The sequence below is a fragment of the Rhea pennata genome, chromosome 1, assembly GCF_028389875.1.
Source record: "Rhea pennata isolate bPtePen1 chromosome 1, bPtePen1.pri, whole genome shotgun sequence".
NCBI classification, from domain to species: Eukaryota; Metazoa; Chordata; class Aves; order Rheiformes; family Rheidae; genus Rhea; species Rhea pennata.
The window spans coordinates 88,434,694-88,577,670 of record NC_084663.1 but is presented as its reverse complement, the minus strand read 5'-3'; the positions used below and the strand labels follow the sequence as shown (position 1 = coordinate 88,577,670).

At 42.8% G+C, this 142,977-nt stretch overlaps 4 protein-coding genes and 1 long non-coding RNA gene across 6 annotated transcripts; 2 read left to right on the top strand and 3 right to left on the bottom strand.

Moving 5' to 3' along the window:
* Positions 1–13,736: 13,736 nt before the first annotated feature.
* On the bottom strand, positions 13,737–23,299 carry LOC134138292 (uncharacterized). The gene is made up of 3 exons (XR_009957856.1): positions 23,247–23,299; positions 18,842–18,903; positions 13,737–16,599 (listed from the first exon to the last, which is right to left on the bottom strand). It is a non-coding gene; the product is annotated as an uncharacterized LOC134138292 (long non-coding RNA).
* Positions 23,300–28,174: 4,875 nt separating this feature from the next.
* NDUFB4 (NADH:ubiquinone oxidoreductase subunit B4) lies at positions 28,175–30,593 on the top strand. The gene is made up of 3 exons (XM_062595091.1): positions 28,175–28,401; positions 28,558–28,704; positions 30,416–30,593. Exons 1-3 carry the CDS (start codon positions 28,198–28,200, stop codon positions 30,473–30,475), a joined length of 411 nt encoding a protein of 136 aa, XP_062451075.1. The 5' UTR covers positions 28,175–28,197; the 3' UTR covers positions 30,476–30,593.
* Positions 30,594–34,013: 3,420 nt separating this feature from the next.
* Positions 34,014–62,090, bottom strand: HGD (homogentisate 1,2-dioxygenase). Its single transcript, XM_062571724.1, has 14 exons — positions 62,076–62,090; positions 55,381–55,452; positions 52,763–52,851; positions 50,774–50,879; positions 46,667–46,726; positions 45,815–45,906; positions 45,117–45,151; positions 43,512–43,591; positions 43,185–43,284; positions 40,632–40,756; positions 38,873–38,977; positions 36,754–36,880; positions 34,733–34,914; positions 34,014–34,145 (listed from the first exon to the last, which is right to left on the bottom strand). Exons 1-14 carry the CDS (start codon positions 62,088–62,090, stop codon positions 34,014–34,016), a joined length of 1,320 nt encoding a protein of 439 aa, XP_062427708.1.
* Positions 62,091–69,827: 7,737 nt separating this feature from the next.
* RABL3 (RAB, member of RAS oncogene family like 3) lies at positions 69,828–86,331 on the bottom strand. The gene is made up of 8 exons (XM_062571711.1): positions 86,267–86,331; positions 85,601–85,692; positions 84,132–84,261; positions 80,972–81,086; positions 79,593–79,743; positions 78,555–78,626; positions 77,546–77,584; positions 69,828–72,558 (listed from the first exon to the last, which is right to left on the bottom strand). The coding sequence occupies exons 1-8, from the start codon at positions 86,310–86,312 to the stop codon at positions 72,493–72,495; spliced, it is 711 nt and encodes a 236-aa protein (XP_062427695.1). The 5' UTR covers positions 86,313–86,331; the 3' UTR covers positions 69,828–72,492.
* Positions 86,332–86,573: 242 nt separating this feature from the next.
* On the top strand, positions 86,574–142,082 carry GTF2E1 (general transcription factor IIE subunit 1). 2 transcript variants are annotated; one of them, XM_062595080.1, is made up of 5 exons: positions 86,574–86,634; positions 95,371–95,848; positions 130,190–130,391; positions 135,305–135,549; positions 139,870–142,082. In XM_062595080.1, the coding sequence occupies exons 2-5, from the start codon at positions 95,401–95,403 to the stop codon at positions 140,298–140,300; spliced, it is 1,326 nt and encodes a 441-aa protein (XP_062451064.1). In that variant the 5' UTR covers positions 86,574–86,634; positions 95,371–95,400; the 3' UTR covers positions 140,301–142,082. The 2 variants fall into 2 exon arrangements, with proteins under 2 accessions (XP_062451064.1, XP_062451056.1); XM_062595072.1 differs by lacking the exon at positions 86,574–86,634 and adding an exon at positions 87,073–87,107.
* Positions 142,083–142,977: the final 895 nt, after the last annotated feature.

Genomic DNA, 142,977 nt, shown 5'->3' with positions numbered 1-142,977 from the left:
CCCATTCTATGCCTCTCTGCTATGCCCCATTCAGCTCAGAAGCATGCATCCAAGCTCTCTCCTGCTCCAGACTTGTTCTCTGTGTCAGGGAGCAACATGGGCTGGCTGCTACCTAAGGAAAGGGGGGGAGCTATGTGAGTTAACGAGGCAGGGAGAGGTGGTGGCCTCACAGTAAGAGGTTGTTGCCACAGTACCTGAGCAAGGCAAGCAAAGCAGATCCAGTGATGGCAGCCAGGGTCAGCCAACAGACCAGATCATAAGACAGGTCCATAGTAATGGAGCAGGTCTGAGGGTAGGCTGAGAAGCAGAGTAAGCAACTCAGGGTTGGGATCAGCTCCAGAGACAATAACCTGCGTCAGACACAGTCCAGTAATTGCCAAGCAAGTCTATAGTGATGAGGTAGGTCTCAGATCAAGACAGGGAGTCATCTGGTGGGTCAGGATCTGGGTCAGTGGAGTAGAAGGCCAGGACTTGACTTCAGCAAGGCTTTTGAAACTGTCTCCCATAACATCCTTGTAGGCAAGCTCAGGAAGTGTGGGTTAGACGAGTGGACAGTGAGGTGGATTGAGAACTGGCTGAATGGCAGAGCTCAGAGGGTTGTCATCAGAGGCACGGAGTCTAGTTGGAGGCCTATGACTACTGGAGTTCCCCAGGGCTCAGTACTGGGTCCCATCCTGTTCAACTTGTTCATCAATGACCTGGATGAGGGGACTGAGTGCCTCCTCAGCAAGTTTGCTGATGATACCAAGCTGGGAGGAGTGGCTGATACACCCGAGGGCTGTGCTGCCATTCAGAGAGATCTGGACAGGCTGGAGAGCTGGGCGGAGAGGAACCTCATGAGGTTCAACCAGGGCAAGTGCAGAGTCCTGCACCTAGGGAGGAATAACCCCACGCACCAGTACAAGCTGGGGGCTGACCTTCTGGAGAGCAGCTCTGCAGAGAAGGACCTGGGAGTGCTGGTGGATGACAAGTTGACCATGAGCCAGCAATGTGCCCTTTTGGTCAGGAAGGAAAATGGTCTCCTGGGGTGCATTAGGAAGACTGCTGCCAGCACACTGAGAGAGGTGATCCTGCCCCTCCACCCAGCCCTGGTGAGGCCCCATCTTGAGTACTGTGTCCAGTTCTGGGCTCCCCACTACAAGAGAGACATAGAGCTACCGGAGAGAGTCCAGTGTAGGGCTACGAAGATGATGAGAGTATTGGAGCAGTTGCCCTATGAGGAATGGCTGCGAGAGCTGGCCTGTTTAGTCTAGGGAAGAGCAGACTGAGGGGGGATCTTATCAATGTGTATAAGTACTTGAAGGGAGGATGTCAGGTGGACAGGGACAAACTTTTCAGTTGTCCCATGAAACAGCTTGATGTCCCCTTTTACTGGACTTTTGGAAATATGTGACTTACCAAAAGGGTCCCATCTTACTCAGAGAACATTTCACTGTGGGTTGCCGGTGATGGAGCAATCCTGCTCTTACACCTCTGCCTGCTCTCTCCCCAGCAACCACAAAGATGTGCAGGGAGTCAGATCAGCACACTCATCCAGTTGAAATTTTCTTGGGTTACTTTTCAGCCAAATTAATTGATCTGCTCTACTCCACAGCCTCTAGTGTCAGCTCAAGGTGGGAGTCTAAGAGGTGGCCAAGAGCCTTGTGGGGAGTGGGAGAGGAGGAAAGGAAGTAGGACATCCACTTTTGACAGCACTGCGGTGTTAGATTGGCTAAACAGGGCTGTGCCCCACACCCCGGGACAAACCAGCAACAAGGGGCTGTGATTTAGTTATCATTAGCAGATGGGAGATGTTCAGCCATTTTTCTTTCTGAGTAACTCTATAAGAAACCAGCAAATATTTAGAGTAATAGAGCAGTTTAGAGGTAATTATGCTGAAAACCCAAACAGAAGAAAAAATGTATGTCTGGCTCTGCAGAAATAAAGTTCTGTGTCAGCAACAGTAAATGTGTGCCCTGAGCCATAATATGGATAATAAATAACAGTACCAATGAGGCCTCATTTTCTTCTGTTAAGCTGGGGAAACTTTGCTGAGGACACTGTCATGATACTTGTATAAAACATGTGTCAAGTCAGAGCTAAAGGAAGCCTTAGGACTGTAGATCTTACTTCATGTGAGAAAGGCTGCTCAAGCAGAACTCCTCCCTGAAATCAGAGGAAAGTCATTGTATTGCTTGGCACCTGCCCAAAGTGATTTCATTTTCTGTTGAGGATTAAGATGCATTAATAGCCTGAGGGCAGCAGTTTCCTTGCCAAAAATGCCTTTCTTCCCTCCACCCCATTCCCCACGCTGACTTGTGTTACAAGGGCTTGCAAGACAGGAATGAACGCCCAGCAAGTATTCCTTGAATTATCAAATAAAAGTGCAGCATTATCATTTTCTCTGGAGCAAACACTGAGTTAATTAAAATGTGCACTCTGGACTTATTGCAAATTTCACATTATTCATGAGGAAGGTGCAGGTCTGTATATTGCAAAGGCAGACTAGAAATAACTGGAAATACAGCACAAAAATGGCAGTCTGTAAGGCAGAGCCACACTAAAAGTTTTGCTGGTAAAGCCCTACCTCTAAGACTGTCACTTACCTCAGCCTGCTCTCTACCCTTGACCAATACAGCAAAACTGGCAAAAGCCTTTATTTAAATGTGACTGTGTTGGCCAAAAATGTTTTTGACAAGAGAGTTGCAGTCTCCTTGGGGAAATGGCATAAGCTATACTGGTCAAAAAGATTCTGCTGACAAAAATTGTGTCTCTGCAAGGGGGCAAGGCTTGTACAGCTACATACAGACCTCTGCTGGCATTCAAAGGTACCAGTGAGGGAAGCTTCTTACTTTGTAGCCCAGCCCAGCAGATAACGACTACCATGTTTTTATCACCAGCGCATGGCCTCTTGTTCTTTCATTGAGTGGCTCTTTCCATAGCTGGGTCACAATAGCAGGAAGCTCATATACTAGCACCTAAGTCTCTGTAGCACCTTGGGAGAACCTACACAGGTCTCTCGTCGGGCCTCAACACAGAATTGAATACACAGTGGACCAGTATGCAGCATGGGACTGGACACACATGGGGCAAGAAATCTGGGATACCCAGTGCCACCAGAATACTGAGTAAAGGTAGCAGCAATTTCTGTGTTGAGAGAGCCTAAGCAATTTTTCTCTAAGGTTTTGTGCAAAGGACGCTGCAAGGTAGGGAGAGAATAGTGCTTACTTTGAATGCCATGTTAATAAAAGTTTGTACATAGACCAAAGTGATGACTTACCTTTTCTCCCCTTTCCCAAACTGCTTTCTATTGCTTTGCTCTAATAACTTGAATTCAGCTGATCTGTGTGGTGACATCCCAGTATGAAACTTGCCTTCTCTTCACCGCACCTGTCACTCTGCAGCACATTGATCTCAAAACACAAAATCACTTCAGTCATCTGAAAATCCCAGGCAAAGTATTATCATTTCTACCTGTGTAAATATGAGACAATGTTGTCAGCTTCAATACACTCATTTGGTAGCTGAAGAAAGTCAAATAGCTACCTGAAAATTTTGTGGGCAAGGAGGGTTGCCTGGCTTGCTGTACATCCAGACCAGTTCAAGAGCAAAAGGCTTTTTTTGTTGCACCATGAGATTTTGCCTGCTTAAACTCAACACTCGGAACTAGCGTGGAGGAATCAGCTGATCCTTAGAAGAGATGCCTAAAAGGGACCCTGTAGTAAAGGTGAGGAGCTCCACCTATAATTCTGGGCATGTCTGATAGTCGTTCCTGGCTGGAAAAGCAAGCTGGCTTAACAATAAATACTTTCCCTAATCCGTCAGGTAGATAGAGTAGAATGGCAGCAATCTACTGGCAGTAGATGAAGACTGGCTGGGGTAGGGGCAGGATGCCCAGCTGCGCACTGTGTCTGTTGCAAAGGCACTGCCAGAAGACACTGGGGCTGCAGCATCCGCAGAGGGACAGGGGAATTGTGGCTGCATGGATCCAGCATTGCAGAGGCTGGCTTGGGCCATAGAAATTATCTTTGACCTAGGTCTGAGTGTAACAGTGTGGACTGGGATTCACAGCCGATCTGCGCCAGGAGTCGAGCAGGGATTCCTTCTCATCTTTCAGAGCAGGAATTCCATGTGATAGCTACTGCTATGTGAGCTGGGTAATGTATAGCTACTGTATAGCCTAGGTACTGTTTAGTTAGGTACCAAACACCATTGTGATCTGCTGGGAAGCATCTGTTCATCTCAAATGAGATATTCTCTTATGTCTGCCCTCCACACAGGAAACAGGAGAGCGTGTGAAAGTTGCTGCATTGGTTATGCATTGGAAGAACAACAAAGAAGTGTTTGTTTCTTAGTTACAGGCATCATTTGCAATAGATCTCACTCTCACAGAAACCGTAAGACATTAGGAGGTATGCTGGGAGGATGGACATTAAGCAGAATAAAGCATTTTCATTGTAGGGAAGGTTTCAGCAAGAAAGAAGGTGAGCCAACACCCTGCTACAAAATAAAAGCAAGTGTCTCAGGCAAAATATAGCTAAGAAAGGACACATTTTATATCTCTAAAGGCATCTAGAAAGCTAGAATTCAGTGATCTGAGGCCAGCTGATAACAAGAACCTTCATTATGCTTGAACCCTGTGCCATCTTCACAAGCTTATCTAGCTCCATTTTTCTAGCTGGGCAAAACAAACTCTGGTGTCCGGATTGGTTTGCTATAGCAAAAAAACTATGGCCTGCATAACAAGGTCAGGAGCTGGTTGATGCCAGAGCTGCCTTCCTCTGCTTACACAATGGTAAACTTCAAAATACCACTGAATGCAAGGAAAAGTGCTGCAGTCAATATGGTGCATTTTTGTGAATCTGGAATGAATGCTGGGCTTTACCCCAGGTTTTCACAGAGGATTTAGATGTTAACAGGAACTAGAATAAATCTGAGGGTGTAGTTTTCCCCAGATCTGTCATAGCCAGGGACCACATAAATTCTGATGTATTTTCAGTAGTGGCATTTCAATAGCAGAGTTGGTTTTCTTAACTTGATCTTTTCCACTCTTCTCAGTCACAAGCATAAAACCCATATGCTTTCATTTGTTGCCTTCACAGGGGATGTTAATCTTACGATTTCTTGTGTGTTATCTGTGTAAACATATCTTCATTCAGGTCATGCAGAATCTGGATCATGGAGACTTGCACAGGTACCACCAGGAAGGCCGAACTGGAAGTGTAAGAGAAGTATCTTGCACGAATCATTACAAAAGCTCTCCACTCAGAACTACAGAGTGAAGTGGATCTTGCAGGAACCTGCTACGCACTGCACAGCAGGCAGACAAATCCCCTGCGTAGCCTCTGGCTTTGCCTCTGCATTGGTAACTGTACTGTCCCTCTGGGAATCAGAGCAGTTGTGCCTTGGAAGCAAAAGGACTACCTGGCAGTTGTTTCTGCCTGGCATTATTCAAGCCAAATATTGGATCATCCCATGTCTGGTTACATCTATAGTACTAAATAAAACTAGACTAGAGGCCCTCAGGCTGAAGGGCATGACATGGCTTGTATTCATCCACCTAAATTCTCCACCAAAACAGGACAGCTGTGTCCAAAACTTTCTCAGCTGCAGATAGGTCTGTAGATCTGCCAAACCCCAGGAAAGGTGCTATATTCACACAGTGAGTACAGAACCTTAAAAGTGAATCCTGGGCTTTATACCAAACCAGTACAGAGGACTTTGAAATGAACAGAAACTGCGACAAGACTCAGAGTTCACTTTAATTAGTTCATAAAGAACTAATGGGAACAATCTCTGGCACAAACTCTCATTCAGACCGTGTTGGGGCCTTTTCTAGGCTAGAGCTAGTTGGCACAGGCCAAAACATGGCCAGGCAGTGCACTAACAATTAAACAGTACAGATAGTGACAGACTGGTGCTTGAGATCATGTTTAGATTTACTAGTATACACAAACCCACTACTAATACAGTGAAATAAACTTGGTGCACTTTTGTGTGGGCTTGGACTAAATGTTAGCCCAATGTAACCAGCAAAGAGCAAAATATAGCCCCTAAGAGAAAAATCACAATAAATATTTTCCTGTAAAAAAACAAAAAAACAAACAAACAAAAAAAAGAATTTGTCTTCTCAGAACTTAAAAAGTAATGCTATGTGCATGCCAACAAGGAATGCTTAGTATGAGGAAGACATACTAAATATCCCAGGACAGGATGCTGTGAGATCTCCTGGAGGCCCAAAGCTCATTTCATTCATTCTTCTGTAGGCCATAGCAAAAGCATGTGCAAATTGCTAGCTGTAAACTGAAGTGTCTCTTCTCCCTGGCCAAGAGCAATGTCCCGCCTTTGTGAGCAAAGGGATTGTTTAAGACTGGAAGCAGGCTGGCATATTTAAAGTGAGAAACTTCTCCAGAAACCTTTCTTTTTTCTTCAAAGTTCATCTTTTCCCTCAGCCAGGGCAAGGCTGTTCAAGCAAAAGAAGAGCTTCTGTCAGTCTGGGAAGCAGCGCTCCTCCCGTGGAGGTGAAGAGTTGCTCAGGGAGAGGAGCACCAACCCTCACCAACCTCTGCTGATGCACTTCATCCCTCACTTTGGCTAATTCAACCTCTCCGGAGCAGAGACGGACAAAATGTGTCAGCTTGTGTAACAGAGAAAACACAGGTGTTGGTGAGACTCACCCCACAATCCAAGCCACCAGTGTCTCCTCCAGATGTGAATATTCCCTGCAGAGTTGAAAGCTTAGCAGAGAGGCCACGTCTTTCAACTTTTGTCAAACTAAGTAGTCTGGAAGAGAGGCAATTTGCAATGCCTGACAGCAGGCGTTTGCTGGCAGGATTCTCCAGACATTGTCTTCTTCTGATTTATCCTTCTGTTGTATTGCGAAAAGGGAGCTTTGCAGGAAGACTTGTATTACCCATAAAGACAAGCAAGCCTGTCTATGTAGATGTGACAGTCTAGCCAGATGGCTGTGTGCTCCCCTGAGGCCCCTGTGGCAGCGCCTGCCTGCACGAGGCAGAGAGGAGAAATTTCAGGAAGCCTTGGTGGCTGAACAACCAGGCTGGTTCCCTCCCCTTCCCCAGGTCCACCTAGTGGCTAATACTAAACTCACATGCAGGTCTGACAGGAACTTTCTGCTGTCCACTCATTCACAGAAAGCGGGGTGCATGACCACTGCAGCATGGGGTCATGTACGTCTGTGTGTATGGGGCCTCAAAGGGAGACTTGCTTTGCTTAAAAAAAATGCAAGGTCTTTTCCATTTCATTCTTACCTCTTCCCCTTTTACCTCCTCCTTTTCTCTTACTATTGAGTCTTTTTGCTTTAAAAAAAAGATCAAACAACAAATAAATTCCTTCTTTTTCTCTCACAGATCAAAGCTACTCTCTGTGGTCTCCTCCACCCTGTCCCATCCTATTCTGTGTGTCCTGTGCAAGAAGAGCTTGGCTAGACCCCCTAGACACCTTGCCCTTGCACAACCTGATGTGCCTGGAAAGCAATCAGCCACACTGCATACACATCTGCCAACCTGCAGGGTGTAATGAGGAAAGGGAAGATACAAAAGGGAGCAAAATAGGCTATGCAGGGTTTTGTGGACTATCAAATACGGTCCTGGATGTCTAGCATAGTGGGTAGAAAGCATATGCCTGAATTCATAGTCTCATTGTTATACTAACTGTGAGCCATGTAGCTCTCCCCCTACAGGAGACTGTTTAGTAATATTTTATTTCTCTATTACGGTTTAGCAGCTAAGCCATGGCAAGAGCAAGTGTTTTGCCAAAGACCATGAAGGGAATTTACAGAAGAGCAGGGTGCCAAACCTGGTATCTCCGATCTAAGCTTCGCATGAGATGTTCTTCACAGCTAAAGCAGAGGAAAATGGCCAGAAAGCATGAATTTTCCTTGAGTACTTGAGTACATTTTTCTAAAGTGAGAAATCGATACAACATTGCAACACAGGCTAAACAACATGGAATTATACTGGCCTGAGATAAGGACTTTTGCATTTTGTTTCTTGCCATCTGGGCACTGGTAACGTGGACACAATGAAATACAGGAGACTGTGTCTTCTCTGGAGGACTATCACTAAGTGACTAGTCTTGCACTATCAGAGGTGTTCTTGTGTGTCTGATTACTAACACCATTTTGAATTCACTGCATTATACACAAATATTTCTCTGTTGTTAAGGTAAGTAAAGAAATTAGAATCATCAACCATATTACTTCTCAGACATAAAAAATCTTCCAGTAGAAGGCTGTTGCCTGCAGTCCTCCACTGCACAGAAGAGGAGCATCTTCTGCAAAATTACCTATTTCCCCATCAGCTAAAGGGAGACACAGACTTTCCACAACGTTGCGACGATTCTACAGGGATCAGTGAGTTGAGATAATATTTTAATATCTATTTATAAAAAGATCTTTGCATTCTGAAACTACATAGGCTAGATGTGTATTTAGGTCCAAAACACTGGCTTTACCTCTGTCATGAAATACGTAAGTAGTTCAACGAATTAATACTCTGAGTGCATGTGACAAAAATACAGTCCTCAAGCAAGAAAAATCTACGCAAATCAAAGGGTAGAATGGAAGCTGAAAGTATTCCTTTCTATTTCTCCAGGCAATCTAGAATTCTTCAAAATTGCTTTCAAAGGGCAAGAATAACTTTTATTTATCTACAAAAAGAGAAGCTGAAAATCCTTCCAAACAATGATTTTTTTTTTCCTGCTGCTTGCTTGCATTATAAATTCCAAATTTCCTACTTTACTTTTTCTTGGAACTTTCTACAGGCAACAGAAGAATTAGCAGTACTATCACAAAGATAATACACTACTGAGTGTAAATTTTATTGAGAATTAATTTCTATTCGTATTAACGTGAGATTTGTTTGGTTTATGTTAAAAATAGTTCAGCTCAAATGACAGACAAACAATTAGGAGAAAAGATATCTTTTCAGTGTTCAGCCTTTCAGTTCAGACCTACAAAAATCCAATTTCACTGCTGGAGCTTCAGCAAATTCTCCACAAAATTAATGGAATATCAGGCTTGGCATTCCAATTTGAAAGCACAAATTAAGCAGAAGAAATATTCAACAGTCAATAATTTTAGGTTCCTAATATATTTTGTGAAGAAATCAAAAGTGCCCAATCCATGTATGTCCCTGTTTGTGGGACACTTTTAAAAATAAATTTCAATTTACTATTCTATCATTTAAAACCAACCTTCCTAGGTCCACTAGGTTTAGCAGGCTGAGCAGCCCACTATGCATGGAGCTAGAGGAATCATTTCCCCACTAACAGACTACTGCACCAGCCTTCTCTAGTAATTAATTTTGGTTGTGACTGACCATACAGTCCTTTCAGATGAGCTATTTTAATTATTTTAAAGAATGCTATAAATGGCACGCCTAAAGTCTCCTGAGTGTGACTTCACATCAGAACATCCTAATAACCACATAGCTATAACATCCAAGCACAGACAGCTCTGCTTAACAAGTTATCTTTGCAACCACACTGATGCGCAACCCTCTTCACGTATCTACTAACATGCTCCATGTCCCTCCAGCAGTAGGCCAATATAATAATTGCATCAAGAACCAAGCCCCGGGCTTGCTCAAGTAAAAATTCAAAACCAAGTTACAGAGGTCTCATGTCATAGCTGTCATTGCACTATTGCTCTGTATTGCTGTAATGCTGAGGGTTGGGCAGACAGCAGGAGAGTGGATGTTTTCACCTGCAAAGTCCATTCCTGTCTTATGCTTCTTGTTAATGTTTCAAAGTCAAGATGTTGAATATTCAACCACAGTTAGTAACACTGTACCACTGTATTGACCAGAAAACAGACCTGGTCAGCTGTATAGAAAGCTTCTTTGTTCACGGCTAAAGATCCATGAAGAAAATACACCAAATAATACTGTAGTGTTATCACCCACTGGCTGACCATTGTAACAGCAGTGGAGACAGGAGGCTCTGAAATTACTTTATTCTTAACTGCAAGTATCACACTCTAATCTCACTGCTACGGCATTGTATAGTCTGCACCCACTTGTCTGTGCAAAGAAAAGTGCAGGGAGGGGAACGTGCAGCAATCCAAGCTTTGTGGCTCTGAGAAGGTCAGCTCTTTGCTGCTGCTGACCTCCTTTAGTAGCAAAGTTAATAGGAATAGAAATTGTCAGGATCTTCTTGGTGCTCTGAGTGCCTACAAACAGCAATGTTGTTCCATTCAAGCTACAAGCAGTCTGCAGTCTAAGGATCCTCAGACTTAGGCTACTAGGTCACATCAGCAACAGTGGATGCAAGAGCAGTGGCTCCTGTCTGTGCTGTGCTCTGCTGCATCTGCGAGCAGAAGCAGATGGTCAGTTGCTCAAGTGACATTTGAATGCTGCACTGAGGTACTTTACATATAATGGTATTAAGTTTGCGAACACATGAAAGACGCTGTGTCTTGTGCAGCTCTGGCACAAAAGCATAAACACAGCGAAGAAGACACTACTAATAGCTGGAGCAGCTGTAACTGTATTTCCCTGCACTTTTTCCTCAGTACTCAAGTCATTGACTCCATGTATGGTACTCACCAATTCCACTGTAGGAATAGCACAGAAAGCAGTATAAACAGATGGAAGACACCTGTCTGCAACAGCTTTCCACTACATACATCAGTGAGAAACAAGGGCTTTAATCATGTTAAACATTTTGCCATATTCCTTTAGGTGAAAAGCAACCAAAAGAGACTCGTTTTTCAATGACTTTCAGTTCACACTGAAAGAAATAGGTAAGGACAAAAGGAATAGCACCCAGGAATGAGTGTTGAGTGAATGAGCGTGAGGACATGGTACCCATGGAACAGCTACCAGCAACGTCAAGAACAAACCAGCTGCTGGCCAAAAGGAGATTGTTTTAGAAGCATGGTTTTTTCTATGCACAGTAAACAAAAGGCTTCAGTTTTGTAGCCACAAACAACTCAGACACCCTAATCACAAGTCAGGTGTTGTTAGCAAATCCCATTTGGTCCAAAAACTCTCTTTTCAAACAGCAAAATTATTCTTTTCCTGCTTGCTTTTTGCCTGCATTGGATACTGAGTCACCTGAATCTTTCACTGTAGATTGTTAAAAACTTCCTAACTGTGCTATGTGAAGGGCTTTTTATAAAGCTCCGAGAAACAGAGGCAGTAACGGAAGCCCTCAAATGTAATAACCATGGACACATATTTAGGAGTTGAAATAACTGAACATCAGAAGAGAACACGTTCTGAACAAGCTGCTCCAGCTTCATCGCAAACATTTTCATACAAATAATTGTACTGTTTTGGCTAGAGGATAGTGCATCTAAGAAAACCAAAGATATCTGCCTCTGACCACAGCAAGGAAATGCTGACTGCAGCTGGGGAGTCCACCTAACATGCGAATTGCTTGAAATTCAGGAGCAATAAGATCCCAGATGGAGGCCCAACACTGCTTTAGCCAGAGTCACAGGGCAGAGATCTTGTCCTGCTGGTGCTGCAACACCAGCAACTGGAGCATCTAAAAGGTTTTTAACTTAATTTATTTCTTCCCAGTTCTGCCACCAGAGGGCAGGGCTCACTTCCCTGAAAAGCAGAAAAGCTATAGCTATGAATCCCAAAGGTTTACCTGCTATAAAAGTTTGGTTTCACTTATTAACCTTCCTCCATTCATATTTTTCAGGCTGCAGCCCATTGCCCGTATCTAAAAAAAAAAAAAAAAAAAATCCCTAAAGATCTAAAAATCTGTCTGAGAAAAAGAAACTCCAAGGGACGGAGGGTGATGCTACAGAAATTCTGACAGTGCCTCATGCAACGCCTCATGCAACGCTTTGCCTGGATCCATCTCAGAGCTGGAAAGCCCGGAAGAGCCCACAGGGACTGCTGCGAGGGCGGGCTGGGGAAGGCATACACCTCCGAGATGGCAGCGTTCCTGGTCTCTTTTCACTGACAGAAGTCCCACACTACCCACATAAGTGGAAAGAGTATCTAACTCTGTAACACAGGGCCAACACAGTCTGGGCAGAAGATATGTGTTGTTAGACAGCTCTGGTAAGGGAACACTTTCAGATGGAACGGGGGAAACAAAACATATATCCACTATTGACTGTTGACAGTCATTTTCCTCACCAGACTCCTTGCTACTAGAGACCTGGCAGCTTGTGAGACAAAAGGGAATGAAGCCAATTATCACTTTGCATGGCTCCAAAGAGCATCTGATGGTGCTTAGAAAATCAGAATGGATCCCATTTAGGAACAGTCATGTCTTCTGTTTCTGCTCTACCCTGTTTACCATGCTATAGGTTTGCACAGCAACAGGAGCTCTATTTCAATCAGTGGTATTTCTTGCCACCGCAGGACAAGCTGTGCTTTTGACAGATCCATTAGAAAGCAATTCCCTGCTTTGAGGAACTCACAGCCTAAGGGAATTTCCTACCAAGCCATTTCCTTTTGCTCCTCCTTACTGTATAGGTCTTGAAAAGGCCGTACAGAAAGACAAAGGACCAGCTCAGCCCAAAATTGCACTAGACTGCACTGCCATGTTTCCAGTGTCAGAGCTGGTCCCTTTTTGAGGCAGAGGAAAGATGTAACCCGCCATCTTAGAAGGTTTGTTACAGCAGGCCAAAGAATAAGGAGAGTCCCAGTCAGTGAGTCCCCCTCTGTGTTCCCCCGGGAACAAAGGGGCCCCAGGCGACCTTCCCGTGGAGATTGGCTTGTACAAAGACACAGCACTGGCCACTTCTTTGCTGCTTATTTTCTATTTCAGGTCATAATCCTCTGCCTCAAACCCCAGGACACGGATGAATACTGTTAGGCAAGTGTTGGGGCTTCAAAGCCAAGGCAAAGATCAAGTCATGGGTGTGTGAGGTTTTCTGCAGCTCTTGACTGCAAGCAGCTAGGTACTGATTTGCCCTCATGGCCATTTCAGAACTGCAGTGCACAGAGCAGAGACTAATAGAACCATGACCATTTTTGCAAAGAACATCTGGGAAACAGCAGGGCTTTTTTTCTTGTTTAGCAACCACTCCCAGTATAGCGTGATGGTCAGCATGACCTCTGCTTTGAGATAGTAATAGAAATCTAATCAGAGTGATGCAGGATTTGAACCATTTTTGTATTATTCATTTTTTATTCTAAATATTATACTACACAGAAAAATGCCTCAAAAATATAGGCTAAAACATAGGATGCTAATGACGCCACTTGAAAGTCAGAATAAGGTGAATTCAGTAACAGTGAGAACAAAGTAAAGAAGAAACACTGTGTGGATGGCAATTTGCACTAGACAGAGGCTCAGTTCTACTCAGTTTTCAATAAGGCTTTCTAAGAGCCACTGGGGAGCACAAATTTCAGCTAGCAGCAAAGCTGGCCACGTTTTCTCGAACAAATGCATTTCCAAACCAGTATAGACTTTTAAATGCTGTTTGAGAACTTAGTTTCCTAGATATATTTCTCACTCCTGAGTGTTCATCCAAGAATTTATGCAAATACATTTCAGGTTGTGAGATGCTGGCAAATTGTTTGCTATTCCTTATAAGACATGTATGACTGGTGTCCTACAGTGGCATCATCATTTTTTTGGCTTCTTTGTTAGAATGAAGGAAATTTTTCATTTAAACATTAAAAATAATAAGAAAAAAAGAATTAAGAAATATTCTTTTTAGTTTCAAGAACTAAGAGTCCTTTTATACTAGCTACTAATATTTTTTGTAACAATGAATAGAATTGTTCAGGAAGAATTATGTATGGTGTTACAAAGAACAGTAATTTTCCATTCACATGAACAAAAATCCATGCAAAAGACAGAAAAGACATTCTTACCAAAGCAGTCATTTAATAACAGGGAAGAACACAAGTAAACATTGTTGCTCTTTTTCAGACACTATGGATATGAATTGTATTCAGGCAATTCAATGGTTAAAAACAAAAAAGACATTAAGTCAGTGCTATATCCAAGTCCCAGGTATCAGAGCCTGTTGTGATGGAAGGATTAGGAGGGTGCTAGTAGTGACTTATGACCTACAGATTTCCCAGGCAACCAAGACTGTATTTCCATGCAAATGTTCAGGCTACTAAAAATACCAGGAGAAGTAAAGAAACTGACAGGATCTGCTTTATATAAGCAGAAATGCCTATAAATCAGCATTTCATGAAAGCTTACCAGAAGGCATCAGCAGGTCTTCATTGGTGTCTTAAACAACTGTTTTCTTCATCTCCCCCTGACAAGTTGTCTCTACATCCACACTGTCTATCTTTGAAAATATGGAGCTGCCAGGTGACCACTCTCGGAAACTCAGAAATTGAAAGGCAATTATTATCATTGAAGAAGTGCACAACAAAACTGAGAAGCGTCTTCCCAGGAGCTTGCTGGACATCTTCCCAAAGGGCTCATGAAATTTGGGCACTAAAACTAGGGTCTGCAAAAGCTCTGTAAAATCCCAAGGCAGGGTCCTGCGGATATTGTAGGCAGAATGCCCATGATGTGGTACAGCTAGTCCTTGCACTCCACAGTAGATCTCTGGCCCGAGGGCTGCAGTTCCTCCACCAGACATGGTAGCAATGAGGACACATCTTCATCATGTCAGAAACCTGTGATGTGACTGATGATTTCTTTTGGTAACTCAGAAAAAGCTCACCATTTTCTAACCTCAGCAACCAAACATTAGATATCGCAGGTGCAGAATATTCTTTGCTAGCCAGGCTTTCAGCAAGGTGGAACCAGTCTTAATGGTACCTTTGCAATGACTAGAGGGAATTCTTTTCTGAGCTTTCTATACATAATTTTTTGCTCCAGCTCTTAGATATTGGTCTATAACTATCTCACTTGCAATAGCAGGGCTAAATCTCAAGATGATTATGGAGCAACTATTACACTCTAAACATTCTAAGGAACTTCTAGGTTCCTTGGAAAACTAAATGTACAATTTCCATTAAGAAGTTGCAGCATATGGGATGTGCTCCATTTGTAATTCCCCAAACTCCTGACAAAAATGGATAAACAGAAGAGATGAACAGCCATCGCCATAAATGCATGTTAATCACATTGATTTTTAAGAGCAACAGGTATCTTTGAATGTGATTCCCACTTATAACGGTTGGGGATGCGTGGGCCAGGCTGCACATCACAGCCAATGCCTATAGTGCACACTGATGGTAAATTCCACATCCCCAGTGGGAGATCATTATGCACAAAGCTTCTTAGCCTTCTTCAGAGTGCAGCAGGCGTGCACAGTCCTGTCCTGTAGAGAGCTCTTCTGCCTCTACTTGGAGAGAGGCAAAGAAAGGGTACACAGTTCCTGCTCACCTCTTCGTAGGATGGCATGTTGTGCATAAACCTTTTAAAGCAGCCCTAAGAAAGACCACTAACCCCATCATCAGATGGCAGGGTGCTTTGACATTTAATAAGCTGCAAGACTGGGGCCTGGAAATGTAGTTCAGTCTTTTTCCAGCCCTCCTACACATTTGACAGAAGCAAGCAGAGAGATTGTCTGTCCTTTGCCCTTTGTGCCTTTTTGCAGGGCTAAGGAAAAAGCTTGTCCTTTCTATTGAAGAGGCAGAGCTCTTAGCTTCATTGTACTCCTGCTGAGACTGCAGCCTCCCTCTGCCATCGAAACCCAGCAAAGCTGTCCATCAGGGACCACTCTGAATGAGAACCTTGGGGTCCAATCTCAACTCAGCTCAGGATTTTATGTGATCGGATTTGTCTACAGGGATGAGAGGGCTCTGTTTAAGCAAGGATCTTGTATTTCAATTTTTCCTTATGTCATTTTCTTTCTATTTCAATCATAATACTATTTTTGAAGTAGTTAACTTATTTTAACACTGCATACAGAAACAATAGTAAGTTCCTCTAAAAGTGATAACAGCTCCTTTCAAGTAATTAGTATTTTGGCAGTAACTACTTTCACCAGCAGAAAGTAGCCCAGGGTTAAGAATGAAGCTGTAGAGAAGCATTACTGATCACAGCTCCAGACCGGTCAGCATTTCTATTATAAACCATTATTTTCTCCCTCAAAGAATTTTGTTTTGGGTTGATATCCAGTACACATAAAGCTAGCCAGAATTACTGTTGATCCTTATTACTTTTACTGTTGCAGCAGAGATGCATCTTGAAAACATACATTGAGTTTTGAATTACACCAGTGTTCCCTTCCTTTTTGAACTCCTTCACTATTTGATTAGTCTGAGATCATCTTTATTGCTCAAAACCCTATTCAGCTGTGCGTATCTTTACCTCCAGAGAAGACTCCCTAATAGAAAAGCATTCTAAAGCTTAATAAAGGACATTAGTTTTGTCACAAAATATTTGATATGACCTGTGTAATTACAGAACTGTGTTTTGATTCTCTTTTGGTCTCCACAAAGTAGTGTGAACACCTATGGGAGAGCTCGCCTGTTCCAGTAAACAGTTCTGCTGTGTCACTGCTATTAACTCCTTGCTTTCTGTAGAGCTTCACTAATTTTGATTCAGAAGAGACAACAGAAGTTTCAGATCAATAATAATCCTCCTAGAGTAGGACTGAAGCATGTTCCAGCAAACCAGGCAAAACTGGAGTGCAACTACAGACCAGCATATGTAGAGTCTCAGAAGCCTTTCACTACCAGTCCAGAGAGAAGCCACTTAGAGTTACTGTATAGAGAAAAGAACCAGTTATGGATAATTATTAAGGCAATAAATAGGATTAGCTATTTAGCATTGCTTTTCTGCACTTCTAAAATTGAACCAGGAATGTTATCAGAGGTCAACATTTTCAGGGTGCCTTATGTTAGTCTGCCTTCACTACATTCAGAGACACACAATGCAGCAGGAATTGATTTGAGGGAGTGTGGAGAACAGATAGCTTCTGCTGAAGGGAGTTTTTTCATATTTTTTTCAGGGTAGTGTTTCTGTTTTTAGATGGAAAAACAGCTCCAAAATAACACTGTTTTATTCTCCCTCATCCCTCTCACTTCCCCCTCTTAATTACTTCTTCATTTTCCTCAGCAACTGATATAAGGAGGAGAAAAGCAGGTGAAAATAAACAAAACAAAATATATTTTTTTATGGCAGGGAGAGAATTTGTTCCTGCTTCTGCCAAATAAAACAGAAATGTTGCATCAAAACAGAAAATCTGTGATAGTGAGGTTGGGAGGAAATTTTGTCAAACTGTTTTTGACACAGTATCTTCATTACCATCACAGAGAGCACATCAGCAGTTGTGGGAGGGGAGGGCTCCACAATGGAGAAGCATCTGCAGGTGAATAGCAGAGGAGCAGATGGGAGGGGATGGAACAAGAAACATTAAGAGAGTAGAGCAAGCACTACGGTTTTTTGCTAAAGGGGCCCTGCAAGGGTCACATCAGAAACAAAAATCTTTCCTTTGGGGCTGCAAATGACAGTTACACTGGCTAGGCTAGAGGCACATGCTACTGTAAGTAAAAGCAGCTTATCCAGAGAGCAAACCTCTACTAGGAGGTTATCTGGAAAAGTAACAGACACCAATTCAGGAGACAAATTTTAACCTTGGCAGCTGCTTTAGCCAATCTCCTCAATTAGACAGGTGAAACCTGATAGATACATGGTTCTGCAATGCTAAAGAATATATATATTTTTAGCCAATGTTCCCAATTCATAAAATGATAACAAGAGCCCAAGGAAAGCACAGCTCTGCCATTCCATCTCTATTGGTCAGAAGGTTAAAATTTTAGTATTGTCATAATTTTTTATAACACTAAAATACCGAGGCTGGACATTGTATATCTTTCCCTTTAGCTGGCATTCTGCAGAAACACCCTCATTTGTATTCTGTATTTCATTTGAGCAAAAAAAAAAAAAAAACATTCTGCATTGCCACAACTAAGTACTTCCCTACTGCGATACAGAGATTTCCAAACAGTCACAATAAATTTAGCATGTCTCTGCTAACATATTTTATTCATACTGTTGGTCTGCTTCGCTTTGCCTTAAATTTTAAGCTCCAGACTTTTCACAATTATATAAAGTAAAATAAAGTCAGTTTCTTTCTCTACATAACTGTACAATAGAACTGCCCCTACTTCAAGGCTCATCTATCATGGACTCCAGGCTGTTTTTTCCCCACAGAGGGCTTAAATATTTTCCTGCACAAAGAAGAAATTTTTGACTTCTTGAAGCGCTATTGTCTATAAACTGCTGCTCATTTTCCAATTAAAAAGTGATTTTCAAGCTGTGGAGAAGTTTTGGACTGGATGATACAACAAACTGAGTCCTCCTTCAAGACTGTGTTCAACAGGGGGGTCCCAGCAGGACACACAGGTCTTCCACCACACAAACCCCTGGGGCACTGTATTTCTGTCTTGAGGAGAAGGAATGGCCATGTCTGTTAAGGACTGGTCTCACCGGCCCTCTTAGTTGCACCTTCCCACACACAGCAGTGGCATTTCCCTCCAACTTGGATTTTGTTTGTGAAGGGAAAGCAGCTAAACCCATTAACTAATTTCTAGTAAGCATTGCAGAGAATTTGATGGCTTTGTGTGCCAGAACCACTTGTCACAGAGCTATCAGCAAGGTGAAGATTTCACCTCTGGTTCTAGGTAGAAATTAGAGCATCCTCCAAGGTAAAATAAAGGCTGTGTAGCATTTGGCCTCAAGTTACAAAAGCCACGGCACTCTTGACACACTTTGGATACTCTGGGAGTTGGGGAGGTAGAAGAATTCACTCCATCTAATTTTAACTTTTTAGAAGTAGAGGTGTCCAGGCTAAATCAGACTCACTCTACAGTCCATAAAGAAAGACAAGCTTCCCTAGGGGATGGCTCACAGCCTCTTAGCCATGTCTCAGGATAGGATAACTCACAATCTTGAGCTCCTACATTAGATAGAAGCAGACAAAGTTCACAGTGGGCACCTTTACCTTTCAGATGCTCTAAATGAAGCAGACAGATTCACCTTTTCTGACGTGAACAGAGCAAATACCTGAGGAGGAAAGAGGAAAAAATGTCAGCTGCTGGCAGTGATGTGTCAAGAATAGCAGGTCAGAAAAGATTCTCCTCTTTGCTTAGCGTAAGACACATTTCCTGCAATACTTGAGTTTCCTCTCACTGACTGTGCTTTCTGAATTTTTACAAGAGTCAACAGAACTCTACCCATTGGTGCTGGATACAATCCCTACGGTCATGGGATTAACTTAGCACTACTTCCTAAGTGATGGTGTAATCAAGGAACAGGAAGAATGGGCTTTTGCACAAGGAAAGGTGAGCTGGAAGCCAAGGGTGACAGAGGCAGGCATGGCAGTAAACTCACTGACAAGGGCCCACCCCACCATACCCTAACAAGATGAGGAGGACAAGTCCAGTGATAGTAACCTGGACTAGACGCAGTCACTGCCAGAAAAGCCAAACTAAAAAGGCAGGTCTGAGGTCAAGCTGGAAAGTCAAGTCAGTAAGGTCCAAGACTAGAAACAACACAGACAATGCGGCTCAGGCAAGAGCCAAGGGTCTGAGCTTAAATGCAGCTCTTGGGCCAGCGGACAAAGGGTGCATAAGCGGATGGCCCAGATACGGCTGGTCAGGATAGTGAGGGCTTCTTGGTATATTCAGGATCCTAACTGCTGTAGCTAGGGGAAATCCAGAAATAATATTATCCCTTGACTGGTTACACGCTTCTAGCACATAGTCGTAGCCAGCAACATGACTCATCCTCAGACATTTGGCTTTTTAATTGTCAGCATGCTTAATTCTAAGATTTTTTCCTCTCTCACTCTAGTTTTCTTTCCCCCAACATTACATGACTATTAATAGTCTCACTTGCAAAGAGCTGGAAGCAGAGGGAGAGCTAAGAAAATAAGTTACATTAGGAAGTGCTACGATCGATGTTCTGCAAATGAGCTGAGACAAGATGTTCACTGCCAGCTTCTTTTTCTTTCACCAGAGCTTCCCAGCAGCACTAGCTCCCTGGCTTGGGCAACTCAGCCACAGCTATAATTCACTGTAAGTCAAAAATTTTATTTCAGCAGGAAGAGCTGAGACAGCAGAAGGATTCTTGTCACCATCTCTGGATTAGCCCAGGAGAGGCAGAAATGGTTTGTTTAATGCCATTTCTCATTATTCCTGGCACTTTATGACTCATTAAGTGTCCTAGTTTTGTAACTAACTCCTGCTGAGCTCAACATTTGATATACATTTATAGGTGGCCTGCTGGCTGTAATAACAATTGAACTATTCATAACTCTCCTAACCACAATAACTCCTCCCTTTGTGTGCCAGCTTTTCCTTAAACAATTGTAAGATAAAGATACTAGAGGCTTCAGTTCTTAACACAGAATGAATTATGTTTATCTGGAATTACATTTATCTAGACAATTTATTAATATAGCTATACATTTACAATTACAGACACTTGATTTGAGCCTAGACAAGCTGCATCCTAATACCTTTTACACTGCTTCCCTTCTTATTCAAGTACACTTTTTATCATGGATTTATTTGTGCAAGTGGATGGCCGATACTGATTCTCCTCAGGAGAAGGTGGGAAATATACACATCAGAATCCATTCATCCATATGGAATTGGAGCAGGAATCAAATGACCCTTCTTGTCCATTACTGGTAGGAATTAGAAGCAAGGAACTTTGTTCAGAAACATTCCTGTGGTATGAGTGATCTTGCCAGTTTCTGCCCCATTTTTCACTTGCTTTCTTTGAAAAAGAACAGTGAGAATTCAAAACAGAGCCCCGCAACATTTTGACTCTATCTGACAACTAATGCAAATGAGGCAACCATTAGCACTCAGCCTACGTTTGACAGACGCAAGTATTTTTGGAGATAACAATAGATTTATCCTGTCTCTTCTGAGAAAGTGTCATGCACAATCATCCTGCAGATAGGAATTCAGGTCTTTAGTTTAGTTTATTTTCCTTTCATTCACTTGAAACACCAAGCCACTTACCCTGGCCATTCTGAAAAGAGAGGATTTTTGTATATATCATTGAATAAATTTAATCTGTTTATGTTTTGAAACACGACTGAAAAGCTACTGACAAAATCACATAGGTCTAAAATTAATGTTATTATCTTGGGTTGCTTAAAACTCAAGCTGAAAGGTACATGCAGCTTCAACAAAACAGTTTTCATAGAAATGTCTCTGATTTCAGATTTCTAATTTGGATCAGAACAATCTGGGAATTCAAGTGTGTTTCAGACTGAACAGTGAAGGTGTGTTCCAAACAAAGATTAATTTTCCTGATTGATTCACTCAATTTAGATACCTCTGATCACAAAGAAAACAGATGATGCCTTCAAAGGCATTTTCACATGCAAATTCTCAGGTTGATTCAATACTGCAAACCTCAAACAGTCAGTAACCAATAGTCCTGTTTAAAAAGCAAAAAAAAGCATGTTGGATCTTATATTTTAAGTCTCATTGCTTGAACCTACCAGCATGTTCTTTATGATCAGCTTACTCTAGTTCAGGGCTAGAGGCCCGCTCTCACTAGTGTCTGTTGTACATTCCTGCTGCTTGTCTTAGGTCAACACAAGCTACTGTGCAGCCAAAAGGAGAGTTAAATGAGTTTCATGATCTGGCTGAAAAACCACCATCAACAAAGGTTAGCTGATCCTCAGGATCAGCTTGTGCTGACAGAGAGGATACAAGAACTCTACACTAGATTGGCTTAACTGAGCATGTAGCTGCATAGAAATTTTGGCTGTTTTGATGAGCCACTAGAAAGACTTCCAAAAAAGAAAACCCCTGAAGACTAGTTTTTCAGTGGATAAGGCAACTGATCTGAGTCATTCTGCAGATATGCATTTGCTATCCATTGCTATCCAAATGCAATCCAACACAGTGGAATAGCAGGATCACCGTTAGATTTAGACTAGATGTAACATGAAGCCATGCCTTTAGTCACACTGTCCTGGTGTCACATTTTCAAGGTTTTCTCTGTAACCCTGAGAGACAGAGCTGTATTTATTTTATTTAGAGAAAGGTTACTAATCACACAGCTAAGAACTAATGCTTAAAAACAAATGTGGTAGAGTTTGCACTGAAGTCAAAGTGACATCAGTGCTGAAGGGTTGAAATAATATCTGATTTTGAGCAGGATCAAGGGTGGCAGTGATCTGAGCAATGGGGAGAAGGACAGGCTCCCCCTGAACACCCTCTGCTTCTCTCTGGACAATATAAACTGAAGGGATAGAGGGGAAGCTGAGGAAAGGGACGAAAATTTCTTTAGCTCTTTTTATAAAACTGCCTTTTCAAATTATATCCTAGTACCTGCTCTGGGTTGTATCCTTTTTGCCACCCTTCTGGCTCTCAATAGAATTTGTGACCACATCCAATACAGTTGTTTTTTTGGATTACTAATCAGTCAGTTGCATTTTAGCTGGCATATGATTGTATTTCTAGGAACAGTGTTGGGCACCCACAGATATTTCCGCTAGCCTTGTGGGCAGGACCTTAATTAGTTTTGCCGTCCCTTCTCCATAATATATAGGTTTGCAGCAGGATTTATCTTGTCCTGCATGTTGCTTGTATCATGCTGCAGGCCCACTTCCCAGACTTGTGCTTGAGCTGCCCTGTTTCAGAAAGCATTGCAACAATCCAGTACTTACAGAGATTTTGTTGGGAGCATAGGGCTTAAAAGACTTGCAACCACTCTGCAGGAAAGCTGCTGTGTATTGCAAGACATCCCAGCAGCTGTACCTGGGCTAAGTGCAGGTTGCAGGCTGGCAGCAGCACTACAGTGATGCCCCAAAAGTGATGCTGCGCTAGAGATGCAAAGCTGTGCACTGGCTGGCAAAGAGAGGGATAAGATAGGCCTTGTTCTTTCTTGCAAAACGCTTTTTTCTAAGATGGTTTGCAGTAGCAGGCTGTATTTTGAATCTGCCATGGGGTGACCCAGAATGACTGGATATTACAGCAGGTCTGCTCAGGGACTGGCTGGAGTCCAGTCTGTTGCTGTAGCAGCTTCCGCTATGCAGAGCAGTTCCTGTCAGTCAGGAGAAAAACAAACAAACAAACAAAAAAAACCCAACAACAAAAAAAAACTATCACTGATTTCTGTTAAGCGTTTTGACTGCAGTATTTCCTCTTTGTCTTGCACTGCATTATGCAAGTTTTAGACCCTTACCATTGATAATTTGGGCTTTGGCTGAAGGATGATATTTGAAAGTTAAAGACATGTCTGCTATCAAACACAGAAAATGCACAATATCACATCAGGAAGAATGACTACGGCAAATTGCAATGCAGAGGCTTTAAATCAGAGAACATGCATCTCTAGGAGTGATTTGGTTATCTTCTTTTTAGTTATTTTCTTACCCCATGAAACAAGTGGCACCTCGGAAGAAAGGCTCCTTGTAGGGAACTTGATCCTTTGAGAGAGGATAAGTTAGTGATTAGAGATAAAATGCAAAGGCGTTTTCAGCATAGCGGCTGGTGGTTCCATTTTCTAATACAGTACATTACACTGTTAATGGAAATGTAGCTTTTCACCTTCTGTTTTTCTCCCAGTAGAATTAAATCAGCATTGCTTGCATGCCAAGCATGCAAACTTACAGCTGTGAGCTCTGGAGAGAGGGAGAAGGCACAGCTTGCACCCGTACTATGTGATAAGATCACATAATGTCTGTAACAAAGCTGGGAACTCAACCCACTGCCTTTGCCAAGTGACTTCATCGTAAGATCATCTTTACTCTTGTCCATGGGAACTGTCCCACATTATTACAGACCTCAGGAGCCAACAGAATGAAGGAAATGCATCTGGTTATTCAGGAGTCCTTTGGGAGATCTGCAGGGACAGAAGCCTACTATTCTACTCTGTGATGCAGCAGAGGGAAAAAATACCCACTATTTCCCACAGGAGCAGCTAATCTTCCAGTATGCTAATCTTCCTTCCTAGCTGTAACCTGCACTGCCATTCCTGCCAGGATTCCCATTGTTCCAAGACTGCAAGTGCCCAGTTACTCCGAAACGACGCAGAGCAGAGAGGAACAGCTTTAAATGCCAATGTAAAAAACTGCACTGGCAAGGCAACACAGGCTACAAAGTGTTCGGGAACCCTTAGAGATAAGAAGTACCACACGAGTGCCATACAGCAGTGCTGCTGCTATACATACATGCCAACATACATGTCAGTTATGAAGAGAGATGATCATGAAGCTAGAGATAATCATGGAGCTCATTAAATGGTCCTGTTATCAATAGCAAGAGGAAGACTAGGGAAAATGTGGGCTTGCTGCTGAATGGGGTGGCTGCCTGGTGACAAAGGATATAGAGAAGGCAAAGTTACTGAACACCTTCTTTGCTGCAGTCTTCACTGCTAAGGACAACCCTCAGGAATCCCAGGGCCTGCAGACAAGAGAGAAAGTCTGGAGAAAGAAAGACTTTCCTTTGGTTGAGGAGGATGGGGTTAGAGTCCTTTCAGGCAAACTTGACATCCACTAATCCATGGGCTCTGTTTGGATACACCCACGAGTTGGAGCTGGTGGATGTTGTTGCTAGGCCACTCTCCATCATCTTTGAAAGGTCTTGGAGAACTGGAGAGGTGCCTGAGGACTGGGACAAAGCCAATATTACTCCAGCATTCAAAAAGAGCAAGGAGGAAGACCCAGGAAACTACAGGCCAGTCAGCTTCACCTCCATCCCTGGAAAGCTGATGGAACAGCTCATTCTGGATGTCATCTCCAGACATATGGAGGAAAAGAAGGTGATCAGGAGTAGCCAACATAGATTCACCAAGTGGAAACCCTGCTTCAACAATCTGATAGCCTTCTGTGATGGAATGACTGGCTGGGGAGATAAGGGGAGAGCAGTGGATGTTGTGTACCTTGACTTCAGCAAGGCTTCTGACACTGTCTCCCATAACATCCTTGTAGGCAAGCTCAGGAAGTGTGGGTTAGACGAGTGGACAGTGAGGTGGATTGAGAACTGGCTTAAAGGCAGAGCTCAGAGGATCGTCATCACAGGCACGGAGCCTAGTTGGAGGCCTGTGGCTAGTGGCGTCACCCAGGGCTCAGTACTGAATCCCATCCTCTTCAACTTATTCATCAATGACCTGGATGAGGGGACTGAGTGCCTCCTCAGCAAGTTTGCTGATGATACCAAGCTGGGAGGAGTGGCTGATACACCTGAGGGCTGTGCTGCCATTCAGAGAGACCTGGACAGGCTGGAGAGCTGGGTAGAGAGGAACCTCATGAGGTTCAACAACGGTAAAGTGCAGGGTCCTGCACCTAGGGAGGAAGAAGTGCATGCACCAGTACAGGCTGGGGGCTGATCGGCTAGAAAGCAGCTCTGCAGAGAAGGACCTGGGAGTGCTGGTGGATGACAAGTTGACCATCAGCCAGCAATGTGTCCTTGTGGCCACAAAGGCCAATGGTCTCCTTGGATGCATTAGGAGGAGTGTTGCCAGCAGGTTGAGGGAGGTGATCCTGCCCCTCTACTCAGCCCTGGTGAGGCCTCGTCTTGAGTACTGTGTCCAGTTCTGGGCTTCCCAGTTCAAGAAAGACATAGACCTACTGGAGAGAGTCCAGCACAGAGCTACAAGGATGATCAGAGGAGTGCAGCATCTGCCCTAAGAGGAATGGCTGTGAGAGCTGGGCCTGTTTAGCCTCAAGAAGATTGAGGGGGGGATCTTATCAATATCTACAAACACCTTAAGGGGAGGTGTCAACAGGATGGGGCCAGACTCTTTTCAGTGGTGCACATGTGACAGGACAAGAGGCAATGGGCACAAACTCAGACACAGGAAGTTCTGTCTGAATATAAGGAAGAACTTCTTTACTGTGAGAGTGACAGAGCACTGGCACAGGTTGCCCAGAGAGGTTGTGGAGTCTCCTTCTCTGGAGATATTCAAAAGCCACCTGGACACAATCCTGGGCAGTGTGCTCTAGGTGATCCTGCTTGAGCAGGGGGGTTGGACTAGATGATCTCCAGAGGTCCCTTCCAACTTCACCCATTCTGTGATTCTGTGATGTCATGAAATGGGAAAGTAAAGGGAGAAAATTTGTTCATGTAATAGAAGACACTGCCCAAAGCGCTGGCAATGCTGAAAGCCCTAGGAAACAACAGAACTGGGCATGTATGAAATACTTCCTTGGGAGCTGACTGCAAATTAAGCAGCTGAAATTCTCACTTGGATTTGCACCTATGTGTTTGTGAAGAAAATGAAGACAGAAAAGCCACAGAAACACTGAGAGGAAGCTTCTGGGAAGACTGCAGGCTTCTATTTGAGAGACAGAAAAGTACATCCTGCTGTGCCAGTATACTCAAGATACAGAAACTGAAGAAACATTCAACTCATATTTCTTCCTGTTGGAAGCAAATCCCAAAGCTCAACTCCTAATTAGCTGCTCAGACCAAGAGGAGATCATCTATTTTTCCAAGTGCTCAGGTAAAAAAAAAAAGAGTGAAATCATATAGTATGAGGCAAGCTTCTGCCCTATTACTGTGCTGTCAAAATACAGCCTCTTAAATAAAGTCAGCAATATTATTTTGTGTGTACTCAGGAGCAAGCTGTAATCTCTCATCCAACATTACCTGCGTCTGTACAGTCACCCCAGTGTAAATGACATCATAAAGATATATATACAGCCATAACCTTACTTGGTTCCAAACAGCGTAACTACTATCATTGCTTCTTTCTGTATACATAAAGAAGAAAAACTGACAAGTTTAATTCCAGAAACACAATTTGCATATAGCTTTCACACCTCTGCAGAAGAAAAAGCTCGTAATACTGCCAAAACAGAAACTTCTAAAGTGAAAACTTACAGGACAGACCTTGCTTTCTTCACCTTGTGTTAATCAGCAGACATTGATTTGTGAACCTGTCAATAAAGTTTATCAGAGCAGTGAGTCATCACAAGATAATTTTGAAGGTTATCTGGCAGCATATCTAAGCAGCTTGGCCTTGCTTAAAGAGATGATTTGAAGATGAAAATCAGTGACAGTGATATTTTGCAACTTTCATCCTGCTTAAGATGTAACTTTTGAGAACCTGAGTATTTTGCTTAAATGTGCATAGTGTACTGCTGTGAAACATAGAACATTGCCTGAATTTGTGCTTGGGCATACAGTAACTATACCAGCACATTTCTCACATCTCAACTCTGCGGCAGAAGTTCCCTTTTCAGAGGGGAGAACAGAGTCCTTTCAACCTGCTGAGACTGTTGTCAACAAAGAATCAATCAGTTCTTGCGAGTCTCCTGAGAGCTATCACAGGAGAAAAGGATTACATCTGTACCAGCCTCTGCTGGATTCAGAGAAGTTCCTGTTCTCCGCTAATCTTTGTGCTCCTGTCTCCCTGACTGGCTCTGTGTGTTTCCAATTCCCATAGGATTATTTTTGCAGGAGCTGTAGGTGCTGTCCAACATAATAATGAAAACTCAGTTCCTTCAACAAGAGCTCAGAATATGAAACTGAAAGTACTTACAGATATAAAACCGCTAAGAGAAATGGCACACCTAGAAGCCGCACTAGCAGCTGTTTCCCACCTGCCATCTGAGGTTTTTCACAAGATGACTGTTCATAACCCCACGTCACAGATCGACATGCAACGCCAAAACAGAGCGCATTCCCGTGGGTCACTGCACAGCCCTGCCTGGGTTCTGGTCGAGCGGGGTTGCTTGTTTCTCACATAGCTGCAGAAAATCACAATCTCCTGTCTGCAGCTCTTCTTCCCCATTGCAGAAACTTGGGTTACCTACCTACCTTTAAGAATAAATTTTGCAAGGCTGGGAGTCGAGTGCTAGGAACGGTTGAGTTCCTCAGCTCTGAGGTGTGAAATGAGAGTCGCAAAAGCTTGTCAATGTCAAACGACCTTCTGCAGCCACCCAAACGTGGAGACGTCCAAGGAGCCGAAAACAGCGGATGGCAGCACCTACGACCCAGAGCCAGCTAACCCCACACACCGTGCTCTCGCTGCAGGCCCTAATGGTCGGCCGTGCCCCGCGGCCCCGCTCTCTAACGGCCGCCGCCAACCGCGGCCTCCGGGAACTATCTGCCCTCCCCCTCCAAGAGCTGCGAGCCGGGCGGGGACACGCTGTCTCTCGACGAAACGGACTCGAGACCAGCCTGGCTCGCCTCTGCCGGGCGGCGGGACGTGCCCCGCCGGGGCGGCCCCGCCATCGCCTCAGCGGCGCCCCCTGCGCGGCGGCAACGGCGCGGCCCGGCGCGGCCGGCGGGGGGCGCTGCGGTGGGCGCCGCCGCCGCCGCCGCCGCGCGCTGACGTCACGCGCGCGCCTGCGCGGCGCGGCGCGGCGGGCTGCGCAAGATGGCGGCGAGGCCGGAGGGCGGGTCGGCGGCCGAGGCGTACGGGTCCAACCGCTACGTCTCGCTGCCGGCCGAGCTCGACCCCGCCACGTATGACGCGTCGCCGGAGAAGCGGCGCGCCGAGGCGGAGCGCCTGGCCATCCGCGCCCAGCTCAAGCGGCAATACCAGCTGCAGCTCAACGACCCCCACCGGCCGGCCGTTATCGTGAGTGCGCGGGCGGCGCTGCCCTCCCGGCGACCTTGGCGCCCGAACGGCGGCGGGGCTGCCCGGGGCCTGCGCGGCCGTCGGGGGCCGGGCCCGGGCCCCTGCGCAGCAGCGGCAGGGGTGGGGGGCTCACTGCCGCTTTCTCTCGCCCCCCAGGAAGACCCGGCCTTGATCCGCTGGGCCTACGCGAGGACGCAGAACGTGTACCCGACCTTCCGCCCCACGCCCAAGACGTCCTTCCTGGGGGCCCTGTATGCCATAGGGCCCATCCTCTTCTGGATATACGTCTTTAAGACGGACAGGGTGAGTGTGTTCGCGAAACTGAGCCTTCGTGAAGGCCAAGCCGTAAAACAGAGCTGTGCCTAGAGACTGAGTTAACAAGAGACCCTTGGTCCTTAACGATGCTTAATCCCGGGAGAGCAGTGAGGAGAGGAAGACTAGTGCTGAGCTTACCGCTTTATGGTTACTTGCAGAGTCCAGCTGTACCAAGTGTCCTGCATTGTATCCACAAATATATATCCAGTCAATCTGCCTGATTATGCTGTTTGACTGTATTAAGGTTCTCCCCAGCACTATGAAAGTGAACAATAACAGGCTATTATTTCCAGCTGTTGACATGCAGTAGCTGTATTTTCTAGTAAATAAATAGACATCTTATGGATGACAGGCTGACAAGATCGTTGTGACCATTCTTCAGTCTTGTGAAGTAGATAAGGAGGAGAACTAACCCCAATTCCCATTCCTGATCTCACTTGAGTTTTTATGCTTTTGAAAGGTTTATTCTGCTTTTCTTCTGGCTCCTGAAATGTAAGCGTGGTACCAAGCACTGGTAAATCATTCTTAAAATGCTCAGATATATATGTGAGAAAATGATAGCTGACTGGCAGGCAATAGCTGTTTTTACTACTGAATTTGTGACTGTTGTCAAACAGTTTTATTTCCCTCTATTGCAAAAAAAAAAAAAAAAAAAAAAAAAAAAAACTGTTTTCAGATCAAATCATAGACCAGAAAGTACAAACATCAGCTAAAATCAATAAAATATTTGTAATAAATGCTGTTTTCTAGAATAAATCCAAAATACAGATTTTGGGAAACTTAAAGAACATGTTGACATAAATATCTTCAAAAATTAGCATCTCTGTAGTATTTTTGTCATGCTGGTTTTTTGTCACTTGGGTGGTTTAGCATGTAATTGCTTGAAAATAAATTTGAATGAAAGTGAAATCTAGACATACTTGCCTTGGAATATTTAAGCTGAAATCTTTGATGCAATCTACAAGACAATTCCTTTTCCTTATTCCAGTTCCCTTACTGATGTTCTGGGGGAGTTGTTTGTTTTCCAATATTATATAAAGCAAGGTGGTTATTACATTCTTTTCTTTAAGAAGTGACTGTTGTGTGGCTTGAGAAAGTAGAAGATAAATTTAAATTGCTCAGACTTAAGATCTTAAGTAGATTTTTTTTTCTGGTTTTGTCCAGCAGAAGGGATCTTGACAATGTCTTCAAGTTTTAGATACTGTCACTCTACCTATCAGTAGAATGGCACATGATTGCAGAGTGAGATACAAATAGGGTAAATGGGAACAAAGGAACATTTAGGCAAGTTATGAAAGATTTCATTGTGAAGAAACTTCTTTAACTGTAGATTACTCTCCCAGAAGGAGGAGGTAGAAACTACTGTATAAATTAACTAGGACATAATTAGTTTGGTGAAAAATACATCACAGGAGTTGGACCTTGCTGGTCTGTGAGAAGGGATAAACGTGCAAAGAGACCAATCAGAGCACCACTTTCCTAGCTGATAGGTGAAGCTATATGTCTTGGAGTTTTTTTATTTTGTTTTGGTTTTGTTTTTTTACTTTTTAACCGCAATGGCTGTCGGGATCTGTGCTTTTGTGGTGCCATCTTATTCTCTTCAATGCTGAAATATTTGAGTTGCTTTTCTATTATCCTAGGCTGATTGAAGTGTCGTCTTTCATAGAGTAATGATGAACATTTTTTATTTCTTCCACAGGATCGTAGAGAGAAGCTTATCCAAGAAGGTAAATACAAGCGGCCACTCAGTCTTTTTTAAGTTCCTGGAATCAGTGCTGGAATCAAGCAGCACTGCTATTGGGACACAAATAAAATAAATAAGATTCAGTATATACTGACATTTCTGCTTCCTAAGAATAAATCTGAATTACCCCTTTGTTGTTGTGTATCTTTAAAAGTTACAGGAGGTGCAACAGTACAAAAGATTAATATCTAATGTAGATAAATAGAGGCTGTCCTGAACTCAACAATTTATTCCTTTGGGTCTACATAGAGAGGCTCCTTTTAGACTGTGGAAGTTGCTACTGATGAGGAACAGCTTGGGCTGAAGTTTAAAATTCATAGGCTAAAATGTTCAGTGAGTATAAGGCTGATTCCAAAAGAACTGTGTTGCTTGAGTACTAGGTATATCTTCCTGGTGTGAGTTTGACTTTGTAGCTTGCCTTAATCAAATAATAGGGAACCTCTGTGGTATATTTTCAGTAACTGTTTAGGAGCCTGCCTGCCAGCTTCCAATAAGTTGAGTTAATTTTTCTTTTCCCTAGTAAACAAACATAGAATTTAAGCTTGTATTTTATTGTAATAAACTTCTGGATAAAATTACTGTATGAGATTGACGCAGCTGAACATTGTCATTTTATATCTGATTAATAGCACTTCTGCTACTTCTCTGATTCCTGTGAGTGCAGAACAAAAAGTAAAAAGATCTGACATTCCTTTGTGGTCTAGGAGAATTCCATTTTACTTCTGGAAATGGGGCATGATTAAAAGCTCACCATGTACATCTGAACTTTGTGTCTGCAAAGGTGTCTTGTCTGCAAATTTTATATCAGTCATTTCTCTCCAGGGTAACTGGTTTAGGAGGGTTCTTTGGTATCATTATTGTCAAAGGAGTGAAACTTGAGTGCGAAGGAAAGATTTTAATTCAGACTTGAATTTTCATTTGGCCTCTAGGTGCCATCATGATCTCGACAACAAAACCTTTTCCTCATTTGTCAGACATTGTAAAGAGGAGTATTCTTTCCAAATCTTGAGGTCAGGGTCAAGCCATAGTACTTCTATGCAAAAGTTGAAAACTTCCCTTTGTGTGCAGTGAAAGCCATCTATGTTTCTGATAGTGAAGTAAGCAAAAACAGCTCCGATAAGTTCCTTTCTGGCATGATTAGGGTGTAAAGATTGGACATTTGCAGTCCTCTTCAGTGAAAGTGAATTAATGTAGTTTTCCCTTTTTCTGTCTGAGTCGTGAAATGTTCAGGCAGTGGCAGGCTTGGCACTAATTCTGCATACAGCAGCTGTTCGAGGCTGTGCCCTGCATTTGCAGTTCCATATGTGTTCTCAGCAACCCTTTTTGGCCTGTCTGCGATTAGTTCTTCTGCTAGCTTAACTAAGACAAACCCGGATTATTCTCTTTGCAGAACTGCTTCTAAAAAACTGGCACAAATGTACAGGATAAGACTGTGAGTCAATGCAGAGAGAGGCAGCAATGCATGGAGAAAGTGGTATTTAGGGAAAGAAATAATTGCTTGTCTGAGCATGCTAAATTAACTATCTTCCTGCTGCCACAAACTAATTTGATCTCCCAGGACCCATTTCCTTAGCTAATTGGAGCTTAAGTTGCCACACGTGTAAATTCTCCCTTGCAGCTCTATTTGTTTCAGGCCAGTTGAACAAATTGTTCAGGGTGGATTGTAGGTGAGTTCAGCGCCTCCAGTCTTTTAGGTCAGCCTTTGATTGGCTCACTGCACCTGCCACAGCCCTTTCCTTTGCAGATAAAAGTGTCTGATGCTATGTCCCTGCAGATCTGAGCATGGTGCCTGGAGAAAGGCTGCCCTACTTTTCTCTGTTGTTATTTGCAGAATTCTCCAAGCTGTTTTTTGAAAGGAGCATATCACACTCCTGGAGGTGGGGTTGGTTTGAGGCAGTAGGACTAAGTCCTTAGAGGAATCAAAGAGGTTTTTCTGTTCAGAAATCGTGTGTGAGGACAAAAAATTGATTGTGCCTCAGAATTTTACCCTTGACTGGTATGTTACAACCCATGTCTACTTCAGTGAGTCTATAGCAAGTGAGACTCAAGCATGCATATCACTGGATAATAATTTACATTCCAAACCAAAAACAAGTTTTCCCCCTTGTGCCGGTAAAGCATTTATGCCTGGATCAGTCTAATAAAATCAACTTTTTTGGCAAATTGATTTTCCTGAATGTGGTCTTCTAAGTTGGTTATTTTAAAGTAAATACCTCCCTGTGGATTTTATAATGTAATATTTAGCTGAAAGCCAATGCTTTTTTATCCCCCATGAATCTGGTGCAGGTCCAAATCCACTATGGACATGTCTGACTGAACTCAGGTGTCCCAGCTGCAAATTTTCTCCCTTTTTGGTAAACTAGAGTTTATTTCTCTTCAGGAGCAAAAAGCTTAGATCCTGATGGCACCAAACTTATCCATTTCATATTCTAGACTGTTGCCCAAACTTCTCTTTAGTCTTGGTGGGCTCATTAGGAGAAATCAGATCCATACAGAAGATAAATGTGTCATAAACAAACTGGATAGTTCAGTACATACGTAAATGAGACAGACAAATGGCTTGACAGCAACATTTACCTTTGCTGTCTTACTTAACTTGAATCCTTCAAATCCTAATTTTGACATAACAACAAAGTAGTATGTGGATACAGAACGGGCTTGAGGATTGGGATTGCTGGGTTGTGCACCTGGTGCCTAGCATGCTGAGGGCTTCACTTTCTGCCTCCACCCAGTGAAATAGGAGAGTGGTTTGAAATCCCCATGTAGGTTGCTTGAATATTTTACCAATGATTTTTGAGGTACTCCATAAAGTTGTCTGCACTCAACTTTTCTTCCAGGTACCTTCACAGGAACCTTCACAGGTTCGGGCTGGCCAGCCAAGCCCTTTCACATTCACTAAGGTGCAAATCGGAACGTAACTGGGAAGAAAAATTGTGAAGTGCTGACAGAAAGTGCAGAAAGATGACTAGGATGTGAGATTGAAAAGATAGTATTCTCTCAGCAGTGGAACACTTAGCATGCTCCAATCTCTTCCAGTTTGCAGGATACTGTCCCAACAATAAAGGATTTTCTTGGCAACCACTCACAGAAAACAGTTTGAAATGCCTTGCTGTGATGGAAGGTAGGTCTAGGAGAGTCTTCAGCTCTTACTTTGAAAGCTCTTCCCTTACAGACAGCACAACGCTTTGTTGAGTTCTAGTTACCCATCCTGTGGATGACACCTCATGTCATATTTTCAGAAGATCCCTGTGAAACAGAGCTGACTGTCATAGCCGTGCAAGGCACAGCATTCACAGCAACTTGGCACGGTGACAGCCATACAAGTATTTCAGCTTCGGTGTGTCACACGAAAAGGTTTAATTGGATACATGAAAACTAATAATAGTGGTATTTTTTACTGTGTTTCAAGTTCTATAGGCATGATCTTTTTAGTGACTCAATGGCTGCTGGAATTACCATTCTGTACTGGAGAACTTGCCTGAGTTGACTACTCCAGCACATGTAAGCGTACTGCATTTCCCTGTCTTCATTTGTACTGCAAGCAACAATTTCTTTACTTGCAATTAGGATTGAAGTGGCTTTTCAGAGGTTCCCAGCACTTGTAGTAATTTTTATCTAGGCGGTTGGAGGTCTTGAGGCCCCATTTGGTAACAGCCAAACTGAAGGAAGACTCAAACATGAAGGCCTATTGGGAAAAGGAAGGTACATTAGGGCAGGAGAAAGAGAGAGTTTGAATTCAGACAAAGTGGCTCTTCTAACCTGCTCAACGCAGGGGGAGAAAGCAACTCCCAGCAGAGATTGTGAAAGCTCTTGAGAGCTGGCATTGGAACACTGATATCAATTAGGTCTCTGATGTGATTTTGGACTTCCTCCACATTTAGTAAAGCCATGTTATTCCAAGAGCTCTGGCACAAGGGTGGTTGATGATCGTCATTATTATGTTTCAGGGGCTAGGGAGAGGAGGACACTCAGGGATTTCACTTATTTGTTTATAGGCTAAGGCAAAAATTAACTTAATCAGCATGAAAATTCCTAGCTCCTTGCTCAGGCATCAATTTATGTAGGCAGATGATCAAAGCTGCCTGGTGTCCCATATCTCCAAGGACGCTTCTGGGAACTGATCAGTACTAATCAGTAGGGGATGTGAATACTGGGACAGTTTGGTTCGATTACTTATCCATCTTAGCCGCAAGAAGCTAAACTCTTCTTTCAGAGTCGCACAGTGGCAGCAGACCATGTTGTACACAAAATCTTTCTTTCTTGGGTTCTTACCATAGTCCCTTCTGCAACCCTCTCAGGCTCCAGCTTGGCTTTGCTTGCCTTCTCAAAACAGTCAGCATCTGGCCCGTGAGGAGTCATCATGCTGTGTAAGCTGGCCCCTCCAGGCTGGAAGCCTTCTTCCTTTGCTTCATAGTGGCCTCTGATGAGCCCCATGAACTCGCTCATGCAGTTCCCTGCGGGAGCAGGCGAAGAGAAAAAGTTGCAATGCAGTGTGATTTGGAGGCATCACAGCTGGACCATAAGCTCCTTGTAACTCACAGTATATAGAGTGGGCAGTATACGGAACGGAGGCGCCTAAGCAGTGTATCACAAGAGGAGACATCTGTGACCCAATAGGCAATGCTTGTAAAGCTGGGCTACATACAGGTTTTATTCTACTCTTAATTATCCGGATTCAGAAACCAGGAGCTCCCTAATGAAGAGATGCACTGGTGTTGGTAGGCCTGTATTTTTCCTAGTACTTAGAGCTATGTAAGCTCTACTTACATATAGACTGCATACAGACTACATAAAGTCTGACCTGATATTTTCAGGCTTTGATTTGAATTCTAAAGGCCCTGGAAAGGAAGTTCAGTATAATTATCTCTGTGTTACAGGCACTGAGGCACAAAATGGAGAAGTGAAAGGCTGCAGCCTAGCCAACACTCTGCTGGGAGAGCCTGGTCTGCTGCCCTAAGTCCTAGGTGTGAAATTGTTTTGCTCCATATTTTTCTACCACCTCCAGTTCAACCAAGCATTTTAGTGTCTTATGATTTAGATTCACCCATTATCTACTTAGTTCTCAAGAGCCAGTGTATGTCCAATGACAGGGAGCCAAATTATGTCCTTCCCTGAGGAAAAGTACTATAAGTAGGCCCACTGAAACCAATGGAGTAATATACTGCTAAGTTGGCTAAGGATGACTAAATCTAATCATCCAGTTCTTATTAAGTTGTGCTCCTTTAACAACTGCCATCCCAGTCTTTCAGCCTTAGTAGACCTGGTGTGACTAAACAAATGGCAACTTTATGCTTAGTGGTCAGTTTTTGCAAAATCAGGACATACTTCTGTAGCTATGTTAAATACAGCCTTTTTCACCACTAGTTCAGTCTTCATTAGGTACAATTCAGGGTCTGAAATATTTAACAACAAATCTAATTTAGCTCAAAGTACAGTTGCCCTATATATGTATGCAAACAATCATTAATTTTCATCTTAAACTGTCAGCATCTCATGTAAGACTGGGTTGTTACGGATTTTTTCATCAAACTCACTCATGTACTCTGCTTGGAGCATTTAGAACAAGGAGCAGGCTGTAAGAGCTTCATTACTAGCACGCCTACCATAGTAAATATGTGTCAAATGACTCATAATATTGCTTAGGAAGAATGAGTTGGTCAGTAAGAAACCAGCTTGGGAAATTTTTGGATCACCACTTCTGTATACATATTCACTCTTGTGGGCAAAGCTAAAACAGCGTGAAAAACTATGAGCGCACTGAGGTGCACCACTATGCACCTGGTGACAGAGTGGGGTAAGGGTTCAAGAAATCCAGTGCAGTCCTTTGTTGTAACTGATCTCACCCTGTGAGTGTCCTTGGGCAACTCTATGGCTCTCTGTCCTTCTCTCCACCTGTGATGTAGTGTTTTCCTTTCTTCTGCTCTTTATCTACATATTCTAATGGGATACTAAGAAATTAATGGCTAGATGACAGGACAATTTCTGATGTTTGTGCAATGCAAAATTTAATATGCATTTGATCTCTGCAGGAGCCCCTTGAATAGACACAGCCATCTATGCAGCCACAAGCAGCCTATCACCTCTCAGCTTTCCTAAGATGCTTTAAATAGGAATGGCTTTAGTTTTGTTCCTTTTCCAAGGAGGACTCACTGACTCCAAGAAACTGAGTTTAACTGTGCCAAGGGCAACAAATAGCTTCTTCCGTCTGCAACCTCATAAAAAAATAAATAAAAAAGGGGCTTGCTTTTTCTGCATGCCTATACTCAAGCAAAAGCAATGAACAGCAGACGTACTGTGGTAGTAGGGTGGCCGGAAGGTGTTGTTAGCTACCCCCCATCGTGGGGGGAATATGACAAAGTCAGCAACTGCCACTCCAGGACGGGTAGACTTGGCTGTCAGGACAGTGAAAATAGAAGGATCCTGAAAAAAAAAAGTGAATAGCATGAAACAGAGAAGGGCTCAGAACTGTCTGCTCAGATTATCTTGCCGGTAAATATGAATACTGCAGCCTCTCCTTTGCCAAATCCTCTTACACCCTGCACTTGATGGTGTGGGTGAGATGTGTGACTGTGTGTGAGAACACTCAGCATCTCGATCCAATGCTGAACATGGGGGCAAGAGATGAGACTGGTTGATTCTTCCTTTGGCTGCCCTCAGAGAGTCTTCCCTGCACCTGGCCTGGACTCCCTTAGAGTCCAGGGCACAAACTCACGTGAGGGACTGCCTTGCAATCTGAATTACTTCCTCTTCCTTGCCTAAAGAGGATGCTAGAATTAACGCTGCAGCTCCTCTTCTCTCCTTCCCACATTGGAGAGGCCAGCTGGAAGACTGAGATTCACAGACATGAGAAGCGGAGGTAAAAATGGTGGAAAGATCTCTCCATACCAGCTCTGTCAGGACAAGAGGCAAGGGAGACCAACTAGAACATGCAAAATTCTGTTTAAAGACAAGAAAAAAAATTACTGTGAGGGTGGTCAAACACTGGAACAGATTTCCCAGATAGATTGTGGAATATCCAGCCTTGGAGATATTCGTAAGCCATCTGGACACGGCCCTGAGCAACCAGCTCTAACTGACCCTCCTCTGAGTTGTTGGACTGGATGATCTCCAGAGGTCCCTGCCAACCCTGGCAATTCTGCTGTGATTCTGTGGACAGATGCAGCCTGGAGAGCAGCAGCAGCCAGGAGCCTGGGGTGCCTGTGCCCTGGAGCCATACTGGGAAGGGGGCCCAATGAAGGCATCTGCAGGGAGATGGTGACTGTTAGATCTTCAGATGGGCTTGGCACCTGTTTCCGATCCAGATACTGCTGAACTGAGGAAGTGAGGAAGTGTCAGGATATGAAAAAGCAAACAATGTGCAGTAATAACAGTCCTTGGTCTTTCCCTATTTTTTCCTTCTGAGGGTCTCAAGTTCGTTTATTTTCCTTCCCTTTTCTCCTCCGAATGGGTCAAAATTAATCCCTCCTTGAGTAGAAGAGGAAGCTGAGAGACAGAGCAAGTGAGACTTACTGGGTGTTCAAGTGAGATATTGCAGTTCCAGGAGCATTGTCTCCAGCACTTCTCTGTGGAAATACCTTTCTCTTAGCATGTTACAGAGAACAGGAATATCCTACTTTAGGAATTTAGCCTCATAGTCCCTCTTAGTTTACAAACAGGGTGAAGAAAGTACAGAGAAATTGTGACTTGCTTCAAGGATTTTTGAGGTCTATAGCCCAGTAAACTGATTTTCTGGGCTTTGATTCCAAAACTATCCTTTTCCTGGCAGGCTTTTCTGGAGTTTGAACAACATTTTCTTTTGGTTGTCTCACTAGAAATGCTCCAGTCTCCTTGCACATCCCCTTGCAAAAGCAATGCCAAGAGATGGCATAGCTGCGGGCACATCTCCCACTGGGCTGGTTTCCTCATTAGGAGAGCTGCTCACATTGATTTTGGCTTTTGTTATTTTCCATGAGATCTAGAAATTATTGCGCTGAAAGCTGCCAGCTCTTCAAAAATGATTCCAGTCCTGGTCTCACAGGAACCAGGAGGAGGAATTTGTACAGTTGTAAGAGATAAATCAAAACAAGAATCTGAAGCAAAAAGTCTCAGAAACTGAGAACTCAGAGATACCTGAGTTACTTGGTGTATGTTGGCTTCAGTATTCAGCCCTTCCTCAGGGCACAGAAATTCTGTGCTGAGCTGCATAAAGCGATTTAATAAGCTGATTTACCTCCAGTTATGTCTATTTAGGAGGGTGTATTAACCCACAAGAGCTTGGTTTGGGCCCAGAGAAACAAGCTCAAGGGCTTTCACACAATTCCTTACAGGACAATATATTATTTAACAGGTGACGAGCCCTTGGAGCACAGGTCGAGTTTTGATCCTATGGTATTCACAAAGCATTGCCCTTTTTTGCACAGCTCCAGAACTTACCGCGTGGTCAAAAGCAACAGCGTTAATGACCATAAAGTTATCCAGATTGTATTTGTATGGCGTGTAGTTCCCATGCCAGGCTACAACATTGAAGGGGGAGAAATCCTATCAAAGCAATAAGAACAGAGAAGAAGATTACCATACAGGCCTCTCCAACGTGTTGCACGTGTACAGGGCACTCCCCTTTCTCAAATTAAGAATAGATTTAGTGCTGGTAAGCAGCACACTGACAGCATGGAGCATGAAGCCACCTAGCCATAGCCCACCGCTGTGAGGACATGGTTTTCCTCATCAAGGTTTTCCTCTTGCTCTAGAGGTGGGGAGCAGATTCAGTCTCCAAAGGCTGACTGTGCATGAACAAGGCTGACTGCAACACTGGCTCTCTAGTAAGGAAACCCTCGGTTTTCCCAGCAGCCCCAGCTACTGCTCTTTACCATTAGAAAGACGTGGAAAGCATGAGGCAAAGACTTTGAGCAAGTCTTTTGGTCAATCAAGCTTTTACAAACATCTTTATATTCCAATCCGCCAGAAGTGGAAAGATAAATAGGCCTACAAGGCAAGAGCTCAGTGCTGCTGGACCATTAGCTTCAGCAGCAGCAGGCCAGGCCAGTTGCTGAGACTGCAAATCAGTGCAGCTGTATATCCTATGTCATGCTCTGCCAGTCACTGTGCTTTAGTGTTTGAGGTGGATTGAGAACTGGCTGAAAGGCAGAGCTCAGAGGGTCATCATCAGCGTCACGGAGTCTAGCTGGAGGCCTGTGGCTAGTGGCGTCACCCAGGGCTCAGTGCTGGGTCCCATCCTGCTCAACTTATTCATCAATGACCTGGATGAGGGGACTGAGTGCCTCCTCAGCAAGTTTGCTGATGATACCAAGCTGGGAAGAGCGTCTGACACACCTGAGGGCTGTGCTGCCGTTCAGAGAGACCTGGACAGGCTGGAGAGCTGGGTGGAGAGGAACCTCATGAGGTTCAACAAGAGCAAGTGCAGAGTCCTGAACCTAGGGAGAAATAACCCTAGGCACCAGTAGAAGCTGGGAGCTGACCTTCTGGAGAGCAGCTCTGCAGAGAAGAACCTGGGAGTGCTGGTGGATGACAAGTTGACCATGAGCCAGCAATGTGCCCTTTTGGTCAGGAAGGAAAATGGTCTCCTGGGGTGCATTAGGAAGAGTGTTGCCAGCAGGTCGAGGGAGGTGACCCTGCCCCTCTACTCAGCCCTGGTGAGGCCTCATCTTGAGTACTGTGTCCAGTTCTGGGCTCTCCAGTACAAGAGAGACATGGAGCTACTGGTGAGAGTCCAGCGTAGAGCTACAAAGATGATGAGAGTATTGGAGCATGTGCCCTGTGAGGAACAGCTGCAAGAGCTGGGCCTGTTTAGCCTGGGGAAGAGCAGACTGAGGGGGGGATCTTATCAATGTACATAAGTACCTGAAGGGAGAGTGTCAAGGGGACAGGGACAAACTCTTCAGCTGTCCCGTGTGACAGGACAAGAGGCAATGGGCAGAAACTGAACCACAGGAAGTTCTGCCTGAATGTGAGGGGGAATTTCTTCACTGGGAGAGTGACGGAGCACTGGCACAGGTTGCCCAGAGAGGTTGTGGAGTCTCCTTCTCTGGAGATCTTCAAGGCCCACCTGGATGTAACCCTGTCTACCATGCTCTAGGTGACCCTGCTGGAGCAAGGGGGTTGGACTAGATGATCTCCAGAGGTCCCTTCCAACCTTACTGATTCTATGATCATCTGGCCTCCCTGATGTACTTACCTGCTGGGCTGCAAACAGCTTGCCCTGGTACTTGCTGATCACTGTGTAGCCCCCTGGCACTTGGCGATCCTCATACCATGCAACAGGCACCAAGAAATCCCGAGGGTTAGCCAGACCATTGGCTCCTAGGAGAGAAAGAAAAAAAAATGAAATCTTTGGGCAGCCTGCTAACGAAGTGAGGGGCTGTTACAATTTCCTGGCTTTGTGGGTGTCCTTCTGTGTTCTGAATGACCTTCTCATTGGTTCTCAGCCCACTACAAAACCTAAAATATTAATGTGCTTTTGCTCCTACGAGTAGGTAATTGTAATACATCCTAGCATTTAAGACCATTTCCCCTCATGTGTCTAATGTCCCCTTGTTTCTCTCTGAACAAAATTAATAGTTCATCCTCAGTTAAAGATGTGTAACAACTGGGAACTGAGCAAAAAAATGAGGGATGAATTGTTCTCTCTTCCTGGACAGCCTGCTGGTTGGACATTTAGCCATGGAGAAGTTGTGAGATATGTCATGAGGGTGTATACTTAGAAGAAAGTAATAAAATAAGGGCTGGTGATACAGAGTCCAGTCATATTGTGGGGCTGGTTAGTGCAAGGAGTGCATTTCAAAGTGCAAAACACCATATGGGTGCTAAAGCATTCTTCTTCTCATTAGTATTATTGTTACAAAGTGCTTTGAATTTCTGAGATAAAAATACAAGACGTTACTACCTGCTGCTGAGGTTTAACAGTCAGTTCTTTCCTCCAGCTGCCATTTTTCAAGTAGAAAGTGAAGTCAGAATAAAATAAGAACGAAATACAAAGGATCTTGCTCTCTGAGGGGAAGATGGGTAGGTGGTGAGAAGAGGAGCTCTCATAATGACTAGCCCCTGGAAAGGTTTTACAGGCAAGTGCATTCATTTTCTTTTCACTAGAAAGTAAATGTTATAATAGATTCCTGACTTGTGGAGACAGGGGGAAAAAAAAGAAAGAAAGAAAAAACACTTTCCAAGGGTGCCTAAAAAACTAGCTAATGGGAAAACTTCTTACAAATAGGTGGGTGTAACAATATCAGTAATCAAGTGGAGGGGCACAGAATGTAACAACTGGGTGAAGAGAAGGTACCTCAGCTTGCTAAAGGGAAAGCTGCTGAAAAATCACCATTGACTCAGTGTGGAAGTAGAGAGCACTCTTCGACCAGGACACATATGATATTTATTCAATTTCCTTCAAGCATGGCCAGTTTTTTAGATCTCACTGAGGGCTACAAAACAAACCCAATCTGGGGAAAAAGAAATAGAAATGAAAAAAAAAAAAAACCACCCTCCCCAAAACACTCGTCTAAAAGTGAAGAAATATTAGTTAATGTTGTAGTTACTTTAGCTGTTATAAGAGAAGTGAAACTGCATCGAGACTGTGTTAGTAGCAGTAACCAGGTCAATGTAGTATGAGGTATTTTCTCAGCAAGAGATGTACGGGGACAAGTATTTTGAGGATGAGAAAGGTGAGAAAACCTCAAACACTTCAGGGTTGGCTAGGAAGTGGTGGCTGTGAGGCTGGGACAGCTTCAGAGGAAGCTCAGGTGCCTTTCCTTGTTGGAATACCTCTGCCATGGCAGCAAGAGACGGTCTCTTCCCAATCATCTGTGACAGTGAGCAGAAGGGAAAGCTGCTGGCAGAGAGGAGCTGTGATTTATGAGGGAGTTAGACCTGTGCTCACTGAGAGCAGATTCATTCTGCCAGCACCAACCATGGAGATGTGAATGTGTTGCTGATCTGAGTCCTATGCTGCTCATTTTATTGATCTCTAATTTTCCAGGGGGAACAGTAGCTGACACTTCCCCTCGCCCTTCCTCCATTTTTTTTTTTTTTTTTTTTTTACAGTAGAGGAGAAGATAAAGGAAAACAACATAGTTTTCCCAGTACAGCTAGTTCACCATTTTTTTTCAAGTTCTCTTCCAGAAAAGAAAATTTCATACACCATTGTGGTTCATGATTGGGTGTTTACATGCTTTAATCAGGTATGGTCCCTCTGTGGCCAGCAGCAAGTTTCTCAGGTTGCACAGGCTGACACTGGCTTGTGCACACACGCGGGCATTTTTTCCTCTGGCATTTTACGTGGCTTTCCCATTGCACCATGACTCAGGCTGTGGGTTAGAAAGCAGAGTCAAGCCATCGGAGCAATGATGTTCTGAGAAGGCTATTAGCAAAAGCGGGGAAAAAACACTTGATAAATTCTAAAATGGAGGTTTGAGAATGGTGCCTCTGAACTCTGCCTTTCCTTTTTCTATGTAAATGCTCTCCAGTTACTTCAGATTATGCCCTATCAATAAATGAGAAGCACCAATGATAGGCTTTTGGAGTTTCTTTTGGTATGAGCAGGTTCAGAGCCAGCAGACCGGGACTCCCATCCTAGAAGGGAGAGAGAAAGTGGAAAAGGTGGTGGAAAAAAAATGGTCCCTTCGACCCCAGGGGAATATAGGGATGACTGAACCATCACATTTTTTTCAGTTTTTGGCTTGAAGATCCTCACTCTATCCCTGTGAAATTCACAGTAGGTCTGATGGGAGATCGTTACCGATGGGTCCCAGGTCAGGCAGCTCAAAGTGTGCACCGTACACCTCCAGGATGTAGCCTCTGGTCTCACCAAACACCTCCACACTGAAACGCATTCCTTGCTGGAGTAAAGAGAAAAAGCAAATACCAAGATTGTTTCAGAACTTTGCTGACGGACAAATCAAGGAGAGCTGCATGCAGGAGCTAGAAACGCTGCGGCTTTGCGAGCTGGGTGCAGAGACTGACCTAAGCAGGCAGCTCTCACATCGCCTCAGAGCTGCATTTATCCAGCTCTCAGAGCTCACCAAAGGCTGTTTAAGTTTGCTCCGCGGTCAGTCTGTGCCCTCACCTGGATTACGCAGATCTCATTGGGCTCCACTAGCAGCTTCCCAAACTCGGTTGTGATGAGCAGTTTCCCCTGCTGAGGCACTGTGGAGACAAAACGTGGGTAAAGGCAATTGAAGTGACAGATGCATGGGCAAAGGGTTTCTGGCCGGGGTTTCAGCGCTGGAAGCGGCAGCTTGAATGTCATCTTCCTTCTGCCTGGAGGGCAACAGGCCCCCAGGCAGCACCCGCTGGAAGTGCTGCGGGCCTTTTTTGCCCTACTTTAGGGCAGCACAGCGTCAGGAAGAGCTGCTCCCTGCTCTCTCTCACACATGGCCTTTCAGCAGAGGTGTCTGCACTGTGCAGAGGGCATTTAGACCAACTGCATGGTTCTCTGATCACAGCAGGTACCTTCCTCTCCTTCATTCCACTGCAAAAATGTCCTCCAGACCTGTCACATCTTTCACACTGAGCATGAGGACCAGCCCTCCCCCATATCATGCTCTCTTGCTGTAGAATTTGCCTCGCTCCCATCTACAGTGTGGTCCTGCCCTGGACCTCTGGGGCCAGACCCCACTAACTGGTGGATCAACTGCTCCACACAGCTTATGGGTGCTGGAGCGGAAGCTCTGGTGTTTCTCCACATCCAGGGGAATGCCTTGCTAGAAGTCACAGACTTGAGCAATCATTTTTGCCATTTAGCCTAGATAAATGGAACTTGATATGTTTGGGGCCATAGCTGTCCATCTCATGATCTTCACATAAAATAGTGCATGTACCTGTCCTTGCCATGTTGCAGTAGTGTGAGATGTCTGGGAATAACTAATTCTCTTTGCTGCCTGAAGGTAGAAATAATGCTTCACTTACGTCCACATTATTTTCTGTGACTGCCATGGTGCAGGACAGCTCACATTTTGACTTGACAAACCAGCAGATCTGCAAAACCTGTCCTAGTGCTTTTGCCTCACGGTGGTGAGAGGTGAACAAGTACAGATAAATAGTTATTTTATGGGAGAAGTGTTTTTTGCTGGTGAGCCCAAGGTATTTCTGCTCATCAGGCAAAAAAAGATTCAAGGAAAAAAAACAGGCTCTCAGTCTTCTAACACTAGTCAGAATTTCTTTCAGCATGTCTACATTTCATGTGCCAACCTCAACACTTTTCGTGGCACTTATCACAGTTGCCTAAGGCTGGGGGAATGCAGGAGCTAAGCTACCTTGCCAGATAGTCTTGGATTGAAGCAATGAAGGCATCTAGCTATGAGTTGTTCAGTAATCATAAGGCTTATGTTTTCCAGAAAACCTCCACAGTGTGTCCAATACCAATCTGCAGCGTTAAGAAAAATCTCTGAACATCTATCTTGCCAAGGAAGCTGGGTCACTTTTCAAGAACAAAGTTGAGTCCTGGTATAGACCTTTGCCCTCTGAGCTGCATGAGAGAGACGGAATGAGTCCAACAGCTCAGCTGGTGCCAAACCATCGAATTTGGATGGTGCAAGAGTGAGGCCAATCCTCTTCTCCAAATCCTTGCAGCTGGCTATAGGGGCCAAGTTCTGGAGGAACAAAGAGGCAGGCAGGTGGCAACCCACATGCACCCTCGTGGGGGGAATGAAAAGCCAAAGCATCCACTTACCTATCAGGAAGTCACCATCTGAATTATAAAAGCATCTAAAGAGAAAGAAGAACAGGGAGTTCAGGGTCTCATAAACTCCAGGCACCTGCACACTCTACAGACTATCACAGAGTCTTTGGGGCTGAGAGACTGGCATGGCAGAGATGTCCCCCTTCAGCACCAGCAATAGTTAGTGAATGTGACGTATGGGTGGGTATAAAGGAAGCAAGGAGGCTTAATGGGCATAACCTGAAGCAGGATCTCCTTCGAGCTCTGCCAGTTCCTTGTCTTTGTGACCTTGGGTGAAACAGTCTTTGTGAACTGGGGAAGAGGCTGACTCCCCCACCAACAGCTGCAAGGAGCTAGCAATGCTCCTGAGATGCTGTGTGCTTACTCGGTGCTCTTCGTCTCCCCGGGAGAACTCTGGACCCTGGGAAAAGAGCACCTCAATCTAGCATATCCCCTCTTGCTGCATCCCCATGTCCAGCTCTCTCCATCTCTTGATGGCTCCCCACCCTTTCACACTGGAGCATGACCTGCTTTACAAAGCCTGCCAGCCAAGCACTTTGGCTGCGTGCACAAGAACACAGGGACACAGAGCAAGTGCTACTGGCAGAGCAGGTGGCACCCCCTATCCAAGGGCAGCCCATTTTCCTGGCCTGTACGCTTGCAGGCGCTAGCCTGGAGAAGCCTGAGCCTCCAACATGCTAGTCACTGACCTGTCAAGCATGGAGGTGTTGCAGACAAAGATGTGGACAGCGATGCCGTTGCGTCCTCGGGGCTCGCCAGCACCACACAAGGTGTGCAGTCCCTGGAGACCAACCCACAACATCTGGAGTGAGTGACACACAGCTGGGTGGAGAGCAGCCCCCTTTCCTCCCTTCAACCCACTCCTTCCCTGAGGCTCGCCCCTCCCTCCCCACTCCGTGTACTGCTAACAGCCTTTCCATGAACAGCCTTTGTCCAGATGTGTTGTTGGCTTCTCTTTAACATCTTAAGGGATTCTCTGAAATCCCTGTAAGCTGGAGATTTTCAGTCCATGGTCTAGGAAGAGCTAGAGGTAGGGGCCATTTTGAAAGGTAGAGAGATAAGCTAAATCCACTGTCAGCTGAATGAATTCTCCCCACTTCCCTCTTGCAAATGCAGATGTGCGAAAACCACTGCTGTTTGCCGAACTTTGAGCATCCTCCAAAGTGCACCTACTGCCAGAACACTTTTTTTTTCTTTTTTTTTTTAAGGTTTCCTGTGATGGTGCGAATGTGCAAAACCACAGGGAAGTGGAAAGCCTCAGGGACTGGCGGAAAGGAGAGGAACCTGCATCCTCCTCCCGAGGTTGGGTACTCGGCTTGCAGGGGGCTGGAACGCTCTGCCCGCCTGCTCCAGGATGTGGGGCTGGACAGTACCTCTGTGCCTGTGCTGCTGATTCAGAGCCCTGAGCAACACCATCAACCCTCATGACCCCGCACACATCCCAGCCTCAGTTTCCCCCTCAGCAAAATTGGCAGTATGCACATCTAAACCCCAGGGAGTAATGAAGGTGAAGGATGCTGGGAAGCTCAGGCCTGACTTACACTCACGAAGTCCAGCTTATCCTGGGAGGCTTTCGGGATCTCGAAAGGTTTCCACCGCAGCTAGGTTCCAGCAAACCAAAAGCAAGCAAGAAAGAAACAGCAGTGGTTAAAGCATGAACGACAGAACGGGAGAAGAAAGCAGACCCTGTCCCCTCACCTGCCTGCCCTCAGCTACCTCAGGTGACTTTCTCTTTACGAGTGTATTTTGATTTATGCTGCTTTTTCCTTTTGAAGCATGATTTTGTAAAATAATTAGCTGACCTGTGTGGTGCCAAGGTTAAAATATAAAAATGCTGTCTCTTCCTCTATTACTAACAATGCTGTTGCGAGCAAAGAATTTCAAATGAGCTGGCTTTCCACAACTATATTTCCACACGCCTGTGCTTTGCTCTGCACTGGATGATTCATTCCCTTCATGACCCGAGCATAATGCTTCTTCTTGCTCAGCCGTATTTTCCCCATATCCAAAACACACATATCTATATCTACATGACAGGAAGCTGCGAGCTGCACTAATTAATTCCTGCAAAGCCTGGAGAGATCCTCAGACAGAAGGTGTCAGAGGACTCCAAAGTATTTATTACTGTTAATATCATCATCAGTACCTTTTCACAGTTGTTGGGAACGAGGTGCTGCAGCTGAGCACCTTCCATGGAAAAGGTTGTGGTATCAACTAGCCCAAACACCTGCAGCCATCGGGATGTGTTTGGGTCACAGTCAGATCTCCCTGCCAGCAGCCGAGAGAAGTATCCCCTGCGTTAATATTATTTACACAGGAATTCTTTCTTACGTTTAACTACATGACCTGGGAGCTCTTGCACTGTTTTTAGGCTGGTTTCCTAAGAAAACAACGCTTATGGGACTCTGTGCATGTGTGCGTCTGCCCTAGCCGATAATTTTGAACTCTGTGGAGAAATTTCAGCTAAAGTTGACAGGGGTGTATAGATGAACTAAATTCTCCTAAGTATCATGAAAAAACAGCTGACTGCCTAAGAAAAGTCTAAGAGGCCAAGTTTTGCACATCCACACCTCCATGCACATAGAGGGATGGCCGTGGCATGAGCCCACCTCGTCTCACAGACCGTCGTGAAGAAACAGCCAGGCTCGGGGAGTCTGGCTGCTTGCAGAACTGCTCTGTTTTTCCAAGAAAAATCAAACCGTGGGGCCCAAATGACTTGTCAGGGTCTCCTCAGACCTCCTGAGAGGAGGTCTAAGGACAAAACAGAAATACGACCACGCTGGACCCAGCAAACACATCGGCGAGTAACGCTGAGCAAAGCAGGGCTCCTCACTAATTCAATCACTGCTCCACAGGCCTGGCACTGCCGCTTGGCTCTCCTTGCTCCACTCTCCAGAGCCGTCTGCTTCTGAAGGATGTCCCACCGCAGGAGCCTGGGGGCAGGCCCCCTTTGCTTGGGCCAGCTGTGCTGCTCGCCCCCTCCTCCCACCTCTCCCTGCGCACAGGGAGGCAGAACTTGTGTGCGTGAAAGAGTTGTGAATTGCCCTGGTATACACCAAGCCTGGGAGGGTCTCAAGGATTAAGGGAGGAGGAGGAGGAGTTTAAAGGAGCATGGCTGGAGGCCTCTGTGAAGGAGAAAGGACGGTTTGGTTGTTAAAGGGCACAGCTGCGACACCAGTTTTCAGGCTCACCAGGCCACCTCTGTGATTGCAGGGACCACGAGACTCCAGGTTGTGCTTCTTTCTTGATAAGACGGGAACGAGTAGTGGGGTTCAAAGCTTATTTTCTGAAGGCCACAGAGTGCTTTGAAGGAAGGGATAAGAGAGAGCTGGAGAAGAGCACAGGTGTCATTTGCTTTTTAGCTATACGACCCACAGCTGGGACGAAAGATGAGCTAAGAGCTCACACAAACCCAGCCAGGGACTGGCATATGTTACAACCAGGAAAAAGGCTGGGCACGATGAAGGAGATGGCAGCCCAGGCTCCACTGTCTACCAAGACATTTGCTGCTGGGCAATGACTCATGAAGAGACCCAGGTGGCTCAATGCTGGTGCTTGCTCAAGATCAAACTGCTCAGAGGTTGGACAGAGAGGAACAGGCTGCTGGAAAAGTTGCTTCATCTGGAAGGGGATGCCAAGTGCACCTGTCAGCAGGTCAGATGTGACCCCTGTGAGGTATTTACACATACCAGATGAGCTAATAAAATAGCGATGAACCTCATTTTTGGCTTTTTAACTTCTTCCAAGCATATTTTCCTTTGTTTTTGTTCCTGCTAAGGCAACTGCCCAAATGTGAACTTAGCATAAATGCAAAGCATAGGCACAATAAGTTCTTGAATCTGCTGCCAGTCTGAAGCAAGGACTCAGCAGTGTGAACTTCCTTGTCTCCTGTTTAGGAGCGTGACAGCTGTGCAGGCCAGTGATGACATTTCAATATGAACTATTCATCTGCTGATTGCTTTAAGCCTTCAGGATTGGGAATTGGGAACCACTGGCAGAAAGGACACACAGAAGGAAGGAGAGAGAAGACCCAGAAGACAGGAGAGAGAGAGAGAGAGAGAAAGACTAGGGAAAAGAAGGGAAATAAATGTCAGGTATAAACATGGCCTAAAGGGGAGCAAATTTTTCTCACTGAGGAATATCAAAGATGACAGCAACTCTACAGATTAAACAATAAGTATAGTACAGTTCCCATGTAACAGCTTCATTTTCACTTTGGTCTCTGTGGAAACCTCTGGAGTTCTCATTACTGCTGAACAAGAATAGTGGGAAATCAATGCATAAGCCAGAATATTGATCATAGCTGAAAATGGCATCTGGCTCTGTCTCCTCCAAAGGGTTTGCAAGCCGCTGGGCCACGGCTGGGCTTTGTGCTCCTTTTGTCTGGTGCATGTTTGTTGTGTTTGGCATTCTCAGACATAAGAACATATGAATGAGGACACTGATTCAGAAAAGAAGTCCATAATATCCAACAGCAGCCAGCAGTGGGTGCTTAAAATGAGGAAACTTATTTTGTTACTTCCTCTGCCAGATTCCAGTGTCTGTGGTGCTCCTGAGATATGGTGTCTCCATGTTTGGTATTACTTAACAGGTTTTCTCTCTCCACATTTGTCCAATCTGAACCCACATAAACCCTTAGCACTCCCAACATCTTGTGAGGATGACTTCCACAGTTCTTGTACTTTCTGATGGAAGCCCTCCTCCTTCCTTTTTAAATTCGCCATTAGTCAGGGCTATTCACTTTCCCAGCCATCCCTTTCCCAGAGTCATCTCTTTCCCAAGCTGCAGAGCTTTCTTCTGCTTCAGCATTTCTTCTATGGATGCCTCCCCCATGGCTAGTCCCTAAAGTAGCAGATGTAGTGCATGTAAACAGCCTGCAATGCTTGAGAGACAGGCACCTTGGAAATACCTTAATCACAAATAACCGTAATCTTAGATGCAGGTTATGAAAGGGCATCAGGGATGGATGAGGTGATAACAGACGTCACTGGAGCTTCATCTGAGATGGAGCACCAATGACATCTAAATACTGCTCCTTGGTGAGTGACTGGAAAACATATTCCAGCAGAAGTGGGAAAATATTTAGACAAATGGCAAGGCTGCCAGAAGGCTAGAAATTAGCTAATGATGATGCATCAAAGGGCAAAACCTGAGAGGAGCTAAAACCAATGAACAAGAGATTATGCTGAGAAGAGAATGGCAGGAGGAGAGAGCCAGATTAGCAAAGCCAAACGTTCTGGGGCTGGCAGGGAAGAAATCATGATTAAAGATGATGGCAAGGCCGTAAGAAAGGAAGACAAATGCCATGTCGCCACGTGACTCTCTAGAATGAAGCTTGATTTCCCACGAGGGCTGCAGACAAGCAGGCTGGAAGCCAGCAGCCTCTCCAAAAGCCCGGGAAGGGAGAGGAGAGATAGCAGAGACGTGCTGCTGCTCGGCCTGCTGGGCAGGGCATGATGAGCTTTTTATGGAGCAAATGGGAGAGGATGCAGCTATTAAAAGTACTTTTGGGATTTAACTCGACTAGAATTTGGCTTGAGCAAATAAATGCTCACAGCCACACAAATGGTGCTTCATGTTGCAGGTTAGCTGTAAAACCCATGACAGAGCTCAGCAAGGCTGGCCAGGGTGCTTCCCGGCGTGGTTACCTGGTTGGGGTCAGGCTCAATGTCATCCCAGCTGTGTGTCAAGTGGCCCTCTTCAAGAGGCTGGAAGGGTTTGTGGCAAACAGACGGGAGGATCCGATACAGCCAGCTAGAAAGAAAGAAAAGACTTAGATTAGGCTGGGGAAGAGGCTAAATTCTCTGAATGACTGCTGGCTGATTTAACTCCTCAAGACGTGAATGAAATTCCCCTCGCAGCAGCTGAACCAAAAGGTATCTTAAATCTCAAACATATTTCACAGCTAGAGACATTCAGAGAGATATGGATTCTTTTCTAGGCTCTGAGTACACACAGGAAAAGCTGTTAAACGTAGGTAGATGTCTACACGTGTGTTTATATATAATCACATACAGACACACAGATGTATAAATATATATATATGTGTGTGTGTGTATACACACACACACATTTATGTGTGTGTATATATATATATATTTATATTAAATTATTATATATAAATATTTATATATTTATATATATATATATGTAAAATAAAAAGACAAAGCTTAGCTTTACCTGTGGCTGAAATACAGCTCTCTATGGGGTGAAGGCTATTTAACCAGAGCTACAAAGCTGTTCAAAGAAGGCAGGGAAGAGCACAGTGTCTAAATGAAACCTCAGAGGAGCTTTCAGGAGACAGCAGATCACAGCCAGCATTTGCATTTCGATAGGTTACTGAAAGTCGCATCCTGTACTTGGCTGATTGCATCCATAGGCTCATCAGTGAAGGGAGTGAAGATCAGCATTTTAGGTATGACACTGCCCAACACTGTGGGGGGCCTCCTGTATCTTCATCACTCTCGGGGTTTCTTTCTAGGGGTCTCTGTCCAAGCAGTGGCCCTGCTCAGGCTGTGAGATCTTCTAGTCCCTGGCCTGATCAATTTAACTGCTGGGTTTGCCAGCAAAGGCTCCTGGCCTTGCTAGTTTGGGTCACCAACCACCCCAGAGCCATTTGCTGAGCTGCAGTAAGGGTCAAAGCGAGGGGAAATGATCTGGGCTATTCTGCTACTCCTCTAAGGAGAGAAATGCAGCAGTGCCTTGGGTCGGTATATGTGGGTTTCTGCACTAGTGCTCTCCTTCCTTTCTGTTGCTTGTGCCCGTTGCTACAGCTCCTGCTTCCCATCTCCGTACCCAGCGTCACAGCCAGCACACCTGCTTCATGTACAGCCGAGCCAGAAGAAGGGCTTTTAACCAGGCAGGAGGGTAGAGGTAAGCACAAAAGCCTGAGCTAGTCAGGGCTGCCAAAGCCTCTGATGTGTTAACGGTGTTGGTTGCAGTTTGGCTGGGTGGGTGGGAGAGGGGAGGAGGCAGCTCTCCCTGGAGAGCTGGAAAATTTCCATCAAGGACATCTTCGTGCAGCAAACAATGATTCATCCCCTTTCCCACACACGGCAAGAGCTGGCATCAGCCCGGCAATCGGAGCACTGCTAGGCAGCTCGATGATGCATTCACCTTTCGCTTGAAGGAACAGAAAGGACAGAAAAGCCTTTGTGGGAAAAGCAAAACGATAAACTCTTCTTCTGCAATCAGATAATGGCCAGAGCAAGATGACCGAGACGGAGCAGTGCAGGGCATTTGCTTCAGAGTAGAACAAGCTGTCTCCAGTAGCTGCTGGGATGGCATGGTGGCAAGCAGCATGCCAGGGGCAGGCGCTGGCCTGAGCCGCTGGAGCACTGCGAAATGGTGCAGCACGAACTAGCCCTCGCCGGTCCTGGCCAGAGGGTAGGGGCTGCTCCTATGGTGAGGGAAAAGTCATGCTCCAAGGTGAATTTCTGACACTGTCAGTTATGTTAGCTTATGAGTGCCAGCTCCAGCAGTGAAGTATTTTGAATGTGTCCTCTCAGTGTTCCCCACTGACAAGGGCTGCAGAAAAGGCTAGTTGCATGGAGCCAGCCCATCCATTGCTCCCTGATGCTTGCTCCCTCCACACACACACATCATCTGGTCGCTGCTCGGGGTCAGTGTTACGGTACCTTCTCTTATTCGTGGGCCGGGGACAGGTAAAAGCAGAGCCCGAGAGCTGTTCTGCATACAGGCCGTATGGACAGACTTGCGGGTTATTCTGATTGGAGAGAAAAATAAAGAGTGAGATGCAACAGCAGAGGTTTCCACTCTCAGGTCCCTAGCAGGGAATGGCGCTAGGCACCTGGCAGCCTGATGCCATGAGATGGAGTGCATCCTTGCTACTGCATGGTCCGATTCGCAGCCCAGGCAGTGATATTATCCTACTGTCATGAGGCTTAGATAGCCAGCAGGTATCATCCAGAGCTCAGAGTAGATTCACCGGCTGCTGGAGCAATCTGTAAAGGGCATTTGGGGGCATCTACAAAAGAAACATATGGGCAAAGGGAACTAATAACAAAGTTCATAAAATACAAAGCAGATTATTAAGCACACCTTTTAGAGGCCAGTTATCCAGAGGGGCTGCTCGAGCATGGGGAAACATCAAGTTTCTCCAGTTTTTGCAGAGAGATGATAAGGGCTCCCACCCTACCGAAGCTGCGTGCTCTGACATGCTGACCCCTCTTTCCTGGCCTGCCCTCTGCCTAGAAGAGGGGTGCCCAGAGCAGACGTTTCCATGGGGTAACGCTGCCTTCTGCCAGTGCAGCTGGTTACCCATGAGCAGGAATGATCTGTGTGGGAGTCTTTGCTTTTCTGCAGGGCTTCTGGGCAATGACATTCCTTCTCTGGAGCGCAAAGGACACGCTTTCTCCTTTGGAGAGCCGTGGGTACACGCTAGCACAGGTTTAACAGCTCTTATGAGTTTGTGACTTCTCAGAGAAGAGCAGCTAAACATTTTGATCTAAGTAGGCCAGTATCTATTTGAGACCAGCGAGAAACAAAGGCATCTGAGCGCAGGGAGAAATGCCCCGGTGGGACAGCCGACCGGCACTTGCTCTCTCAGCTCCCCCTTGCAGGGCCCAGCTTAGCATCCTGCCACCCAGCTGCAGCTGAGGAGACCAGTCACCCACACAGTATCAGCACTGCCCTGGCAGGTTAATGTAAGGAAGAGGTAAAACACTCGTGTAACGCACATAGCTTTCCAGCCCTCCAGCTTTATCCTGTCAGTGTGGGTGCGCAGTGAAGCAGAGGGATCAATAGCCCTTGTCATTTTTATCTTAGCCAGCATTACTGCAGATGCCAGCCTTATAAATACTGCAGAGGGGAAAGGATCCACCCTTGGGACTGGAGATTTTTTTGTCTCACTCCTTCTCAGATTTTCTATTAACTCTTTTGACACTGAGTCCAAACTCTGTCCAGATGAGGGTATCTCAGCCGGGAACTGGAGGACTGCATTTAATTTACATGCACCGGCATGAATTTCAGATGTCCTCACCCTATAGAGAGTGGTGTTGCCAAGGGAAGTTACAGATTGCAGCCTGCAAGGAGCGCGCTTTGGCCCGAGGCTGGAGGCACTGCTTGTTCAGATCGGCAGCCACTGCTGCTGTCGATCTCCTGGTCACAGGGTGCCTCTCTCACACACCTTTTCTCTACCCGTCTGCTATAGCCGTTCTCAGAAACGAGACGCTGCGCTAGTCTCTGATCCAGCACAGCAATTTCTCTTTCTCACAGGTATACCATAGTGTAATGCAGAGCTGGGGGACCTACATATACATTTAGCTCATCCTGGTCTTGTGAGTTACTCTCCATACTGGCATCCTTCATGTAAAATGTCGGAATTGGAGAGATACAAGAAAGTCAGGAAATGCTCTGGGTGAAGTTCCCTGTTTAACCTTAGCTCTGCACACTATGATGTATGCAGATGATGAAGAGCTGACTTGCACCAAGGGAAATCATTAAGTAAGCATAAAATGCTGCCATGCAAATCTAAGGGATTACACGAGATTCAAGGGAGGGCACAACAAGCCTCACAAATTTAAGCTATTATAAAGGAGACCAACATAAAGGAGGTGAGAGAGTTTCAGTTCTTCAATGATTCGTTCTCACATCCATGGACTGAGCGGATAGCAACAAAGGGGTGGTGATGCCTTTCTTTAAAACCAAACAAACCAATATAATTTATTGTAATCTAATATGTTTACATTTATTTACTTTTAACAATAAAACTGTCATTTATTGCTGCATCCATTCCTGACCCTTCCTTACAGAGAAGCTGCTGTCCTGTCACAGGCCTATCCTCCAGCTTATTCAAAATCAACTCCTATAGAAATCCCGAAAGCCACATCCTCTGTGTGAGCACCTTCTCTCTGCCAAGCTGCACGCTTCTACTCCAATTTATTCCGGTGCTAGAGCCAATTGCTTCATCCCCAACGTGGCCAAGCCATTTTTATTCCAAACTCCTTTCTGAAAAAAAAAAGCTACTGACCAGAAGTAACTCAGAATAGCCTCAACCTCCAAGGTGAAACTTGGAAGTTCTCAAAGAACTTGAGAACAGATAGTCTGAATGGAAATCTTTAATTCTGATTTTTGCCAGCGTCTTAATATTCTAGTCCCTCATAAAGAAGGCTCCCGAACATTTTTGTGGCGGCAGAGAAAAGAATGGAAATGTTTTCAGACAAAAAGAAACACAGGGAACAGATATTCAGTCTACTCCATGACATTTAAAATAACACATTAAAGAACTTGGTACCTGTCCCTCTGGTAAAGCTCCAGGGCAGCGCGAATCCTCAGAAGCGTGTTCATTTCCAAATCCGGACATGTACTGTAAAATAAACCCCACAAACACATCAGTGATTTAAAACGTGAGCAAAACCTCCCCAAACAATCTAACCCTTAAGTTTTTTTTTCCAAACTCTTTGTATACACTGAGATTTGCTCAGGTGATCTACCTGTTTATCTCCATGGACCATTTTCTCAGCTCCTCAGTGTGAGATTGCCTTCATTAGCTAACCATGTGCTTGACTGGGAAAAACAGACAGGATTTCCTATTCTATTGAATCTGCACGTACGTGTTGATCACATCTGGCACCAGTTAGAAGCATGCCAAATAACATGTATATAGTATGACTCAAGAACAGCAGGGGGATGTACAGGAAAAAGAAGCACGCACCAATATTCTGGAAGCATGCTAGCTACCGTCGAAGTTAAAACTGCCACCAACTTAAAAGTGGATTTCCTCAATATGTGCTACAGTCTACAGACTGCCTTGTAAATGAGTGCACTGAGTCACGGCCTTCAGGTACTTAGGGACTGAAATGGGGAGCCACTTGGCTCTGGGCTTCTTGTGATAAGTCTTGTGACCCATCCCCATGACCAACAGTCTGAAAAAAATCAGAACTTGGTCAGGATGAAGGGGAAAGGAAACTCTGCTGGGACTTAAACTGTGTCATAGATTTGACCTAAATTAATATCACCCGGTTGGGATTGAGCTCTGCCACCATGGCGGCAAGCAAAGATTAAACCATTACCAGGTTATAATCCAGTCCTCTAAGGCAATGCCCACCGAAGAAACACATACATGGAAGGAATAGACCTGTGTGCTCTCCTAGGCTTGCTCTGCTTATACCTGCTGTGGGAGAGCATGGCTAAAAGCTGCAAGGACACCAGAGACTGCAGCCCCCAGCTCTACATCATTGCTGAGAAAAGCCCTGCAATAAGCCTGAGACACAAGAGGGAAGAAGGTGTAACAGAGAGCTCAACTTTGCATTGACAGAAATGTAAATATAGTCCCCTCGCATCCTATAGAAAGGCATGAAGCAGCTCCGTTGAACTCTGCATGAACGCAGAGGTACTTTGGCCGTGATCCATGGGTTCAGTGTCAAGGCCTGGAGAGAGAGTTAAATATTAATGTTCCCCTCTACCAACTGCAGGAGCGTCTGGGCTGCTTGTCTGATTTAACGCAGCAGAGCTGGGATCGCAAAGCCTGGGAGCCCTAACGCTTGGGCTACGATACGGTCACACATGCTACTCATGCGCACCCTACAGCTACACTAACGTAGCTACACAACCGCCGTACTCATGCACCAAAACAGCTAACCCTAGGTCCAAGCATTGACACATCACAGCAAATGCCAGCCACCCTCCCATGGGCGTGCTCTAATAGGTAGGGAGGACAGACGTCCTGTAGATAGGGGTGAGGGAGGGTCAGCACCATGCCGAAGCCTCCAGTGCTTGCGGGCTGGGTCTGAAAAATGCTCAAGGGGTCTCGCCTGTGGGCTGAAGTCTGTTAGAAAAGGCCATGCATTGCCAGAGGGACCAAGACTGGCTGAAGCCCTGCTTGGCCTGAACCTGAAAACATCTTGGTTTCAGTAGGTTAAAAGAGGATATTTCTCTCCTCCTTCTTACAAATGAACATAAATTGATAGGACTGTGCTCTCTACAGAGTTCTGCAAGAAGCATATTGATATGCAAAGCAGCAGGTCACCTAAGCAGCCTTGGCAAGTGTATTGTACTGGAGTGTTTCTTCCTTTCTTTCTTTCCTTAGTTCTTTTTTTTTTCTTTTTTTTTTTTCTCTCTTTTAAACGGAAATGCAGCAATACCTAATGGGACTGCAGCAGTTCCAGAATTAACCAAGCCCTCTTTGCTGCATTCGCCTTTGCCAGCAATGTAAAGGTGGTGGCAGCATTAGCTTGCACAACAGCCTTGGCGAAAAGGCAGGAGGAGGAAAGGGGGGAGAAGAGGAGGGAGGTTTTTCTTATCTTCTCAAGGTCCAGCTGGTGAGGCCTGGCAGGCTCTGCCATTGGCACAGCGGGGAGAGGGTTAACACAACATGCCTTCTGCTCTGCCAGACATCATGCATACCTGCAAAATGTTCTGAACTAAAGCTGGCGGAGAGGGGGAAGGCCATGGTGTGTGGTTCTTCCACGACACAGTTAGTTTGCACATCTGGTACCCTGGGTGTGCTCCACAGCCGCCCAGGAGTCAAGGAGGACTGAGGCTTCCCACTGCCCCAGGGCTGTGCTGGGAAAAACCCTTCACCCAGTCTTCAGGAGAAAAAGCCAGTGACCCACACAGCTGCCCTGCCCCAGCTGCTGCATCCCGGTTAGGCTCCCCCCAGAGCCCCTTTGCTACTGTTTACTGCAATAAGGGAAGGAAAAAAAAAATCAGCAGCAAGCGGTTTGTGCTGGCAGCTCCTCCATGCAGTCCGTTCATGCTGCACTGCACCTTGCCCAGCCTGCAGCAGGTGGCTCTTGGGTCCTTGGGGCTGCAGAGTTCCACCAGGCTGGACAGACAGCTGCAGGAAGGGAGCTGCCGGGGGCTCGGTGAGCAGAGCCCAGGGGGGAGCTGGCGCTCCAGGGGGGGCACATCTCACCCTGCAGGAACTCTGCGCTGCTGTGCCCACCTCACCGCTGGGAACCAGGCTGGGGAAAGCTGCTGCATCACTGTTTGGTCACATCAGTTTTCCTTGCTGTGAAAAAAATATCCTCAGGTAATTGCATTGAGAGCTACGAAAAAAAAAAGGAAAAAAAAAAAGAAAAAAAGAAAAGACACTTCCCTCTCATTGGCAGGGCTGTAGCTGAGGGAGAGAAAGCTTTGCCCTGCTAGTGATTTATTGGACTGAGTTGGGTTCCAAGGATTTGCTTGGCTGTTTGGTGTGGGCTTTCTCACCCACTTGCTTTATTTTGTCTTTCCCTATGGCATGCCTCAGAAAGACTCATCTCTTCTTTAGTCCCTTAGAGGTCAGTTTAAAACACTACTTGATCTGCCAAAAAAGTCCTACCTCAGCACGCCTGCAAAAACAGAGCTGGTGAGCTAAAGCCTATTTGAATGTTCATGTTATGGGTTGGGGGAGGTGTGTTTGTTTGGTTTTGATTTGTTCCAAAAATCACTGTTGTCAAATGCTAAAAATATGAAAGAACTCAAATGCTTCAGCCTGAGGGAGAGCCAGTGCTCAGCTATTGCTCCGACCCCAGCTCATGCAGACCGTGACTAAAGTGATGAGCATCGTGTGACTGCTGCAGGAGGCTTTTCCGCCAAAGCTGGTGGATTCAGCTGGTCCTACTGAACGACTTCCCTCATCTGCTGTCTCCACAGAGCAGGCACAGTTGCCAGGCCAACTGTCCTCTCCCCTTGCCAGCAAGAGGGGGTCCTGGGAGGTGCTGGGGCACAGCACTTGGTCATTTGTCCTGGTGGTGCTTCATTCTCCAGGACACTCTCCGAGCACCTCGCGTGGCCTCTGCTGTTGTGGGCTGGTCTGGAGCAATGGCATGAGGATCAAATGCCCCATGTGGCTTCTCCCTGGTGACCCTCTGGGTGTGCACACCCCACCTCTCTGCTTGCTTTGCACGTCATGATCACGAGCCAGGTCCCAGAAGGTCTTCTCACTTTGGTGGTCCCCAACAGATGTGGGGGGGCTCTGTCTACACAAGTTTGCTGGTGGGAATGAAACCCAAACCAGAGCATCTTTCTAGAAGATGCTGGAAAGCTGAAAATTAACTCTTCTTTTCTGTGACAGGAAACTAGATTTTTAGTCCAAAGTGACCTCCCTTTACGTCTCTCTCTCATCTTCATGACTCCTAGCAATATTCTGAGCAGCCCCAGGTCAGGTAGGTTGATAAGGGACTATTTTGTGTAACTGAACAGATCCTTTCTCTGTAAAACAAAAACTTCTCTACAGTCCTTTATTTTCACTTCTGCTTTTAATTACTATTTCTAATATTTTGTTCATGATCCTGTAGCCAGGATTTAAAATTGTAAATTTGATTTTAGAAATTTATCTGATTGCACTTTGTATTTGTTTTGCCATTTTTCAATAAGAAGGGAGACAGAAGCCCAGCACAATGCAAAAAGCTCAGCAAAGCTCATCGACTGGAACAACTGGGATGCAAAGCAGAATGCTCTCAATGGGTATCAAACCCTGGCCTGTGAACCACAACCTTTTGCTCACTAGAAAGCAGGCATGGGAAAAAATGCATTTGAAGTTTGAATACATAAACTGCAATATAATTAAGACCTTTCTTCAAACACTGCATAATATGTTTCTCAATCAGCAGCTGCTGCAGGTTGCAGAAAAACAACAGCCGTTCCTATCCAAAAGCACAGCACTTTGTTTCAGCTCAGCTAGTTGACACAGGAGCGTCTAACACAACCTGCAACATCCAGGAAATAAAAATACGAGGCCACAGACAAGGCAGGCCTGTGTGAGGCTCCACAGCCACATGGTAGCACAAGAAAAAAAAGCTTTGATGACAACTACTGCACCCTAACCTTAACTCTGCCCCATGGGGTTGCAGGACTACAGGTAAAGCCTATGGCCAGTGTCTGTGACCATGGCAAATGTCATGGTATTGCAGAGTTTATGAACAGCACTGGCACAAGCTGACACACATTCAACTGCTGGGAGAGGAGCAAGTGGATAGACCACCCCTAACAAGCTCTTCTTGGGCTGTTTTAGCATTTGAATTTCCAATCGGTTGAGGGAACTTACTTCTTTGAGCAGTGCAGGGGAACCAAAGCCTCCAGGGAAGTCCCCAGCCAGTTCAAGAGTGCTCATTTGGAACTGGCCAGTCACTTTGCCTTCCTTCAAGACAGGATAAACATTAGGTAGAGGGAACATCTCTAGGTATCTGGACGGCACTTGCTCAACTATTGCCTGCTCAAGTGTCTAAGAGGGGAGGCACTGGCAACAGACCTGGTATGTCCTTGTGGACAGCTCTGTGTCCCTCTCCACTCAATGCGCTGTCACTGCCAAAATGGCCAACAAGGTGCAAGTGTTTCTAGGAAGGAAATGGAGACTAAGACAGAAAATACTGCCATGGCCATAACAGAAAGCACTAGGCCCCTCATCCGGAGTGATACAAGACTGGGCTGTCTCACTGCTGAAAGAGGACAGTGAAAGCTGAGGGAGTTTCAGAGATGGCAAGGAAGAGGCACAGGAGATTTTATCATATGAAGAAGAATGGAAAAGACAGGACTCTTCAGAGATGAGTAAGAAGACATATGAGAATGCTGTATAAAATAATGAATGCTTCTGAAGAAGATGAAAGAATGCTTTTGCTTAGTCACACAAGAAAAAGGGCTATTCAATGAGACAAAGAGGCAGCAAGTTTAAAATCGATATAAGCAAGTCCTTTCCCTCACATCCATCATGAGTCAGTGGAAGCCATTGCTGAATGATAGTCCTGGGTCATAAAGGATGGGAAGCACATGTGTATATGTGTGTGTATGTATATACATATATATATATATGTACTTATACATGCAACCATGCACACTTTTTTATTTACATATATATATATACACACATGCATATGTATCAGAAGTATCCGGAACTTGACATATGCTTAAAAACAATGGCAGCTCCAAGGTCTGGGGAGGAGCATGGGCATATCAGAGCATATCAGCTCTTGACACCCCCAGCAGTTGTGGGAGGAGATGGTGCTGTGCCTGCCTGCTATGGGTCTATTCATGCATCCCTATGACACAGGGGTGACTGACACCCACTGCTAAGGCATCAAAGTGCTGATGGCAATGTTTATGTTTCTATGAATAAATAATAAAACAGTAACCTCCTGGCCTTGTTCCAAAACTCCCCCATGCTTGACAGCAGACTCTGACAAAACGCGGAGGGGAAAGTTCCCGTTGGCTGCCCTGTAGCACTAACAGGGAGTGCTGGAGCTCAGAGGAGAAGACATGACTCGTGCCAGGAAAACGGTGCTAAAGCCTGATCTGGAGCCCGAGCGTCCCTGCTTGCCATGCCCTGCTGTATCCCCTTGGCAAGGCATTTCCCATGATCCCAGGAATTCCCACAGCAAAGCAAGTGCTTGTGCCCGGGGCTGCTGGGGAAGTTCCCAGTGAAGGTTGCAACAGCTGGGCAGATGTTACAAGCCAGAGCTCATAGGCTGAGGGGGAAACACCCTCCTGGCAGCCAGAGTGGAAGGAGGGGGATGTGTGGAGGGAGGGGAGAAGAACAAATACCTTACCGAAAAGCTCTTGAACTGGGACAGACTGATCAAGAATGATTTCAAAAGGATGAAAAGAGAGATTTAAAAACCTGTTCAAATGAAACTCAGCAAAAGCCTTTATCCCAAGAGACATTTAAACACACCTTGATACACAGAAGAGAGGCACATTAAAACTAAATGAAATAGTCACGCTATATCTGGCCAAAAAAACTGTATCAGCCCAAACCCGGACCTCACACCTTTTGCTTTCAGCCTGACAGTTTTCTGCCAGCTCATTCTCACCAACCTCCCTCCACAGGGACCACTTTCACCCCACATATTCAGTCCTCATTGCAGACAAACTCCAGCAAACACCCAAAATGGAAACTCGATGGAAAAGTAATTTTCTTCCAGCAATGAAGCAGAGGAACAGAGGTGTTGAGGAGGGGGGTTTTCCACACACAGTCCCATAGCTGGCACTCGCAGGTGCCTTGTCCCTTACCTTCAACCCAGGCATCTCCCCCTGCTTCCTTTGTCACTCTGAGCAGATGCAAACTCCAAGCAGGTATTTGGCCAAAGTGATCGGTCGTTGCCTTCTTCAAACAAATGCTTCTAGATGATACTTTTTGGGTGACAGCAGCTGCATGGACCAAACTGGGCTGAGTGCAAACGGACTGTGCCGTAAGTGAGAAAGTCCAAAGGAGTTTTCAAACTGTTTACTCAGCCCAGTCTGCATTTAACCAAACACAGGCCTTTCTCCATTGAACCAATCCATGGACTTATTTAAAGATAAATGTTCCCTCAAAGTTCCCTCACAGCTCCTTTTCCCGTTAACTGTTAAAAAATGAACTCTAATTCCTACACACTGGGGAAAAAAGAAGGTACTTAACACTTAAGAGCAAAAAAAAAAAAAAAAAAAAAAAAAAAGCCATTTTTGCAACAGTTTTATAACACTCTTTGGAAAATTATACCTCTAGCAATTTTCACATATGGTACTCTAAATGTGTAACAAATATTTGTTCATTATGCTTCTGAGCTAGACTACTTTGTGTACACAAGGGGTAGAAAGGATCACATCCCAGCTCTGGTGAAGATAGTGATATTTGTGAAACCCTGTGTAGCAACATTACGCAGCAGTTTTGGGCCAAAAGTAAAGGAGGATTCTCTATCCCAGTGATTAGAGCTAGTGAAGAGGGCTTTTAAAATTCTGAAATATTTACAGTTTCAAGAAAGCTGTTGTTGAATAAGGACAGGAGCAGAACAAAGCAAGTAGCTACAGAATTCTAATGAAAATAACTTTGCATTTCCACAAGTTGTAGAAAAAATAATTGATGTTATTTATTTTTACTTTGGATTCTTCTCTCTCCTCAAAGGAAAGGAAAAAAAAAAGCAATATTTTCTCCTTTCTTTAGCTTGTTCTTCTACTGGTCTTTCCAGGAGGAAGTCTGGAGGGCACAGGCTGAAATCTGAACGTGACCCTGGCATTAACATCCACTCATCTCCTGAAGCACCCTGGAAGCCTTCACTCCCCACAGTAGTGACCAGCTAGTGTGACGCCATGGCAGTCAGAGGGAGTTGTGGCTCCAAGAGGGGCAAGTCTCAACATTTTTTCTTTGCTAAAGACCAGTAGGTCTCCATACCACTCTGAGTAATATTTCAGAGCCACAGGGAGCTGCCACTTTTTAAGTGCTGCAGAGGAGGGTTTGCCTTTGAGCCAGACATAGGCATTTGCCTAAAGCAGCTATACTCTGTGCTTGTTGATAGTGGAGTGGGAGAGCTGGCCCTTTCCAGAACCATATGTTGTGTCCAAATTCCATATTAGCTTTCCTTGGCCATCAACTCTGATCTTAGGACTGCAGGACCATAGGATAATTGATGTTGGAAAGGTCCTCAGGAGGTCTGTATTCCAACCTCCTGCTCAAAGTAAGGTCAGCTCGGAGATCTGACCAGGCTGCTCATGATTTTGTCCAGACTTGAAAACCTCCAAGGATGGAGACTGCACAGCTTCCTTGGCAGCATGTTCTACTGTTAGATTGTCCTCACAGTCAATTTTTTTTTCCTTATATTCCTATATGGTGTTTCTGACCTAGCCCAGCCAATCCCTTTAGTTAGTTGCAGCAGCTCTTAAATACAGATCTTATGAAACAATCAGTACACATGAACTTCATTAATGTTACAGCAATTGTCTTTGTTATCATATAAACATGATTCATAAGCATAATGAATTAGAAGTAGAGAAATGCAGTGTCTTCTCAGCTATCATTCTGCCATACCTGTCTTACGACATCTGTCCAGTGCATACCTTAATGTGGTATTTACCCCCAAAGGATTCTAGCTGAAATAAATGACAAGATCCAAGAGAGAAATCTTGAAAAAGCAAAAGAAAAAAATGCATCAGTATTAGCTATCATGTGATGTGTATGCACCTGTATGATACAGCAGCTTACCAGGTACAAACCATCTTCACAGGCATCTTCAGAAGCTTTGTGGAGATTTATGAGGACTTCATCTAAATAAGAAAGTTAGAATGAGAAAAGACACCAGGGGTTTACTTGAAAAATTAACACCTGGAATATGGCATCCACTGTTCAACATCTCAATAGTGAATGAAAGATGAGGACAATGGGAAGAACCTTTGAAAATGAAGACAAGGCAGCTCGTGTTTGATCCAGTAGACAAAGGAGACTCAAATAACCAGACTTCTGAACATGTGTGTTAAAAGCCTTCTTGTTTCTGGATATATCACAAGTTCAGGTGCTGGAGGTGAAGGATCTGGGTTCCTTGGAGAAAAGATGGGGAGAAATAAGGTGACAGCAGCCCCTTTGTGTCACTAGGCTCTCTGTTAGCATCCTCCTATGCAATGCATGGTTCCTTATATGTGACAGAAGCAAGGCTGTACATCCCTCCTTGTCTTCTCACCTGGGTACTTGCCTCTTGGGGTACAGCTTTTCAGAGCAGGGCCTACGCCTTCATAACTATCTGTACAATACTTAGTGCAGTGGGTCCAAGTGTGGGCTGTAGCCTGCCAGTGCTACCGTGGTGATAGGACTACAGCTAGTAACTCATAGATCACCATCACTTCTTGTAGCAAGTGGTTGTCCAGCCCCAAAATGAAAGCTGCTCTGTCCTGTGCACATAGGAGCTACAGTGCAAGGCTACACACTATTGCGCTGGTTAGGTCTGAACATGTTCACGTGGCTTAAAAAAGAGGACTAGTATGAACAGGACTAGCCAGGCCTGCATTAACACAGCAGCACAGAGTAGCAGTGATGGGTTTCATCATTGGTACAGGCGACATGCCCTGCTAGAAATCCAATGTGCCATCTTCTACCATATGCCACAGAACATTGGAAACTACAGCAGATGCTGTATCAGAGCAAAAGATTTGAAACATTTGGGAATTTTACTTAGGTAAACTGCCAGACTCGGCACAGGCATGCAGTGTGTGCAAGAGGTGATTGAGACAGGAATCTTTCCTGGTGGGACCATGGACCTGCTGCTGCAGTGGACCATTGCTTTTCATAGTGAGGTATCTTGTTCCTAAAAGGATAAATCTCATCTTCTGCCTAGCCCTGTGCAGCTAAAATGCATTAAGGTACATATTTATTGATCTATTCATTCCCACCTCTTTCTGTCTTTCTGTGATCTCATCCTCCCTAATTCTCATCTGTTCTCTGTTAATCTACTATGCACTGCCAAATCCTACACAAGCTCTCTAGAGCAGATCTTTCCTTTATTTGCTAGTATACCACTTTTAGAACCTGTTTATTTGAATTCCTTTTTGTAGCCCTTTGTCATAATATAAGACAATAAGGCAATACTTGTACTTTTCTGTCACTATGAACAGCTTTGCAGCAAAACAGACATTTTTATTAACACGTACATTTTTGTAGAATGGCTGTTATGAAATAGGTCCTTGTCATTTTTCTGGGGTCATTCAGCAGCAGGTGCCAGACAGGTTAATTATTATCATTTATTTGTGTAGGAAAGGTCATTAGAGTTGTCTGCAGTAGAGAGCACAAGTGCCTTTTAGGCATAAAGCAGATGCTGCTTGGATAGAGGCTGGAGAAGCCACCTGCTCACTGCACCTTGCTGTGATGCTTCTGCCTTCAGGCTGGAAGAACCACATTTAGGAGTCAGGAAAAAAATTAGTCACTTTGGCCTATTCTGCTCTTCCCTCTCTGGTGCTACTGGTGAGGAGGGAGCTGATTTTGGATAGTCATTAAATTTTGTGATGTAACCTTTTTGTTTCATCTGGGGAGGACGGCCCACCATGTCCACATCAGCCATTGCAAAACAAGCCTCAGGAAGAGAGGAGAGTGTCAGACAGCAAGATAAAAACCCTGAACTTAGTCCTAACCTCCAAAGCTACTAGGCCTCCTCGTCCTTTAATAAATCTTTAACCCAAAGCCAGCAGTGCATTTCCACTTTGTAAATGTTAACTCTCAGGTCAATGGAAGCATAACTGTGCATAGGTTATCACACACTATTTTACTTCATGCTCCTTCTCCTATTCAAAAGAAGTAACTCTGATCTTTCGGTTGGATTTCCAGTGCTGCACTGACTCTGGTTTGGTTGATTTAGTCAAGGAAGAGCTAGAGTTTGTCTTGTAGCAGACATCCTTCTGAAGGAAGTAGGGGTCATATGCTGAGCAGGAATTTGTCTGTGCAATTTAGTAGGTATGGAACTAGAGTTTCCGTGTATTACTAAGCCCAAGGGGCACAACAAGCTTTATCTCACAGATAGGAAACCAAAGCAGAAGAAAGAGAGCACGTGTCTATATTTAATAATATTTGCAGCAGAAATAGGCTAAGAAGCCAGACTGCAGAAGTTAGATTTCACAGTCTCTTTGGAGAACATGGAGACCTCTGATCATCCAAGCCAACTTCATGTGTAAACAAGCTGGAGGACTTCTCCTCAAAATTGAATTAAATCATTCAGGTAAAGGTAGCAGAAAGCTACCCAATTCTACCAGAAAAACTTCAAACAATGATAAATCTTCTGCTTTCTTCCATAAACTGTTTCAAGTGTCATCACTCTCATTGTTAGGAAACTACATCTTATTTCAAGATCTGTTTAGCTTCGGTTTTCGGGCATCAGTTTATTGCAGCTTCGCCTGCTCAGCTGGAAAGCCCTTCGACTGCATATCATTTTTCCATTGTGTTAGTACTTAAGTTTAGTGATGAAGATTTTACTCAACTTCTTCCCTTTCACTGGATATTCTCATGTACCATAAAGAAACACAAAGGGATTCCATATCCCACTTCCCCCTTTTGCTGATAAAACCACACTAGTGCAAGGAGATAATAGCTTAGTTTGTAAGGCCAATGTTTTCATTACATATTAGGTCCTCACTAGGTAAAGGAGCTTTGCAGTTGATTAGACATTTGAAATTAGAGAGGATTGGCACTGGCTTTGTTCTCCTTCCCCTCCTCCATCTAACATCTACCCAGTATTTTTTCCCAAAACACCATGTTCATCTGAAGCCCTAGTGCACAGGACTATAGCAAAGCAGAGCCTTAGAAAAGCTTTACCTCTGAGCACTTGCTGGTAACTTGCCAGCTAGTGATAGGTTCATCAATAATGATAATGGCTTTATGTCAAAGAAAACTAGTGCACTAAGCCACAGATATGCTCAGCCCTATGAAGGAATCAAAGTAACCAGCATCCTAATAAGGAAAGCCAGGCAGGAACATAACTTCTAATAGAAGAGCTGGGTAACAAAAGAAGACGACACTGAAGGATAAAGCTCCCTTTGCTGAAAAAAAGATGCAGCTTTCCCTACAGTAAAGCTGTCACCTCCTTATCAACTGGGAAATGATGATTCAAGCACTGGCTTCACTGAACCTAACTGAAAAAATTATTGACTGCTAGTCAACAGAAACAGCAGTTAATATTTCATTTGTGATAGATGGAGCATATTGCAGCAGCCTTTACAAACTATTATCAATAATGAACATTTGCATTACAGTTGCACCCAAACCCTAATGGATGGGTTTTACACCCCCAAAGCCAGTGGTACCTTTACACAACACTGCCGCAAGAAGCAGGCAATCCTGTTGCTACTAGAACAAAAATGTATGCTCAGGAACTTCAATACTCATGGGTTGTCTATTTTTCTGTTTGGAAATCAGAGGGCGTATTTGGGAGTTTTTCCCTATTTAGGGCATATTCATACTTCTGACTGTGCCCACAGTAAGGCAGAATAGCTGTGCCAAGCATTTCGAGAAGAGAGGAGGCTCATTGTACATTTGCTGTATGTTTGACCTGTGCGTGCATGGGAAGCCAAACACATCTCCAAAGTATATACATAAGGCACCTTCACTGACAGCTCAGACTGACAGAGCATTAGGCACACAGCATCTGGGCATGTATTTCTGCTGAGGAAACAGAGAGAGTAGGTCCACTTTAAAGGAAATGGGTGAAAAAAGTTTTGATGTGTGATACAGGGATGAGTGTGCATGTGTGCAAGACAGAAACAAAAGGAGAAGGAGAGGAAAGGAAGAGAGAGAGGGAGGGTGAGGTGAAAAGGAGAAAGAGGGAGACATGGAGAGAAACAAGGAAAGAAAGACAAACCAGAAATAAAGAGAGAAACACAGCAGAGAGACAGAGACAGACAAAAAGGATAGAGAAAAAGAGAGAGAAAAGAGAAACAGCAAGACAGAGAGAGAGAAATGGCAAGAGACAAAAACAGCCAGACAGAGACGGGGAGAGGAAAACAGAGAACGAGACATGGAGGGAGACAGATGGAGACAGAAAGAGATGGGGGAGAAAGGGCAGGCCGGGGGAAGAGGCGGAGGGGATCACAAAGAGAGTGGGGACATAGGGACAGGAGGGGGGATAGAAATTGGAGACACAGAAAGGGGGAGAAAGGGCTGCACAGAGGCCGGTCAGGCAGACAGAGGCATCAGAGAGGGAAGGAGAAAGGGAGTAGGGAGGCAGAAAGAGAGGGACAGAGAAAGGAAAGTTGAAACGTATAGGAGGAGAAGTGAAGTTTGACACAGAGACAGCACCTGGTGGCACAGCCCCATGCCTGCAGCTAAGGCATTTTGTTGGCAGCTGAAAAAGGTGAGGTGCAAAAAGCAAGGAAACTGCCTCTGCTTTCTTCTATTAAAAAAAAAAAATAAAAATAAAATGAAAAAAGCAATCCCTTTAAATGTAAATATAACATCACCAGAATACGTGACTCCATTACTCATTTCTTGTCCTAAGAAGAAAGATTATATATGACTGTGGTTACCTGCTGAGGTCTAAAAAATAAGATCCTTTATCTGGATTGGGAATCTATTTATATTAAAATACCTAAGACACTGGACTCCTAACACTGTATTAACACAGGTATGAGACAATCACTTCACTCTAGCCTGTGACATAAACACACATAGTTTAGGCTGTGCAGAGCACTGAATATCTGGGAAAAAGCTGAACACAGCTTTATTACAGTGACAATTTAAAACAGCTGCTCAGAGGTTTTAAAACAGGTGTAAGGCAGAAGCATGAAAGGGAGGTGGCAGTAAGGGGCAAATGGATGAAAGAAGATGTGGGAAAAGGGATGGTCATTCCAAGTCACCTGCTGGATCCTGATCATTCAATGTACCTCACAGCAGGTGCGAGATATTCTTGATCTATACACAACAGCAATATGGACACAACCAAGGCACTGTGTTAAACTGGTGGCCCTTGAGCATGGAGTCACCACCACTGATTAAAATAGAGGATGCACCTAATTCCACACCAAACTTACCCAGCAGGCTAACGATGCCTGGAAGGGCTTATGCCAATTCCCATTTGTTTATTATTCTATCTGCCTGCTTTCCATAGCTTCCTTCTCTATCACCTTTAGAAAAACTGAAGCTACTATTCCAAACAAGAACAGCATGGAGATATTTAAATAGAGCTAAAACTGAGAGCATGTGATGGTTATATATATGAACTACAAAACAGGGATACTGCAATTATCCTAAAGCAAAGCATATAAAAAAATCAAGAAATTTCAGGATTTTAGTTAAACGTAACTCAAAATGTGTTATTAACTTTAACTTGTCCCTGCTTGAACGTTACAAGAAGCAAAGCAGGTAAAAATGAACAGGAGAAAAATGTGTATTTTACATGGCAATTTGATCTGGGACTGCAAATGCTAAAACACTGTAATCATGGTCAGATGGGTCTGCAGTCATTCTTCAGCGCTACTGATAGAGAACAGCACATAAATTTGGCCTTTAACTGTTAGAAATATAACCAGACGACAGCTATATTTCAGTGCATTAAAACCAACTGTATTGAAATTGAAAGAGTTTATGGCAGGACAGAGTCAGAGGAGGTCTTATCAGACTAAATACTGTGACAACACAAACAGCTTGGAATACCTTCGGTCCTCATTTTCTTCAAGTTAAATGATCAAGACTAAAACAATAAAAATACAGACTCTTTAATTCAAAATGTGTTGAAAGCAGTGTAATTTGATAGACAGATACATCAGGACTATGCCTCCAGGGAAGCATCCTTCACTTTGCCAATGGAAACAGTGAGACTGACCAGTGAAGTTGCTTGCCAGGCCATGCAGGAAGTCAATTCAGTAGGCGATAGAAATTCCCGATGAGTTTTCATGGCTCACAGGTGGACGAAGGCATGCAGATAGACGTAGCTGAGCCCAGAGCAGGAGCTAGAGCCTTGAATAAACTCCCCTCTCAGCCTGCTAACACTGGCCTGCTGCTTGCTCATGTACTCCTCCTTAGTTGTTGTTCCCTTTATCTTCTTTCCCTCCTATCGTAACAGTATCTCATTTTAATTTGTCCTAAAATCCTAACTACCATCAGCTTCCGTTCCATGGATGCCCTGGACATATACATTCTCTCTTATTCTTGGAGCATGAATTCACCTTCAAAGATTTCTCATATTAAGAATCAGTTTCTTCTCTGTAAAGCCTCTTGAGCGAAATGCACAAATACAAGTTAAGTCCTGTCTAAGGCTTAGGCCACCTTCCACCATACTACACAATGTTTCTTTTTTGATTAATTGAAGGGAGCTGCTTTGGAAGTTGCTTCCTCCAAATCAACAATTTGTGTTACCATTATGTAGAGCAGTATCTTAGTCTAAACGGGTGCTCTTGGCTTCCCTTACTCTGCAACACTTTCAAGTCTCTTAAAGAAGCCATAGCGTGAAAGAGAAAATAGTTTTTTTTTTCTTTTTTTTTTCTCCTCTCTCTCTCTCTCTCTGCAGCTCCTTGGTAACAGGAGGGAGCCCAGATCTGATTACCCTAAAATAGCATCTGACCTTGGGAAAATAATTTCAGATTTCATTGTCAAAGGAGCGGAGAGAGACATTGGTACTGTCATCAGCTGCATAACTCAAGCACAGGTTATCTGGTATGAACAGTCTGAAACCTTATTTTCCCACATCATAAAGTGTAAACAAATATCCTATTTCATACAGCCATCTAAAAATGGACTGCACTAATGTTTGCAAATGCTGTGAGAACCTCTGGGAAACGGCCTGTAGAAAGGAAAAGCAAAGTATTCATGTTTTTATTTTTAATAAGTCTGACTGGTGCACCTAGCTTTCATTTTTGTGTCTGATTAGTGGCAATAGGCAGTTTCCCATTTAATTCCAGGCAGCTGCTAGAGAAAAGCTGCAGGCAGATGTAATCTGGAGACTGCAGAACTCAGCTCAATGTCAATTTCTCACTAGCATTTACTTTCCTCTACTCCCATTTATTATTAATCTGTATTTATATCTAACTCTAGCTCTTAGTCAGCCTCTGCCTGCCAGAGGCTTTAACCATTAGAGGTAACTACGAGGAAGGAAAGGTCTTTTACCTGGCTTTTACCACTCCTTATAGTTCTGGGGAGGTAAGAAATTATATAGAGCCTGAGATATTTAGAAAACTAACAGCTGGCACAGCAAATCAGAGCAGCAGGCCTCTTTGTCAAGTCTGCTACATCTTTAGCACTAGATGTGTGAGGGAAACTGCCCTATCACAGTTACTTCTTTCTGAGCATCCTTACTTGGTTCCTACTCTTTACGGGGCTTTATATCCCTTTTAGATTTCTATCCATCCTAATTCAACAATGGCTGTTCTTGTATTTCATGTTTTCTGAACCCACTAAGCTCTCAGTTTTAGTAAGATCATTTCACATTGAGTTCCACATAAGCATTCTATAAAAATATACTTTTTCCATCAACTTTCAATGCATTGCCTTTTAACTTGATATAATAACAAGGAATTTCAATTATGAAAAGATAAACGGGAGTACCTGACTTTTTCTGTCCTCTCCAAAGTAAACAATTTTAATTAAAGCAGCAGAATGAATGCCATTTGTTTTCCATCCATGATTTTTTGTGCTTCAAATTTTTTTATCTCCTGCCTATTTCTCTTTTATCACTTCTGAGTAGAGCTGAACAGTGTGTTCCAGGTGAGATAACACCATTTATTTAATAATGGCATTCTGTATTTTCCAGATCATTCCTTATCCATCCTTACATTTTGTTTGTTTTTCCTTCACTTTACTGTATATGAGAAGCCCACTCAGTATCATCTTTCAGCTGGAGGTAAGATTAATGTAATTCATTGCAAAGATTGTTCATAAATCTTCCAAAATGGAGAAAAAGACATCAAATATACATGCTATGCATGACAACATTTCCCACAGCAGTGTGGGAGGCACTGAATTTATTGCACACATCCCTCTAAAGTTCCCATATATCCAGAAGGCCTGCAAGCCTAAGAATGAGTTTAGATCTCTAATTAGATTTTGGAAATTCTTCCTCAAGTCTTTTCCAGCAAAAGTAGCTTCAGCAGTTTACCTGGCCAAAGCATGGTTTCATTTTATTCTGCCTGACACAAGCATTATCGTCTTTAAACATCCAATGGGAATGTTGTTAGAAACTCAGGAAATCCATCTTCAACTTATTCTCGCTGTTCAGTCATAATGAAGGCTCTTCACTGCTCCTCCTCCAAACCTCTTCCTTTCTGTGAAGCCAGGAATCTAGAGATGGAAAAGATGTCACGTCAGAATTGGTATGAGCTCCCTCTAGCCCTCGTTAATATGCCTGTTGCCAAGCCACCTGAAATAACGCCTTCCTCTTCCATGCAGGCTCCTGAATCAGGACTGAAATGCTTCAGCCTACTCCTAGAGGAGCACCATCTATTAAACAAGATATAAAATCGGAGCCTGGATCATTTGTGCTCCAGAGCTCCCTAAGGCTTCTTGAAAGGGTTGCAATGAAAGTCTTAATTTCTTGGTCAAATACTGCCCAAAGTCCCTGTTTCTCCCAGTTGCAACTGCATATAAGAATCTTTCCTCCACTTACTTTTAAAACTATAAAACAGTGTTACTATGCTGTAATAATCAGCTGTTGAGACTTAATCCCTCGTACCCTGAGACAGCAGCACTTCACTGGTCGTTGAAAGGACAGTTGGTGAAAAGCTTTAAGAAAACCATCAGCAGGGAAAAGGCTGCAAACAATGCAAAGGATTATCACTTCTGATTTTGCAGCCTATGTGCAGACACAGCTTACCTCATGACAATCGGTGCTTACAAAGAAAATCTACTCCAAACCATCACAAGCTTCTCTGGCTTGATGGTATTTCAAACAGATGCACAATACAGTGCACTCAGGAATCTCATAAAAGAAAGAGATCTAATGATCTCTAATACTGTATTAAAGGACTGTCCTACTGGAAGCAGTATGAAACGATGAGATTACAGTCTAGAAATAACTCTAGAACTAACTACACACAAGCAGAAATAAGACTCAGTAAATACATCCCAAAAGCAATGCCATGTTCTCATAACAAATAGAGTATATTAAGAAGGAAAGTGTCATCCAAGCATTACAGATGAAACAATTGCCCAAAGCCAAGAGAATGTGGGCATATATGTATAGCATGGAAAGAGAATGTAATTTACAATGCAAACTAGATTGCTCAGGTTACACACTTGCCTGGCAAATCAGAAAAGCTAAAGAGCTTACCCAAAATTAAAGTGCACTGAAGAAACACAATTTCTGTATTAAAGATCAAATTAAAAAAAAAATAAAATTAAAATTAAAGAGAATGGGGCCAGACTCTCTTCAGTGGTGCCCAAAGATAGGATGAGAAGCAATGGGCATAAACTGAAACACAGGAAGCTCCATCTGAACCTAAGGAAAAACTTTTTTACTGTGAGGGTGACTGAGCATTGGATCAGGTAGCCCAGAAACATTGTGGAGTCTCCCATCTTTGGAAATACTGAAAAGTTATCTGGACAGGTCCTAGGCAACCTGCTCTAGGTTATCCTGCTTGAACAGGAGCAGTTAGACTAGGTGATTTCTAAAGGTCCCTTCCAACCTCAACTGTTCTGTGATTCTGTAATTTAAATTTTGTAAATGCTTTCAGGTCCAAGACTTGTACTTAAACAGATATTCAACATATTCATCAAAGAGTTATTTTGTTCAACTTTAAAAAGCAATCACCCCTAGGGGAAAGCTGGGCAATTTCGCACAACAGTTTGTCTAATCAAAATTGCTTTGGGAATTCAGAAAAGAAAAATGTAATCATTATAACTCAAAAATAGCAGGATACTATAGCAAAAAAACTTATCTCCTTTAGCACTTGTACTATTAAAGTCACTAATTAAAACATGAATGATGGAGGAGACCTGTTGCACAACAGTCAAACACATTTATACAATTTACATTAAATAGATAGTTTCAAATCATATCATTATGAGGTTATACTGAAATTTTTAATTCATTTGGATTTTGTCTCTTTAAATGTGACTGCCTACTATTTAACATCCATTTTAAGCTTTTGAGCTATTGATAGTGAAGTATATCAAAGAAGTCATCAGCAGGCCATCTTTTGCACATGGCCATAAAGCATATAATCTCTGGTTATTCACTAAAACTGATCAAATAAGATAAATCTTAGATCTTAGGAATCCAATGGGTTAAGGCCCTAGAATGAAGAGGAGTCCAAGCGAGCTGGCTAGTATTCAAGCATCTCTTCCTCCAAGCTCAAGAGCAGTGCATCCCAAGGAGAAAGAAGTCCAGCAAAGGGGACAGGAAACCTGCATGGATGAGCAAGGAGCTACTGGCAAAACTCAGACAGAAGAAGAAAGTACATAGAACGTGGAACAAGGGACAGGCCACTTTAGAAGAATATGAGAAGGTGGTCAGAGTATGCAGGGATGTGATGGGGAAGGCTAAGGCCCATTTGGAATTAAGTCTGGCCAGGGATGCCAAGGACAACAAGAAGGGATTCTTCAAATACATCAGTAGCAAAAGGAAGACTAGGGAAAACATGCACTCACTGCTGAATGGGGCAGGGGCCCCGGTGACAAAGGACACAGAAAAGGCAGCTACTGAATGCCGCCTTTGCTGCAGTCTTCACTGCTAAGGACAACCCTCAGGAATCCCAGGGCCTGCAGACTAGAGAGAAAGTCTGGAGAAAGGAAGACTTTCCTTTGGTCGAGGAGGATTGGGTTAGAGACCTTTTAGGCAAACTTGACGTCCACAAATCCATGGGCCTTGTTTGGATCCCCCCACGAGTACTGAGAGAGCTGGCAGATGTTGACAGGCTGCTCTCCATCATCTTTGAAAGGTCACGGAGAACTGGAGAGGTGCCTGAGGACTGGAAGAAAGCCAATGTCACTCCAGTCTTCAAGAAGAGCAAGAAGGAGGATCCAGGAAACTACAGGCCGGTCAGCCTCACCTCCATCCCTGGAAAGCTGATGGAACAGCTCCTTCTGGATGTCATCTCCAAGCACAGGGAGGAAAAGAAAGTGGTCAGGAGTAGCCAGCATGGATTCACCAAGGAGAAATCCTGCTTAACCAATCTGGTAGCCTTCTACGATGGCATGACTGGCTGGGGAGATGATGGGAAAGCAGTGGATGTTGAGTATCTTGACCTCAGCAAGGCTTTCAACACCGTCTCCCATAACATCCTCTTAGAGAAGCTCTGGAAGTGCAGCTAAATGAGCATACAGGGCAGTGGACCGAAAACTGGCTGAACAGCAGAGCTCAGAGGGTTGTGCTCAGGGGCACAGAGTCTAGTTGGAGGCCTGTAGCTAGTGGAGTTCCCTGGGGCCCAGTACTGGGGCCAGTCCTGCTCAACTTTTTCATCAATGACGTGCATGAAGGGACTGAGTGCCTCCTCAGCAAGTCTGCTGACAACACCAGAATGGGAGGAGTGGCTGATACACCAGAGGGTTGTGCTGCCATTCAGAGAGACCAGGATAGGCTGGAGAGTTGGGCAGTTTTGGTTGGCAGTTGGGCAGAGTTGGTTAATTGCCCTTCAACAAGGGCAAGTGCAGGATCCAGCACTTAAGGAAGGAATAACCCTATGCATCAGCACAGGCTGGGGGCTGATCAGCTGGAAAGCAGCTCTGTGGAGAAGAACCTGGGAGCCCTAGTGGACAACAAGTTGACTATGAGACAGCAACGTGCTCTTGTGGCCAGCAAGGTCAATGGTATCCTGGGGTGCATTAGGAAGAGTGTTGCCAACAGGTCGAGGGAGGTGATCCTGCCCCTCTACTCAGCCCTGGCAAGGCCACATCTCAACTACTGTATCTAGTTCTGGGCTTCCCCAGTACAAGAGAGACATGGAGCTACTAGAGAGAGTCCTGCGCAGGGCTACGAAGATGATCAGAGGGCTGGAGCATCTGCCCTATGAGGAACAGCTGCGAGAGCTGGGCCTGTTTAGTCTGGGGAAGAGAAGACTGAGGGGGGGAATCTTATCAATGTCTAAAAATACCATAAAGAGGGGTTTCAAGAGGATGGGGTAGAACTCTTTTCAGTGGTGCCATGTGACAGGACAAGACGCAATGGGCACAAACTGAAACACAGTAAGTCCTGTCTGAACATGAGGAAGAACTACTTTACAGTGAAGGTGACAGAGCACTGGAACATGTTTGCCCAGAGAGCTTGTGCAGTCTCCTTCTCTAGAGATATAAAAAACCCATCTGGATGTGATCCTGTCTCATGCTGTAGGTGACCCTGCTTGAGCAAGGGGGTTGGACTAGATGATCTCCACAGGCCCTTTCCAACCTCAACCACTCTGTGAAACAAAAATCTTACATCATGAATCAAAGGCAGCCAGCACACCAGCAGACTTCTGCATTAACGTATTATCTCCATGAAAGTGAGACCTCCTTCTATTAGAATGTGGAGGTGGGATGGGGGAGAAAAAGGCATCTTTCAGAGTTGAAATGGGAAAAAGCAAATTTGTTTTTAAAAGGCAGAAGAAAATCCTAATGAAAAATAAGCATTATGTAATCCCCAATTCACTTTTTTTTTCCACTCTCCCTAAGGCATTTTTAGCACAGCTATATTTAGTTTGATTGTATTTCAGTGATGTTATTCACTGTAATTTGCAAGCACCTTGCAATTATGATGAGCAGAACCTCACTATCCTCTGCAGGGTAGACTGCAGACGCAAAAATGAGGGGCAAAGAAAATTGAAGTGATCTGTCCAAACCAAGAGTCATTTTGCTAGTTTTTCAGCAACTTTACTGAAACCAGGTAATTCAACCATTCAGGAATGAATTACTGCTAGTATCATACTGTTATTCTTCCAGTGGCTCCATTTGTTCTACAGAAACTACCGACAGAAAACATAAAATGCTATGTCCAGCTGTGAAAACAACCTTTTGATTGACCTTCAAGACAGCATCTCTGGCCTAAATCTGCAACTGATCAGACTGAAGCTAAGAGATTAGAGAGAGATACTATTTTCCCCTTTCATGTCAGTCTTGCAACTTCTACTATATCAGCATTTTTTAATTATTTCACAGTCAATCACAATTTCACTGACAAAAATCAGCCATTTTTCTGTCCATGTAAGGTAGCTGTGCTCCCACAGATTTAAAAAGTCATCAACCAGCATGAATAAGCATTTAAGTCACACAAAGCCCATCTTTTAAACAATACTCTATCCACAGATAGCATTCTACTAAGAGAAACAAAATAAAGATGGAAGAAAACGTAACAAACCTGATTGCCGTCTCTTAAAAAGTATCTCTTCTCTATGACCTGGGAAAAACAATCAGAGAATGATCTTAGCAGGCACAACACATTTATAACCTCAGGCTTCAGCCAACACTTCACATATGAGCACTGAAACTCATGGTCAAATGGTGGGAAGAGGAATCTGAATCCCAGTTTCCTGCTCAAGGCCTATTACTCTAAGTGCTAGGCTATTATATGTTAAAGGAGTTGACACCTCCAACATTCTTAGTAAAGCTGAGTGTTAGCCTCAGTTTCTACATACTTAATGTAATTAGCCCCCGTTAGTAATGCAGGCAATGTTTGGGGTATCTCCTTACTGCATCAGAGTTAATGTTATTTCCACCTCTCTGTGCAGGCAGGGTGGTTCTGAGCACCAGCAAAGGCTCATACTTAGGGAATTCTGCAGGTGCCATAACAATTTCACTGGTTCTAAGAATTCCTGGGCATTAAGTAGTACTTCAGGCAGCCTGACTTGCTCTCCAAGAATAACCTACACACTCTGTGCTGAATGATACCTGCGGTAGCAACACCGTCAGTCTAAGAATGTGCATCACTGTACAATCTGTTCTCTCCTCCAAAGGAAATTCATGAGAGATTTCCTCTTTTCTGAAGTACGACTGGTTACAGGAATGTGATCTGCTTCACTATGATCACTCTGTCCAGGGGATACAAAGCGGCTTAAACCAGAACATTCCTTCTGTCATTTTCACAGCAGGCCTTGATATGCTCTCTTGTGTGGAAGGGAGAGCAGCACATTTTTTTTGATTCCTGAGCCTTGCTTTAACCAGGAACAACAGTGCTAACTGTAGCTTTATAATACGGACCAAGAATCAGATTTCCAAATGCAGAGTAATCTTTGGCCTCCCCATACCTTCCCAGAACCAGCTCAAAAAGTGGAAAGTGAAAGGAGTAAGTAACTCTTTTTCCATGCTCAAAGCACAGACAGGGTTCAATACATAGAACAGTAAAACATAACTTCCATGACTTGACTTACCTTATCAAAAAACTTGCTTAGCTTGACAGCATTGGATGAGCCCGCAGCTAGGTAACGAGGACTGGTGCAATCCTAGAACATAAAAAAGACAACAACACACTAAGCACAAAAAAAAAATCAATAAAAGGAAGCCATACATGAAGAAACCGAACACTTTTCTGTGAAATATGCACACGCAATCAGCTAAGACAAATACAACGTATCTGCTCTGATCACAGCTTCAAATTCGTTTGAGAGAAAAACAGTGATTTGTAAATAAAGAGGACCAAACTGGTTGGGAAGGGATAACAAACTGTTAAGTGTTTTAAATTTAGATAAAGTGGCAGGTTTCCTCTGCCACAGAATTTTGAAGGTAGGAGGTTTAAACACAAAATCTAATCCAAGTTCTTCAAGACAAACAGCAACCAAATGGTTTTAGAGGTATAGCATCAGAAAAAGACACAGATACAACTCTAATCAGATGTTAAGCAAGGTATCTGATCTGCAACTTTCCTTTACACTATCCTGTATCTCCAGCCTGGCCTGCAGGTTAGGCTCCTTGCACTGCAGCAAAGATCAGTTTCCCTGCTGTGAGGCAACCTGAAAATCCAAGACTCCCCCTATTGTCTCCATATTTACCTTTGGCCACCAGCAGCTATTTAGTCAGCTAATGATTTTTACAGGCTGTATACAAGTTTGTGTGTGCATGTAAGCATTCACAAGCATACATACACACATAAACATGTACCAAAATAAATAACATGGGGTTTTGATGTTTCATTCAAACATAGTCTGTGTCAGGACTAAGAACAGGAAAGAGAAAACTTAACTCCTCAGTTCTAAACTCAGACCAGTTTATCTATCCCCTACATACCTCTATAATGAAACAAAGATGACTGCTTCATCAAGCAAGGGGGACTGCCAATCAAAATCTGCTTAACTCCAGCATTATTGAGAAATTGTCCAGAAACTCGATTTTTCTAACAAGGTCTTTGCTTACTGAAAATCAGAATCACTGCTACATAAAAGAAAAATAACATTGGTGGCAAAGATACCAACCAAATTTATCTCTTCAGCATTGAAATCCTCAGCCAAGAAAGCTGTTCTGGTCAAAACTTCATTCCGCTTAGTTTCTGGGATCTGATCAAGTTTAGTTCCTATGACCAGTAGTGGAATCTGGTTATCAGCAAACTGTTCACGGTCATAATCACTGTTGAAGAAAGCAGACACAATCATGGATGGACTGATGGCTGTAAGTGTGCAGACAGTACGTATCAGCGAACTGGCATTTCTTAGTATCAAGAACGCCTACAAATATTTTTAAGGAGTGACAAGGAAATAAATTGCCACTGTGAAACACTATCTGTTTCCACATCATATCAAAGATGGTTGCAATAATATTTTTGAGGTGTCAAGTTACTAATTCTTCCACATTCCAGTAGAGATAGCCACTGCAAGCTGAATTCCAACAAGCCTTGATTCAGATATTAGTGAAGGTACGTATTTTACTACAATATTATTTATCTTATAGAAGGGTAATTGAAAATACAAGTGCCAATCATTCCCCTCAACTAGGATAATAACTTGTCTTTCATTATTACCTAAAGCAAAATTAACAGGAAGTAATTAACACCAAGAACTTAGTCCAGCAATTGTGACAGACTAGGCATCTGTCCCTGATAGAAGTGAAGCTTTCAAAAGTTAAAACAGTTATGAATAGTCTTTAGGTGGAGAAAACTGAAGAAACTTCCATCTCATGCAATGCAAATCCCTCTTCCTTTTCATGTTTCTTAAAAACCGCTGTATCAGCACAGACAGACAAACAACTGTGCTTTTTCCCCTTCAGAAAGTTACGCCTTTTTACTGCCCATGTGTGTGATATATCAATGATCTGAAAACTTCCTTATTGTATGAATAACAGCAGCATGAAAATACAGCAGGAAATACTTGGCAAGATGGTGGGAAGCTAATTATGACCATGATCTTTAAGCAGATTTTTAAGCCAGGCTCCTGGCTCAAATTTAAGCAAGCTTCCTTGCTCCTGGTGCTGTGAGGGGAAGTCTGTTAGAACACAGGCATGTTGCGTGACATTTCCTGAAAATGGCTCTGCATATCTCAGAAAAAGATACACAAGTCTTTGGATATCAGGAAACTGACCCACTCTCACACAGGCCTCAGACAAATAAAGGACACAGAAAAGAGTTTTTCGCTTAAACCACATTTGACCATAGCCAAATAATTACGGAATCTAGAGGCAGAATGACCTGCTCAGCAATGTGGGAAAAAAAAAATTCTTTCATATCCCGTTTTTTCTTTCCTTCTTAGAGTCAAGCCTTGTCTAATTTCCTGTGGATTTCAAGCATCTTAGGGATAAATGAATACTTCCAAAATAGCCTGGAATCATTAAGTCTTACGGTATATGTATGTTTTTCACTCACCCATTTGTCACTAGAACTCCCGTTGGAGCAACATCTCTGTTGAGTGCTTCCAAAGACCAGCGATATAGATTCTGGGATGACTTCTTGTTGGTTAGATCATGCACTAAAATTATCCCTGAAGTAAAAAAGTAAGCAGCAAGATGCTATTTCATGATACACAGTTTTTCCTTTTCCTATCAAAACAGCACCTGCAGATTCCCAGACGTCTAGGAACCAACATTGGGAAATATAACTGGCTGAACTAGAGTGAATGAGTTAAGGTGAAAATATCATAATGCAACAGTTTTTTAAAGCTCCTTATCAGGAATTGCATAAGAGCTAAGAGGAAAAACTCAAGAAAGGAGGAAAAAAACACTCATCTTAAATTTTAATCTGCAACAGGCTGGCAGGCAGTCCCTGATTCTATTCTAACCTTCTAATAATCTAATCCTAATGATACTGAAACTCTGTATTAGCACAGGAAATAATACAGCCTTTCACTGTTCTACCTACATGGTAAACACATAACTCTTCTCTTTTCACACTATCTAAGAAACAGAAAGGCTGTTTTTTTTTGTTTTGAAGGATTTACAGAGCCCCATTACCTTCCTGCATTTTCAAGAACTGATGCTATGTACTTGCAGAGATATCCAAAAGGGAAATACCCTCTGATGAACTTTCACAGTCCACCAAATGGCTGGTAGGAACTAATAAGATTCCATGTATTTAAGATTAAGCTTCCAGCATTTTTCATTACCATGAGCCTTCAAAATGTAAATCCTGAGATAGGAAAATTGCCAGCCAAACTTTCTAGCTGTGCTGTTAACAGACACCCACTTCTGATAACCAGAGTTCCTAACTCGATTATCAACTCCTGCTAGCAAATATCTTCTATTTATTCACACCTTCTGCCACCTGTGGAAGGCTCTCACTTCCTCCAGACTTTAAACCATCACTTATTTAAGGATAAGACAGCATTATACACCTTATCATTATCAGGATTTGTTCTCAACATGCATTTCACAGCCCACAGGTGTAGAAAATTTATTTCATTTAAACTTTCACCTTAGCTCCCAAAGATGCCACCCACTGTACACAGTAAGAGCAAACCACAAACACATTCTCCACTGCTCCACATTACTCTGCACAGAGACTCCTATGAGAGCTCTACCAGAAAATGAGCATCTTCCCAACATGTCACAACCGTATCACTCTTTAAAAGCATTTATCTCAGTACTAGCAGAAAAAGAGCAACTTGACTGTGTGTCCAAGCCCAGTATAGAGAGAAAAAACCTGATACAAGAAAACTTGGCTTATGACAACAGATTCACAGGTACTGCTGCATAACTTGAGACACATTCTCCACTTCCACACATCCTCAGCCTAAATAACAGCCTCTCTCCCCTACTTACAGTTTCAGTTGGTCAGTCTCCTTGCCTGCTTCACTGAAAAGCTTCACAAGTAGTTGGAACAATAGAAAGGACTGTGTCACCATCAAGAAAGAGCAAGCATGACCGCGTACTATTGAAAGAAATGTTCTTGCTATATAAATGTCTGCAAACCGCCATCTTACTGTGGTTTCTGCCTATTCACTGCCCCAGACTATTGCCATCTACAAAATAGATGCAGACATATCAAAGCTGATGATCTGTGGTCATATCAACAGTGAAAGATAGCTAACCTCCTCAGCAACCAAGTCTCCCTGACAGTCTGCACAGATGCTGCTGTAACCAAACATTAACTGCCTTTTGATCTCAAACTTTTCAGATCACTGCAAGCCCAGAAAGGACAAGCAATCAGGCCAAAGCAATGCACTCCTTTTCTTGCATCAGGTCAGAGAGAGGCAATTTGTGAGACAAGCTCTATTGAAGAAATTCATCTCATGAAAGAAACTAGAGGCTACCAGAGATTACAATTTTCATATGTGAACTGACTAGTATCTTTTGTGCAATGCTAATAAAATAACCCAATTTTCAAATTTTCATCTATTATCAGTCAGAAACAAAAGTTCAAAACTTCATCTCCTAATGTATTGTTTAGGATATTTCTGAGTCTGAGCAACACAAACTTGAATATCGTGGATTTGGTGTCAAAAAGAAACCAACTTTTTGTATCTGGCAAAGCAACTTGCTTTGAGGCCTCTGTCTTGAGGGCACAATTCAACTTTAACCTTATTTAGAGGGGTCTTGCTAAACAACATAAGCAAGAGACACCTACTCACAATTATTCTTCTGGGAAAAAGAAAAAAATAGTTAAATAATTAGAGTACAAATGTTTTGTATGGCTTAACACATTACTGAAAGGCCCTCAAATGATGATGAACACGAAATGAGAATCAAAATAGAACATCTGGGACTAAATTTTCTGAAGCAGTGATTAATCTGGCATTCTCTTATTTTCAGTGAACTATCCTTGCATGTCTAACAGACAGTATCTAATAGTACCCAGACAGTATCTAATGTGATACTGCATTATAAATACTATACTCATAATCTCTTATATGCTACTTTAGTGTTACAGATGAACTACTAGACCTACAGATCAATATTTCAAAAGAAGGTATACCATCCCTTCAAAGGCATAACATCTATCTTTCTAGTAACAGCAAGTTGCAAGATTCAGCTATTAAAAATCACTTGCCAAATTAAGTGAACAGAGGCCAAGATAGTTATTAGATTATTGAGATTTTACGGGAGACCTGTTCAAACTTGCCAGGGTGGGATATAACCATCAAAGTTCACTTAAGAGCTTTATGGGCAGCAAACTTTTCCCTGGTTTGGGTTTTGGAACAGAACAGACAAAAAAAATATAAATTGAGTCTCTATATCAGACCTAGAAAAGTGAAACCAGCACTCATGTCTACAAGTATAGCCGGAAGGGACACCACTGCAACTTCGAAGACTCCCTGTTGTGCCAGTTGCACAATACCAGTATAGCAACACAAAGTAAAATGCTGGATGAAGCTCATTTGCATAGGCTTGCCTGAAATAGTTTTCCAGTTCAAAACTGAGTCCACAAAATTTTGTTCAAGAATGGTATCAGTCCTTCCTGGATAAATGTACTGGGAATCGGTACAGAGAACAACATAGCACTCAACTAGACTGAAGGAATCCTGCCCCAAACCCAAGAGACAGCTGGTAGCAGAAAGTAATAAAAACAGATTCACTCCATGTAAACTTACCATTCAGCAAATTATAAAATACTGCTCGTGTGCTTTTCACACTAGTGGCACTACCCACTGAACCTCCAACATCCCACAGCTCAATATAGTAGGTCTTCTCTTCTGGAGTCCCTTCTTTGTAGTCATGAATCTGATGGAAAATTCATACCATACATAATTACAGCATCACCTTGCAGGAGTTAATCTACACAACACTTAAACATTCAGCTGAAAGGACTATTGTATTTGCATAGAACTTTGTAAATTCTAACATTGACATCATTCCAAATCTCTCAAGTAGAAGAGGAATGACTGGACTGAGCCAGGCAGTAACCACTGCAGCTCCTACAAGAGATGAAGCTTGGTGAATCAGCAGGGACTATTCTTTCCTCCTAAACATCAACAAACCTAAGGAGTCGTGGAGCGTCTGGAAATAGTGGGCTGCTAAAGCAGATGAAAAGATGAGGCTGTGATTTCTTGCATTTGTTAAAACTGAAAGACAATACTGCATAATTGAGAGTATTAGCATAGGTGACTACACCAGATTCAGAATGATGATATCTTTTTACTCTCCAAATTCTCGATATCTCAAGTAAATTAATCAAACAGCAATCTTCTTCCCAGGACTTGCTGTGTAGTTTTGCTCCACAGTCAAATAAGATTTCAATGTTTCTTTCCCAAAATTTTGGATATATAATTTGGCATTCTTTGAGATAAAACTCAGAGATAACAGGACAGGATCATTCATAACCTATGGTGAAACATTTTAGGAAGAATGTAGCATCCAACAATGAAGGCAGGAAGCATTTATCACTATCCTATACAGGACTGCAGGCAGGCCAAAAACTACCAGGTGAGTAAGGTCACATTCCTCCAATACTAGGCTCTGCAATGAGTAGACCGCAACAGAAGCAATTCTATGGCCATGCTCAGTACTCTCAAATTATTAAGAGCCAGCAAAAGCTGTTCTGCAATATGTTTGGATGACAATTTAATTGTGTGCTGACTGTTTCTCAGGGAAGTTTAGTTTAAGTTCTCCATCCTCTGATTTACATGGGCCATTCATAAACTTACAGCACTTTAGTAGTCTCTGCATAAGGAAGCTCTACGAACAACAGGCATCTTGGCTTCTTCAGATAGCAATCTTGTAAAGTCACAATTTGCTCACAAAGGTGCTCTGCACATATCTGACACTTGCTCTAACAGATTAAAGTTTTCAGCAAACTGAAACACTGAAAGACATCTCTTTCTGGGGGGCAAAATAACGAAAAGAAAAAATTAACTAAAGATTGGAATCAAAATCCAAAAAGTAAAATTCTTGTTATTAAATGTTTAAGCTTAGTTTGCATCCCCTAGAAGAACTGAAATCTCAATCAGCCCAAACGAGATTTGAGCTTGGAACAAAAAAGCACTGCCCGCAACACTGGAAACAAGCTCGTTCTCTTCTTTTGCATTTTAAGTTTTGTGTACAAAGTCAGAATATCACCTACTCGAACATCCACTGAGCAGCCCACTGTCCAAGATGGGTTCCCCAACACCTGGTTTTGGCATAAGAGGTGAACTAGCGAAGACTTTCCAACACCTGCAAACGCACGTAGAGGACAACACCCGATCAGTGGACGCGCCTGGGATAAAAGCAGGTCAAATGCTGCGAAATGACTGACAGACGCACTCAGTGAACGACCGCGTTTGTGTAACGTCTGCCTAGCGCACTGCGCCCCCCCCCCCTCGAACGCACGTCCGAGGCCGCCGCGCCAGGCGGCCATTAACGGCCACCGGTCAGTGCCCAACGGCCGCGGCACAGAGCCGGGGGGAGGCGGAGGAGCAAAGCGCCGAAGCTCAGCGAGGCCGCCGCCACTGCTCGTCACGGCCGCGCGGGGACACGGGCCGCGGCGGGTGGAGCCGGGCGGGTCTCTCGTCGGGGCGGGCGGCGGCGATGGGCTGAAGGCAGCGCGAGACAGCAGCCGCCCCTCGCGCGCGCACGCGCCGCCCGTCACCGTGGTGGTGGGGCGTGTGTTGGGGGGGGGGGGAAGGGCCCTTCCCCACGCTAGTTGGCCGGGGGGGGGCGGGAACCGTTTCTCCCCCCCCCCCCCCCCCCCCCGCTGTGCGCGCGCGTATTGCTCGGGGGGAGGGGGAGAAGAGGGAGGGACGCTCACCGGAGTCGCCTAGCACCAACACCTTGACCCTGTCCAAAGCAGCCATCTTACTCTACCTAGCAACAACCCCTGAGTGTACCGCCCTCTCCCGGCACCACCAATCATAACTCACACTCCCTTCGGTTTCCTCAGTCCATTGGCTGGCTGCCTGAGCCGCAAGGACCGCCTGGAGCTCTGTGACTGGCCCTTTTCCCTGTCGCTCAGCCCTCTCTGGGCGGGATTAGTACCGGTCTCTTCGACGAGTGCTTGTGAGTTGTCGTATTGCGCGTGCGCTCTGTGACGCCACAGGCTTGCGCGCGATTGTGACGCGCCCTCGTGGAGCCGCCGGAAGCGTTGCGCGGAGAAGGGAGAGCTCGGAGCGGCGGCAGGTCAGTGCCGGCCCCGGCCCCGGGGCGCCGACTTGGGCGGCTGCGGGCAGCGACGAGGGCGAGTCCGCCTCGCCCCTTCCTCCCGCTCTGGAGCCCAGCGGCAGGGTGCGGTGAGGGGGGCGCTCGTGGCCCCCCCCTCCACCCCCCAGAGCCCTCCCCTCCACCCCCCAGAGCCCTCCCCTCCGCCCCTCCCCCGCCTGTTTTGGGTGCCGTTGGTGGACCGGGCCGCGCCGGAGCCGCCCACCGGGGTCCGTGCTACTCCCTAGTGCCTGTTCTGGGCCCCTGCTTTGCCTTCGGCCCTGAAGCAGTGGCTGCCTCTCTCTTGGATGGTGTCTGCTTTTTTTTTTTTTTTTTTTTTTTTTTTTTTTTTTCCTTTTTTTTTTTTTGACTTTAGGAGATTCTACTGAATCCCTCGAGCCTCCACTCTTAGAGGAACCTACAGAACTGGCTGTTTAAAACCTCAACACACAAAAGTGGGTAGAGGGTTGGAAGCTGTGCAAACCATATAAGAAGTTAGTGTAGACTTAAAAGCTTAGGTTAATGTTAACCCTAATATATTTTAGGAAGTCAGCACAACTTGTAATGTGGAGGGAGCTGTTTGGTTATAGACTCTGAGAAGTAACTAGCACTGCAAGAAATCTGGGGAGCAGTGAAATGAGCTTGATATATTGGGTCAACACTGCTACTGTCAAAGGTGACATCTTCATTTCATTGCCCTGTGTCAAATCTGACAACTATCTGAACCCCCATAGGAAAGCCATTCTGGTCTCTAAACCTGCAAGATTTTCTTGCTTTGTGGGTTATTTGTCTTCTGGCTTTGCAAGATTAGTGGTTCCCTGAAGGGCAGGTGACGGTCTCACAACAGCAGTGAGCTGTTAAATGGGTTCATTTATGGTATCATTTCAGTTGGCTCCGGATGAATGAGGAAGACCTGCATTAGAGTGTTCAGCATTGCACAGTAAAGATATAATTCCATGGAATGCAGATAACTTAAGATTTTTCAGCTTTGAAAGGTGGAGTTGCTTCTCATCTCTTCTCATGCATTGGTATCCTCTTGCATCTGCTGGTTCTGTTGCTCGTCAGACTTTAGTTGACTCAACTGATTAATTAGATTTGTTTTCTAAAATTTTAAAAAAGACTGTTTTTGCTGCTATTTTAGGCAATTAATTTGGAGCACAGAAGGATCTGCGAGTGCCAGAACCGAGCCATATACTTGAGTGTAACGATACCCTTCCAGCAGCCACAGGGAATGATGAGAGTTTCAGTCCTACTGCCCATTTCCTTTCAGATACTATTTACAGCTCTCTCTCACACAGGATGCCTACAGTTCCTCTAATGGAGAAATTATATGAAATTAAAGCTAATCAGATATCCTCTAGTTCCTTAATTTTCTGATTCTTTATAACTTACATCCACAGTAGGTACATTAGAGCTATTTTGGTATACCATGATGAGCTAAATCTTTTCCAAACATATTCCTTTAATTATTTGTCTTACTTTTTTCCTGAATTTCTTAAAGTCAGACAATGTCTTTCTGAGAGTGTAGTCTTTGATACTAAGCATGGTGTTCCAGTTCTCACTGAATCCAGGATGCTAAGAAGGATTGCTGCTTTCTTCCCCTCAGACTTCCAAGAGGGATGTTGGGTTAAGCCAACTGTACTGAAATCACAACTTAGGCTTGATATGTTTGAGAATACCCTTATCTCCTTTTTTTTTTTTTTTTTTTTTTTTTTTTTTTTTTTTAAGAGAGAGAGAGAGGAAGGAGGGGGGAGGGAAGCCCACTTGGAGAACCCTACCAGTTTGCTATGTGAGGACCAGTGCTGGGAAGTCTCCAAAACAGTGGTTGTGCTCCCACTGTTATGTACTTAAATGGCATTGTGAATTGTGAGGGTTTCTGGTATCCACAGTTAAGATGTTCTAGTGGCTTCATGGTACAGTTGAATCGTTTAACATCTCTGCCCTCACCAAATGTGGAAAGCTTACTCTTTCACATCCCTATGGAAGATGTGTTTACAGCTGTCCTACAGCTGGAAACTGTTAATGATTATATACATTTGAAGTGCTTCTGAATGTTACATTTGTGATTATATGTACATATATACATTCCTTTACTTAAGTCTTGTTCTTGGTATATGAGATTTAGACTATGAATATGAATGAAAATTACATCCTGAGCTTTCATTGTACAGTATCTACCTTGCAAGGTCAGGTGTTGTTGCCTGATTCTGTGAGAGTCCATATATTCTTTTTACTTGTGAAATGAAGTGAAAATGTCCTCATTCCAGTGAGGCGCTTCAGCATGTTCCCCAGCCATTTTGTATGCAGCAGCATGGTTTTCCATCTTAAAATCCGCGTCTTATTACCTTGTAGCTACCTAGTTTCACTTTATAGAATACCAAAAAGAAGATGGGGTTTTCATGAGAGCAGGTCATTCATTTCCCCCTTAAATTATTTTATTTTATTGTATTTTTATAATACTTCAGGGCAAGTCTTTCAATGAAAATACAAGATATCACATAAAGATTTAGTGCAGGAGAAAGAGAGGTCTGCAGTGTTCCTGAGGTCTCCAGGGAATGGAATTCAGTAAGCTTTTGGAAAAACACCAGAAGATATTAGGTTTGAAACTGATCTGGTATAAAACAGTTCTGGGTAAGAATGTATTGTGTAGCTCCTCCTCCCCTTGAAGAGGAAGGGAACAATAGTAGACCTCAGAATGGAGAGTTTGTGCTATTTTCTGAAATGGACAAATAGCTGTTACTGTCTGAGGTTAGAGGTTAGACTGTACACATTTAAAATCTTGGTGGCATGTCTCCGTGCCATAGTTCAGAAGATTGTCTCCTCTTCCGTTGGTTGAGAGGATTCAGAATCAGCTCTGTCAGCTTAACCTCATCATCATCTGGAAGACAGAATTTTAAAATTTATTAGAGTAAGAGATTTAAAAAGCAGGATCTGTGATTGCTGATGTGAGATACTGTGATATACTGACTCACAGAAGCCTATTACTTTTGGAGACCCACATCTGCAGATGAGGGATTCTGTCCTTATAATCTAAATTTGTGAAGCCTGAAAAATGAATGCAAGAAACATAGAAAATCAATAGGGAAAAGTTACGATGAATGATTTAGCTAAATTAATATGAATCAAGTAATGAGCTGATTACTAGTCCTTCAGAACTCATATGTAGAAACTGCTGACAGAACAAAAAATATTTTTTTTCCTGAGTAACTTAGTGGTGTAAATAATCTTTTACCTATTTTTTTTAACCTTAGAGCAAAAGCCAACACATTTTTTTTTTCCTAAAAGGATGAAGTCCGATGCTGAAAGGTTTAGTTAAAGTGCACTAACAAATTAGATGGGGGCTAGAGGGGGGAAGAGGAATAGGAAGTACCTTCCCCTCCTTTTCCAAGCATGAAGGTAGACACAGCTTTCTTGCCAATCTTGCAACTCTGAGTTTCTATCTAAAAGAGATCTGGGGTTTTATAGAGGATTTTCTTGCCCAAATGAATCTGAAGGGTAGTTTGCATTGTGTTTCCATGTCCTGGTCTTATAGTGTTTACCTTATCAAATACATGAACAGTGAGACTTGATTTATTAAAACTTCTGGTAAGGTTACTGGTGGAATCAATGTAACTTTGAGGCTTATGTATTAGAACAAGATAACACTAACGTGCTGCATTGGATTAAAGTTCGGGTTGATTGGTTGACTTGCATTTTCACAACTTGTTTTTCTACTCCCAGCTGTATTGTGGCTTCTAGGTATTGTCTTTCTAACGTTTGTTGTCCTCTGTCACAGCTTTAATCTGGAAAAACAGGAAGAAAAGCAGATCAAACATCCTTAGCACAATTCCTGTTAATACATGAAAGAATTCTTGAAATCTCTGTGTGTGGAGAGGAAGAGTTCATTTGCTTTGATGTTGCGTTAGCAAAGTCCTTATGATTGGAGATGTTCACTCAGTTGAATTCCTGGCTACCATATGGTCTCTAGTCTCCAAGTTAGCAAATGTGTGTTTGCTCTCACAGTCACACTGGCTTGCTCTCCTTCTGTCTGTTTGCTTTCTGACGCCTGAGTATGCTCTTTCAAGAACCAGACCTCATGCATTTTACTTAGGTTGAGGTACAATCTCCATTATGCAGGTTGAACCCTGAGTTTCTTCACCTCACAGATCTGGTTCGATTTTGTAGCTGTAGCTTGCTCTTCTTGTATTCTTCTTCAGTATTTTATCTTTAGAGCATTTTTTTTTAATGGACAGATATTTAGTGTTACTATTTTACTCTTACAGTGTACCTTCTTATAGTCTACCTTCTGTATGTATCCCTAATAATGAATTGGATTCAGTTAATTACCCAAGCAATTCTGAACAGCTCTCTGCCTCTTTTAGAGTCAGCCTATGTTTAAACTTTGAAATCTTTCAGTCAGATATTTGTGAATACTCTTCTGTCTAGCATCGTTTATTAATGGTGCTGCAAGTGCTTAGGCTGTGGTGGTTTATCTTGGCTATTGTTTTCCTTTTTTCTTTCTTGACAGTATCCCTGCTGTCATACATTGTTATGAAACAGATCCACATCCATTAAAAGGTTGGTAGGAGGTGTTATTGTATTTCTTGGCACACCTAATTAATTCCAGCTTGGCTTACTGCTTCTGTGGAGGATGAAATCAATGCTCAAGGATTCAGTGGTAAAGACTCGCACTCTTAAATTTGAACTGATATTCTTGTGATTGTAATACTACTTGTGAGCTTGATCCCTGTCCATCTTGGCTGGTAAAAGGTAATAAGGATTTGCTGGAGATTGTACTGTAACCTGGGATTCCTAGTGGGAGGACAGCAAGATGTCAGATTCTCCTAGAGAAACAGATCCTGCCTCAATGAGACCTGTAACAGTGTATGTTCTCTCTGATGCCATTTTGTGTATCACATAGCTTACCTGAGAATGTGATTATCAAGAAGGCTGTTGTGAAATACAACCTGCATCATAAAGATCTTGTTTAGCCCTTGTTTTTGGTCAGTTTGGCATTAGGCCTCAATATAATATAGAAGCTGGTGATTATAGAACAAGTGTCCATACTAATTTTCAGAGCTAAATAAGTGATCTTGCACTACATGAAACTCATGTAGCAGAGCTTGACTACGTTGTTCACTGATGGCTGGCTCCCCCCCCCTCCCCCCCCCAAGAACTTCTGCTAGGCAATTCAGCTGTCTGCTGCAGGATTTAGAATTTATTAATCAACTTTTCAGAGTTGGGGTTTGTTTGCATATATCCCTGCCTGGGGGAAAAACAGTGTTCAACTGAAAGAAGGTACCCAGTATTACTTGAGGATATAGAGGACTCGGGACTAAAAGCCTCCAGTGAAAGGAAAGAGATAGCAATTATGTACAATACCTATTGTGTAAAAACTCCTGGTCCCACTAGCTAGTAAAATTGTTTCTAGTATTTGATACTAAGAAATACTAAGTTTCTAACTGTTAGTGAAAATCAAGGGAAAAGTGCACAAACTTAAACAAGTTTTGCTTGTCCTTTGCCAAGTCCTCAGTAGGTCTTTAGTTTAGTTTAAGCTGTTCAAGTGCATTGTTCATGGAATTGTACCTTAAACCTGTTTTAAAAGTTGCACCTTATGTGGGAATCTGCAACATTCTTATCAGTGAGAGTCTTGCACAGAAAATGCTTTCTACCTGTGCAGGTATCCAGGGTGAAATGTTCTTTTTTTGAAACTGCTTTTCTCCTTTTTTTTCCCATAAAAAGTGATATTTTGAAGGTCACTATATCTCCTATGAGATGTTTTCCCAACCTTTTCTGCAAGAATGTCTTAGGGGACAAAGGATTGGTCAGGAGAGAGGATTTTTTGAGATCTATCTATCTATCTAAATATTTAGAAAGTGTCTTATCTTTCAAAATTTGACTTCTTTAGTCTGCTTTGTGGGGTGCCATGCTTTATTAAAATAGTTGTTTATATAAATTTTATGCTGTACCTAAACTCTGAATAAATACAATTAATGAATTTGAATAAATGAAAGCCTCCAGCCAGATTCTGCATTCACATTGTTTTATAGTATCAGTAGGTTCCCAGTAGATTCTGTCAAAAGTAAGATTTAGCTTTAAGTGACAGTAAGATTGTTTCTGAAAATCAATTTCATTCTGCTAGTATTTTTATAATGCTCTTTATACAGATTGGCTTAGCATTTTAAAAATAGTGTCAAAGTATGGCTATCTATGGCAAGACAACCTTTATTCCTAACACTTCTATCTTTACCAACTGTAACAGGAAGTTCCACAAAAATATTGTGTTTTAGATGAACCACTGTAACATGTAGAAGAAACAGTTAAATGGCTCTAGAAGTACTTGTTTTGTGGCTAATTTGTGCCATGATAAGTACATGTTAGTTTAGTTTCTTTTTTGGATAAGTTAGAAATAGATGTACAAGAATTGTTCTCCTCAAGCCCTTCTCAGCCTGCCAACCAGCTGAATAGGATTTGGTCTTAAGTTAAAGGGAACATTTGAAAGAGGAAGGATTTTAGAAATGAACAAAAGCAGTTTTTCTAATTGAAGGGTGGAAAAGACAGGACAACTTTAATTTATTTAACCACTGAGCTCCACAATACAAAGTCTAATCATTTTGCAATTGTACTCACCCTAAATCTTGTGAAATACAACCTGCATCATAAAGATCTTGTTTAGCCCTTGCTTTTGGTCATTTTGGCATCAGTTTGTCTGAGGACTAGCCTTCCTCAGCTGCAGAAGAGGAGTGAGAGAAGAGAGTGGGGAATCAAGAAAAATAAAGCATCAGTGGGTGATGTTTCTTGAAGGTGGGTTCAGTGGAGTGTGGTATTGTTGCACAAATAAAGCAAATTACTGAGAAAAAGGATTAGAAGTTTTAAGTAATCGTAGCTGATGGAAGTTAGTCAACAGCTGCCTAGTTAAACCTTGAGCTTGGTGATTCCAGGGAGCTGCACTGTTAGTGTGGAGACCATAGAAAACTTCTGTGGTGATTAGAAGTTTTATGGTAGTGGTGAAAAAATGAGACTTCATTCAGATTCATTTTTCTATTGTCAGTCTCTTCCTTTATTTGAGACTTGATTGCTGGGGAGTTATGTATTCAGTGTGTAAAACATCTAACAGATGTGAAAATTGAGAATGGCAGGATTTTACTATTTATTAGTTCACCAATAGAAATTGTTCAGTGTTGAAGGACAAACAGAGCTACAGAGTTTCAGGTTGTGTTCCTGTCCTATTCTCCCCCCCCCCCCCCCCCCCCCGCCCCCAACAGTTGAAGGATCTTTTTGCTGAAGAAATGGTTATCCATATCCTAAAGGAGTATAAAAGTTGCATCCTGAAATAGGAGACTTCAGTTTTGTGTGAAGAGTACCTGGAAATACTAACCTCTGAATCAGTGCTTCAAAGACATCTATAATAGTCCATCTTTATCTTGAACCTTTCATACGCTGAAGTCTTAACTGCAGGGTGAATGAAGGGGGAATTTTATTATTGCTTACAAATTGGTAATCTTGAAAGAATAGAGGGGAAAATGCACAAGCCACCTTGTGACAGCATGGTAAACCTTTGCTCTGTGCCTTATCATGCCATATTGAGTTGCTTCCTTTTCCACTGGACAAAAATAATTACTTTAGAAGGGTTGCTGCTGAGAGTTGTATGCTAGGATTTGGTTCTCAGCTACAGTTTCTTGTATCTGTGAGAGATGTGACAACAGAATGAATTCCTTGCATGATGCAAAAATGCGTATGTGGTGTACAAGGGAGTATAATTGCCATGACAATTTATGCCACTTTATGTTAAACTGAAGAAAAATGAAGTAGAAATACATTATTTCTTTAGAAGTTATTGCATTGTCACAGACAGTACAGTAAGTTTTCATGAGTAACTCAAAGGATACATTATTGACCTTTCTTATGCTTCTAACATTACTTCTTTTTAACAGATCCAGCCCTTCATGTTGAGCAAGTCTTGATCTTTGTTTATTCTGTTATATTATCCCTAGGATTCTAAGGCCTGAATATAAGACACTTTAAATGAGGGATCAGCCTTCTGGAAGGAAATGTTTGTTCATCTAGGATCAAGGCTGAAGCTCTTTGTGATGTAGTAATTCATAGTACTAATAGTTGTCATGCTGCAGACAGTTGACTATAATCTGTTTATCAAGAAGTAAGTAATAAGCTCATCTTTTTTTATGGCACATCTGGGAGCCTTTGCTGAATATATACCCATCTGTAGTAGCAAGCTGTCCTTGCGGAAGATCTCTGCCCAGTGATATCTGAGGAACAGAAGCAGGCGAGCATATTTTTAATGTGATCTAGTGACATGATATAGGGTATGGGACTGTTTTTTTGGATTGTTTTAGGACCTTTGTTCTTGTAGCATTTTTCTTCTCTCTAGCTACAAGTCTCAGCAGGTCACAAGGCTGTCTGCTGGAGCTCTAGCTTCAAGATAGATTTCTTATTTCAACTCCATTGGTTCTGTTGGGTAGTACAGAAATCTCCCAAGCCTTATGGTAGCAATTCCTTGCGCTTTCTTAAATTTCAACCGTTTTTTTGTGAATGAAAGAGGCCTCATTAAGAGGTTTCTAATTTTACTTTTGTAGTGTTGACATTATTAACATCAAAAGAGAACTTTCAGGGCTGGAAAAATGGAGATGGAAAACAACCCTTTTCCTTGTCTGTAGGTAATTGAATCAAAACTACTGAGATCAGAAAACTAGCTAAAAATCTGTATTTTTTTCACTGCAGTATACATGAAGCTCAGGATCTGAACCTGATATGACTGACCCAGACGTCCTCACTGAAGTCCCAGCAGCCCTCAAACGCCTTGCCAAATATGTGGTTCGTGGTTTTTATGGCATTGAACATGCTTTGGCTCTGGACATTCTCATCCGGAATCCCTGCGTGAAGGAAGAGGACATGCTGGAGCTCCTGAAGTTTGACAGGAAGCAGTTGCGGGCTGTCCTCAACACTCTCAAGGGTGACAAGTTCATCAAATGTAGGATGAGGGTAGAGACAGCTCCAGATGGCAAAACCACCCGTCATAACTACTACTTCATCAACTACCGCCTTCTGGTTAATGTAGTGAAGTACAAGCTGGACCACATGAGGAGAAGGATTGAGACCGATGAGAGAGACTCCACCAATCGCGCCTCTTTTAAATGCCCCATTTGCTTCAGCACTTTCACAGACTTGGAGGCCAATCAGCTGTTTGACCCCAGGACAGGTAAGTGCCTAGCTGACAAATAGCTTTTGTTGTCTCCTTTGTTGTGCAGGTGTCAGATATGCAGGAAATGCAGATTTACATAGCACTGATAATTCTCATGAGTCCTGTGGGAGCTAGGGGGCACTATGTTTCTGCAGGTGCTAAATGTTTGAGCAACATACATACAAAAAAACCCAGATACTTCAAATCATTGCTGTGACCTAATAATGAGCAGTTGCATTTTGCTGCCCCACTGGTAGCTGAGTTTTGGTGATGGATGCAGTAATTTTTGAATAGTCTGTACAGGCAATTAGTGATATTGGTAGAATGCCTGTAGAAATGCTTGAGTGGCAGTGGAGGTCTGTTATCACAATGAAATTCAAGGCAGAATAAAGCAGTCTATCATTCTTATTAGCTGACAGCTTTTCAATATAACCTAATCTTGCCTGCAAACAGTGTGGCTTACTGGTAGTTTGCTGAAAGGACGTGTGTGTGTGTGTGTTAGTTGACTGTAGTATGTGGAAAATCTGTAATTTAAACATGAACATGCAAAGAGTAAGTTGTTACTGTTTAATTTTCTTTTAGCTATTTCATTATACTGTACAACCTTGTTTCCCCAGTGTGCTGCACTCTCATGAAAGTTATATTAGTCTTGTTCATGATTGTGAATAAATGAATTTTTTTCCCCCACAAAGTATGTGCCTCAGTGATGGTTCATGTGTGCCTCTTGCATATGCATCTCGTGTATGAAACCAGAGTCTTTTCTGAGTGACACTGTATACTGGGGCAGTTGAAGTATTTTGCATCTTTGCCAAGGAGGAAAAAAAAGAGCCGCTATGAAGTTCCCTCTGTTTTCACTGACTGCTCAAAGCAATAAGATGTGACCTAATGAGTTCCAACTCTCTCTACTCTAGTCAGGGGTTACTTTGAGTGGGAAGATGGGGGTTGGGTGCCAGATGTTCACCTTTTTAAATTAGTTTCTTTTTTCTTTTTTATTTTGTCCAATTTTACTGTTCTTAGAGAAAAACAAGAAGAACTAAAGTCAGTTCACAGAAATATTGGCACATGGTGCTTTGTGTCAATTACCGTAGTGAGAAGCTATGTAAATTCACTGTGTAGTGGGTTTGAGGCCTTTAGAGTTGCAGCAGATGTCTGATCTGTTTTGGGGAAGGAAACATGCCTGCTTCCAAAGATCAAAAGCTGTGCAGCTCCCAACAGACCTGAAAAGCACTAGAGAAGTGGTTCACCAAGTCAGATGTTCTGTGCTGCTGTAACTCGGCAGAGCTCTCTGAACAGAAGTTATTGCCTCGCGGGGCACCCAAACCAGCAGTGTCACCACGGATTTTCTATACCGACTACTGTATTACATGCGGTCTTTACAGTGGTATCTGCAGTCACAGGTGTCAGGCCCAAGGGGAACAGTGCTTATGCCTTTTCTTTTAGTAAGGGAAGAGCAGAGCCTGTGCAGAGCATAAAAGTAGCTGGGCCTGCGAAACAACCATCTTGTGTTGTTGGGAGTGTAAGACAGTCATCCCGTGAGGACCTGTAACACCTCCATAGACAACTTCTCGAGGGCTACGTTGGCACTGAGTTCTAAGAGCAGAGAACTGGCTCTTGAAAAAGGTGCAGAAGACAGTAATGTTGGGAATTAACTTTGACAGCAAGGCCGGATGAGTCAGTCTGTAGTATGGGCACTGTCTTGCTATCTTCACAATGCAAAATCAGTCAGTGGCACACTTTTTTTGCAGTTACACTGTTGGAAGGGTCAGATGCTGTTTTTTTCCAGTAATTGTCAGTAGGTTTCCGTCTGTATTAAAACAGAATAACCAGTTTACATTTTATTTCATGTCAGTAAGAATATATTTGTCTACAGTTTGCAGCCTCTGTTTCTCCTTGTGTAACTTTCAACATCTAGACAGTGCATGATGATGCTGTTGATTCTTGGGATCTTTCATGTGGAATACCAGTTTGGATGGGGCTGTCTCTATTTAAGGGGTCGTAGTAACTCCTTCCAAACAAGGAGGTACCTGCTTGTCCTTTCCACTCTGTGTAACTCATTGGCAATTTTAATGGTGAAAATGGCTGCTTTATGTTGCAGTAGGTTGTGTTGTCCACGTGGATTTTCTTTTCCTCTGGAATTCCGTATTAGTGAAGAACTAAGATGTTGGAGAACTTCTGGACAAAGTATCTAGAAGCACCAGAGGTTTTTAGGCAGTGAGTAGCCATACTTTTTCAAGGATGTCTTTTGCCCTTACCAGTGCTAGCATAAATCTCTCTCATTGAAACTCGTGGCAGTCCAGCTGCTAAAGGGTAGCTGAAAGCCGTATGATTTTCAGTCATAGTTGATCTGAGCTGCTTCTGGACTGCAGCCGTGTTGATAAAGCTTCATGAATTAAAACATCTGTGGGGCTCAAGTTCTTCAGTCTACGGAATAGGTAGAGCGTGGAAAGCTTCGTCTGCACTAGGCTGCATGTAAAATGGCAATCTGTTGTTAAAAGGCATCCAATTTTATCTGCTCCTTGGCTTTTTCCATGCCGTTGTCTCTCAGAGCTGGGATAGTTTAGATTTCCTTGTTTCTTCTGTTTCTTTCCTCTTCACTAATTGAAACTCCGAAGCAATCTCTGCTGTTGTAGAATGAAGGAAGGGCTAGAAGGGGGATTTATCTCTTTTTCACTTTTTTATCAGTAATGGTGAAGATGTTTTCAACATCTGTCTGTGCCAGTAATTATTCTGCAGCCATTTGTGAATTAAGAGTGCTTGTAAAGTCTGTCCATGACTTGAATTTGCAGTGCTCTTTAATTGTTACACAGCATCTGTGTCTGTCTCTAGACTTAGCAGGTCTGCTTCATGTAGGTGACAGGCTGTCAAGTGGAGGGTTTTTCAGCTCTGTATTTTACTCCATTTATGAATAAACTGAGATGTTTATTTTTTTTACCAGAAGTCATTGTTATTGAAGTATTTGAAGGGTGGAAGTGTGTCTGCTGAGAGAAAATAATTCATAGCAAGAAGGGCAGGCTTTCAGGGCACAGAGACATGCTTTGGGTATTGTTCATCCAATTTATTAAGAAGATATTTTTGAGCAGATAGGCAAGTGTACTTGTCCTCTTAGTGTTGATGCATCTTAATTAAATGATTCTGTATGTGACTGAGAAGCAGGGATGAGAAATGAAGACTTGTAAAACTTTTTTTTTTTTTTAAACTCCACCCACAAAATCAAAATCTTAATTACCCATGATCTGCTTGAACAAAGGAACAGTTGATTCATTGTATTCTCTGAACATGGATGAGAGACAGCATTTTGTTCAGGCTTTTTTTTTTTCTGTGAAGTTTTTAAGGAGCTGCAGAAGAATCTTTTCCTTAATCAAATTGTTTCTACCCTTCACTGTGAAGTGCTGTAGTGCACCTGTGCTATTTTTCTGCCTTCTCTGTTCCTTGATGTTGTGAACTTTTTTGTCCGAAAACCTCTTGTCATGTTTTCTCTTTGCCTTTCTTTTTGTCTTCTTGGAATTCAAAGTTAAAAACCTGGAGCATTTGTAATCTTCTAGGCCAAATGACTTAAGCAATGCAGAAGTTTTGTGCTGCTATTCTGACTTGGACAAATGGTGATTAAAAATTAACAAAAACACATTTAAAGCTTTCTCTTGGGTGAATTCTCTTATTGAAATTCTGAGCTGTAACCAGTGGCCTTTATACAGTAGGATTAGGCATTACTGTAGAGGCCTGCAGTGATGATTTAAATGTTGCATCTGTCTTTCAGGGCTTTTCTCACACAAGAAGGTGAATATTGTAGAGTCTTTCTATGTATGTGAGATGACCCTTCTTTCACTCAGCTAAAAATGCAATTAAAAACCATGTAGGTTTCTGTGGTAGGTTGCCAAAAGCAAGGATCTCTTTCTTCAGATGCAAATGAAAACCCTTGTTCTGGAACTATGCATGTATGTGGTTTATGGCAAACAGGTTGAAGTGTCTATTGTCAGACAGAAGTCAGTTGTCAGGTACTGTTGCCTAAGTCAAGTTATAATCTTCTTTGAATCATTAAAGCAGAGAGAGAGTAAGTGGGGGAAGAAATAATGAAGGATCACAAATTTTAGGCTGAGTGTCACTAAAGTAACTTTAAGTGTAGATTTAAAGTAGTGTAATTGTCTTTTTCAGAGTGCAACCTCCTAGTTTTTAAAATAACTTTACAGTATTTTTTTCCATCCCCTTTTCTGCCATTGAACATCTCAATACAAAACTCCCCCCAAAATTTATTATACAGTCAAGTTTGAACAAATTGGTACTCTTAAGAAGTTCAAGGATAGTATAGAATGTTAAAAGAAACTGAGCTGGTGAAAGTGAAGGTGAAAGAAAGTCTTGCTTCTACCTTAGCTAACAAAGGGATCTTTTCAAAAGTAAAAAATGTGCAGTGTGTTGGAAGAGTCATTTTACTGTACGATCAGTGAGTGCTTTCCAGCTCTAAGCACAACATGCCCAGGTCATGAGTTTTGGACCCATCTATTCTAACCGAAGAGCTTAAATAGATCCCCAGATTTCACACTTTCTAGTGGTAGCTTTTACTGCTGCTTCTCTGGAAGCAGTACTATTGTCTGCTGCTTTTAAAGACAAGTAAGTGGAACACACTGTGCTTTTATATTGCCAATGTTTATTTTAGAAAACAGAGCTAAGAAGAACTTTGATTCATGGGGTTGCACAGTGGCATCTTATCTATTGACCTTCCAGCACCTTTCATAGGAATTGCTGCAAACTGAATTGTTACACTGGACTGACAGTTCTTATCAACTTTGGGAATGCTTTGAGATCTATAGAAGGAAAAAAGGAATGCCACATGAATCAAGTGTTACTTCTAGTCTTGAATTTCTGATGGGGTGACCGGGAAAGAGAAAAGATTCTGTAATCTTCCCAGAAGACCCTATTACTGACCATTACCTCTGATTTGTGGTGGTGTTTGCTTTTTGACCTATACTCTAATACTTGGCCACTCTGTTGTTGTTTGTTCTGCACACATGCTAGCAGCTGTTTGCAGTTGTCATTGTGCTGAAGCCTCATGCAGGTGGAAAGCTACAGCTGGACCTTTAAACAAGGTAAGGGCTGTCTCCTGAGGCAGAGATGTACACGAAATAATTTAATTGAAGAGCAGTAAGGGAAGTCAGATGTTAAACACACATTGCGAATACAACTGCTGAACTCTAGCTATTTCTAGACCTTGGCTGACAAGAGAACATAAGGGACACTGGGTTTTCAGGTGTTTTGTCTAGACATAGGATATTACTTCATCTCTCCCTTATGGAGACCTATGGGAAGAATTTTTTTCCTCTATGCTTTTAGAAGTAGAAACTACTTTTAGTAGTTGGCCAGTTCCTGTAAAAGCGATGTAAATAACTCAATACCATCACATAGATTGAATTTATTTTTAAGATGTTGGAGAATAAATGTGCACAAGTATATTCCTTTTCCCTTGCAAGTTGTGTTCTTTGGAGGGCAGAGGGGAGGGATGTGAGAAGCTGCATTTTCTTACCCAGTAGAGGGTGCTGCCCTCTTTTTGCTATATATACAGATTTAGGCTGATGAATTTGTTAAATGTTACCGAACTGGAAGTTATTTTCATGCGCTCTGTTCTGTAGCATGATTGATTGGGTCTGGCTGGGGAAGGTCTTTTTGATCTGTCTTGTTTTCATACCCTAATCATATTTGTAAATCTAGTGTGGTCCTAGAGTAGATTGTCAGATTCAATGTCAATTTGAAAAACTGTGTGACTAGAAACTGCAAAAGAGAGTAAGATTGAAGTGAAGAAGTGAGAAAAACAAAATCCCACAGTGAATTATATTGACCAATATTAAGCTCTGCGGTTTGGGTTTTTGTTTTTGTTTTCTCGTGGAATGGATTTCCTTTGTTAAGTATTCTAAATACCAAACTGCATAAGGATAATTAGCAGGGTAGCAAGGAACTTGAAGTTAGAAAGCAAATGTAAGGAATGATGTAGTAATTTCTTTTCTCTGTTCTCCTTTTCTGCCTTCTCAATGTAATTTTCCTGCAGTCTTGCATTTTTCTTTAATTTCTGTTACTGTGGAGGACAATACAGATGTTAATGGTGAACTGTTAACTACAATTGGTTTCTCTTGCATGTATCCATACATTAAATTTCCTTGCCATAAAATTCAGTTAGGTAAGACTTGAATAATAGTGGGAAGGGGAGAATGGAAGGTATATGGGTAACATGAATTAGAAAGATGATGATGTTAGGCTGTTTTTAATTGTGATTATAATTATTAGATCCTTTTGACATTACTGGAAATCATAGCAGCTACCTATGTGCTTCCTCTTTGCCTTACTACAGTTTACTCCTGGTTTGGTGAATGGTTTTGGATACTGCTATCCTGCTGTTTGCGCATGCATGGTAATAGTAACATACTGTGTATTTGAAACCCTTTCTTACTCTGTTTGCTGATATTATAAGCAGGGAAGAAGGGATTAAAGGTGGAAATAAGCTTTGTAGAAAGGAATTCAAAGGGCTGTGTTTCATTTTAACTCTGCATGTTTTTACTTTCAGTCCCACATATGCCATTTGTGTACTTCATGGTAGAACTGCATGTTAGAATTGCATGTAATGTGTTCAGAGGCTGTTTCTCTGTTGCAAGGCAGCTTAGACTACATGAGGCAGCATCTATACAGCTGAGCTTCTGTATGGTTTGGGCCCTGTTACAGATGCTAGAAATTTGACTAGTCTTTAATTTTATCTTGATTTTTGTGTATTGACTTCTGGAGCCACTGTCGTTTCTTCTGATTGCTTAGCTTCTCGCTGTGTCCCAATGAGCTCTTCAGAACACATCCATCTTCTCTTGCTGTTTTGAATTTCCACTTCCTCAGGCAAATTCTGCACTAGCTTCAAATCTTCCTCCTCTGATTCAAATTACTTCTGAGCCTGCCCTATATATCTTGTTAATTTTTTCTTATACTTTTTCCTTTTCCCTGTTCCCTTGTCTTTTCTTCTGCAGCTCTTGTGTTCATTTCTGATACATTCCTTTTTCTGTTCTCTCCCTTTCAACTATCAAACAAAAATCACTAAGAACCATTTATTCCATGATATATCCGAGCAATGTAGTCACTCCTTTTTTTTAATGCTGTTGATTCTTGTCCTTACACTTCAATGACTTGTAGAACAGGTGTTCTGGATGGCTCTGTCTACAGTGCACTGCTATGTATTGTGCTATTTAGTATTACTACTACAAAAATTTAAAGGCTTTACCAGGCAAAATTGGGACCTAAAAGTCATCTGGTAAACTGGCATACCAGAAACTTGCCATGAAAAAGAGAATTTGGGGCAATTCAGTTTCAAACAACTTCAGATTCTCTGAAGGTCACTTTCTTTTTTTCTTTTTTTGTAGTTAGCTTTCCAAGTATATACAAATCCAGCAATGTGATTTTTTTTTTCCTTGACTTTACAGGCATATATTTTTTTTGTCTGTGCTGCCACGCAGAGCTTCTGGCAAACACCAACAGAGAGAAACTGCCCATACTCTGCTCAGTTTTTTTCTCTGTTTCTATTCAGACTTCTGGCAGAAGCTGCAAGAATATTCCTGTCAGCTTTGCTGTGCTTCAGCTTGATAAGGCCTGGAGCTACAAGGAAAGAAGAACTGAAATACACATATTGCATACTTTTTCTGAAAGCAAGAATTCTCTTTAGAATGAGTTATGAGGGATGTGTACATTATCTGTGATTTGAACTCATTCATTTCAGATTAGATACTGTTCTGAAAGATATGTTCTAGTCCAGCCACAAATTACTGAGTTTGAAGAAATTGCTGAAGGTAATATTAGGGCCTGTGCTGTGCAGAACATCAGGCTGGAGAATTATAAGGGCCTCTTTTTAAGGCAAAATCAGTGACTTCCTAGAGCTGTGGCTTACAGAGTGATGGCTGGCCACCTCTTGTATTCTAAACTGACCTTTCTTTTTATTATTTAGAAGGCACAGCAAAATAAAAATCTGATAAATGCACGTCCTGACTTACAGTATTGATACCATATCTGTCTAGGGAGCTCTTACCATTAAAAATGCAGAAAATATTTGCCCTTCAAATAAAGAGCATCACTTTAACACTTCTCTTGGCTTTGAAAATCCAAATAGATAACAGCAAGAAGGTCTCTGATTTGCTGTGAACATTGCTAAATCACTTCCAGTGATCTCCTGAAAGCTAGACCTGCAACATTCCTATCTCCTACTATGTGAACTTGCTGTTCTTTTGAAGCTGTATGCCTGGTAATACCATTTGCCAAGTGTGTCATCCCTTTAGGCACGGGTATCTGTTTGTAAGTCAGATCAGGAGCACATCTAGAATTCTACTGCTTGTGGTGGTGTTGCTTGTACTGATGGATGCAATTTAAGTGCCCCAGCTGGTATTTTGGCCCGATCTTCTTGGCTGAAGTTTAAAAAGGAAAGCCTAAAGTCTTGAATTCCTAATTAACTTCTCTGAGTATTCCTGGTGTCCAACTGCTATGGATAAGCAGGGAAAGTTGTAGAACAGGAGGAAAATCTTTATCAGGTCAGAGCAGCTGAGACTGTGCATATGAGCTGAAGCAAAAAGAGCTACTACTGTGAAGAGGAAAGGATTCCTTTCTCTTCCATTCTTATACTGAATATAGATTAAATCTAGCACTTCCTAGCCATTAATATTCACCTGTTTCATGCAGCCTTTTGTTTTGGAACTTTTAATTTACCCTTTCAAGAAGTGTTTTTTGATGCTCAAGAATTCTGTTACAGCATCTTTAATTTATTGGGCTAAAATTGGCCAGCATGCTGAGATGAATGAGTAACTCATGGTGTTCCTCTAGGTAATATCAACTGGTTCTGAGGGTGTTTTTCTTTTTTAAGATATAAAATGTTAAATTGCTTCCCTTTTCTAATTACAAACTCTAGTCAGCAGGAAGGAAAAGCTGTAGCATGAAACCTAGATTACTGTTATTTCTGTGTAATGCAAAGGCAGACTTTGTGTCTTGCGAATTCTCTGGAGTTCGCTACCTAAACTGTGCCCAGGAAATAAATACATATGGACAGCTGTTTGCATAGATCACAAGTTACTATCAAGTTGCCATTTCACAACTGAGTGAGTTACAGCACTGTTACACCCTTAAAGCACCTTGCGTGCTTCATTCTCCATTGATCCCCCTTGTGGCCTCCTTGAAGAGCTTAGTAGCTTGCGTCTCATCCCATGCCTCTTACTTCCTGGTGGCATCCTTTACCACTATGCTCTAGAGAAGTGGGCTTCAAACTGCTTGCTGACTGGGCCCCTGAACTGTCCTTGCATAGCAGTACTTAGGCCTTGGCCTGAAAAAAGCTAGTGTATTTCTGTTTTTTTAGTTCTGTATCGGAGTAATACAGCATGATGTGTTTTCTCCTTAAGTGCTGTTGTCAGGATAGAAGTTAGAGGCTCAAGTGTGTCCATGCTGTACTGAAATATGTCTTGCAGTGTGCAGTGCAGGCCAGGTGTGATACTGATGCATTATTAGTGTTTTCTGGGTGGTGAGATATGGTTGTATTTTATTTAAGGTGGTCAAAAATGATGATTCATAGTTCACTAACAATGGAAATGGTCATCAGTATGACCCTTATTGAGTCTATGAATAAGTCTTGCAATACTGGGAAGTAGTTCTTACTTGTTTTGAATATTTGGAGTCATAAAAAGGATTTTACAGTTTTCTGAGGATGAAAAATAGGTCCTCCAAAATAGAAGTAGAAATGGTAACATCCACCTTCTGTTTCAAGTTCAGTCTTTTTTTTTTTTTTTTTTTTTTTTTTTTTTTTGCTAGGAGCAATGGCTTGGGAAGGCCTAATTTACAGTATTTCTGGTGAAGTACTCTGTTCGTTCATTTTTTTTCCATGCCTGAATTTGAAAACAACTATAGGAAAACTAGTTATGATAGGAAAGTGGAATCTTGTATTCTTGCGCAGTGGAAACTGGGGTGGGAAGAGAGTCCTTCTCTTGCTACTTTGGTAAAGAACTTTTAATTTTCTTGGATGTTCCCCCCAACCCCACACCCCCAACACACTTTAAAGGCATGTATTCTTTTTAGCAATGTGCTAAAAAGGTCAAAGCTGGTCCATGTTGCTACTTATTCTCTACTCAAGTTGTATACATTTGAATCTTGGTATGTGGGCTTGGCAATTACCCTTTCCCACTAATCTATTACATTGTCTGAAAAATTAAGTTTTCCCTCTGGCAGTGTTCAAGCTGCTCTTTCTGTTATCGTGTCAGTACAGACCTAATGGATGTTCCAGCTTATGAAGAAATATCAACTGTATGAACGAGAGTTTAAAAACATGGGGTTTCTATAGTGATCTAATCAGCTGTGCTGCAGGGGTTGCAATGAGACAACGAGCATATAGCTTCTGCTAGCCAGCTTTCAAAATTGCCAAGTATTGAGAGTCGAAGTTGCTTGCAGGAGAAGAGCAAATTAGAGTAGGTGCCCTGATGGAGATGCTTGATATCTGGCAGTGATGCCACCACCGTACATGCCAAGCACATGCTTTTTGCAGTTGCCACCCCTCTGTGCCCTGCCATCTCGAGATTTGCTTCCTTTCATTTACTATTTATGTCCCCAGCTGCCAGATTCAGTCTGGGCCTTGTATGTGGTATATAAAGCTGAGGTTAGCCACAGCAATCTTGAGTTGAAAGCAGTATTTGAGTTCATTTTAATAAAGTGCTGGTTCCTTGTAGCAAGATGGGAGACAAGCTAGAAGTTTGACAGCTGGGTTTCTGAAAGAATGCAGACCGCAGGGAAATTGCGTACGCTTAAGCATTTCGGCTAATTGTAACGTCAGTGTAGTGCATGGAGAAGCATGGTCACAGCATTTAAGGCTTGTCTAGAGTTTTTAGAGTGGATGACAAAGTTACAAATAGAAGCAAATGCTCTTTGTTTCTGTTAGCTTTCTCTTGAACTACAAGAGGGCTTAATCTTCCACAGTTTCTGAAGCAATTTTATGAGCATAAATGTGCGAGTTGGAAAATCTTGTCTCAAACATACTTTCTGAACCTGGACACGTGGCCTACTGGCAGCCAACTCAAGTGGCTTATACTTTGGTTTTCCTGCTTAAATGTGGCCCAGTATGCATGCCTATGGCAAAGTGCTGGGGAGCGGAGGGAGAGAGGAAGGGGAGGAGTAGAAGTGCAAGTTGTAGAGACTGCTTTCCTGCTCGCAGCCTGTGTGTTGGTTGACGTTGCTTTCTTTAATCAGAAGTGCAGCCTTGAGCACATCTAGAGTTTACACAATTGAAATGAAGAACCCACAGGATATGCCAGTGTTAGGCAGATAAAGCATTTAAAATATCTGAAGGGACAAAAATGTTCCACAAGCAATACTGCTATTTCTGTTTCTTGCTAACTGTGTTTTCTGAGGAATAGATGCAATTGGGAATGCATGTAGGAATATATTTATTGCTTGCTTTTTGTTGAGTCCCCTTAAAAAAATAAACCCACAAATAAGATCAGATGTGTGTGCATGCTAGTTACAGTACAATTCTAAACATGAACATTTGACTGAACTTGTTGAAAGTTTGATATTGGATTCATTAAGTCATGACTGCATGAACTTACAATCATTGTCAAATAGCATAATTCTTTAATTTTTTACTGAAAGAGGGAAAAGACCTCTGAATTGCAATTCCTTCATCATACAGTTGCACTGAAATACATTTTTTCCAATCCTGCTTTAGCTATTCTAGTAATTCAGTATAGCCACTGCCTTCAGGAGAATCTCCTTCAGCATACAAGGCTTTAAGTCTGAAGCACTTTGTCCTGTTGCACAGAACATTTCTTTCACTGTAAGAAGCAATTATCCTTCTCTCTTCGTCATCCCCTTGACTGTGGGCTGAAACTGAACCGGAGAAAACAAGCTATGCCAGGAGTCTCCATACTGACACTCACTTGCTCCCTGGCAGTGTCGTTTTCAGGAGTTTCTTTTCTACTCTGCTATATTAGATTACCGGTCTCTGTGCTTCTTCCTCATTCTCATTGTACTCCTTTTTAATTAAAATGCTATTCCCCTGTCAGTGCTCCTCAAAAACAAGCAGGGGAAGAAGTGTGGGGTTTTCTTGTTTTTATTGTTTTGTAATCGTGTGAAAAGAAACATATGGGCTGAATGTTTATTCTGTTAAGGTCTCACCAGTTAACAGAAATAGTTAATATTTGAAGGAAACAATTCTGTGGTGCTGTGTTGGTATGCAGATAAAAGAATTACTGATTATACTGCTGGAGGATCAGCTTTTTTTCTCATCTAGAGGTAACAAGCTTTCTTGCTTGAAAAATACAAGATTTGGGAAGGAGGAAACGGGGGGAAAAGAATGGGAGATAAGAGGATCACAAGCACAGGACTTCATTTCATAAGAAAATAAGCAAGCAGTCTACTTTCCACCTATCCATTTTCAGAGGGAGGCAAAAACAAGAAGCATGAAACCCACTTGGTGAAGATTTGCATTTCAAAAGGATTGGCAAAGCTATTACTTCTCTCCACCAGAGATGGCAGGGAAAGGCGTTTTGACAGAACACAGCATCCTATCTTCAATGATTAAAAGAAATCTGGGTGTAGGAAGGAAATGGGAAGCTGCTTTGACATAACAAGACAAAGCTCAATGTGTAATAGCTGAGAAAGCCAATCTAACATTGCATCATGGAAGATTTTCCCCTCTTCATGGTCAAAAAAAATTCTTCCTTCCTCCTGAGCTGTTAAATAATTCTACTTTCACTCTCCTGCTTGTTCCTCTGGACTAAATGTGCCTAATAGTTTGTTGGTTGTGCTTATACTTGAAGCTGAGGCAGACTGTCTTGTCTTTGTTGTTTAGTCAGAAATTGTATGATCCAACTTGCTGTGTTCAGACCAAGAAAAAAGGTTAAATTTTTCTGAAAATGCTCTTACGGACAGGAAGGTGAATGTATTTAGCAGTTGTGCTGCAGAACTGAAAATAAATGCTGCCGTTTGCGATTACGGGAATACTTGAAGCATGTAGTTTTAAGTTGCAAACAGATGATTAGCTAACTTACATAGTTCTCTAGAGTTGAGAGGAGAGAGGCCTTTTTACATTTCCATAGTAATTTCACTGAGCTGGTGAAACTGATAAAAGGTGTTCGCTTGTCTTCCGTCAAGCGTAAAAAGAAGTAGATGCAGGAACTTGCAGTGAGTTGAGGACAACGGTGCAGCTTGACCATAAAAGACAAAGGATCAGGTGATGTTTGCCTCAGTCAGGCTGAAATGAAGAGATAACTATTATGTAAGATAGCTATTGCTGCTTTGTGATCCAAATCACAGGAATATAGGACCTTAATTGTTGAGAAGAGACCCTGTCAATTAAAAACATATGTATTTTTTTTTTAATGTCAGAAGTTAGTAACTATCATAATTAGAGGTTGATGCATACAAGAATACATATAAAAGTATTGATATAAAATCTTTAAAATATCTGAAAGAAGCTAGCAAAGAAGAGGACGTAATAGTCACCTACTGCTTTATTTGACTTTAAGCTAAAATTTTTCGTAAGAATTTGGGCTGTTGGTATTTGGTGTAATCTTTTTGGGCAGAGTATTGAAGCATTAAACTTGCATCTCTGTGTTGAACACATAGTTAAGCATCCAAATAGTTTTTGTATGAGCACTGATTATTGGATGTGCAAGTTTGAATGTTTTGGCTTGAGGAATGTGTTCATCTGTGTCTAGTCTTTCCTCTCAGCAAAGGGTCTTGTCGTTAAATTCTTTATTTTGATCCACCATATATAAAACCAGTAACTTGTAGAACAGGCAGGAACTTGCTGCTCTCAAGTAATGAAGGCCATTCTGCTCCTCACTAGTTTAATATTAGGCTTTCAAAATGAAAACCTACCTAATCATCATTTGAATCTTAGCACCTTCAATTTGAGTATTTACCTGTTCATGCATTGTCAAGCATGTGGCCTTATGTGGGGACAAACAGCTTCAGTTGTGGAATCGGATGTGGCTAAGCCTGAACTTGATCCATGCCATGGATCCTCCTAAACGTTCCTTGGATGACTGCTTGGCATTTAAGATCTACAGTAGAAACCAGCAGGTTGATGCACTGGGCATGAATTCCAGAGATTCCCTTCTGCTGCCTTTCATGTATGGCTTGATGGTTTAGTACTTTGGTTCCCCATCTTCAAAATGGGAAGTACATGGCACCTTTGCTTCATGCTTGCTTGTTTTTTATTTTTTTTTCTTTCCTAGCTAGACTTGAAACTTTAGAAGCAGAATATGTTTAGCTGAGTGTTTTTGTGCAGGTGTCCAAATCTGTGTGACTGAGCTTATAGATCCCATTGGATATGAACAATAAATACAAGTAATGCCTTAGAAATACTGCTGAGCTTATTAGTGTTTAGCACTGTTCTAAATTTTCATCTTTGCAATTCATATTCAACTGGAAGAGAAATTTATAAACAAGACGCTTTTAAAATTTCTGAGATGTCTTTCTACTTTTTGTTTCTTGGATTAAAGAGATTATTATCTTTGGCAAAAATGAGTCTTTTATGCTCTGCTTCTTTCTCTTCTGAGTATGGATGATGAGTTTTATCACATTGAGGTTCATTGTTGCACTGCTGCTATTCCACCTGTACAGGAAAAGAGTAAGAGCTTATTTCTTAACCCCTTTTTATTTGATTTTCAGGTTTTAGCTCATTTATACCAAATAAGGTTGAATACAAGTTAAAAATACCTTATTTCTCTTGGAGAGGTACTTTGTTCATCAATCTACTTGCCTCCTTGGCTTGCGCTAATTCTGCTCAGTCTGACAGAAGCCTTTGTGGTACCAAACATGGGTATGCACTTGAGGAAAGGCAAAAGCAAAAAACCAGCACTGTGCGCCCTCTATTTGAAACTCCTTGTGAGAGCTGAGGGATTTGCAGTTAATGGCAGTATGTTTGTTTATAATGGATTTTGGGAGGAGCATTAAGACACTAAGTGTCCGAATGTTGAGAGACAGGAACATCAGTTTTGGAAATCTGTGTCTAAGAATACACTTGGATTTTTGTTTTCTCCTCAGATCACTGCCTAGATAAGAATGTGTGACAAGAAACATCTGAAATAAGAGAAAGTACATCAGTAAATATATAAGCTGTATGAAATCACTTTCTTTAATGCTAGTGTTTGCATGTAGGTATGCTCTATGATTTCTTAGTGTCAAAACAGACTTGTCAACTTGTAATGACTCCTAGTTTAAGAACTGCTGTCAGCTGTGATGTGAAGTCTTTCAGTACATTCTGTGTGATATGCTTTCCCTGTTCAAGTGATAGCAGTTAAGCTTGGAGTTATTGATCTTTATCAGAAGCTATCTTATTAGAGGATATCACTTGTGGTATAATCTCAAGCACAAGAACTCACTTGGATCTGGTCTGTGTAGGTCCTTAAAAGAGCACCAATGTTGCAGTGTGTAAATGCTGAGGAGTGGAGTTGTTATATTTTGTTTCCATCCCTATTCTGCTAATCTGAGGGCTCGTAATAGTCTTTCCTATGCAATGTTCAGGAGAAGCTAAAGTGTTGGTATGGGTGAATATTATAAAAGGCCTGATACTCTGGACTTTATTACTTCATCTTGTTGTCTTCTATCAATTTCTGTGATTTAAGACAGTTTTGAATTCTAATTCTGCCCTCTACCAAGGATTTGCCACCTTTTGCAGTTTTGTGTTGCTAGTACATTGCATGTACATATACCATTCCATGATCAAAATCTTTAATGGAAAGTATTAAATAGAAGCAAACCAAACCAGGACAGACCCTTGAAATGCCCTCTCAGTCTGACAGCAAACTGTGAGCTATTCTTTGACTGTTATTCTTCATGAGTTATGCAATTATTTTACGATTAATCTAGACCATATTTCTTTAGTTTGACCATATAAGACAGTTGGAACCCTTCTCCCTGGTTCCCTAGCCCCAGTTAAAACATATTGCCTCTCTTTTCCCCTGTATCCTAGCATCTCCAAAGCTTTAGATTGGGCTCGCTTCTTACTTTCTGTAATTACTCCCATTCAGTTTTGTCCATATCAGAAAATTCTCCCTCCAACTTTTTGTTTTCCTGGAGTGCATCATGGAGCATAATCCCCAACAGAATGAACCGTGAGTCCTTATTCTCCTCCTCCCTTCTCCAAACCCTGCAGGCATCTTGTTCACTGTCTTCATAGTTGTTTATCTCTGCATTGGTTCAAGGTAAATGTTATTCATTGCTGTGCTGCCAGCAAGTACATAATCTTTTGAGAGGAGGCAAGAAGAGAAAAGGCCATCTAGAGTATTCCTGGAGCTTCTGAACTCCCCCTTCCCTTCCAAGGATATGTTCCAGTCCCTCGCCTGTTGTCAAGATCTTTATCTTGAATTATCTTCTTGTGCAGCTTTACATACTAGTTTTCTGAATATGTTGAAGCCTACTTTTTTTATCTATTATCACCTCTCATGGGTGTGTATGTATATATATATATATATTTTTTGATACAGAGCATCTTTTTTATTTCAGGGTTAAATCAGGCGCTGCATTTATTTAGGAATTTGAAAGGCAGTGTTTTGTGGTCTTTAGAAGACTTGCATTGTTTTTAATGAAGTACCTCAGAATTTTGCTGACAACCTTTGTCAAATCTGTTCCCCCCCCCCCTTATTTCCAATGTAATCTTCTGTCTGGCTTTCTTTGACCCTGAAGTAAGTTGTTCATAAGTGCTGCATAATTTCTTGTGAAATGGAGACACTTCTCTTGTTTTTGACCTGTGTTACCATGTTTTTGTGAATCTCTTTGGATGTGCATCAGGCAGACAGCAAACACTAAATGAGGCTGGATGTGACTTTTAAATGATGAACTGTCTGAAAGGGAGTCCTTGGACCATGCAGGAGAGGACACCATGCAACTTTGTAGTGCTGTACTTCATCTTGTGTCCAAGGAGATATGTAAGCATTTTGGTTTGGGGTTGCAGTGATAACAAGTGGTTGCTTTTGTGCCCTCTTTCTGTTCAGGTATCTGCCTTTCAAGGTATAGTAAGTGATTGGTGCAGGTGCTAGTAGAGCTAGGTTAGGTGATTTGGGGTTTTGTTTTTGTTTTTATTCTGTTCGCTTCATTTAGTTGTAGCTCTAGGGCAAAATAGCTCTTGATTCCTGTGTGTTCAAGTGGAAGCAAAACAAATTGCTTAATTCGCCAGATTGTTGTGAATTAGGGAAAATTAATTTGAAAATACTTAGAAAAGTTAGCTTTGTTAAAAAGGAAAGCTAGTGCAAAAGCATAGAGAAAGACCCTCAATCTGAGTAGGAGAAGAAATTTTTGATAGAAATTTTTGATAGAAATTTGCCCTGGAAAATGAAGTATGTTAATAAGAAAAGAAGCAACTGAGAATACCTTTTACTACTAGCTTCTCAGACACACATGTTCTAGCAGGTGAGACAATACGGACAGGGAAACTTACTGACATATTGGACCCCAGAAGAGTTACAGCAGTGAGAAAAGTTACAGCGGTGATGGGCATGTAAGATCTAAATGGAGCTTTCTGGCTTTGATTGAGAACCGTGGGCAATAAATACTCAAACATCAGAAAATTGGCAATGTTAGAGTGGAATTGCAACTTTCTTCTGTGTGTGCGTGTAACGTATGCAAAACCCTTTGTTGTAAAAAGCAATACAATATATTGTTTACTGCCTTGTCAACTGCATTTGATGGTTGTGCTTGCACTAAACTATATTTTCGTGTATAACATTGAAATGTGCTGGCACTTATTGGCAGCAGAATTAATTATTTAAAAAGAACTAATGATTGTGTCAGTGTTCTTCTCTAATGACAATAACTGACATTCAGGGTTTTGGTGGAGTCTTAGTTATACATGTGTATAGACATGTGTATCTATCCAACTTACATGTTCATAATTAGAAATAACTTGGTGACAAAGCTAAGATTGGCTCTGTGAATTGACTCCCAAATTCTCATCCTCAGAGAAAACCTGAAAGTTTGGAGTATATTACTTTCTCTTTCAAGTCACAATCTGAAACTGTAAATCCTCTCATCTACCTCTGGTGCAAAATAACAATTAGAGTGGCACTTTTCATGAGTTAGTAAAATGAGAATAAAAGACAGCTTGGGAAGCTGCAGCTAACACTTTTGCTATTTTGAAGACTGTGGAAGGAAGCCGAAATTAGTCTGAATGCTAGTTTTTTTTAATACCTTTACAAGGCCTTAAAATGTTCAGTAATACAACTGTATGAATGAGATACAGTTGTCTTCCAAACAGGAGCGTTGATACTAGGCGAAGTATTCATCTCTCTCAACTTAAAATGTTTATAGACTGAATGTCTACACCTGAGCTTGTTATCTAGGCTTTATTAGCAGTCAGTAGTGTTAGAGAAGCACTTTGCAAGCAGTTTGGCTCCTAACGAGGCAGACATTTAAAACAGTATATAGTGTTCTGTAACAGGGCTGCTTTGCCTGTTGCCTGTAAAGGGAGCCCTGTAGCCCATATGTTAATGCCTGTGTTGTCTAAAGTTCAGTAGTAAGAATCCCCTCTGGATCTTACATACTGTCTGAATACTAAGCATGCCAAGACTCTGGAGAACCTGTTAAAATGGTTAAAAATTAAGCTCACAGATGCTTAGATGTATGTCAGACTCCTTTTATGTATAGAGCAGCTCAATCCAGGAGAGGCACTCAACTGTTGTACAAAAATAACAGGGTTTCATTTTCATTAAAAAGAAAGGTGTTTGTTTAAAAAAACTATTTAATTAAAAAAAAACCCCTACCTTATTCTTAATGTTTTTTATGCCAATTGTTGTTCTATTTCACTTGTTTTATCAAAAAAAAAAAAAAAAAAAACTTTTAACAAACTGAGACCACAAATACCTTAACCTGGGTTCTGGACAGCATTTTGACAGGGAAGGTGGGTTTTGGTAACCTTCTACATCTGCAAAATTGTCTCTACTACTGCAACTGCTTAGAAGTGCAAAGGATCAAGAATGCTACTGGTTTGTGGTTGTGAGAGTGGTGTTTTAAAGTAATGATCAATATCCTTAGTTAAATGAACTCAGGTGGAGATAAGTTCTCTTTTTAAATCAGCACATTCACTCTATCCAGTCACTGGAAGGGCAAGTATTAGCCTTACAGCATACCTTCTAAGTCCTCCACTGTTAGGAGCAATGGAAAAGAATGTCAGGATCAAGAATTCCTCATAGAAAATAACTTCCAGTTTTATATTCTTCACCTTTCAGTCTGCATCTGTTGGAGCCTGGGAAAACAAGGCAAGAACATCAGGGGGTGTTCTTTGCTGCAGTCAGATGCAAACTGTTGTGTAAAGGTGAAGAACGCTGCTTTGGCTTTCGTTTAAACAATTTAGCAGATAGTGTGTATCAGTGGTATGTGTAATGCACTGGTGCACTCACTCAGATTCTGTCAGTTATTAATTAAAATAACATTATTGGAGCTAATACAAGAAGGAAAAAGGATAATCTGCTGTCCCTTGGATGCTGGGACCCCTGAGTTGTGCAGGACAGACCTCCGCTCGGGGTGCAGCATGCTGAGCAGACCCCAGACACCCATGGAGAAGTTTACTGACATTATGGCCTTTAGAGCTCTTGCAGGATTTTCTTAGAGGAGAGCAATTCTATTTATTTCTGATGTCAAGCAAAAGGGTGCTCATATGAGAGCTTGCTGCCTCACTTTAAGATAAAGACAAGGACACACAGGTGGTGTAGTTGGCAATGCCAAGCAGGAGCTGCCTACAGGCTCCTCTGTTATGATTTAGCTGAGTGAATTTATCCTGCAGCCATAGGACATGCACAGCGCAGCACAGACCTGAAGGCCAAGTGCTGCGCGCGCTGCGGCGCAGGCTGGCACCTACTCAACTGTTACATGGAGCGTCTAAGCCCTGAGTGTACAGTAGCTTTCTGGTGAGGACCACGAGAGTCTGCAACTGTACAGGCTGTGCAGGCTATACTGTTTCTCTGTGTAGCAAGGGAGAGGAGCGTTTTGCAGTGTCCAGGGACTGTCACAGGGCAGCTGAACCGATCATTTGCTGAGATGCCACTGCCCTTTAGTAGTGCTGGATTTACTGCCCGTGTGCACACTGTTGCACGGGCTTTGCGGATTGAACCAGTCCTTCCTGGGTACTGTTTTGATAACACTGTTGAGCCAGTTTCAGAGGTGTTGTGCGGTTTAGTAATCTTCAAGTACTGTGACCCTGGCTTACTGAGTCTCATCACTGGAAAGCATAGGCTAAAATTGGAAATCTGTTGATTATAATATACAGAAGAAAACCTAAACCAAGAGATCTTGTTTGTGAACCAGAATGACGGTAAAGAATCAGAACTTTGCCGAGGGGAAGCTATTGTAAGCAGCCCTTAGCTATCTAACAGTGCTCGGTAGTAGGAGAGTAGTTTTCCTGAAATTTTTCGTAGGCAGCTGCAAATTTTATATTTGTTGTCACTTAAATATTATTTTTTCTGCTTGAAAGTTAAGTAAAAAGTAGGGAACACATGTATAAATTATAAAAATATATGTATGTTAGAGTAAGTTGAAGGTTACTCTTGGTTACAGTGCAGGCCTGAAAGAAAAATCCAGTCCTCCTGTCCTGAAGAAGGATAAATTTAGCCTTAAAGGCTAGCATATTCCAGTGCTTATTATCATCAGTTTTTCTTGATACTCTAACCTTAAGTTCTCTTACCCCAAGTTAAAGCTGTTGTTAATCTTTTTTTGTGTGAAGTTTATTACAGTTTTTATTACCAGAACATACTAAATATCCTTTTATGAAGGCCCATAGCCTTTATAAAACTTAACAAGTCTAATGAAACATATGCATTAAACAGTCATTTTGGTGCTGTCATTTGGAGTCCATATTGTTCTTAGAGATCCAAAGCTGCACCTACTTTATCAGCTGAGGTCTTGGTAGATCGGAATAAAACAGATTAACATACTATTGTCTCATATTTTTCACATGATACTGTTGTTAATATGCAAAGCAACCACATTTTCATTTACTTTTTCCAGCAAAATAAAGTTCTTGTAAGCTTGAGCTCATTTTGTTTTGCAGTGTTCTACCTGAGCAGTTATTCCTTCTCTCTCTCTCTTTTTTTTTTTTTTTTGGGGGGGAGGGGGGTGTGCAATATTTTGTACTTGTTTCCACTGATTGCAAGCATTTTTCCATTTATCAAGATCACCTGGAATTTGAATCCTGTCTATCAAAACATTTGTAACCCATCTGCCCCAGTTTTGTTCACATACTTTTTTTTTTTTAAATCAGCCTGTCACAAGAAAATATGGTCATCAAACCTTGAACAGGCCCTTTGTAGGGCCTTGCTTCATAGGACTGCCTCAGCTTCTACCTTTTTTTTAATTATTATTCTATATTATTTGTTTTTGGTTGCACAATTCCTTATTGTCAATTTATCTTCAGCCATTTTCCCTAGTTTGCTTATGAGGTTTTTTTTTTTCTTTGCAGGACACTCAGAAGTCTTACTAGAATCAAACTGTGTCACATCTGCTAGCCTTTTAGCACTTATAGGATGTTACCAAGAAGCCAGAGTCAGGTTCTTCAGTTGTGCAGGGTGGGAGGGTGAGAGACAACGGGTGGATATAAGAGTATCCTTTTCACTGTGAGCATGATTAAGCCCTGCAGCAAGTTGCCTAGAGAAGTTGTGCAGTCTCCATCCCTGGAAGCTTTCAAGACCTGTCTCTATAAAGTCATGAGCAGCCTGGTCTGATCTCTGAGCTGACTCTGTTTTTTAAGCAGGAGGATGGACTAGAGACCTCCTGAGGTCTCTCTTAATCTGGACGATCGTATGATTCTCTGGCTTCTTACATCTCTCATAGCTTTTTCTTTTTGCCTGCTGCATTTGCCCTGCTGAGGTGCTGAGAATTCTTGTTCATGCCCCAGAGATTGTTTTCACCATGAGGATGCCCTTGTTTTCTGTGTAATCATTGGATCTTGCTGATAATGGTATATCAAAGAGCATGACTCATTTCACCACTTGTGCAAAACCTTAGGCTCTATCTGATTTATTGCAAAGTCTGTAATACAGTATGGTACCACTTTCCCAATATGCCATCATCTACCTGCAATTCACTAGTACCATTGCTGCTGCTGCTTCTCAGCAGGGGAATAGCCACAGTGACTCTAGTTATCATCTCCTGGACTGTACTCCTGAACTGGAAAGGGAGTGTGAAGGCAAGGAGCAGGCTCCTGCAGCTACCCAGTGCACCTTCTTACTGCCTTGTGCCTTCACATTATACAGTTTTAAGCATCAACCACTTTCAGAGGTGAACCAAAGTGATGAAAAAAGTTATGTTGAAAGGCCTTAGCTAAACCAGGGACATATGTTCCCATCAGTAGGCAGTCCATGTACATCACCTTCCCCCTACTTGTGTTCACCGCCATGGACAGTTAAACATTATCGGCTCTGCCCAAAGAATTGCAGAATAGTAGAGCACTCTATCTGCTACAGGCAAGCTGACAACTGCCTGCCCATATGGAGAAGAAGCAGTTTTTCTTTTCTTTTGATCCATCATTTATCCATCTGTTTCCTCTCCGCTGTGATGCTTGGTGGCACGCGGCTGGATGCTCACCCCTCACCCCTGGCACTGCCATACCACAGAGCAGTGCCGGGGGGGTAGGGTGCCGGTCCTGCAGCGCTCGCTGCGCTGGAGGGAGCAGCGACTGGTTAAAAATAAATTTGAAAGCAGATGGTGAGGCAGATTATTGTTCGTCCTAGGGCGATGATGATGATGATGACGATGTGCTAGCTAACTGCTGGTTGTCTATCAGAATTAATCAGGAGCTGCTGTGGCACGTGATCAGTGAAACCATTGCTCCCCTTGGGAAAAGAGAAGGAAGAGGAGAGAAGCAGCTGTGTAAATGAGTTACCAGAGATGCACTTTGTTTTCTGAGATATAAGAAATTTCCTATGGAGAAAAGACTGTTTCAAAGAAAAGCAAGAACATTTTGAGTTATGTTTTCTTATGTATGCACGCTCATTTCTCTTGCATAGCTGCAGGTATGCCTAGCTCCTAAAAAGCAGCTGGAGAGATTTGTACCTTTTCTTCTTGGTTTTGTCTTACTGCAGTTCTAGAACATCTGGAATAAAACTATTTAAGAGGTTTATAGGACATCCAGGAGTACTATCTATATGGACAGTATGAAAGTGATTTGTGTCACAGGAAAGGGCTTGCTATTTACTGTTCTCAAAACACTTTGCAACCATTAATTTGCTATACTCCTGCAAAATGGACTAGAGGAAACTGAAGTAAGTTAAAGCTGACTCAACTCATTGAGCTTGAAAGCAGTATCAGAGGTACAACTCAGGAGTTCTCACACTTCAGTGTTCTGCAGAGTAGTTCACCTCTTTTTTATACTGTTTAATAGGTTAATGAAATGGTGTAGCAATTGACAGGTATCATGTTTTACTTAATGAAAGTGAAAAAAAATAGAACATTTTTAGTTACCAATTTTGTAATGGAAACAACAGTAAATTTAGATCGCTCAGTCCACTTAGCTAAACTGTCAGTCTATTTTTATTAACCTGGTAAAATTTTAAAAATAAATTTCTTATTTTGTGTCTTCAGCTTCTATTTTCCAGGCTGTCTGTCATGGCATATCCTTTCAGTGTGCTTTAAGTCTGACCTCCGAAAATACATTTTGGTGAAGTGTGATTTATGGAAAGCTTGTGTTATTGTTTCTGAAGGTATTGTAGGTGATACATGAAATACTTCATTACCTAAGGCTGTCAGGCATGTACAATCTACCATAAATATCACATCCTGTACAAACATGCATTGTGAGATATAAAAGAGAGATTCAATTTGCTGTTCAGTTTTTTGTTTGTTTTGGTTTGGTTTTTTTGAACTTCTCTTCTTTCATTTTATACTCTCTTGTTAAATGGCAGTGCTGTGTTAGGATGCTAAAGAGATACTTTCCCTGCCAAATAGTCTGAGGGCTTTGTGCCTGTGCAGCAGTGAGTGAGGCAAGGCAAGGCTGAATCACGCTTCTTCAGCCCTTACTTTTCAGGTTATCAAATGTGAGACCTTAGCAGTAAGCAAGATTGACTTAGAAGAGAAATAAGAACGACGTGAAGGGAGGTGGTCCCTCTATGCTGTCAAAATCTGTAAATGTCGAGATTGCTTTTTATTGCTTTGTCCAGCTTTAATATAGGCTTCATCAGTGTATCTCTTAGCAGCTCCGTGAGTGAGATGGCAAATCCCCAGCAGGTATTTGTGACAGCAACAACCTTGAGGTCAGAAAAACTGTTAAAACACTCCTGATATGAACAAGTCCTTTTCTGTTGCTGGTGCTGGAGATGATAAGACTGGAAATAAAGTACATTACTGGCTTACTTCTTGTTATATATAGGCCAGGATGAACTGGAAAAATAGTCTTGCTGCCTTTTTTCCAATCAGTTCCACTTTATGCTGCTGCAGGAGAGCCAGAATCTTAGTATTTTACATTTCTGGCACCTGAACTTTGCTGTCTCATTTATTTTCCAATTTATTTTTAACCTTTTCAGGAATTAGTTTGTTTCATGTGTCCTCTACCCTTCCGTCCTGATTTTTTTTGGCATGCAAGTTGGTGGAGTGAGGCAGCAGTGTAAGGAGAGTTATGCATTTAGGAGATGCTGTATGAATTCTGGCTTGCTCTTTAAATATTTTCAAGTAATTGGATACTGGATTTTCAAGTAATTGGATTACAATATTCAAACCCTGCGGTGAGGAGCATCCTGTTTCCATTGGTTAGCATTACTCATTTTTACTCTGGAACTTGTGACAGAGATTGCAGTGCAGAAGGCCCTTAACTGTAGCAAGTTTTCCATTTAAAGGAGCAATAATTGAAAATAGCGCCTCCTTTCCAAGTAGAGAGTATCAGTGAGAGTGCCAGAAATTTCACCTCTGAACAGTTATCTGCAGAAATGCTTATTTTTAACATGTGTGTGGTACTTGCTATCGTCTTACTAGGCCATGCTATCAGTTGAGTTCTTTTCTCCCATCTCTGCAGGCCCGTGGGCTTCTCATTGCATGACTTGAAAGAAAAGGGAGCGAGAAGATCATTCTACAGAAAGATAAAATGACAAACCCTCACCGCTGTTTCTTTGTCTGAGACAAGGTGAGGAGGGAAGTACCCAGACCTTAGTGCAGGCTTCACTACACACCCTGCCCGGTATCGTGGCCTGGCTTTTGTTCTGGGCAGTGGCCTTAGCAGTCTCTTCTGCGCACTTCTCCTGGTGCCCTGGTATTCCCCTCCCAATTTTTTCTTCTACATTTTTGTAGGCCTCGAGTTTGTTAGGTTCCCTCTGTGCTCCAGGTTACATCTTGGCATTTGTGCAACCCTGTCATTTTGAAACTGCCATGCTTTTTCTTTCTGGCACCTTTCTGCAGTTTGGAGCTCGGCTGATTACCTTGGAGCCTCCCTTTCTGTTTGCTCTCTCTTTACTATTTAAAGATGAAATGGGGTCCTTCCTGCCCCACACAGTCACGGCCTCTATCAGAGTTTTCAGTATCTCTACGATTCCTCTAATGACTCTGTATGGAGAGGGAGGGATGAAGAGCAGGCAGGCAGAGCTAGCCTACTGAGCGCACCATCTTCAGGGGAAGCTTTCCCATCTCACTTCTTTTTGCCTCTCGCTTCCTTCTACAGGCTCTGGGTGCAGCACTGAACCCTGCATTATGCACAGAGGACCCCACCAGTGGGCTCTAGCTTAGCTGTAATCCTTTCCTGGCCATGGGAAGTGATGCTTCGTTAACTGGCCCGGTTTGGAGTGTCTGATTTGGCATGGTTAGTTTTTGCAAGGAAGGGGCAACAGATGATTCATTTGAGAGGAAAGAAGGACTTGTGCATGAAGGCTTTTTTAAAAGGCATAGCTTTAAGGCAAGAGAACAGGGAGCGGCATGACTGTTCAGAATAGCTAAAGGTACAAAAAAAGGTACATGGGTATTGACTGAAGATAACAAATGAGGCTTCAAGAGTTAAAATGTGAAAAAAATGAAAATACAAAAAAGTTTAATAAATTTATAAAAATACTTGGTGATGCAACAGAGTTTGTGGGACTCCTGGCCAAAGGACACGTATGCAAGTAAGTCTCAGAAAGGGATCGCTTATCATTTATGTAACTGAGAACACAGTTTAATCAATTAGAAAACAATAATGTGCATCATCCTTCATATTCCTAGCAGAATGTGAATCCTAAGAAGTCAACTGGAGAGAAATATCCTTTCTTGTCACATACTACTTTGTATATTGGCTGTGCTAGGGCACCTTTCAAAAACTGCAGACTGAAACATGATCTATTACACCAGGAAACAGCAGATTTTGTGAATGTTGCCCCTCAGCTATTGCAGACCTCCAGGAGGAAGGATAACGTGACATCTGTTCTGACACTAGACTGTCTTTGTTGTTAAGTAACCAGCATCTGCAAAACCTGTGTCGTTCTCTGCAAAAGGCCTCCAAAGCCTCTCAGAAAACGAAAAGGAAAAAGTAGATGGAAGAGCAGCTTGTCCTTGTTGCGTTGGCCAGTTTTACGCCATTAAGTAGAACGCTATAGAAACAGGCTGTCCCGGAGCTCGCTGCCTTGCTTCCTCCTCCGGAGTCCTGCTGTTGCCAGCAGCTGCCATCAGACTTTCAAGGCCTGCCACTCTTTGAAGCACTGGTACGGAAATGCACGCTTTTGACACTGCCCTGGTAGCCTTTCAAATAGTGCCTTGGGACTGTGGTTTAAGCATTTCATTCTTGCTCTTTGTTCTTAAATAGATGTCTTGTGTGTACATGAGCAGATTTGCATGAAACCCAGAGCCTCAACAGCCACAGCACATTCCCCTGTGTAACCTTCCTTTTATCTAGAGTTTATTATAATGAGAAAATTTGCATTTTTTTTTATTAATATGCATTGTTCTCTGTTGGTGGCCCTGGTAGCTTTGGGGAGGAAGCTCATGCAGTGGGGAGTTTTTCCTGCCACACAGCAGTTCTGAATAGAATTTAAAAGTAAAGGGTTTTTGGTTTTGGCATTTCTGAGCCATCTTCTGTGGAAATGGAACCCCTTCTTGACAACAAGCGGCGTAGTAGGTGTATCAGAATTGTAAATCCCTCTCCTCTGGGAATCTGTTGTATGTTACTAAAGGGGTTCAGTAGTTGTAGCAAAGAAGGAAGAATAAATCTCCTCCAGAAAGTCAGAAGTGCTGATGTGGTTTAGCATGCTGACCTCAGACATGGGAATTATTTCTTGTTTGCCCTTGGCTGTAACATGGGGGTTTTGATCAAGTCCCTGAACATCTCTGTGCTTCTGTTTCTCTATCTCAAATATTTGAGATTTTCAAGGAAAAAAAGATTGCTGTCCTTATATATTCTGAATGAAGGTGGTGTTGCCAAGGGTTTATCATATCAGTTCCTATTTGTCTTGGTAACAGAGGGCTTCATTTTGTGCTAATAGGTTCTAGAGGAAGTACTGGACACTATTTTTGGCCATTTGGAATAACACCGTCATATCATCATTTTTCCAGATTATCTGTAGCATAATGTAACTGCTTGAGTAAAGATGCACTCTGCAGCTTAACAGAGAGACCTTCTGTTTCCTGGACTTCCAGTCCCTCAATTTTTATACATTTGCTCACCGCTCTCAGAATATATAATACATGAACATATGCACTGGCTAAGTGAAATATCCCTGAGATTATAGTAAGACAGTGCTTAATGGCAATTATACAATATATTTCTCTCACCATTTGCTAATACTTTTGTATGTTTAGGAGTATGTCTTTCTCTCTTTCTTTGTTGTATTTGAGTTGCCGTCTTATTTTTATTTTTTAAACAAGTTGTTTTGATCATTTTTCCTATGGTGGAGAATTGCGGTTTTGAACCCTCTTGACCATGTTTCTGGCAGTATTATGTCATCTGAATCAGAAATACTGAGATACTGCATAAGTGCCCTTAAATATTGTCTGCTACATATATATTTCAGTAGAAGAAGCTTTGAAAAGAAATTGATTATCATTAATCCCAAATGAACTGTTTATGCCCTACCAAACCTGGTACAGATATGTGCTGATGATGTTTTCTGGGCAGCATCTCTTTCCTCTGTCTCTATTTCTGGGCAATGTTAGGCATTTCAGTTGCAATATGACTTATTTTCTGGATAGTTAAGAATTTTAAAGCAAGCTTTTCCCGAATGCCAAGATAAAGCCTGATGCATTTTAGATTTGAATGGCAAAGCTGGATGTTTCATTCTGGAATTTAGGCTACCAAATCTTTCCTAAATGCTGACTTTTCCTGCACAAGATCCAATGTGTGTCCCTGTACCATAAGGAGCTCTTTACAGTAGCATGTGCCTTGGACTGTCTGGCATTCTAGAAAAGACTAATATAAAAACATACACGTTGTGTGTCACATTTCAAGCAAGTGCACTGCAGTCAGCTTTGGGCGGTGGAATGTCCTCAAGAGCTTGAGATCTGGTGGCCCGTGAAACCTGTCTCAGAAAGATGAGATGGGGCATTATTAGTTTTTATGTAAGCACATGCTCTGTAACTGGCTTTTTAATGCCAGGAAGTACTGAATTACTTGCAGAGAGGGTGATATCACTGTGGCATGCAGGAGACAGATTTATTTGATGGGTTTGTCTTTTTTTTTTGCCTAAAGCAACTGGATTTTTGGAAATCAAATATGAATACGAATATGCTTGGGACTGTAGGTCTCAAATATGGTGAGAGAGATAGGGCAGGGGAAGGTTACAAGATAAAATTGACAGGAGACTCATCTTTCCTTGGAGCAGGAACCTGTTTCTCACTGAGACATTCAGGGTTGCTTTCTCACTGAGATGCTAAGGACCATTTAATGAAGTCTAAGAAGTCGATTTAAGTCTGAGAGTCACTAAAGATCAACAGCTCCTAAATCTAAATCTAATCTGCATTATCTATAATCAACTGGATTATAATCAACAGTCAACTCTTTAAACAATTCATCTGCAATGAACAATTAGCTTTTTTACTAACATGGTCCATTAAGGTCATTAAAACTCTCCTTGCTCTAGTTTAACCCTTCAGGTGGCTACTTATAGTCGGTGAGTATCCCTGCATCCTAACATGCAGTATGTTGTGGTAAATAATGATACAGGTCTGTTGTAGCCACTCAACCTACTATTTCTGTCTTTAATGATTCAGGAGAGAAATTCCTTCAGGTGCTGTCATAAGTAGTCCTCTGAATCGTGCAAATTAATGAGAAATAAAAGGAAGTTTATTACAGGCTACACTGACAGCACTGGCTATTACTTAGGTTGCTAAGTATTTCCATTACATGATCTTGGATTGTTTGGGAGGGGAGAGGGTAGGAATTGCTCTGTTTTTCTTGTTTTGTTCATAACTTTGTCAAAGTTGCAGAGTTCTTCCATTCTAGGTATCAAGCTAAGTTTAATTTGCTTAGAAGAACGTTGCTGAAAAATAGCATGGCTGTTTTGAAGGATGGGGCTAAGAAAGCAGATGAGGAGATGGGACAAATGTATCCCATTACCTATATTATAATGCTCTGAATGACAGATTTTGTTGTAAACAGTTGTTTTATCTCTCTGGTTTGAAACAGGAAATTGATCTGATGGCAGACTGGAGCTCAAATTAAGAATAGGATTAACAGATCAAAAAGCATGTGTAAGAGTGCCACAGGAGGGGGAAGAAATTGAGATTGGAAAAAGGAGCCCAGGGAAAAAAGGTTGGACAGGGAAATCTGAGGAAGTGAGAGACTGTAAAGTCCAGACTGAAAAAGAGGCACATAAAAGCGGGACTAGAAAGCCTAGGACTTGCTAGGGAGGAGAATAGGACCATCAGTGTTTCAGAGTGGGTATAGGCCAGGAACTAGGACAGAAACAGGTGGGAGGAGCTGAGTAGGCAACATGAGCCTTGGGGCTAGCAGGTAGAGTACTTGGAGCCCCAAAAGCACGTTTCCTTCAGGAAGCTGGAGCAGAACCCGAGGTCCCTCAGTCTCATTGTCCTTTTGTTGCCATCAAGCAAGCTGGCAAGGCAGCCTGCTTCCCCCTACAGCTGGTCCGTACAGCGCTAGCAGGTTTTCATCTTCTCTGTTAATTCATTCAATCGAATGACAGAGGTCTGTGCGGAACTGAAGGCTCCAAATCTGCTGGTTAACCATATGCGCATTGGCAGAACATCACATGATGATTTGCATTTTTCTGGTTTCCTGTTGGTAAGAACCTTGGATACTCCTGTCGTTTTCTCAGAATCTTCATATGTCTTTTTTTTTTTTTTTTTAATGTCAAATGAAGCACCAAAGTTAGGAAGTCATATGCATATTGCATATGAATCCTGTAACTTGTTCTCCACCACACAGATTTTTTTTTCTACAAAACTTGTTGTTTGCTTGCGTGCTCTGAACATCTAATAGTCTCTTGTCTAGTCTGCTGCAGAAGAAGGAAAGATGCTCAGTGTAAGAGATGGGGAATTACAAGAAGAAAATGGCTGTGGTAGTCACAGGAACGTGGTCCAGTTCTCCAGGGCAGCTGAGGTCCTGTGTTAGGTTGGACCAGTCTTTTGAAGCTAAACTTTTTGAAGACTGTCATTAGCAATTATTCTGACTTTCACTAGCAGTTGTTCCTAAATCATTTGAGGTTCCTGATTCTAAAGCCCAAAAGATGATTTATAAAAATACTGTGTGCTCATTGCTGTAACAGAAGTTTCAGAAAAGCGTTTCTTAGGCGTTTCAAATCAAGTACTGCTCATATCAGCAGATACTTCTGAAATCGTGCCATCTGTGCCTTAGTTCGCCCTCCATATAATGGTGATAATGCTACTTCTAAAAGAAGGTTGTAGGAGGTTTTGAAAATAAATTAGCTTAATGCTTTGTTATGCATTCAAGAATAAAGAATTGGATGAGGTTGAAGGCTGGAGCAATAAAAATGGGCTGAAAGATCAGTATGAAGAACAGTATCGTGCACCTAACATCTAACAGAAACTTCTGTAAACCTGGAGCTCATCAGCTAGAAACTACAAAGGAGGACAAAATATCTGGGAGGGTTGGTTATTTAGCTTTGCAAAATGAAAGTGGAAGAGAGGGTGTGACAGCAATTTGTAAAAATACCTAAGGGACTAACAAGAGGGGGGGAGCTAGCTGAAGTGAGGGACAGTTTTTAGCACAACAGTAAATAGGTTTGAAAGGAATGGGAAGGCTGAAAATTAAAGTGATTGTAAGTATCAGAGGAGTGTGGTTGTGGGACAGCATCCCAAAGGAGACAGTGGAAGGAAAACGCCTCACTGGGCTGAAGATGCCATCTGATCCCTTCCAGAAAGGATGTGAGCAGATCCTGGACTCAGGCAGCTGTGGCCAGTTAAACCTGTATGCTTGGGATGAGCCTAACTGAAGCAGTGCGAGCACTGCTAATTCCGACATCTCCTAACTTCTGAGAGCACTCCTCTTTGCACCCTCGCCCTTAACGTAGGATTTTTTGTGTACAATAGAAATGCAGCAGATGTAATACCAAAGTTTGGGTACTGTGTTTCTAATACGTGTGGACAGTTGACCTTTTCCTTTTCTTGAGTGAAATCAAGTCAGTAGGAATTATCTCTAAATATTCTGGCCCTATGCTTTAGAGCATGAGCTGCAGTTTAATGCTAGTATGCCTTGGGGAGCCAGATGACCGGTGTATCTGTCATTGAAAGTCTAGAAGAGATGAGATCTCTTTCAGATGTCAGGGTTTTTTTTTTTAACATGCAGAGAAATCTCTTGAGTGCTTGAGCATGGAATGAACAGTTGTGCAAGGGAAGAGGAGGACGTATGTGTTCTCCTTTAGTATTTCCAAGGTGCAGAAAGCCTCATGTTTGTTTGCTCCAGGATAGCTGCTTGCCCTGGTTTATGCAACATATTGGGATGGAAAAGCATCGGTTGTATCAAGGCTGAAGGAAGAAATATATCATCGGAGCGGAACATTGCGCCAATCGCAGCCTTTGGATGGCCTCCACTTCGTGTTAGTCATGTGCAGCACTTATTTGGAAGGAACATGTGTCAGCGCTGATGTGATGTGCCATGTCATAAAAGCTCTGGTGGCATTTTTTGACCTCTTAACATCCAGCAAAAGAGATTTGTAACACATAAATGCCATCTGCCGTGGCAAAGCAGCTTTTCACTTCTCTAATCGTGGAGACCTCTTGTGAAATGCTGCATCACCCTGAAAAAAAATCAGCATATTAATGGAGGAAGCTTGTCTGTTCAATCGTTCCCAGATTCTTTACATAATTCTGCTATTAACTTTTTATTTTCTGCTCATTGGGAACCCTAAGGGTTAGAAGTTGCAGCAAATCCACCATAACTTTAGGAATTCTGTTTCGTGAGCACTGTATTTACTTTCTGATTTTTAGGTGCTCTGAGTTGCAACCATCCTCTCTATGTTTATAATCTTTTGCAAATACTCGTGGGGATCCTGAGTGGAAGTGGGAAGAGCCTGAGCTGTCTCAGGAACAGGACTTTGAGGGGGGATGTAAAAAGAGAGGAGAGTTTTCCATATCAGCCTGTGTTTGTTTGTTCACTTAGCCCATTATGGGAACTGAGATGTACTAATTATTTTTAAATGATACAAGTTGTACAGATTTGTCAGGCTGATAACCTCAGCATTAAGAGACCAAACTTGGGCTTCACTTTTAGCCAGCCTGACTGCTTATATGATGTACAGTTTCTGAAGCAGTAGTAGCAATTTTTACAGCCTGAAAATACAAGCACAGTGTTTTATGCTTGGTTGGGAGAGAAGAGCACGTTATCCACTTACGCTTTACTTTGCATGCCACTGTTGTTGGCCACTCTAGCTTTTACATGTAGACAAGACAAACTTTCTAAAAAGATGGTTTATTTCAGGAAATGTGTGTATTTTACAGGCCGTGCGTACAGCACACTTGGATGAGGTAGTGCCAAGGTAGAAAACTGCATTTAAACAGTCTGTGCTGAGAGGCACAACAGCTTCTACCTCCTGGCATAAACGGTGCTTTTATGTGTTTTCCAAGCACTGCAGGAGCATTGTCTAGCCCTCACCACCATCGGTGAGAACGATAGGTATGTGTGTTTTAAATGACAAGACTAGCAAATCTGGATAACAAGATGCCAGAAGTCCTGGCTTGCAAGCCTGTTCTGTTGTATCAACCTCAGTGCCTTAAGCAACCGCCGTTCTTTTGACTGTATTTATACATCGCATCGGTGATGTAGCAGTTCCAAGACGGATTGTAATACTGATTTTTTATACATGAACTTTCTATTTCCCTGATGTGACCTGTCCTTGGGCTCCCTATGAATAAAAAGTAACCTTTTCCTTTCTCTGTAAAGGTATTGAGAGATGGTGCAAGATAGCTAGAGGTGCCACAGAAAGGATAAATACAAAAAAACGCACAAGGACAAGAGAAATCCAGAAGTCTCTGGACGTAGCTCTGGATCTAACTATTCTAGGGAGGCAGCTGCACTTTCTTAGTCCAGCACTTGGAAGGATAAATCACCGTGCTGGCTGTCACTCGGAAGGATAAATTGCACCGTGCTGCTGCTCTCGTACTGGACCAGATGGCAAAGCGCTGCTGTGCGTGTGCTTCCCTAGAGTTCTTGCTCGCAGGTAGCCCAGTGAAACGGAAAGCCCTGCTGTGCACAGGTTCAGGAGGCCTGTTGTAACTGCCCTGCCCTGCAGCCATTACAGTTGCGTTGCGTTTAACCTGTTTTTATAGATCTTGATGATGTCTGTAAAACAAGCTTGTTCTTAATTGCCATTCATGTAATTTTTAGCGTGTCGTTAACTTGCGGAAGCTAATACGGGGATGAGGTGGGAGATACTTTTGCATTTGCTGCTCTGCAGTAATGACTATTCTGCGTGCTTTGGCCTTGCAGCAGAAAGAGAAGCCTTCTCTTCTTGCATTTGCTGCAGAGTGAAATGGTTAGACTGGCAGTTACTGCTGAGCAGTTAGCTCAGTGTAAAACTACGCCCTGCTTTACTGCTAAGTAAATTTGTTCATGTGGTCTTACCTATAGGAAAAGCTGTGCAAGCACCTGAACCAGATGACATTTGAACCCCTAAGAATATATTGTGAAGCTTTGTATCACAGCCCAATAGTAGATGACACTTAAAATGTGTGGCAAGGAAGTGGGTGTTTGAGATTCAGAGATGCCTCAATGGCTGCACGGCAATCCACCTGGGCTTTTTAGAGGGAGAAACTGTACCCCAAGCTGAGTGTCACTGGATGATACCAAAGTGCTTGCTTAGTTTTCTGTTTAATAACCAGGTGCACTGTCTGTGGGAGGGGAATTGTCAGAGTGAGAAGAGCTATTTACCATCAAGCCAATAAAACAGCAAAGCATTGATGTTAAAAGTACTATGTAAAGAGTTGCACCTGTTGCTTTTCTTCCAATGCTTAGCAACTTTTTTTTTGTTTTAGGAACTTTCCGCTGTACTTTCTGTGAGACTGAAGTGGAGGAAGATGAGTCGGCGATGCCCAAAAAGGATGCCAGGACACTCGTAGCAAGATTTAATGAGCAAATTGAGCCTATCTATGCACTGCTTCGGGAGACGGAAGATGTTAACTTAGCCTATGAAATCCTCGAGCCAGAACCCACAGAGATTCCTGCCCTGAAGCAGAGGTGGGAATGGGCCCTGTCTTCTCTGACTGCACTGCTTTCTTGTAGCCCATTGGGCTGCTCTCTGAGGCTTTCCCAGACCTCGTGTAGCTTGCTGGCTGCAATGAGGACTTACTCGTTCAGCACTAGCTACGCAAACAACTGACAAATTCCCTAGGGAATGTATGGCTTAAAAGGAGGCAAAGGCCTGCAATCATTTTTTACTAAGCCAAGCAGATTCCTGGTCTCCAGTGTGTAGTTTTCTGTGGAGCGGGTAACTCAAAACTGTCTGCTGCTAGCTAAGCTGCAGCTCTTACGTTTTCTGAGCCCCAGTATTTAAAAGGAACTGCAAGCTGCAGCCACTTTGCAAAGTTCTGTACATACTGTCGAGTGTTCAGAATATATTTTGGCTACCATTTCCTGCCTCACTATCTTCTTTCTCTTGTAAACCCTTTTCTTTCATCTATTCCTTTTCCTCCTACTCAGCTTTTGAGACTTAAGCTATCTGTGTTCTACACCTTGTGTTTCAAATCCACATATAACAAAACTCGAGTTCGAAGAAATTGCTTGTAATAAGTGCATTCTTTCTTCTGATTTTCTCCTACTTGTTACATGCTTCTTTTTTTTTGGGGGGGGGGGGTGAGGGGGGTGGCGGGGGAGGTCATGTTATACTCAAAGACTCTTTTAAACTACCTCTGGAAGATTTTCTTTCCGAACATTCCTAGCTGTACAAAACCAGATGATTTTTTAAATAATGCAGAAAGATGCAAGGAGCTGTCAGTTTTGTCAACTACGGTGAAATGTGATGCGCTTCTCTGTTTAAAAAAATAATAAGTAAACACACAAGAAAAAAGATACGTACTATGGAGTAAAGCATTCCCACAATTCCTTGGCATGCTTGGTTCTGGTTAATGGGAGAGCAGGCAGGAGGGTACTCCCTTTTCTCTTAGGCTAACCTTGAGAAAGTACCTCATATATTCATGCCAGACTAAATCATGTAATAAAAATGCTTTGTCTATTCATTGACTTTTTCTAGCCAAGAATGTAGGTAATTTTGCTCAGCATTCTGATAGAAGAACAAAAGCAATGCAGAGATGGGGAACAGATCTTTCAAGATCACTCAACATGTCTTTGCTGATACAGGGCATCTTTGAAGCAAGCCTTTATTCCCAAGTTGAATCACTGGACTTTGCTTTAAAAAACCTTTTCTATAGTTTGACTGTTAGAACTGGGATAACCCTACTGACAAAAGAGTCCTTTCTCAGTCATCCCCATGGCTACCTTATCTATGTGCACAGAAAATTAACACAGCAGAAGCCTGGTGAAGTCCCATGATTAAACAGCAGCACCCACTTACTTGACTCTTAAATACTTAGAAAACATTGTAAATGATTAATTACTCTGTGCCAGGTGTAACAAAATAAATAGGCAGCTTTTTAAATGCTTACTTGAACACAACTTGCTTCAGCACATACAATGATTTAATTATTTATTAACCTTATTAATTCAAAGCAACTAATTGCATGAAAATGCTACTGTGAGATTTTTAAAAGAAGTGCCAGGGTTATTTATTCTCTCCATTTTATGGGAGTCTTCAGTTACTGAAATCATTGACAAAACTGACATTTGATGATCCTTAAACAAACAAAAAGTTCATATAGTTCCTTCATCTTCTCTTTGCACAGACACAGGCAACTTCATGGGTTTTCCTGAGAGTTTTAACACTAGCTAGCTAAACTGAACTTGCTTGTCATTCACCTGCCAGGGGAAACCAGTCAGAAGCTGTCAAGTTTGTTAATCTTGGTAGAGCATAAATTTACCCCATAGAGGTTTCGTAATAAACCTGCTTTCCTGAAGCCATTCTCCCTGGCTTCCTAAAACTAATGGGTTTTAGTATTCCTACATTTTCTTTTGTCAAAATGGCAAACAGGACTTTATGTAACATAAATCTTCGCTGAATTAATTCTTTGTGATCCAGCTATCAAGGACCATGGGTTCTTTCCTGTGAAGCTGAAGATCTTAAAAGCAGCTAAATGAAAAAGTGCTTTATTTCAAACACAGCACAAGAGAATTATCCCCATTTTGCAAGGCCTTTTACTAACAGTCTGCACAGGGTTAAGATAAATTGTGAAGTTGTTTTCCCATTGTACTGTGTAGCTTCTGTGGGCCATACATCAGCTGTGTAAAGGGTTATTGATGACACCCTTAAAACTAGTTTAACCGCTGATTAGAAGAGACCATCGGCGTAGAGAAACCTTGGGTAGCAAGGCAAACACAGCCAGATCTGAGCCACTGAGCTGCTATTCTCTGAACAGTCTCTTGTAGCAGGTTGGCCATACAAAGTCTAGAGCTGGGGGTAAAAACAGATTTTGGCTCTAAAAGAGAGGTTATTAAAAGAGTTCACTCCCTTCTTCTCTGAGTGCTCCTTTAAAGCAGCTTGCACATCTGGCCTTCTGCTATTTTCTGGTCTGTGGTGTTTAATCCAGTGTTTTGGAATAGGGGTGCTAAATAATCTTATTTCTTGCAGTAAAGGGGTATTTCCCTGATCATATAGTCTTGAGGGGCTGCTCACTTCTGGTAACAGCATCATTGATGCTGCAGTTGCACAGACAAGGACGTAAGATGAGACCTGTTGTTTACATTCCTACAAAGCTCACCAGAGGTCGGGGAGAAGACAGCAACTTCCCATGGCTTTTGGTCACAGAACACCCTATCTATGGCTTAATCACTTAGATTGCTCCATGTAAATGTGACACAGTGATGTACATGATTTAAAGTAAATTATATTGTAGGTGTTTCTTGTAGTTGTTACTTTCCTTTTTAAAATGTTCTTGATATCACGGGATAAATGTTTTGCTGCTGAATGATACTGCATAGGAGGAGATTCCATTTCAAATACACTGATGGGAACCTCTGTGCAAAAGTTTTATTAGGCATTATTCCTGGCATTAATATGTATTTAGCTGTCAAGCTGCAGTCCTAAAGAGGGAGGGCGTGAGGGAGAGTTGCATTGTGTATCTTGTGGGGAAAGTGGATTACATAAAACAGTCAGGAAAATGCTAGATGCAGATTTCTATTGTGTGGGAAGCAGAGTAATGCTTTTCACAAAACACATGCCTATCTTGGAAACCTGAAAGGTATGAGCACTTGAAATAACACTCTGGGAAAAAGGTCTCTGTGTGGTTCCTTAGGTTATATAAGTGATATATATGTGTAAATCTTTTGCTTCTGCCCAGAAATTGGAGCTTGCTGTGAAGCTTTCCTAGTGGGCTTGGTTGTGGGAGAGAACCAGACACTTAGTGTGTAGATACATACTAACACAAACGTTGTGGAGCTAATAGATCCCAACCAACCCACTGTTAGGATGTTGTCCATAGCCCTCAGTGCAGACTGAAACTGAACACGCCAGTATTTATTTTATTTGAGGAAGCAGAACAATCACCCACTTGCATATTTTTCCATCATTGTTTACCCCTGAAAATCCAGCATACTTAGCTCATTAAGCAGTGGTTGAGTCCTTACTGAATTAAAAAATTGCTTATTACTCAGGACTTCTCCAATTGCAACCTTATTTTAAGTTTCTCCTTTGGAGGAAAGGTTGTTGAGTAGATAACAAATGAACTGTGCTCCCTGACAACAACTATCAGCTCAGTTTCAAAGCTGGCAGCAGATCAGGAGCCCTGTTTAGTACCCTTGATCAATTTGCTCTGGACAAGAGGAGGAATCCCAGCAGATCTGGGAGAAGCTGTAGATACCATTTACAATCCGATGACCGAAATTATATGGCATCTAGTATGGGCTGAGAATAGGCTCAGTCTTCAGTGGATCTGTTTCTTTGAGAAGATGAAATACAATTTTGAGGTAGAGGAATGGTCATGTTTGGCTTTCTCTACCATAAAAGCAGTGAGTTTCCATTCTGCTGCTTCTCCTGATTAATCCATACATAAAAGCACAGGCCAGAGAGTATTTTGGGCTTCTTGCCAGTACTCTGCAGAAAATGCTCCACCTGATCTCCTCTTTCCATCACATCCAAGCAGGACTGTTTCCTTTCTTCCTCAATCTCCTGAACTAGATGGGAGCCTAGAGGAAAATGTACAGGCTGCAACTCCCCTCAGAAAAGGCAGAAGTGCTAAATTCTGACTGTTGGCCACTGCACAGCAGTCCTCACCTGTCTTTCTCCTGCTTTACCGCTGTCTAGCATCTTCCTATACACCATCACCATACAAATGCCCTGCCCCAGTCCTCTGGGTTGAAAGTGCCCTCTCCTCTTTCCCTGTCCAGATTCCTCAGTCTTCCCAAGGCAGTGTCTGTGGATAGTATGAATTTTGTGCAAAGCACAGGCAATACGGCTTCACTTAATAATTTTTACAAGTGAGTTGTCCCTTGCAATTTAAGCAGGGGTGTGAACTCTTTTTTTTTTCATGGTGAATTAACTCCTTCATGAGTCCTGTGATTAATAACACTTCACAGATCTGAGCTTGCTAGGTCTCTGAGCCTATCGACTGACTTGGTTAAACTTCAGTGCTATAATTTATTCAGCATAGGGAAAGCACAAAAAGAGACTTTTATACCTGGTTGCTACTCAATTATGTTTTGCTACTGTGACTTTTATTTGAGGTTATTCTGGAATGAAACTGGGCTGATTTATTTGTTTTTACATAATTGCCTCTACAGTCTTTATGTTGCCTCTGCTTTCCAGTGTATTTTGTAGAAGTTTTCATGACTCTATGTAGGATTTCCAGTTAGGGACCCCCTCCCAAATTCTCAAAACTACCAAAGAAATTCCTGGCAGCACATACAAGAAATAAGAATAAAAGTTCTCGGTGCAGATCTCAGTAGCCAGCTAATCGTTGTTTAAGCTATGTGTTGCAACACTGGCCAGGAATGGGCTTACTGTGAATGGTCTAACTGTTTTTATCCCTTTGACTTTTATACAGCAAGGAGCGTGCTGCTGCTGCTGGTTCAGGGACAGCTGGCCTTACAGGTGGACACCATCGGGAAGCATGGACTACAAAAGGACCCTCATATGAGGACTTGTATACCCAGAATGTTGTCATCAGCATGGAAGACCAAGAGGATATTAGCCGGTCTGCAAGTGAAGGGAAGCCAGCTAGAGAGAGGCCAATTTGGCTGCGGGAGAGCACAGTGCAGGGGGCTTATGACCCTGATGAAATCAAAGATGGTAAGAAAATTCACAGAGAAGTGCTTCTCTGCTTATGTGATGCGCTTGGAGTGCAGCGAAAAATATATGCCCCTGTGTATGTACAGTTGCTGCTCCCAGCTCTCCAGATTTTATCTGCTTCTACCTACCATAAAAAGTACCTGTGTGTAGGTAGATGTAAAAAAACCCTAATTTATTAGATAAAGCATTGAAATTGAGGTCAGTAAATCTGAGCTGCCCACAGAAGTACATTTGTGTTTCTGAAATGTTAATTATCTGTTACCTCTTCCTGTAGCTTCAGTAACGTACGTTCTGTCTTTGGAGTTACTTGTTTTTGGATGAGGGTCTTTAAGCTTCGTCTGGAAAACTGACTGCCAATGCGACACTGCTGGAAAATAAATTGTATTTGGTGATTCTGAAGCACACCAAATCTATCAGCAGTGTTTTTGCATTCTCAGTCTCCTCTTTGCCATTTATTTTTCAAAACGCTTTATATGAAGAAGAGTATGTCAGGAGTATTGCTTCTGGCAGTATGGTAGGAGAATCTGTCACCATGGCAGGTGAGTCATCATTGCTTTCCATTTGTTTCTCTCCATCTTTGCTTTTATTTTCACTCATATTGGGTAAAATTGCCCATAGACCATAGCCAAGATCTTCTACCCACTAGTAGAAGAACTGTGCTTTGAAAAGTTTGCTGTTTAAGCTTATACACTGAAAATAGGAAATAGAGACCTCTTACCATTTTTATGAGGATGAATCAGTAGAATCTTCCCAGTAACCTGAGAATTATAGAATGAAACTGGTGGTGCCCTAAGAAAAGAAAATGGCAAAATGGAGTCATGTACATAAACATGAGACACTGGAATCATTCCTTTCCTAGTGCTGTTCTCAGGAGAAGAGATCAGTGGATACTGTAGGTGCAGGGGGAGAAAAGAAAATGGATGCAAAATAACAGTCACAAGATATCTAATGATCTTGTTTGCATGTGGGTTAGACGAGTGGACAAGGAGGTGGATTGAGAACTGGCTGAAAGGCAGAGCTCAGAGGGTTGTAATCAGTGCGCAGAGTCTAGCTGGAGGCCTGTGGCTAGTGGCGTCACCCAGGGCTCAGTACGGGGTCTCTTCCGGCTCACTTTATTCATCAATGACCTAGATGAGGGGACAGAGTGCCTCCTCAGCAAGTTTGCTGATGATGCCAAGCTGGGAGGAGTGGCTGACACACCCGAGGGCTGTGCTGCCATTCAGAGAGACCTGGACAGGCTGGAGAGCTGGGTGGAGAGGAACCTCATGAGGTTCAACCAGGGCAAGTGCAGAGTCCTGCACCTAGGGAGAAATAACCCTAGGCAGCAGTGCAAGCTGGGGGCTGATCTTCTGGAGAGCAGCTCCGCAGAGAAGGACCTGGGAGTGCTGGTGGACGACAAGTTGACCATCAGCCAGCAATGTGCCCTTGTGGCCAAGAAGGCCAATCGTATCCTGGGGTGCATTAGGAAGAGTGTTGCCAGCAGGTCGAGGGAGGTGATCCTGCCCCTCCACTCAGCCCTGGTGAGGCCCCGTCTCGAGTACTGTGTCCAGTTCTGGGCTCCCCACTACAAGACACACATGGAGCTACTGGACAGAGTCCAGCATAGGGCTACAAAGATGATGAGAGTATTGGAGCAGTTGCCCTGTGAGGAACAGCTGCGAGAGCTGGGCCTGTTTAGTCTGGGGAAGAGCAGACTGAGGGGGGATCTTATCAATGTGTGTAAGTACCTGAAGGAAGGGTGTCTGCTAGACATTTGTTTAACCTATACTTTTAAATCGGCTACTTGAGATGCGTTTTAGTGTACACAGCATAAACATTTCTCAAATGCCACTGAAGGAGCGGGGGGGGGGAGTACATCCTCTGCTTACAGCATATTGGCAGTACTTAGCTACTGGAGATCACAGAGTGAACTTAGAGCCTGAAGCTGCTGTTGGAACACATCTACAGGACTCTCGGACAGCATAAGCATGAAGGAAGAAAACTTGGGGTCACTGGCAGAAAATGTTCACTGTCTGGTGTGACAGGAACGGTTTTTACAGAAGGAGGCAGCTTCATTCCTGAGCCTCAAATTCAGACTCATAGTGCTAACCCAGGTTGCTGTTGCTTCACAGCTCTCAATGCAATAGCCTATGATGTTAGTACCCATAGGGGCTGGCATCAGCCCATGCATAACAAAACCCGAATACTCTCTTTGGTTGCAACCATTCTTGGAGAAGGGAATTGGGCTGGATGTTACTTGCTTTGAATGAATTCGGTCATTCTGAACTCATTCTGCTGAGCTCAGTTTTTATGGAGAAGCTAAGAGACCGGGCTGCGCACCTCAGTGATATTAGCTGTCTGAAGAGAGAACTGCGGAATTAGTTGCTCTTATTTTCAGCTGCCAAGAAGATTGTTTCTTCCTATTAAGTTGCCATGCAGATCCGTGTAGTTATGATGTCTGAATTTGACCAGAGTAATGAAGCCGTAAACTGTGGACCTGTATCCAGCAATCTCTGTCCTGTTGCAACTACTACTTCCGATTCTGTAGTCTTATTTCCAGGTGATACTAATGTACCAAGCTTTTGATGAGACTAGTCTTAATCTGAAGAGATTGCTGCATCTTCTTTCACCAAGACAACTGATCACATTTTAACAGCAAGTTTCTGTAAACATCAAGAAGACTGTCAAAAATGAGGAAAATGTGAAGGTAGAGAAGAGGAGATTTTCCTGAGACCCGGAACAAGATAAGAATGCAATCACACAAGAAAGCCTCCCAGCTGTGAATAAGTTAAAGCATCATTTTGTAGATCACTCTTGTGTTTTGATCTTGCCTTTGCCTTATATTAAACACTCATTGTGCCACATCCCATAGTGTGTCCCACTATGTGTAGACACCTAGCCCTTACACGTGGGGACTCGTGAAACGAACACCTGCACATACTGCTTGCTAGCTGCTTCAGTCTATACCTTTGTTATTGGCTGTAGAAATTTGGCATAAAAACGTGATTCTAGTAAAGTTAGGATGGGTCTTTTGACTTTAATCACAGAAAAGGATCAAGCACAACTAGCCAAAAACTCTTACAGCTTTCAGGAGTATATGCGGAGCTTGCTTCCTTAGTTTACCTGTTTCTCAGCACATTTTTTGTCTCAAGTAGAAAAAAAGTAGCAAGTGCATTTTTGACCCTATGGGGAAAGATTTGGATGTAAAGTGCTTGGACATGGTGATAAAACCATGAGGGTCTTGGTCTTAGAAAAGAGGGCCAGTGACATTAAGGTATGATAGCAGAATGCCCTCCCCTCAGCTCCAGTGATTGTTCATATGCAGAGGCTTTTGGTGCAAGAGAGAGTTTGCCATGGGGAATGTCCTATTTTTTTATCCCTTGTTTTTACATAAGGTTCTCTATTTTTCTTTTTTTTTCCTAGTTTGTTGTTCTTTTTCATACTGCCCGTAAGTTTATTAGTGTTGGGTAGACTGACAGTAGTTAGTAAATGTAGGGCTCGGAGAGATTTTCTGGAGGAAGGCACTTCTTGAATAGAATTTTATCTTTCAAATATGTGAACTACAGACATCCTGCTTACCCAAACCATGTCTCCCAGCTTTTGTACAGCCCCGCTTACCCAAGCAGGAACACAGGCCTTGTGTCTGTCAACTGGGAAGCCAGAGCCCCCTGCAAGTAAGAGTTCAGCGTAGGAGGCCAGATAGACCAGCCTCACCTTTGTGGCTGGGCTGCATTTCAGTTTGGAGAACAGTGTTTTAACACAGCCCTTCCATGCTGTGCTGTACGCAGTGCTGCTAGATGCACCTCTGAGATTCTGAGACACTGCTCCTTTGAATGTTGATTTATAAAATGTTGTTTCCGTATACTCCCTGTCTGCCTGCTTCCATCTGCTTCTCTGTCTTAATCCTTACAGACTGGGAGCTTTGTTTTTGTTTCGGTGTTTGTAGGCAGTGCCTGGAACAGCCCAGGGTCTTCATCGTCACTGAAAATCCTCCAGTCTGTGGACATAAATACAGAAACAAAGGGTCAAAAAGGAAACAGCTTGTGCTCGTTCACCTATGAAACAGCCCTTCCTGGGGATTGCCGCATCTCTGACAAGTATCGTGATTAGATGCATAGTTCAGACATTTGGAAGTCCAGTTTTAGATCCTAAGGACTGCTTTCAGCTCCATAGTAATGAAAGTGCTTCAGTCTGGCTATGGGACATCTCAGTTTAACCACCCCCCTGCGGAGTCTTTTAGTGACAGCATAGCAGCAATAAGGAATAAAGATCCAGAGAGCCTTCAGGGCTGGCGCCCTGATCTCTGAGAAGAAACTGTTCTTCCTTTGTGTCTCTTTGCAGGTGGCCGGGATCTGGATGCATTCCAGGAGCGTGAGGAAGGCCGAGCAGCGCTAGATGACAATGAGGAGGTGATGCGTGCCCTGCTTATCCATGAGAAGAAGACACCCTCTGCTTCAACAGTCACAGTTGGAGGTGCAGCTCCTCTCTCCGGTACCAATGCCAGTGACTCCGAGAGTGAGACAAGTGAGTCAGAGGAGGAATCCCCTCCTCGCCCTGCTGCTGCAGCCACCACAACATACGGGCTGGAGGATGATGAGGAAGATGAAGAGTTTGAGGTAGTGGCAGAGGATCCCACTGTCATGGTGGCTGGGCGTCCACACTCCTACAGCCAAGTGAGCCAGCGCCCTGAGCTGGTGGCCCAGATGACTCCAGAGGAAAAAGAGGTTTATATAGCCATGGGTCGGCGTATGTTTGAGGACATGTTTGATTAACTGCTTCCTGCCATGGCATTTTTTTAAAACATGAATTTTTAAGCTAGAAACTCCCTAGTAAAACCAGACTGAAATGAATCTTTTCTCCCCTGCCTGCAGGGACATTGGGGCTTGGACTTTCTAATCTCAGGCATCTTGCCCACCAAAGAGGGGCATCAGGAAGGCTGCATGTGCCAAAACAGGAATGGGAGATTAAGAAGTGAGGAAGTTTATGAGGGAAAACTCTGCTTTAAGGTGCCCTGCACAGGCACTGGGTTAAATCAATGCCTCCCCCCCAGCTGTTTTGGGTCTATTTTTGTTGCAGATGCTAAGAAATTCCACATCTCTGCCCTCAGAGGATGTGAGCGCTCTGTTGTCTGAGCAAAGCATTCTGCAGTAGAGGGTATAAGTTATATTACAGCTGCCTGTGCTGAACGGGGCAAGGAGGGAGAGCAAGTCTGCTGATGTGGTTGGGCAGGGCTTGTTTGCAGGCCTGGGCACAAATAGCTTGTATCTAACTTCCTGCCAGCGACAAGTGGCCACAGGACTGGTTATTTCTAAGCAGCCCTGTGGGCAGCAACCTGTGTTATTTTTATTGCTCCTGCCTTCTTGTTTCTAGATCTTTTATAGAGGGAGGTTGCAGTCACAGCCCTGTCTGACTCTGCAGTGTTTCCTGGCCAGGTTACATCTGCATTGGTTTCCCAGATAGTTGAACCCCCCCGGGGAGGGTAACTGGGGATGTTAATTATAACGGAGCAATGGCACAGCTGGGTGACTTGTCTGTTGTAGGTAGGGGAAGAATAGGAAGCAGAGTTCTGCACCTCTTCCTTGGTGGTGGTTGTAAGAATGATCAGTTTTTAACCTGTGTTTCAGCCTCAGTGTTTTAGAGCTGAGGAATTTCACTTCTCAAATTGAAAAGACAAAAGATTTTCCTCCTTCTGTCAGCTCCATCCTTTACACGCAAGCCTGTGTAACTGTAGGGATCTCCTAGACCAGCACCTAGAGCATGACTTGCTTCTTCAGAGATGACGAGTGTCACTCTCCTGCATTTCAGTTGGAAATGTTCAACACCTCTAGGTCAGAGGTAACTAGAAGTATCCAGAGTGAAAGCCTTGGCAGGCACATACAGTCACTCTCATATCTTTATCTTTGTAAAGAAAGCCCCTCATGGATCTAAGCTGTCAGAGCATTCTGACTTACTAGGAGATCCCTTCATTGTCCAGTCCTGCTGCCTATTATTTCTCTCTAGCTGTGCCCAAACTCCGATATTGAAGACGGTTCACAGTGGATAGGGCTGTAACTAAGCAGTACCAGAAAACTAGCACAGCTAGGTTTTACTTTCAGTCACACTAGGGTTGTACCATTTTAAAAAGAATTATGCCGTTTTGAATTCTGCTTTGGCACGTTCTGTTACCACAGAAAAACATTTACCAGTGCCTACAGAGCAATATCATCTTTGTAATGTGTTCTCTTTCAACGAAGTGTTGTTGTTTTAAAATTATTGTGTTTTCCTATCCAGTGCTACAATAAAACAAAACGATGAAAGAATTGTGTGTTGCAGAGGGTAGGGCTGGTATCAAGTGCTGTTCAATTTACACAGGCAGGGTGGATTTGCTGCCCACTGAGACTGTAAATCTGTTTTATACTAACTAGGCTTTGTATGTTTTGCTAACTTGTAATGCCTCCTTTGTGGTTTTGTTTTCAGCTTCTTGATATTTTGAAGCTCCCTTTTTTTAAAATAGTGTTTTAAATTTGCTTTTAAGTCATTTTAAAGAGGAATAAATAAACTGAAACTTCTCCCCATTGTCTGCTTCCAATCTGTCATGTGTTTAGTTGGAAATGTGGTTTGCTTATCAGTTTGATTTACTTAATTCAAGAAAATGACTGTTCTGAGGCCCTCTTTTGAGGGAGAGAATCACTACCCTGCGTTGTTTCTCCTCAGCAGAGCTTCCTTGATTGCCTCCTGGAATCCTCCACGCTCTCTTCCAGGAAGGATATTTCATTAGACTGGTGCTGTGGGAGCCTCTTTCGTCAGCACTCCCAGTCCTTTCCTTCGTCTTGGAGGGATGTGTATGCTGATGACAGAGGTCTCACGGTCATCTTGTTGCCAGTTAAAATGGTACTATTGCATAGCTTGGCTTCCAAGATCTGATACCACAATTTAATAATCATCTGATAAAAAAAGAGGAGCTTTACCAAGTCTGTATAGAATTTATTCTGGTTGAATTCAAGGATAACATTGAAAAAATACAGGTAGGTACAAGCTGCCAAAGAATGAAACCGAGAACTGATCCTGAATACAGTACAGCTGTTTGTGATTATTACTCACCAGTAGTTCAAATCAATCATTTAGTCTGCAGAATCAAGCTGTAGGCTTATTGAAGCTTGAGTAAAGAAATACTGTTTTCTGCTAAGAGAGCATATTACATCTATATCCAGCATAATCATCTATATAGTAATGATTTTACTTAATAAGCACATTTATGTGTGGTTTGTATGATGGTTCTAATTTTTGTCATTCATCAAGGAATGTCCTGCACATAAGGGTGCACTGGTTTTAGGGCATGCCTTCCCTCTCTCATCGGCCACGTATCTCCCTCGCGAGTACTGCTGAGATCAGGATACATGGAGAGATGCAGTTGTTGTTTCCTGTCTTTTTTAACAGCTTCTGACTGTTGGACAGGAGCTCTGCTCTGCT

Bases quoted from the DNA above. Each gene is read 5' to 3' on its own strand.
- NDUFB4 (XM_062595091.1), top strand. From the start codon at position 28,198: ATGGCGGCGAGGCCGGAGGGCGGGTCGGCGGCCGAGGCGTACGGGTCC. The intron at 28,402-28,557 runs GTGAGTGCGCGG...CTCGCCCCCCAG, and splicing joins CCCACCGGCCGGCCGTTATC to GAAGACCCGGCCTTGATCCG. The intron at 28,705-30,415 runs GTGAGTGTGTTC...TTTCTTCCACAG, and splicing joins ACGTCTTTAAGACGGACAGG to GATCGTAGAGAGAAGCTTAT.
- HGD (XM_062571724.1), bottom strand. The intron at 40,757-43,184 runs GTAACGATCTCC...TTTCTCTCCTAG, and splicing joins GCCTGACCTGGGACCCATCG to GAGCCAATGGTCTGGCTAAC. The intron at 36,881-38,872 runs GTAAGTTCTGGA...TTTTTTTTTCAG, and splicing joins CTGTTGCTTTTGACCACGCG to GATCCTTCTATTTTCACTGT.
- RABL3 (XM_062571711.1), bottom strand. From the start codon at position 86,312: ATGGCTGCTTTGGACAGGGTCAAGGTGTTGGTGCTAGGCGACTCCG. The intron at 84,262-85,600 runs GTAGGTGATATT...ATTTTCCATCAG, and splicing joins GCTGCTCAGTGGATGTTCGA to ATTCATGACTACAAAGAAGG. The intron at 79,744-80,971 runs GTGAGTGAAAAA...TTTCTTCAACAG, and splicing joins GGAGTTCTAGTGACAAATGG to TGATTATGACCGTGAACAGT.
- GTF2E1 (XM_062595080.1), top strand. From the start codon at position 95,401: ATGACTGACCCAGACGTCCTCACTGAAGTCCCAGCAGCCCTCAAACGC. The intron at 95,849-130,189 runs GTAAGTGCCTAG...TTTTTGTTTTAG, and splicing joins GCTGTTTGACCCCAGGACAG to GAACTTTCCGCTGTACTTTC. The intron at 135,550-139,869 runs GTAAGAAAATTC...GTCTCTTTGCAG, and splicing joins CCCTGATGAAATCAAAGATG to GTGGCCGGGATCTGGATGCA.